Source organism: Loxodonta africana, chromosome 12 (assembly GCF_030014295.1).
Source record: "Loxodonta africana isolate mLoxAfr1 chromosome 12, mLoxAfr1.hap2, whole genome shotgun sequence".
Lineage (NCBI taxonomy): Eukaryota > Metazoa > Chordata > Mammalia > Proboscidea > Elephantidae > Loxodonta > Loxodonta africana.
This window is the reverse complement of record NC_087353.1, coordinates 15,289,932-15,434,110: the sequence shown is the minus strand read 5'-3', so window position 1 is coordinate 15,434,110 and position 144,179 is coordinate 15,289,932.

Genomic DNA, 144,179 nt, shown 5'->3' with positions numbered 1-144,179 from the left:
GTGCATATTTTTTTTTTTTGTGCAGGAGACCTGGGTTTGTTTCCCAGCTGAAGAGCCTGATGTGCGGCCATCACTCCTCTGTCAGTGGAAGCTTGTGTGTCACCATGATGCTGGGCAGGTTTCAATCGAGCTTCCAGACTAAAACAGACTAGGAAGAAAGGCCCGGAGATCTACTTCCAAAAATCAGCCCATGAAAATCCTGTGGATCATAATGGTCCAATCTGTAAATGATCATGGGGATGGCACAGGACCGGGCAGCGTTTTGTTATGTTGTGCATGGGGTGGTCATGAGTTGGGGGCCAACTTGCAGGCAGCTCACAATGACATGGATGAAGAACAGAAGTTCGGTGTGGCAAAGGCTGGAGTACAAAGTGGGGGTGGAGATGGAGTTGGTGGGAACAGATTCGGATCTTTTTTTTTTTTAAGGCTGGAATAGGATGCCACAGAGTTTAGAGCTATTTCAACAGGTGGTCAGGAAGTGTCATAATTTTGAGTAAAAGGAAATGCTTAGATGTGCATTTCAGGAATGTGAGGGATTGCAGGATGTAACCTGGATAGCTTGCCCCAGAGAGGGTAAATGGCATGGATTTCTTTTCCCCTCAGCAACTGCACCACAACTGGCACCCCTTCCACTAAATCAATAGTCCTGGACCTTCCTGTCCACACTGCATAAATAAGGAGGTAGAGGAAGGCGGCTCCCCCTCTTTGTTGACCTGCCGTGCATGGAGCAACACAGGGTGTTGGATTACAGATGTGGCCATTGCTTAATTAGAAGGTTCATAATGTCTCAAAATGCCAGGAGGAGAACAAAAACTGGACAATGAAAAAAGAATATATATTCCCCAACACTGATGTGGAATACAGTAAATGAACCCGTGTGAAACTTTCATGTGCTTGGCATCAGCAATGCCCTTTGATACCAGGCAGTGGGATTGTCATGGAGGTCTCTGTCAGTGAGGGGAGAAGAGAGATCCCTTTCTTTTCAAAGGCCTGTTGAAATCGCTGGTAACCTTGCAAATCCAAAGGGAGCCTTTAGGGGAAGAAGAGCGTGGAATAGCATTAGTGCTGCTTAAACTAGCCTATCATTTTTTAACTATTTTACAGGAAACATGTAGATATATGTAAACAAGCTTAAATTGCTGCCATCCTTTAGATCTTGTTAAGAATAGAAGTTTTGTTGGTTATGTTGTATTCGAGAAAACTAACTGGCATGACCAATGGCCACTAAACATGTGACTTCGCCTTGGAAGAATTACTGGGCTATGTATGCCTCTTGCACTGTGTCTTTTATAGTTGCATTTTACACCGTCACACTTTTTGTTCCGTGGCGAACTTTACAGGGATGACTATATGGATTTAGCAGTGCTCCACACAGCCTTGGTTCTCTTTTACTGTTGAACACACTCAGGCATCATTACTCCACAGGGTACAAATTTAAGCTTTGAGATTGAGGAATGGTTTCAAAATCATATCCATTAAACTATTTATAATATGTATAAGCACATTCAGATGCGCAAATGGGGTAATGGGGTGTCTGTGAATAGATTCCTCAGGTTAGTTAAACTGAAAGTGGGGTCATGTAATGTTAGATCTTTAATGCACCCAGTAGAGAAATAAACCTGACCTGCACTTTCATTGGCGCCCTGATGGCACAGTGGTTATAAGCTCTGCCGCTAACCAAAAGGTCGACTGCAGTTCAAAATCCACCAGCCGCTCCTTGGAAACCCTATGGTGCAGTTCTACTCTGTCCTTCAAGGTCTCTATGAGTTGGAATCCACTCCATGACAACAAGGTGTTTCTTTTCTTTGTTTTGACTTTCATTGAGTCCCTGGGTGGAGTAAATGGTTAAGCCCTCAACTGCTAAACAAAAGGGTTGGCAACCAGTTGACCATTTCTGTTGAAACCTTCATTGCTTCCAAGAAGGAAAGAGTTTAACACCCAGAGAAGTAAAATGGCTTGTGGAGATCCAAAGGCATGGTTGTGAAAGAGAAGTAACTAGCCAGTGGGTCATTTCCACAGTAACAAGTGGGTATTATCAGGGGACCGGCATGTGCAGGGTTTGGCATATATGTTTCCTTCTCCCTGGAATTGGAATCAAAGGAAATAAGGTGGGACGAAGCATGGGAAGGGTGGATATAGGAGAATCATTACACCTTTCTCTTAATTCTAAATGATTATAAAACCCTGCCTTTAGTAGGCTTACCCAAATAATATCCAGTCTCTGAAATCCAGTTCAGGCCATTGGCCACAGGTCTTTCCATAGAGTTCACAATATGGCGGGTCTGAAAAATACAGAGAATGGGAAACAGATTGACTGTGTGTGTGTGTGTGTTTTTTTTTTTTTTTTACAGCTGAAGATTGTTCATGAAACAAAGCCTTCAAACCAATGGAATAAAACAAAGTCAAATGTCTAAAATTGCAAAAGCCTCAATTCCAACATTCCTTATTGTAGCCATGGTACCTTCCCCCCCCCCAAAAAAAAAAACTGGGTAATCTACTTTCAGCGTTACCCCCTGTTATCTCTGCGTTTTTTAGGACTCATCTTTTTTGAACTCAGTTTTATATCTCCTCTGTCTTTAGGTAGAGTGAGCTTTTGCCATTACTTTAATAAAGCAATTTGGATCACATCTAGGCACAAAGGCACTATCGATATGGTAAATATATACATATGTAATTAGATGGCTGCAAAATTATATAGGATGGTGTTTAAAGAAGCAAAGAGTTCAAAATGGAAATGGAAGCCTGGTAAATAACCCATTATACCCAAAGAAATTCTGATTGCCTATTCATAGTTGAAATTTACATGAACCCCTGTTCATTAAAGAATGAATAGATGCTAATTTGCAGCATTACCGAAGCAAAGTTCAGATGACAGAATAAAAAAAAAAAAATCCTCTCAAATCAGAAATCTACCAGCTGTCCCATAGAACCACTGCTGCAACTTTCTTAATATACTAGAGGCCCTATTTTTACATTCTACTATCGAAAATACCCAGGAGAAAAAAACAGAAAAACAAAAAAAGATGCAGATTGCGGAAATCAAAATTGAATAATAAAAAAGAGAATGAGAGGGAGAAAATCAATCTGTTTGTTAAAGGCGTTCTTTTGAGCATCTTTTTTGTTTTCTATTAGCAGAAGAAGCTACCTGAACGGTATTTAGGGACATGGGCTAGGACTACTTTTCAGATCTATTATCTATAAACTCTAATTTTTTTCTATAAACCCTATGGGGCAGTTCTGCCTCACCCTGTGGGGTTGCTATGAGTCGGAATCAACTCAATGCCAAGGGTTTTAATATATTTCACTTTTTTTTTTTTAAGGCTTAAATCAGGGAGTGAGGGCAAAACGGTGGTGAAGACATGTTTCTTTCCCTTAAGAAACCCGCAGTCCAGGCAGGGAGGCAGACTCACCAGTGAGGCAGAGGTTGGCTGGATTCAGAGAGAGAATGGGTGTAAAAATACTCAGCTCTGAGATATTGACATTCTCTGGCCCTAGTTCTAGGATGCTGGCATGCTCAAACTTCAGAGCTGAAAGGCTCTGTCAGGTTGATTAAAATCAACTATTTCTTTCTACTGAGGAAGAAACTGAAGGCCACGGTGCCACTGTGACTTGCCCAAGGTTACATTTAGTCAGTGTCAAAGCTAGGACCTGAGCCAAAGCTTATGATTCTTAGATGTTTGCAGAAATTTCTGAAAATTTATTATTCAAAAGTTGTAAGAATATATACCCCCCAATCTCCGCCGCACAACGGCAAAGGGTCAATAACCTTAATATAATGAACTTCCACAAATCAGTATGACAAATACCATGGAGCTATAGGGAAAAAAAAAAAAAAAAAAACTATTCTCAAGGAAATATGAATTATGGTATGAATAGTTTTCATTGATATTGTTAGCTGCCTTTGAGTTGCCCCCCACCCCTCTTCTCATGACGATGCCAGGCACGGTGGAAGAATGCTGCCCGGTCCTGCACCATTGCCATGACCACTCGGAGACTGGAATGTTGCAATCCGTAGGGCTTTCATCGTCTAACTTTTAGAAGTACGTCACCAGGCCTTTCTTCTGAGTCTGAGTCTGGAAGCTCTGCTGAAACCTGTTCAGCATCACGACAAAACTCCAGCCTCTGCATTGGCCTGGAAATCAATCCTGGGTCCTCTGCATGCAAGGCAAGCATTCTATCTCTGAACCACCACTGTCCTCAAGGAGCACCATGTATCACTTGCAAACCTGAAAAAGGTGAAAGTAAATGATAGTAATCAAGGTTAGGAAAGTTGAGCAGAAGGTGGGCACTCTTCAAACTTCTTTGTGCAAAGGTTAATCACCACTGCTTTTCTACAGTTCACTATGAAAATACATATTAAAGAAAGTTAAAAAGTACTCTTAAAAAATGCATTTAGAAAGCAGTAAACACATTTCTTTTATATTTTCCAAAGAAAATAATCAGGCAAAGAAACGGATGTGTGTACAAAAATATTTATAGTATTGAAAACTGGAAACAGCCTGCAATGTCCAAAGATGAGGATCAATTGCCTAAATTACAGAGATACATAGTATATGACTCTAGGTTATTTAATGGTAGTATTGTTGCATGCTGTGGTATCTGATTATGGTTAAGAGGGTGAGTTCAGGGGTCTAACAGAGCTCAAACCTTGGCTCCATAATTTACCACTTAGAGCATCTTGGACAAGTTACTTAACCTTTTGCTTTTCAGTTTCCTCTTTTGTAAGAAGGGGAAAATGGTATCACCTACCTCAGAAGATTTCTATGAGGACTAAGTGTGTTAACACCTTTTCATGCAAAACATATAGATTGGAATTTGCTACACTGGGTATTCAAAATTATTCTTATTGTTACTTTTTTGATTATTATCATGAAGTCCCCAAAAATGATGTTGTCAGAATGTTTTTTATTTCTGATATATTTCAATGAATAAATGCCTGAGGATTACAGACCAACCTATAAAAATGATTATTTCTCTTTATGCTTGTGTATGCTTCATGTTTACAAATAATTAATATGTATTATCTATATGATATGTTAGTTTTTGAAAATCTTACCAAATTTTTGTTTGTTTTTTTAATTTCCTATGCAGGAAAAAAGGGCTCCAAGTTCATAATACAGTAACATATGTGCTATGTAATAGTTAGTCTCTGTGTGTCGCAAATCGTTAACTCTCTCAGCCACTAAACAAAATGTTGGAGATTTGAGTCCACCCAGAAATACTTCAGAAGACAGGTCTGGTGATATACTTTTGAAAAGTCATCCACCGAATACCCTATGAAGCACAGTTCTACTCTGACACACATGAGGTTGTCATGCGTTGGAGGCGACTTGATGGCAGCTGGAATGTAGTAGTTAAGACTTTACACTGTAGTGTTAGACGTAAATACGCTTTGATGTTCAGGTGAACACTTATTGTAAATCCTTACTTAACATCTTTAAATCTCAATTTAATCGTATAAAAAATGGTATAGTGACTACTCATTTCACAGAATTTTTTGTAAATGAGATGAAATAATCCATGAAAAAGCACTTGACCTAAGGTCAAATGGGAAAAATGTGGAACATAATTTCAAATTCTCATAGAATCCAGACTTTCTGGAGCCATCGAGGCTGGATGAACCCCCAAAACTATTACTCTGAGATACTTTAAATCTTGAACCAAACATATCCCTGAAGTCTTCTTTAAACTAAACTACAGTTTATCTTAATTAGTAAGCAATGCTTGCCTTGAGCACTGTGCTCTGTTAAAGGACTATCAATATAGGATCAGATTTACAAAGATAACTCAAAAGGTTAGATAGGATGCTTAGGGGCAGTGAGTTGATGTTAATGGAGGAGGAAAAATTCAGAAAAGGAGGGTGAGAATGGTTGCACGACAAAGACTATAATCAATGTCACTGAATTTTACACGTAGAAATTGTCAAATTGGTGTATGTTTTGCTGTGTATATTTTCAACAACAGTAAAAAATAACAGCTAGCATTAATAATAATGTTAGTTATTATTAATACTAATTATTAAAATCACATACACTTACACACACACACACGCCTTACCAGATTGAGCTATGCAATACCCAGCGTATCTGAGAACCAAAGGTGGCAATTAAAGGGACAGATATAGGGACCCTACCCAATTATTAATACATGGTGGAAATGGTTTGATCTATCTCAAAGGCTAAAATTTGTAGAGTTTAAACAGTATAATTTCTAGAATACTTTTAATGCTTTAGCTTTTCCAAAGGAAAGCAGTATCCTTGTAGGAATTATAAATAAACATATGATAAAACAGTTATAGATGCTGTTATGGATGCAATTATGTTCCCCCCAAAATTTGTGTTGCAAATCTTAACCTCTATGCTGGTGGTTATAATCCCATTTGGGAATGGGTTGTCTTTGGTATGTTAATGAGGCAGGATTAGTGCAGGATGCATCTTGAGTCAGTCTCTCTTGAGCTATAGAAGAGATTAAACAAGTGTGTAAGCAGAGACAGGGAAAGATAGATTCCATACCACATGAAGATCGCTAAGGATCCAAGGCATGAGGACCTTCTACCACCCAAAAAACCCATTGCTGTCGCATCAATTCTGATTCAGAGCAATCCCATAGGACAGAGGAGAACTGCCCCTAGAGTTTCCAAGGAGCCCCTGGTGGATTCGTACAGCTGACCTTTTGATTAGCAGCTGTAGCACTTAGCCACTATGCCACCAGGGTTTCCTACCAAAGCCAACAGAGAGCAAAAACCTTCTCCTAGAGCTGGCTCCCTGAATTTGAACTTCTAGCCTCCTAAATTGCAAAAAAATAAATTTTTGTTTGTTGCAACCATCTACTTGCAGGATTTTTGTTTTAGCAGCGCTAAGTGAAACCAAGTTTTGTACCGGGAGTGTGGCGGTGCTTTAACGAATACCTACCATGTGGAAGTTGTTTTGGAATTTGATAATGGGTGGAGGCTGGAAGAGTTTAAAGGTGCATAATAGTAAAAGCCTAGATGGCCTTGAAGGAGCTGTTGGTAGAACTGTGAACATCAAAGGCAATTCTGGTGAGGGCTCAGAAGGAAGCGAGAAGAGCTATAGAGAAAGACTCTATCATCTTAGAGAATACAATACATATGGCACAAGTAACAGAATGTTACTAGAAATGTGCATGGATGTTCAATGCGCTTCTGGTGAGGCTTTAAAAGAATTTGATGGACTTGTGATTGAACAATGGAAGAAGGGTGAAGTTTTTTATGTAGTGACAAAGATCTTGTCTGAATTATGTTCAAAAGTTTGGTGGAAGGTAGAACTTGTAAGTAATGAACTTGGATATCTGACCGAGGCGATTACTAAGCAAGATCTTAAAGGGTCCACATGGTTTCTCCTTGCAGCTTATAGTGAAACGTGAAAGAGAGGGACTTAAAAATGAACTGTGTAAAATGAAAACTTAAAGATTTGGAAAATTATTTTATATAAACTAAGGACATATGTCCTAGAATTTTCACCAAGATTGTGGTTACACAGTCTTTTGTTAAAAAGATTAAGCCTGTGACTGATGGGTCTAAACAACTATCACAACAGAATATCCATCAACAAGTTAGGCTGAAGGGGACAGAAAAAGAACTAAAGGAAAAAATGTTGTCTACCTCTTGAAGTTCTATAGGCAGGAAAAAAGCCAAAGGAGCTACAACTGTTGCCCTCTAAGAAAATAAAATAACCATCCCTGGAGAAGCTTGGAGGTCAGAACAATTGTTGGAAGGAGCGTGGGAGGCAGAGCTATGTTGACTTCAAAGGGTGGGGCCATGGCCTCTGGGATATCAAAGGGTAGAGCTACATCCTCCTAGGTTTCAAAGAGACAGAACTTCATCAACTCAGTTCCAGAGTGTGGGACTGCCATTTGGTTTAGCCAAGAGGATAAGGGCACTTTCCAGAGCTGAGGAGGTGGAGCTACCATGCCCAAGGGACAGAAGAATAAGGTAGGGTTGTCACTCAGATGAACTAGGAGAATGGGGCTGCCCAAAGCCAAAAGAGCAGAGTTGCCATCCCAGTGGGCCTGGAAGGTGGATCTGAAGCCCAGGGCCATGGGGCCTCCACCCAGAATCCAGAGGACATGGCCAATGTCCCAAATCCGGGGGGCAGAGCCATTGCTCAGAACATAGAACAGAAAATTATTTTCAAGCCTAGAGAGCTAATGTGACTTTGTTCTGTTAGGCTTTGGACTTGCTTGGTACTTGTTATCTTTTCTTTCCCTCCAATTTCTCCCATTTGTAATGGAAATATCTGCCTTGTTCCTGCTCCACCATCATACTTTGGAAGCACATAACTTGTATTCTAGACTTCATAGGTGCACAGGTGAAGAAAAATTTTGCCTCAAGATAGAATGTGCCTAAAGTCTCATCCATATTTGATTTAGATGCTTCTGAAGATGAAATTTTGGACTTGGGGTAGATTTAAGACTTTTTAAATGATGTGAGGAAATGAACGTGTTTTGCAAATGACAAGGACATGACCTTTAGGAGGACAAAGGATTGAGCTATGTCTCCCAAAATATGTGATGTAAATCCTAAACTCTATGCCTGCCATTATAATTCCGTTTCAGAACGGATCGTCTTTGTTTTCTCAATGTGGCAGGATTAGCATACGGTGTATCTTGAGTCAATCTCTTCTAAAATGTAAAGGAGATTAAATAAGCAAGCAAGTAAGCAGAGGTGGAGGAAGATAGATGCCACACCACATGGAGATCACTGAGTATTCAAGGAACAAGGCATTTACTCCAGAATTGACAGAGAAAAAAAATCTTTCCCTAGAGCTAGCATCCTGAATCTGAACCTTTAACATCCTAAATTGTGATAAAATAAATTTCTGTTTGTTAAAGCCACCCACTTGTGGTATTTCTGTTATAGCAGCACTAGATGACTAAGAGATACTGTAGTAGTCTTTGTTTATACCATTTTCAGTGGATTAATACAAATAAAATCATCGGTCACCTGAACTAACAAATTTTCTCATCCAAACTTACTTTGAAATGCAGCCAAATAAATAAATTAATAGATATCTGTTGCTGTTGAGTCAATTCCTAGTCATAGCAACCATAAAGGACAGAGTAGAACTGCCTCATAGGATGGTTTCCAAGGTTGTAATCTATGAGTCAGAATCGACTCGATGGTACTGGGTTGTTAATCTTACAGAAGGAGACTGCCACAACTTTCCCCCACAGGGTGGCTGGAGGTTTCAAACCACCGACCTTTCTGTAGCAGCCAAGCACTTAACCACTGTGCCACCAGGGCTCGATGATGATAGATGGATGGATGGACGGACAGGAAGAACGGATAGATAGGTAGATAGATATCATGAGGGTTTAGGGGATGGGTAGAAAAAAAAAAGAAGTTAGGTTTATTCTAAAACAAATATAGCAAAACGACCATAGAATCTGGATGGCATATGCATATATATGTGCGTGCACTGTACAATTGTTTTAACTTTACTGTACGAAATGTATGAACATTTTTATAATGCAATGCTGGGAGGAAAAAGTCCCAGAAAAATACATATATTACACCCCTTATCAAACCTGACAGTATGGAGTCAATCATGCTGAAATGGGCAGCACAGCTGTATACGCCAAGCTTGACCCTTTTTCACACACCCTAAATTTATTTATTTGTTTTTTTATACCATTGGTGTGATACTTCAGCTTGGTAAAAGTTGGAGTGCTTATTTCTAGAGTGGATAGTTTTAGTAAATCTGAAAGATTAATGGAACAGACTTAAATTAAACAAAAGAAGCTATTGTTTTAAAGCTTTCTTTCTTCTCTGCCACCCAATAAACTTACGATTACCTTTCAGTCCACCTTAAAATAACCCTTTTCTTTATGCCTTGGGTGTTTTAATGTTTCAAGGCAAAATAAGTTCTGGTCCTTGTTACGTGAACCTGGGACAGTCCACCTGAGAAAGACCGCCTACTAGTGGCCTGGCACATGGTATGCACCTTTCTTTAGAGAAATTCCTGGGAATGTATTGTGAGCAGGGTAGATCTCTTCTTAGTTAAGGGTTGATCAGACACCATTTAGAAACGTGCTTTTCTGAATATTTTCCTCCACCCCCCCCACACGTACACATACACTAGCTCCATAAGTGTTTTAATTATGCCAGCTTTGCCTTTGACTGACCACCGTAATAGATGTGTTAAGAAACCAACGACCAAACGTTGTTATCCTATATTTTGGAAGAGAGGCCACGTTAATGGCTAAATTAGGATCCATTATGTTAGTGTAGAAGCAACCTGAATATGATCTTTTAGCAAATAAATACTCACTGGTGTAGAAACGCATACAAGATTCAGAGGTCATACACTGCTCATGCTTTCTGACCCTCCTCTCATGTGGTGCGTTAGCTGACTTCAAAGAGATCTAATGTGGTTTTTCTGTGGGTTTCAGGACTGGAATGTGGGCAGTGGGGCTGAATGACTCACTCCTTTGATTGTGATTGGTGTCATGTGCATTTAAAGAAAAATCAAATGTTCTTATCAAAGGAAAATAGGAGAGTTAGGAATTAATGTAAGATGTCCTCCTCTCCCTCCCTCGAAATGTGTGCCATTTCTTGAAAACATATCTATCTGTTCCATAAAAGTAACATTTTATGAAGAAACTCAAAATATTCCTGGAAACATCACTATCATTCAAAAATAAGTCTTTTGATCCTTTTTATGATAGATGGGCTATGCTGAGCCAAATTTATGATGAGGAAATTATATTCCATGTTTGTAAATAAGCTAATAATTCTTACAAATAACTATTTACTAAGTAAATTGATAAACTGACTGATTGTGCATATCATAAAAGTTTACAAAGGACAGCAGATAAAGACATCTGGAGCTGCTAAGATCTGAAACCAGAGAAAGCAATTAATCCAATAATGTTTCCGTTGGCTATTTCCTTCCAATCACCTCTCTGCAGCATTTGTTGAATTACGCACCATCTCAAGTAAATTTGCTGCATAGGTGTCATAAAAGATGGAAGGGTTCAGTTACATACTCTTTTTGCCAAATGAGACTATCCAGGTCACAAAAAAAATTTGTTTTGAAATCTTTCCTGCTGTGTGACAAACTGAATAAGAATACAACATTTACTTTTTTTGCTTTTATTGATTCTCGAGTGGAGACAATTCGCTTGAGGTATTTTCATCCGAGGCCTCATAATATGAGGTTTTGGATATATGACCAACTTTACCATCTCATTAATGTCTAGAGTTCTGCTGATACCTCTTTGCATTTATCCTTGATTCATCTCATAATTTGTGACTTTTTCCTGGGTACACTTTCTTTTTTACATTATGGGCATGAATGGAAATTTCTGAATTCTCAACTGTGTTCAATGTTAAATTTTTTTTTAATTGACAAACTTACAAAGATGGTGTCTTCAGACATCTTTTGTACTTTCTTGAAAGATGATCCAGTATCTTGAGTAACAAAACAAGAAAACTGAAAGATTATGTGAGAATGAGGATTTATTTCAGAATGGCCCCATATACTTCTAGGAGAATGCATTATGTTTCCATTATGGCATTGTTTTAGTCTTTTAGCATAGATAAGAATATTTGATGAGTAATAATAACGGGTGATGGGTTAAATAATTATTTAATTCCTAAGAAGATAAAACAGCAAAATATGTAAGATACAGGAAAAATTAGAACACTAAAATTTTATGACATAGATTGATAAAAAAGCCAAGTGGACCCATATAGTAATTTCAAAATAGAATGAGTTTCACTCAGTTAAAAAAAAAATTCTGTTTGTGTTTTGGATGACTACTAAAAAAAAAAAAAGTGAAAGCTACAAAATATCAATTCTTATGAACAGTTATAAGTATCCATAAAAGAAATTCAAATATAAAATTTGAACCAATGGGTTCTGATGGTATATTTGTTTTTTGGCAGTTTTTTTTTTTTTCTGTAACATTTTATTGTGCTTTAGGTGAAGGTTTACAGAGCAAATTAGGTTCTCATTCAAAAATTCATACAGAAATTTTTTTCATGACATTGGTTGCCATCTCAGCAACGTCTTAGCACTCTCTCTATTTCCACTCTGGGTTTCCCATTTCCACTCATCCAGTTTTCCTGCTGCTTCCTGTCTTCCCATCTTTGCTTTTAGGCAGGTGTTACCCAGTTGATGTCCTACGCTTGAATGATCTAAGGAGCACGTTCGTCACGGGTATTATTGTTTGTTTTATAGGCCTCTCTAATATTTGGCTGAAAGGTGAACTTTGGGAGTGGCTTCAGTTCTGAGTTAGAACGATGTTTATAGTCTATAGACAATTTGTTCTCAAAATTAGTATATATAATTACAAAGCACATCTACTTTAAAAATGAAAACAAACTTCCCCAAAAAGCATACTGACATTAAGGACTATATACGTGTTTTAATCTAAATCAAAAACAAAGCTTCTAAGCATGAGGTAGAAGAGTCCTGCTAGTACTTTAATGGATTTACTCCTGAATTATCAGATGGAAGACAGATAGGTATGCTATTTAAAGGATTTTGATTCTAAAGTAGGAAAACACATTATAATAAATTGTTGTCACACTACAGGAAATTCCAGGTTGAGACCATTCAGAGAACTTAAAAGGCAAGTTTTCATATAATTCATCACTTGCTTGAGATTGAATTGGAATGCAACCAAAAATTAGTATTGCTTAAAAATCTACTTATGCTATATAGGATTCTAACAATAATGACATTCCCATTATTACATGTTAGAGTATTTGGTCAAATATTCTATAGAAAGCCTAGAAGTTTCTTTAAAAGGCAAACTATAAAACTAATTGCAGGTATATATTAAAATATTTGTCCTTGTTGTTAGGTGCCTTTGGGTCAATTCTGATTCATAGGAATCCTATGTACAACAGAATGAAACACTCCCTAGTCCCGCACCATCCTCATAACCATTTCTACGTTTGAGTCCATAGTTGCAGCCACTGTGCCAATCCCTTTCTAGGGTCTTCTTTTTCTCTGACCCTCTACTTTACCAAGCATGATGTCCTTTTCCAGGGACTGGTCCCTCATAACATGTCCAAAGTACGTGAGAAAAAGCCTCACCATCCTCGCTTCTAAGGAGCACTCAGACTGTATTTCTTCCAAGACAGACTTGTTTGTTCTCCCAGCAGTTCATGGTATACTCAATATTCTTTGCCAACACTGTAATAAAAAGCCATCAATTCTTCTTCAGTCTTCCACATTCATTGTCTAGCTTTCGTGTGCATATGAAGTGACTGAAACTACCATGGCTTGAGCCAGGAGCACCTTAGTCCTCAAAGGGAGGTCTGTCACACAGATTTGCCAAATGCGATACATTGTTTGATTTTTTTACTTCTGCTTCCATGGATGTTGATGATGGGTCCAAGTAAAATGAAATTCTTGAGAACTTCAATATTTTCTTAGTTTATCATGATGTTACTTAGTAGTCAAGTTGTGGGGTTTTTGTGTGTGTGTGTGTGTGTGTGTGTTGAGGTGTAATCCATACTGAAAGCTGTAGTCTTTGATCTTTCTCAGTAAGAACTTCAAGTCCTCTTCACTTTCAGCAAGTAAGGTTGCCTCATCTGCATATTGAAGGTTCTTAATGAGTCTTCCTCCAATCCTGATACCACGTTCTTCTTCATACAGTTCAGCTTCCTGGATTATTTGCTCAGCATAGAGATTGAATAAGTATGGGGACAATAAGACACAACCCTAACCCACACCTTTCCTGACTTTAAACCACTCTGTATCCCCCTGTTCTGTTCCAAAGACTGCCTCTTGGTCTATGTATAGGTGCTTTATGAGCAAAATTAAGTGTCCTGGAATTCCCATTCTTCACGATGTTATGCATAATCCGTTACGATCCACTCAGTCACAGGCCTTTGCATAGTCAAAACACAGGTAAATATCTTTCTTGTGTTCTCTGCTTTGGGCCAAGATCTGTCCGACAACAGCAATAATATAGCTTGTTTCTTCTTCTTCTGAATCTGGTTTGATTTTCTGACAGTTCCCTGTTGATTAGGAAAAAGGACATGGCAGTTTACTTCTGAACATGGAATGTACAAAGTATGAATCTAGGAAAATCGAAAGTCATCAAAAGTGAAATGAAATGCATAAAAATAGATATTCTAGGCATTAGTGAGCTGAAATAGACTGGTATTGGCAATTTTGAATCAGACAATTATATGGCCTACTATGCCAGAAATGACAAATTTAAGAGGAATGGTGTCATATTCATCATCAAAAAGAACATTTCAAGCTCTATCCTGAAGTACAACACTGTCAGTAATAGGATAATAACCATATATTTAATTACTATTATTATGCTCTCACTATTGCTATTACCAGAAATTCAAGCCAGATTCGGAAGAAGACATGGAACAATATGATGTGAGATGGATCCTGGGCGAAAGCAGAGAATACTAGAAAAATGTTTGCCTGATTTAACTGACTGTGCAAAGGCAGGCTTTTGACTGTGTGGATCATAACAAGTTATGGATAACATTGTGAAAAATGGGAATTCTGGAACACTTAATTGTGCTTATAAAGAAAATTGTACATAGACCAAGAGGCAGACATTCAAACAGTACAAGGGGATGCTGTGTGGTTTAAAATCAGGAAAGGTGTGCATCAGGTTTATATCCTTTCACCATACGTATTCAGTCTGTATGCTGGGAAAATAATAACGAGAAGCTGAACTATATGAAGAAGAGAGAGGCATCAGGATTGGAGGAAGACTCATTAGCAACCTGTGTTATGCAGATTATACAACCTTGCTTGCTGAAAGTGAAGAGGACTTGAAGCACTTACTGATGAAGATCAAAGACCACAGCCTTCAGAATGGATTACACCTCGACATGAAGAAAACAAAAGTCCTGACAACTGGACCAATAAGCAACATCATGAGAAACAGAGAAAATATTGAAGTTGTCAAGGATTTCATTTTACTTGGTTTCATAGTCAACACCCATGGACACAGCAGTCAGGAAATCAAATGATGTACGCAAATCTGCTGCGAACGACCTCTTTAAAGTGTTAAAAAGCAAAGCTGTCACATTGAGGACCAAGAAGCTCCTGACCCTAGCCATGGTGTTTTCAATCACCTTATATGCATGCTAAAGCTGGACAATAAAGAAAGGAGGACAAAGAAAAACTGATTCTTGGAATTATGGTGTTGGCAAAGAATATTGAATTTACCATGAACTGCCAGAAGAATGCACAAGCCTGTCTTGAAAGAAGTAAAGCCAGAATGTTCCTTAGAAGCAAGGATGTTGAGACTGTCTCATGTACTTTGGACATGTTTTCAGGAGGGATCAGTCCCTGGAGAAGGACATCAGTCTTGGCAAAGTAGACGGTCAGCCAAAGAGAGGAAGATCCTCAATGAGATGAACTGACCCAGTGGCTGCAGCAATGGGCTCATCCATAAGCAATGATCGTGAGGACGGTGCAGGACTGGGCAGTGTTTTGTTCTTCTGTACACAGTGTCACTATGAGTCAGAACCAACATGATGCCTCCTAACAACAACAACATTACCATTCAAGAGGTTTTTTTCAATGCAAATCTGTGATGGATCATGAAACATTTGCTTTATTAAACATCAAATATTTCAGTCAATGTTTTATTCCGGTGTATTTGTAAGAGATATTTTCAAGTCCTTATGGAACAAAGCCATTAGATTATAACCCATTTGTTGATTTTTTTTTTTTTAATTAATATTAGGACTATTCTTCTAAGCAAAGGTCATGGCTATTATTACTATTTCTTAATATGCTTTTTCCTATTGTTGGAGTCCTTGTGTGGCGTAAATGGTTAAGCACTAGGCTACTCACTGAAAGGTTGAAGGTTTGAATCTATACAAATTCTTGGAAGCAATGCCTGGTGATCTAATTCTGAAAGCTTACAGACATTGAAAATCCTAAGAAGTCCAGTTCTATTCTGAAACACATGGAGTTGCCATGAGTCAGAATTAACTCCAAGGCGACTGGCTAATCTTATTGTTAAAGACAATATATATATCTAGTAATATGTGTGCATATATACCTATAGCTGCATTTGTATGAACTGTGCTTGCATTCAAAAACTATTTGAAGCAACTTATGTTAAAAGACACACATGCTACAGTCATTTCAGAAGAATTCCAGGTAAAAGACATTAGATCAAAGACCAAAAACCATGTAATTACTACTACCTCTTCTAAAATTCTATTAAAACGACAATAGATGCATAACTGAGTTTGCTGGCTGGAACAACTGAATTAGCAGCATGGAAAGTCAAGGAGTAATTTATATCTTGACCCCCAAGTCTGAGGAGCAAAAGGTTAGTCTAGAAGTGTGGGGCACTTAAACAGGAGGATTGTTTGACTATTTATTCGAGAAGCAGTTAGATTCCTTGATCTCCTTCCCTTTACTCAGAAGGCTGAAGGCTTAATCCTGACAAGCATGGTGATGCTATAACGAAACCACAGCATTGAATGGGCATTTATAAACTGAATGTGGAAACTCTGCACCTCTTTCCCAACCCACATCCCAGAATTGTTGAAGCTAGAACCATATTTTTGTGTAACCTGAGGAGCACACAAAGAATATCGAAGATACTGTTATCAGCAGTCAAGGAGTTTCTAAGGTAATGGCCCCAACAGATCATTCTACAAGTGAATTCCACAGTCAACAAGCACCATCTATGATTTCAAAACTTAAATATAGGCAGCCCATCTTTAAAAGGCAAATTATAAAACTAATTTGCCAGTATATATTAAAACATTTACATTTATATATAATGGTTATATTTAGAGAATATAGGACATTTCTTAATACTTGCTTTCAGAAATTGTTAAATGTCCAGGAGATATTTGTGTGATGTTTGTGTTAGTTGTTACCTGAAGTAAGTACCTGTATTTGTGATCTGGTCAGTAATATTTTTTTTTTTTTTAATTTTTATTGTGCCTTAAGTGAAAGTTTACAAATCAAGTCAGTCTCTCACACAAAAACTTACATATACCTTGCTACATACTCCCAATTGCTCTCCCCCTAATGAGACAGTCTGCTCCCTCCCTCCACTCTCCCTTTTCCTGTCCATTTCGCCAGCTTCTAACCTCCTCTACCCTCTCATCTGCCCTCCATGGAGGAGATGCCAACATAGTCTCAAGTGTCCACCTGATCCAAGAAGCTCACTCTTCACCGGCATCCCTCTCCAACCCATTGTCCAGTCAGGTTGGTAATATTTTTTACAAAATCCTGACATGAAATTGAGGTCCTTGTCTTCTGGGTTGCGTATTTTCTGACGAAAAATGTGCTGAAATTCTTTTCTCTGTTCCTCTGTATGTTATGTGTCTTTTTTTACCCCCTGCTGTAGTTAAAAAAAAAAAAGAAAAAACATATTCAAGTTTTTTCTGTATTTTTGGCTTTCTATTTTTTGAATATGACATGTTCCTATGTGGTTTTTTTTGTGGGGGGTGTGGGGACAATGAGAGTGAAGTGTATTTACCTTGCTTGGTGGTTTCCATGCTTTCTAGACCTGTTTTGCTATATCTTGATTAATTTTTGGAAAATCTTTACTATTATTCCTTCAAATATCTGTTTTTCTTTCTGTGGTTACAATTATACATATGTTAAATTGTTTAGTATTTTCCCACACGTTCTGGGTACTTTGTTCTGTTTTTTCCCTCTCCACCCTTTTACTTTTTTCTTTGTGTTTCAGTTTGGATAATTTCTATTGACTTATTTTCATTTTCACTGTTTCTTTACCTTCAGATTTAGTCTTTCCTTTACACCTTTACCACAGAGAAGTTCTCTATTCATGTTTGTGATGGTTAAGGTATGTGTCAACTTGGCTAGGCCATGCTTTTCAGTAGTCTGGCAGATATTATGTAATCATCTTCCATTTTTTGATCTGATGTGAGCAGCTCATCAGTTGAACAGAGAATTTCCTTGGGAGTGTGGACTGCATCCAATATATATTGATGTTTTAGCAAAGTTTGCCATCTTTCCATCCTTCATCCAACTCATCATCCTTTGACCTCCATTTCTTGAGATGCAGGACAGAAGCTTGCTGTCTGACCTGCAGGTTTTTGGATTTGCCAGCTCCTACAGCCCCCTAAATCAGCAGCCTGTCATCTGGCCTGCTGATTTTGGATTCGTCAACCCCTGAAACCATGTGAATCACCAGAAGCCTCCAGCCTGACACCTGACTCATGGATTTGGGACTTACTGTTCCCACAACTGCGTGAGTTATTTCCTTAAAATAACTCTCTCTCTCTCTCTATATATATATACACACACACACACACACATATGCTTCACCGGTTTTGCTACTCCAGAGAACCCCACCTAAGACAATGCTCTTGACCCACTTTCAGCAGTACTAGAAGTCTGCTATTGCTAGACACTCAACACTTACAAGTTTAGTTGGTGGGGAGTGGGAGCTTTTCTCTGTTTTTCTGATTAAGCTTCAGTAATGGGCAGAATATTTTCTGTAATACTCCCTTTTCTCAGTTATCAGAGGCCTGTCATGAAGTAGGTTCAGGACATCTTTCCTACCCTTCTTTCAGGGTTGAGAGTTTTTGTCTGTTCCCATCACATATATCTCTACAGTGTTTCGAGAATCATTTCAATTTTTTTTTTTAAAGCTTCAAAGTAGGCATAGAATTAGAATAGAAAAAATCTTTTGTAAGTGAAATTTGTTCAAAGTTGACCTTTAATAGTTATTAATACTTACCTTAATAGTTATTAATACTAAGGGTTTTGAGACCAAAAAATGAAACAATATATTCTACAATGTTTCTAGTTGGGACTGTATTCATACACTTATTTAAAATTAAAAACCTCATGATGTAGAATATCACAGAACATTAATGAGCTATCAATTCACAGTACACATTTCTCCTAAGAGTTTAACTTTCTGTCTAAGCAACATAAATATAAACATAGTAAGAACCCTTTTCAAGGCAAATGACCTATATGAATACTCTTCAAAATCCCCCAGAGTATCTACTTGAGTACTTCATGAGAGGTAGCTTCATTTTCAAATGTGTTGAATATAATTTTACACATTATTTGATTCTGAGATATAACACAAAACATTGACCAAATAATACCACCCCCCGGAACCTAATAATGGTGGAATGACCCTTCATTGAGGACTGGCGTTTGATTATTTCTGTTAACAGTTAGTAACAGGAATGTTATCATGTCTTTCCTTATTCTGTGACTATTGTAAAAATGACATTGAGAAAATGAGAATTATTATGTAGAATCAGGTAGATGAAACTTTAAAACAGTTCGAATAACACCATCTACCAAAAATGTGCAGTATCTTTTAAATTTAGTGAAATATTCTCTTTTCATACCTTGATTTTCTCCCCGAAGACCCCCATTCAAATAATATTTTAACCATCAGGACCTAGAAATCCATTGATCCTGCACCTTTTTCACAATTTCTCACCTTTCTCAAGTCTTTATTTCTTACTTACCCAACTTAGATTCTATGATCCATCATTACAATCTCTTCCTTACATCTCTTTTCCTTCATTAATTTTCCTGGTAAAGCCCCATCCTCCATGTACACTCTGCCTGCACCATGCAGCTCAGTGTTTGAGAAAAAAAACACAACTGAGAAGACTGGTCTCCCTTTAAGTTAATTACACCTAATTTAAGTGAATTTCTAACACTATCACTGATTATTACTATAATTTCCTAACCCATTCTGTCTTCCACTCTCCTAGACATCTAGTTCAAACACTTTCCTTTCTTCCCAAACCTTAAAAGCTTTGTCCCTATTCTGATGTTCAGCTGATGACTTTATTTTCTACATCACTGAGAAAATTTTCTACATCACTGAGAAAACATAAGTAAACAGAAAAGTCCCACCCACATGCCCCTCTTCCCTCAGCACACCACTCACCTACGCATCTATGTTTATGTTTTTCTTATGTTCTATTACTTTGGATGTCGGTTCTCCTAAAGCCAGTTCTTCCGGGTTCCTTGCTAGATCCATTTTTTCTCTCCTACTCAATGTTGTCTTTTCAGCAATTCTCCCTTCTCATTTCTTTGTCATTAATTTTCCCCTGTAAACATATAAATATGCATTTACAGTTCATATTAAAAAAAAAAAAGCAAAAAATAAACAACAACAAAAAAGCCTCTTCTGTACTTCCTTCTCCCTTTTGCAGCAAAATTCCTTGATTGGATTGTCTAGGCTTAGTCTCACGTTCTTGTCTCTCATTTTCTTGGACCTATTCCAATTGGGGTTTCATCCCAACCACTCCATCAAAACAACCCTCTTCAATTCCCGATGACATTCATCTTGCTAAATCCGAAGATCAATTTTCAGTCCTCGTCTTATGTTACTTTTAATGTGGCTGACTACATCTTTCTTAAACAACTTTTCCCCTCAGCCGTCAATACCATTTTTTTCTTAGTTTTTCTCTTAACTTCCTGGCTGCTTCTTCTTCATTTTCTTTGATGGTTTATTTCATCTCCTCAAACTCTTTAAGTGCCGAAGTGCCCCCCAGGATAGTTTTTGACCTCCTATTTAGCTACACTCGTGCTCAAGGAAAGCTCCATAAGTCTTTTTTGTGTAATATCCATAGGCAGACAAAACATAAATTTATGTCTGTAGCCAGACATTTCTCCTGGATTCCAGACTCATATATCTACCTACCTTCTCAACATTCAACTTGGATGTCTAATAACTATTGCGAATTTCTGGTTTTAGATGTGAAAATATTGATTTTATTTCCACTACTAAGCAACAGCAAGAGAAACACCACCAGTACTACTACTCCCCTCAAAAAGTCTTGTTCTCCCATATTCCCCCACATTTCACTAAGAAAAGACATTGTGTTCCAGTTGCTTAGGCTGAAATATAGGAGTCATGTTGTTGTTATTATTGTTAGGTGCCATCAAGTTGATGTTCAGCTCACAGTGACCCCATGTGACGGAGTAGAACTGCTCCATAGGGTTTTCTAGACTTTAATCTCTACAGGAGGAGATCACCAAGTCTTTTCTCCCTTGGAGTTGTTGAGTGAGTTTGAACCGCTAACCTTTGGGTTAGCAGCTGAGCTCTTAATTGTTGTGCCAACAGCACTCCTTATTGGAGTCATAGCTGGCTCATTATGTCTCTCACATCCTATATCCCATCCATCAGCAAACTTTATTCATCTCCCGTTGGACTTTTTACCATCTCTGTTGTGTTTACAGCACGTCTGCTACCTAGTGCTGCTGTAACAGAAATTTAGAAAACAAATTTATTTTCTCATAATTGTAGTGGCTAAAAACCCAAACCCAGAACTCTGTAAAAAGTGGATAATTTTTTAAGCAAGGATTAGAAGTGTAACTACTGTAAGAACTAATAACAGAACTTGAGAACATATACATTTCATGTGTGAAACATATTTTTGTAGATTGAGGAAAAGCCCTTGCCACAATGTAAAAAGAAATGGACAATAGATCTCAAAAAACAAGTCTGGGATGAGTTTTTGTTTGTTAGTTTTACAAAGCAAAGCCATACAGTGCTAAGTTAATAAAATTATTAAAGGAAAGTATCAACTAATAATTGTTTAAAGTGCATATTAATACTAGAAATGTTTAAAGCAGTTTTTGTGGTTGTTGTGTAATCCCTTGAGTGTAGTTAGGTCAGTACATACCTCCACATTTAAGGATCAATCAATTCAGGTTTTCCTGGGCCTTCATTTCATTCCTTCCAACCCCCATTAACAATACACATTTATATATGACCTTCAGTTTTCCTTCTTTTTATATATTTTGAAATACACAATTTATACCATGATTATTAAAATTTTATCTTCCTGTTTTCATCCCTATTGAGGGCCACCCCCATAGCTATTCCCTTCCCCCCAATAGTTGCATCCAAGTGCCCATTTGAACCCTTATTCTGCTGTAAACTCTGGCCATTTTGCTATCTTGCCAAACAGAACCATGATTTTCTTTTCCTATCAGTCACCTGAGCTTGAAAGCTTTGTGTTATTATTTATTATTCACTTCTATTCATCCCCTCTCAATCAGTTGTTATAGTTTAGTCCTTCTTATTCTAAATGTCTTCATAATCAGTCACCCCATTACCCTCAATGCTTCACAATTGACCAACTGGAATGGCCTCATTACTAGCCTTCCTTCTTCTCCTGTTAGTTTCCTAACCATGCTCCTGGGATCCTAGAGTAAACCTCCTAATGCATTTTTCTAATAGCTACATTGCTGCTTAAATACTCCTAAAGTAAACATTATAAAGTTCAGGTTCTATTAGTAAGACTTGTAGCAATGGCTAACGTTTTTTGAATACTTTTTTTAGAGTAGCCCTGTCGTTTAGTCAAACACCCCTATAAATGTTGCTGTGAAGGTATTTTGTAGATGTGATTAACGTACAATAAGCTGATTCTCAAGAAGATTACCGTTGATAGTGTGGATGGACCTCAATCAGCTGAAGGCCGTAGGAGCAAAACCTGAGGTTTCCTGGAGAGAAACAATTCTGCCTCAAGACCGTAACATAGATATCCTGCTGGTGTTTCCAGCCTGCTTCCTGACATATGGATTTTTTTATTTGCCAGTTCCCACAATCATCTGAGTACCCTCCTCAATACACTACTCAGTAGTTATTTTAATCCCTATTTTACATATGATGACATAGAACCTTGGCAAATTTGCAGAAACTGTTTATGACACCAACATAGTAGGTGGGGAGTAGGGATAGAGGAATATACCGTTCAAGGAGCTGCTCTTGGTCAGAATGTTTGACATTCTCCCAACTGCCTCTAAGCTGTCATCACCACATGAACAAGTAAACAGAGAATTGCCAAAAATAAACCCAATACATTAAGAATATTTCATAGTTTATTACATTATATCATTTGAGCCTCTCAAATACTTCTTGATGAAAATAAGTTGATATCACCATTTCATAGCTGAAGAACAAAGTTCAGAGAAATTAGGTCTTGCTCAGGTTTGTACTTTCTTAGGGGTATAGCTGGAGCACTAACCTAGCTTCCTAGATGCCAAATCCCTGTCTCTTTCTACCACAGAGTCTCAGCCATGATCACCAAATATATGCAATTTTACTTTTTAAACTTGGTGCTCCTGTTTCTGTCAAATTCTCCTTTGAGAAGCTTGTATGAGGTGCCACCATGCCTGTGAACCTTTCTACAATCCTGGAAGTGAAACTAAGCACTCCTCCACTTAGGTGCACATAGAATTTTCCAGTCATGTATTAGAATTCATGGTGTTCTACAAGGTATTATAGTGCTGTAAGTACATGCATTATGCATATTAGAAACGTATAAAGCAGTATTTTGTAGGCATTGAGAGGACCGCATGTGGTTAAGAGCGCTGGCCCTAAAGTCAGCTGCCTGGGTTTGAATATTTGCTCTTCCACTTACCACACAAATTACCTTAAATGAGTTACTTAGCCTGTCTGTGCTTCATTTTTCTCAGATGTGAAATGCCAGGAAAACTGATATTATCTTACAACTGAAATCATAAATTTAACCCAAGGAAAGATTGTAAGAATTAAGAACCCACTTGATAATGTCACAATCGTGGCACATGGTTTGCTAGTTTAGAAAAGGTCTTCTTGACAGGGTGGAAGCACCAGTGACATGGAGAGGAATTTTTTAATTAATGGATTCTTAGACACAGATAAAGACAAAAGATACCATTTTACACGTCTCTGGATAACAAAGGTTGTATATTTTTTCACCTGGGTTAACTTGATATCTCCTACAGTGCTAGGCAAATGGTAGATATGTGATAAACATCCATGGGATGAATCAATATTAATGCATTATCTAAAGGGTTACTTGCAATCCCTGCATTGAGTTGTTTTATTACCCATTTTGCAGAGGGAGAACATGATCAGAGAGATTAAGAAAAAGCTAGTAGATGAGAACAATACTGACTTTTAATCACCAAATAATTCCAAAGTCTCTGCTCTCTGGAGTAATCCTGAGCTGTCTTTGATAGATGTAGTTCTGCACAGAGACCTCTCAGAGTGGAGGAGGGCATATCCACCAAGCTTGGGAAGCAGATGTGTGAGAAAAGCCTTCTTTGAAGACGCGAGTGTCAATCTGGGCCATGAAGGATGCAAGGGGTTGGCCTTGGTGAAAAGAAGGGATGATACCCAAGCTGAGGGCACACTGTTTGTAGAGGAGAGAGACATGTACATGCAAAGTCAGTTCTGGGAAATGCAGCCCACAGTGGTGTGAGTGTGTAAGTGTGTGTGTCTGAGTCTGTGTGCATGTGCCCACCCATGGTCAAGCAGGATATCAATGAGGCTGAAGGGACAAATCAGGGTCACATTATCAGCTTCTTATGCAAGTTGTATAGGCTTCATTTTGAATTCGATAGAGAGCTTAGTGAAGGGATTTAATTTGAGAAGTGAAGGGACATTGTATTAGAAAATTAGCTCTGCTTTCTTTGTAAGCAGCCATTGCTGTTGAGTTGGTTCCAACTCATAGTGACCGTATAAGACAGAGTAGAACTGCCTCATAGGGTTTCCGAGGAGTGGCTGGTGGATTCAAACTGCTGACTTTTCGTAAGCAGCTGAGCTCTTAACCACTGTGCCACCAGGGCTCCAAAGGATAGATTAAACCTAAAAAAACAAACCTTTTGCCTTCGAGTCCATTCTAACTCATAGTGACCCTACAGGACAAAGTAGAACTGCCCCATACAGGGCTTCTAACAGGTGACTGCCGACCTTTTGATTTCCAGGCGAGCTCTTAACCACTGTACCATCAGAGCACCACAGATAGACAGCAGGGACAAATTTGAGGCATTTTCCAGTGTTCAATGTTATCCCTAGTGATTCTTAGTTATATACACCGAGGTGTTTCTACAGGAAAATGTTGATTATGCTTGGCTTTTTGGACCTAAAAACAAGCTAATTGAAATTCAAACGCACTTACCGTGTTCTAGGGCATTCCTTTTTTATTGATAAGCATTAAATATCATTCTTAAAAGTAAAGTGGAAAAGAACAGCTCAAATAAACAAATCTTGGAAGTTGACAAGGAAAAATAAATGGGAGGTAGCTAATGATTTTCTAAGGATTCTACATCTTGGGGATATTTCACACCAAGCTGTGCGTGTGTGTGTTTGTGTGTGGTGTGTACTTTTCCTTTTCAACATCCGAGGGCGTTTCTGATTCTAGTGTTGTAGTTTATGTCATAATCTGTCTCTGTAATTCACAGAGTGGATATTCACAGCCAAATTTTCTCGGATTTGTGAACACAATTTTTCACAGCTACCATTTATGTCTTTTTCATCATAACCTCATAAAGTGCAGCTGCAATTACCAAGTGTATTTTGACGAAACCCACATTTGAGCATGTGATATTTGTACGATCTTATATCATCTTGTCTGGGAAAATCAGGGGAATTAGTTGTGCAAAAAGGATATGACCAAGATGAGAGTCTAAAGCTCTGGAAAAAAAAAAATGTCTGACAGAAAAGACAGTGAATGTTTAGGAAGCTGTAACTCTCAGCTATGGAGTTGTTTCACCTTTAAAAAGCAATAGTGAAATATTAATGAAAGGAAGGCCCTCAGGAATGAGGCACATTGATATGAAGACCCATTCACGGAACAAGCGCTGAGACACAGATGTAGATCAGACTGCAGTAGGCTCTGGGGATTAAGGGTATTTTTATCTGGGTTTTGGAACTTTTATTTTATTTTAAAGTTATCAGCTGCATTAAACAATTTACAATGAGTGTATGTTTTAAAAGAAGAAAACATGTGAATTAAGATATTTGAATTCCATGAGCATACATTTGGAAACCATTACGTCCAAACTCTTTGTTAAAGACAAGACAGTCACTTCCCTATGAAGCTCTCAGGTGAAGGGATGAAAATATTACACAATCACATAGCATTCTTGTTATCAGATAAATACAATTTATCTTTGTTTCTAAGCACTAGCTTTGTTCAATTAAGAAGAAAAAAATTGCTGGAAGCGGAAATACACACCCACATACATATGGGAGCATATATGTATGTATGCAGGCACGCGTTATTCCTTTCCAAAATCGAAATTGGATTATTTCACAAATAAAGTGGAAGGGCGTAAACTCTCTTTTACAAAAGACATGTAAGACATGTGGATTTTAGTACGTGTGTTAAAACTGAGACTGGTCACCTGATCTGGTCCCAATTTATTCGTGAAGAGCCTTCATTGTAAATAGTGCCATTAACACAGAAAATGGTCAGCAGATGTTTCCTGTTTATGTAGCTGCCCCCTGACAATTATATGCCCCTTTCTATCAAGCATCATATGCAGTATTTATAAATTGGGGGAGGGAGGGCTTCACAATAGAGTCAGATTCTCCTCACATCCAGTAGAAAAACTTTCCTTCACTGGAAATTTCAGGAGATGTTTCAGAATTTCTTAACTATTTTTACTCTAATAGTGAAAAAGAAGCCACAACATTTGTATCTTGGAACTATTTTACAATTTTAAGTTCACATTTTTTTTTTTTTTTTAATAAAACTTGGGTAATTACTGGTCCTTTGAGACAGGCTTACTATTATTTTGTGAACTTTCACGTGAATAAAGTGTGTACGTGACTGTTAAAACAGTGAGGTGGGAAATAAGATGAATAAAATAGTCACCCACGAGAAAGTGAAGACATGATAAAAAGGATAGAAAAGAGAATCTAAGTGAAAAAGGGAAGCCAAGAGAAGCCTGAAATTGATCATTTTCTAACCAAAAATTTCTGTTGCCCAGTTCTGGTTAATCAGGTATCTATTGCAAATACCTGAAGATATCATAGTGGGCACATGTGTTTCTGTGTGTATTACTCATTCGTTTATTCCACGGACACTCACTGAAAAACTACTCTGTCCAACTCTTTTTTTTTAGCTGCTGGAGAATCACAGATTAAGGCAAGTCTCCTGCTCCTCAGAATGCTGAGAGTCCAGTTGGAGAGGGAGATATGTAAATACCTATACCACATGACTTGTGGATGCAGTATAAGAGAACAACACAAACACAAATAAATTAAAATATAAAAATAATGAAAAAGGTGATTGTAAGGTAACTTGGTGGTTTGGCAGTTACGTCATAATGTAGTTTGGCAGTTATGTAATGATGTAATTTGGCAGTTATGTGATGATGTAGTCATCCTCTGTGATATAATCTGATGTGATCAGCCAATCAGTTGTGAAGGAAGTTTCTTCAAGGATGTGGCCTGCATGTAATATATATATGGATGTCCTGGCAAAACTCGCTCACTTGCTCTGGATCCTTCCTCTGGCTTGTCATCACCTGACCTCCAGTTCTTGGAACTCAGGCCAACAGCTTGTGGTATTGTCTGCCAATCTTGGATTCATCCGCCTCTGCAGCCCTTGAGCCAGCAGTTTTCTTTGTCCCAAAGAAAATAAGTTAAATGTCGAACTAAGTTCCTAAAGTACAAAAAGACATTTCAGGAGAAGGGACAAGCACTGCAAATTCAGGGAGTCATACAAGACCACAGGCTTTTCAGGGAAATACGTGTTGTTGGACTGAGCATCAGGGAAAAGGAGGTCTAGTGCGGTGGTCCAGAGGTTGGACTCTGAAACAAGACTGGCTGGAATGGTATCTCAATTTCTCTACTCATGAGTTCTGTGAGCCAGGGGCACTTACTTAACCTTCTGTTACTCAGTTTCCTTTTTTATAAAATGGTGATAGTAATAATCCCCACCACAAAGGGTTATTACAAGGGTCAGCTGAGTTAATACACTGAAGCACTTAGATCACAATATATTTTTGTTACTGTTGTAAGGGCAAGGAGCATTGGGAGATGAGGCTTGTCTTAGGCTGATTCTCTAGAAAAGTAAAAGCAATGAACTGTATATAGCTTCAGTGGGAAATGGCTCACATATTTATAGAGGCTGGAAGTCCCAAGTCCCTGGGTCAGGTGTCAGGCTGGAGGTTTCTCCTGACTCACATAGCTGCAGGGACTGAGGAACCCAAGATCAGCAGGTCAGACAGCAGGCCACTGGTTCAAGGGCTGCAGAGGGGGATGAATCCAAGATTGGCAGACAATACCATAGGCTGTTGGCTTGAGTCCCAAGAACCAGAGGTCAGGTGATGACAAGCCAGACGTAGGATCCACAGCAAGCAAGCAAGCAAGTTTTCCCAGAACATCCACATAGATATTGGATGCAGGCCACATTCCCAAGGAAACCCCCCTTATGACTGATTGGCTGATCACATCAGATTATATCATGGAGGATGACTAACATCACTACATAACTGCCAAACCACTGAGAACCATGGCCAGCCAAACTGATACACAACCTTAACCATCACAACGCTAAAGAGGAAATTAGGATAAAATTCATGAAGGACTTTGAATGTTATGGTAATGGCTGTGAATTTTTCCCTTTAGGTAATGGGCACCTGTTCACAAATTTTAAGAGAAATGTGAACAGATTTGTGTTTTTGAAAGATTAGTTGTTCTGCATCATATTACCCAGAATTGATATAACTTTGGGTACACTCCTTTTGATTTTCAAGTAGCTACACATCATTACAAAATTTGGATCATATTTTTATCTCCACCACTTGTGTGATCATGGATAAGTCCACTCTCCACAGGTCAGGCTGGATACCTCTGAGTTCTCCAAATTCAAAGGTTTTGTAAATAGAAATAATGCAGTCTGCGGAATAGGAAAATGATGGAGGCTTTACTCCTTGAACTTTTATTTTTTGGGGGAGGGGAGGTGCATTATATTTGACCCTATTTATACTGCTATATGGTAGGTATACACTGAGTCTGAATTGACTCGACAGCAGTGGGTTTGGTTTGGGGTTTTGGATGGTAAGTATTATTAGCTTTTTTATACTGGCACTCTTTTGGGCAGTGTGATACTTAAGCACGTGGGCTCTGGAGCTAGACTGCTTAGATTTGAATCCCAACTCTTAGCAGCTGTGTGATTGTGGGCAAGTTCCCAAGTTTCTTAGCCCCACAATTTCCTCATGTGTGATGTGAACCCATAATCATGCCTCTTTCACATGGTGGCTATGAAGAATGCATGAGTTAATATGTAGTTAGCGTGGTTGCTTTGCACATGGCACCAAGTAAACATTAGCCCTAGTTATTATTACCAGGTAGCAACTGTGACCCAGGGAGGTTAAATAACAGGCTGAAGTTTCCTCAGCTTGTATATGCCAGTGCTTAGACTTGAACTGAGGCCTAATTCAAAGGCCCATGCTCCTTCTTCTACCACTCTGTGCTCAAACGTGTGGAAAGTAATCGAGGTTCCCACCAACTGCTTTTCTGCTTCCTAAGGATTTGATAAAAGAAAAGTGAGTTAAATTGCTCTATGAGGGAGAATTGAAAAATGGAGAACATTCTAGTAATAGAGATGGTTTTATACCGCAGTGGGCTGAGACAATTATATGAGTCTTTCCCCAGTGATTTTTAAGACTAAGAGAGGAACGACTGACTGTGCTTGTTTTAAAGCAGGAAAATCAGAAAATAAATCTGATCTCCTACATGAGAACAGGAGGGCTTATACTAAAGGCTAGTAATAGGTTGATATATCTTACAGTCCGTGGCACTATAATTCTCAAGCACAATAAAGTGAAGTAGACCAGATACGAAATTTTGGAAAGGTTTTGAATGAAGAGAGGAAAATCAATACTACTTTTAATTGTTTTGGAGGGAAAAATAAATTTGAATATTTCCTCCCAAGTATAAATATTGGCTATTTTACTGAGACTAATGATCAAAATGGTCAAAAAAAATCTTAAACATCAAAGTATAAAATGAATAACCTTTACTTAGTTTAGTTTTCCTATACCCACCTCTTCCACCTCCACCAACACCACACACACACACACACACACACACACGAGCTTCACACACATACAGAAGCCAATAATTATCACCAGCAAGCTAATTTTTTTTTTTTTTCCTTAATTGAAAGCTTGAAGGTCAGGAGGACCAAAAACAAATGCACCGAATATACAGGAAAGACTAAATGTTCATCAGTGCTTTTAATGTCAAAAGCTCAGTATCTGGCTAAATGAACTCGAGGTTTTTACGAGACAAAGGCAAATAAAGCCATGCACTTGCCACAAAGTGAGTGTCTTCATTTTGAAAAGCTCCAAAGGGGAATATTAGGTGCTTTAAAAACTTCTTTGTTCTCTTCTAAGAAAATAATTATGGCACAATTTATCCTAATTCAGGTTTTAAGCCTTGATTAGAGATGTGCCATCTTACCTTCAAATAAAATATATAATTTTCTGCAGCGCGTGCATTCATTCACTCATTCTTCTTCCTAAATTACAGCAAATTGCTCCAATTTTAGTTGCTTGTAGTGTGCATTTAGGCCACTCAGAAGTCTGGCTGCTCTTCCACCTGTGTGTGTTGTACAGTCACTCATAGAGAATGTCATTTTAATCAAGAGAAGCAAATTCTGTCATTTGGCAGGACCACTTCACGGGAGAATGCTTTGCCGTGGGAGGAGATGGAAGGGTAGCTATCTATGGATGCTTCCTGGTTGGCAGTTCTAGATCTTTAGGGCTTGTCAGTAGCTTTCTAGAGACCTTCGTTGTTTGTGAAGTCTACTTGGGGCCACTTTTTTGACAATAACACATTTTTTAACTTGATTTTCAGTTAACAAATTATTGAGTACTTCTGAAGGGCCGGGAGCCCTGATGGTGGATTGGTTAAGAGCTACGACTCCTAACCAAAAGGTCAGCAGTTCAAATCCACCAGCTGCTCCTTGGAAATCCTATGTGACAATTCTCCTCTGTCCTATAGGGTCACTATGAATCCGAATCGACTGGACAGCAACAGGTCTTTTTTTTTTTTTGGTTTTTGATGGGCAGGGTACACTTTTAGGGGTTTCAAGAAAAATCAGAGGGACAGATGGAGGCATTAAAATATTATCCAAGTTCATCAGGTGATGTCAAGGGGAGAAAAGGCTTATTAAGTGGGAGGCTATTCATGGTACTTTGCTAAGAACTTGACATGCATTAGCATACTTATTTGCTATAACAAATTCATATGACAGGTACCACTGTTATGGTGTCCATTTTTCAGATGAGGAAAAAGATTAGTTAATAGCTGCTAAGTGGCAGATCTGGGATTTGAACTTGGCAGTCTGAGCTCAGACCTTATAGATAGACCCACCAGACAAGTAATAATTTATGGAAGATCAAATAGTGATCAGTTTTGGAACTGAAACTAAACCCAGGCTTTTCTAACTTAAAACGTTTTACTTGGCTTTCTCCAACAGGTTTGGTTGGATTCGTGATTGAAAATTGTTATTTCGGTGTTATTGTTATTTAAGTAGTGTGGAATTTTCAATTGCCTAATATCCATACAAAAGCTGGACAATGAATAAGGAAGGCCGAAGAAGAACTCATTCATTTGAACTATGGTGTTGACAAAGAACATTGACTATATCATGAACTGCCAGCTGAATGAAGAAATCTGCCTTGGACGAAGTACAGCCAGAACGTTCCTTAGAAGCAAGGATGGCAAGCCTTTGTCTCCCGTACTTTGGACATGTTATCAGGAGATTTCAATCCCTGGAAAAGGTCATCATGCGTGGTCAGGTAGAGGGTCAGTGAAATAGAGGAAGAACCCCAACATGATGGATTGACACAGTGGGCTCAAACATAACAACAATCGTGAGGATGTCCAGGACTGAGTAGTGTTTTGTTCTGTGTACAGAGGGCTGCTATGAGTCAGAGCCGACTTGACAGCATGTGACAACAACAACAAAATGTAGCATGGAAGAATTCACTTATTTTAGTAATGTAACCTTACTCAGATTTACAAGCCTAACAGCCGAATGGGCCCTTGTCAACTCTACAAAAATGTTAATTTTTGTATTTATTTATTGCACGTATAATAGATTTACCGGGTTCAAAATTCCAAAAGGTATAAAATTATCTATATGAAGACTCTCCCCTCTCCTCCCTAGCCCTCTCCAGGCACCCAGTGGTCTTCATTGAAGACCAACTCTGTCACCCTTGCCTTGTGTAGTCACCTGAGATAATGATGTATATATTTGAACAAATAAGCATATATATTTCTTCCATTTTTATACAAACAGTGAATTACTATACACATTGTTTGGGACTCTGCTTATTTCAGTGGTCAATAAACCTAGGAGATCATCCAGTAATAAAATATAAATAGCTACTTTGTTCCTTCTTTTATGGCTTCATAGTTTTCTATTTTGTGCATTTAACATAATCTATTTAAGAAGTTATCTGTAGGATTATCATTGACTGAATTTTGGAATTAGATTGCCAGGTTTTCCCTCTCTTAGTCTGAAATCTTTGCTGAAACCTGTCCGCTAAGGGTGACTCTGCTGGTATTTGAAACACCGTGGCATAGCGTCCAGCAACACAGCAACATGCCAGCCTCCACAGTATCACTCGATGGCAATTAACAACATTTAAGAAGTACTTAGTGATGGTATTTAATGTGCTTCCAGTATTTTACTGTTAGAAAAACGGTGCGATAAATAACCTTTCACATATATCATTTCATGTGTATGAAAACATATCCTTAGAATTAATTCCCCAAAGTGGAAATGCTGGGTTAAATTGTATTATAATATTGATAGACAGTACCAAATTACCCTCTATAGTGCTTATGCCAATCCATCCTTCTACTAGCCAAGTAAGAAAGTGCCTTGTTTCCCCAACCCTCGGAGACCCGTTGCATTAAACTTTATGTTCCTTGTCAATTTAAGAGATAAAAGTGGCATGTGAGTACTTTAAGTTTTCTTTTATTGTGAGGTTTGAAACATCTCTTTATATGTTAAAAATCATTTGTTTTTCCTTTCTTTTGAACTATCTACTCGTATGGAATCCCTGGTGGTGTAGTGCTTAAGAGCTTGGCTGCTGACCAAAAGGCTGGCAGTTCCAATCCACCAGGTGCTCCTTGGAAACCCTATGGGGCAGTTCTACTCTGTCTTATAGGGTCGCTAAGAGGCACAATAGAAACCCTGGTGGTGTAGTGGTTAAGTGCTACGGCTGCTAACCAAAGGGTCAGCAGTTCAAATCTGCCAGGCGCTCCTTGGAAACTCTATGGGGCAGTTCTATTCTGTCCTCAGGGTCGCTATGAGTCGGAATTGACTCGACTGCACTGGGTTTGGTTTGGTTTTTGGTTAAGAGTCACAGTTGACTCAACAACAATGGGGTCTACTCATATTCTTTGTCATACTTCTACTGATTTGTTAGCAGTCTTTTCTTTTTTTTTAATTTGTGGAAGTCCTGCATATCTTAGGGATATCCACCTTTTGTTCATACTATTCTTTGAAATTATTTTATGATTTGCTATTTTTGCTTTACCTTTACTTATGGCTTTTTTCTTTTTTCATTTAGACAGTTTGATTTTTATGCAGTTATGCAGCTTCGGGGTTGTGTCACATATAGAAAGGCTTGTTGCACTATGATATTATCACAGAATCATGCTGTGATCTCTTCTAAGTGTATTTCTGCTTTGATTTTTTTTGCCTTTATATCTTGGATTTATTTGGAGTTTATTCCGATGCACATTGCGAGGTAAGGGCCTAGTTGATTCATTTGTTCCTAGATCACTAACTTATTCCTTAAATTTGTTTCAGTTATTCTTTTTTAAAAATAATATACCTTATTTTAAAATAATGTGTTTTAAAATGTATTTCCCCAGTGATTTAATATGACATCTTTGCCGTATAGGAAATCCCTTTAATTTTTGGATTTATTTTTGGAACTTCAACTCTTTCACGTTGGTTTGACCCATGTGTCAGGAAAGCAATTATTTATTTTTTTCTTAACTATATCTTTAAAAAAAAAAAATATCTTTAGGACATGCTTTAATACCTTATAGGACTACTTCTGCTGTTTACTCTTTTTATACAGATTTTTTTACTATTCTTGCCTAGATTTTGGTATGAAATGGGGACTCTACCTGTGTCTTAGTTTCAAACAAGTAAACAAATATTTTAATAGTTTTATTGAATCATGGTAACTTGGTCCATAATCTGAGGAATAATTGATGAGTTTCTAATGTTGAGTCTTCCTAATCAAGAACGTAAACATCTTTGTTTTTCTGAGATTTCTTTGGTGTTACCTCCAATATTTTCAGATTTGGTCATGTAGACCTTCTGAGTTCGTTAAGATCATGCCTAAGTATTTGATTGATTCCGTTGCAATTATACCTTTGGTTCTTCTCAAGTTATACTTTCATTGCTTTTTTGTGTTAGTTTGAATATGGTAACCTCTCAAAATTATTTTTGTTATTGTTTTTAAGGTTTTTCTTCAGTTAGATTCTCCAAGTATACTATTATATATTTTATATAGTCATAATTTGATAACTTCTTTTCTAGCTTTTATGTTGTTGCTAGGTGCCATCGAGTCAGTTCTGACTCATAGTGACTTTACGTAGAACGGAATGAAACACTGCCTGGGCCTGTGCCATCCTCACGCTCCTTGCTATGTTTGAGCCCATGTGCAACCACTGTATCAATCCATCTAGTTGAGGGTCTTCCCCTTTTTCCATGACCCTCTACTCTATCAAACATGATGCCTTTCTCTAGGGATTGGTCCCTCCTGATAACATGTCCAAAGAAAGTGAGATGAAGTCTCACCATCCTTGCTTATAAGGAGCATTCTGGCTGTACTTCTTCCAAAACTAATCTGTTCATTCTTCTGACAGTCCATGGTATATTCAATATTCTTCACCAGCACTAATGCCTCTCCTTTATTTCTCTTGCCTAATTGTGTTGGCTCGTACACCCAGGAAAATGTTAAATACATGGACAATTAATGAGAATTTTTTTATATTTACCCTTTAAAATACAATGCTGGTTTTGTGGTTGAGATGGGAATATTGGACAGGCATGTGCATATGTGAGTGTGTTAAGAAAGTATCCATCAATCAGTATTTTATTCAATTTTTTATGGCTATTAAATTTTATCAAAATGCTTACATATCTTCTGCAATTTTACTTTTCTTTTAAAGACCACATATTTTATTAACATATTTCCTAACATGAAACCATCCGTTATTTCTGGAATAAAACCCTCTAGATCATGGTATACTATTCTTTTAACTTACTATTGATCCTTCTTTTTTTTTAAATGAATATTTTTAGGGCTTTATTCCTAAGTAAGGTTATTCTGTAGGTTTTTTTTTTTTTCCTCCTCTGCGATATGTAGGTTATATCAATAGTAAACATGCCTCAGAATAGAATTTGTGAGTACCTTCTTTTATGCTCCTCAAAGCTTTAAGTAGTGCTAGAAATACCAGGTATTTAAATGTTTAAGAAGATAGCCCTATGAAACTATATAGATTCCATGCTTTCCAGAAGAATGGTTCTTTAAAAAATGTTTCTGTATTTTCTAAGATGACTGTATTTTCTGCCTTTTAAAAATCTCTTCTGGAGCCTGTTTTAGTAAGTTTTAATTTTCTTAAAAAGAATCTATATCATTAAGATTTTAATGTTTATTTGCACAGGTTTGAGCAAAGTGTTCACACATACTTTTTTTTTTTAATAACTTTTATTAAGCTTCAAGTGAACGTTCACAAATCCAATCAGTCTGTCACATATAAGTTTACATACATCTTACTCCGTACTCCCACTTGCTCTCCCCCTATTGAGTCAGCCCTTTCAGTCTCTCCTTTCTTGACAATTTTGCCGGCTTCCCTCTCTCTCTATCCTCCCATCCCCCCTCCAGACAAGAGTTGCCAACACAATCTCAAGTGTCCACCTGATATAATTAGCTCACTCTTCATCAGCATCTCTCTCCCACCCGCTGACCAGTCCCTTTCATTTCTGATGAGTTGTCTTCGGGGATGGTTCCTGTCCTGTGTCAACTGAAGGTGTGGGGAGCATGGCCGCCGGGATTCCTCTAGTCTCAGTCAGACCATTAAGTTTGGTCTTTTTATGAGAATTTGGGGTCTGTATCCCACTGATCTCCTGCTCCCTCAGGGGTCCTCTGCTGTGCTCCAGGGCAGTCATCGATTGTGGCCGGGCACCAACTAGTTCTTCTGGTCTCAGGATGATGTAGATCTCTGGCTCATGTGGCCCTTTCTGTCTCTTGGGCTCTTAGTTGTTGTGTGGCCTTGGTGTTCTTCATTTTCCTTTGCTCCAGGTGGGTTGAGACCAATTGCTGCATCTTAGATGGCCGCTTGTTAGCATTTAAGACCTCAGATGCCACATTTCAAAGTGGGATGCAGAATGATTTCATAATAGAATTATTTTGCCAATTGATTTAGAAGTCCCTGCAAACCATGTTCCCCAGACCCCCGCACTTGCTCCCCTGACCTTTGAAGCATTCATTTTATCCTGGAAACTTCTTTGCTTTTGGTCCAGTCCAATTGAGCTGACCTTCCATGTATTGAGTGTTGTCTTTCCCTTCACCTAAAGCAGTTCTTATCTACTGATTAATCAATAAAAAACCCTCTCCCACCCTCCCTCCCTCCCTGCCTCGTAACCACAAAAGTATGTGTTCTTCTCAGGTTTACTATTTCTCAAGATCTTATAATAGTGGTCTTATACAATATTTGTCCTTTTGCCTCTGACTAATTTCGCTCAGCATAATGCCTTCCAGGTTCCTCCAGGTTATGAAATGTTTCAGAGATTCGTCACTGTTCTTTATCGATGCGTAGTATTCCATTGTGTGAATATACCACAATTTATTTACCCATTCATCCGTTGATGGACACCTTGGTTGCTTCCAACTTTTTGCTATTGTAAACAGAGCTGCAATAAACATGGGTGTGCATATATCTGTTTGTATGAAGGCTCTTGTATCTCTAGGGTATATTCCTAGAAGTGGGATTTCTGGGTTGTATGGTAGTTCTATTTCTAACTGTTTAAGATAACGCCAGATAGATTTCCAAAGTGGTTGTACCATTTTACATTCCCACCAGCAGTGTATGAGAGTTCCAATCTCTCCGCAGCCTCTCCAACATTTATTATTTTGTGTTTTTTGGATTAATGCCAGCCTTGCTGGTGTGAGATGGAATCTCATCGTAGTTTTAATTTGCATTTCTCTAATGGCTAATGATCGAGAGCATTTTCTCATATATCTGTTGGCTGCCTGAATATCTTCTTCAGAGAAATGTGTGTTCATATCCTTTGCCCACTTCTTGATTGGGTTGTTTGTCTTTTTGTGGTTCAGTTTTGACAGAATCATGTAGATTTTAGAGATCAGGCGCTGGTCGGAGATGTCATAGCTGAAAATTCTTTCCCAATCTGTAGGTGGTCTTTTTACCCTTTTGGTGAAGTCTTTAGATGAGCATAGGTGTTTGATTTTTAGGAGCTCCCAGTTATCGGGTTTCTCTTCATCATTTTTGGTAATGTTTTGTATTCTGTTTATACCTTGTATTAGGGCTCCTAGGGTTGTCCCAATTTTTTCTTCCATGATCTTTATCGTCTTAGTCTTTATGTTGAGGTCTTTGATCCACTTGGAGTTAGTTTTTGTGCATGGTGTGAGGTATGGGTCCTGTTTCATTTTTTTGCAAATGGATATCCAGTTATGCCAGCACCATTTGTTAAAAAGGCTATCTTTTCCCCAGTTAATTGACACTGGTCCTTTGTCAAATATCAGCTGCTCATACGTGGGTGGATCTATGTCTGGGTTCTCAATTCTGTTCCATTGGTCTATGTGTCTGTTGTTGTACCAATACCAGGCTGTTTTGACTACTGTGGCTGTATAATAGGTTCTGAAGTCAGGTAAAGTGAGGCCTCCCACTTTCTTCTTCTTTTTCAGTAGTGCTTTGCTTATCCGGGGCTTCTTTCCCTTCCATATGAAATTGGTGATTTGTTTCTCTATTCCCTTAAAATATGACATTGGAATTTGGATCGGAAGTGCGTTAAATGTATAGATGGCTTTTGGTAGAATAGACATTTTTACTATGTTAAGTCTTCCTATCCATGAGCAGGGTATGTTTTTCCACTTAAGTATGTCCTTTTGAATTTCTTGTAGTAGAGCTTTGTAGTTTTCTTTGTATAGGTCTTTTACATCCTTGGTAAGATTTATTCCTAAGTATCTTATCTTCTTGGGGGCTACTGTGAATGGTATTGATTTGGTGATTTCCTCTTCGGTGTTCTTTTTGTTGATGTAGAGGAATCCAAGTGATTTTTGTATGTTTATTTTATAACCTGAGACTCTGCCAAACTCTTCTATTAGTTTCAGTAGTTTTCTGGAGGATTCCTTAGGGTTTTCTGTGTATATAATCATGTCATCTGCAAATAGTGATAACTTTACTTCTTCCTTGCCAATCCGGATACCTTTTATTTCTTTGTCTAGCCTAATTGCCCTGGCTAAGACTTCCAACACGATGTTGAATAAGAGCGGTGATAAAGGGCATCCTTGTCTGGTTCCCGTTCTCAAGGGAAATGCTTTCAGGTTCTCTCCATTTAGAGTGATATTGGCTGTTGGCTTTGCATAGATGCCCTTTATTATGTTGAGGAATTTACCTTCAATTCCTATTTTGGTAAGAGTTTTTATCATGAATGGGTGTTGGACTTTGTCAAATGCCTTTTCTGCATCAATTGATAAGATCATGTGGTTTTTGTCTTTTGTTTTATTTATGTGATGGATTACATTAATGGTTTTTCTGATATTAAACCAGCCTTGCATACCTGGTATAAATCCCACTTGATCAGGGTGAATTATTTTTTTGATGTGTTGTTGGATTCTATTGGCTAGAATTTTGTTGAGGATTTTTGCATCAATGTTCATGAGGGATATAGGTCTATAATTTTCTTTTTTTGTAATGTCTTTACCTGGTTTTGGTATCAGGGAGATGGTGGCTTCATAGAATGAGTTGGGTAGTATTCCGTCCTTTTCTATGCTTTGAAATACCTTCAGTAGTAGTGGTGTTAACTCTTCTCTGAAAGTTTGGTAGAACTCTGCAGTGAAGCCGTCCGGGCCAGGGCTTTTTTTTGTTGGGAGTTTTTTGATTACCGTTTCAATCTCTTTTTTTGTTATGGGTCTATTTAGTTGCTCTACTTCTGAATGTGTTAGTTTAGGTAGGTAGTGTTTTTCCAGGAATTCATCCATTTCTTCTAGGTTTGCAAATTTGTTAGAGTACAATTTTTCATAATAATCTGAAATGATTCTTTTAATTTCATTTGGTTCTGTTGTGATGTGGTCCTTTTCATTTCTTATTCGGGTTATTTGTTTCCTTTCCTGTATTTCTTTAGTCAGTCTAGCCAATGGTTTATCAATTTTGTTAATTTTTTCAAAGAACCAGCTTTTGGCTTTGTTAATTCTTTCAATTGTTTTTCTGTTCTCTAATTCATTTAGTTCAGCTCTAATTTTTATTATTTGTTTTCTTCTGGTGCCTGATGGATTCTTTTGTTGCTCAGTTTCTATTTGTTCAAGTTGTAGGGACAGTTCTCTGATTTGGGCTCTTTCTTCTTTTTGTATGTGTGCATTTATTGATATAAATTGGCCTCGGAGCACTGCTTTTGCTGTGTCCCAGAGGTTTTGATAGGAAGTATTTTCATTCTCGTTGCTTTCTAAGAATTTCCTTATTCCCTCCTTGATGTCTTCTATAACCCAGTCTTTTTTCAGGAGAGTATTGTTCATTTTCCAAGTATTTGATTTCTTTTCCCTAGTTTTTCTGTTATTGATCTCTAGTTTTATTGCCTTGTGGTCTGAGAAGATGCTTTGTAATATTTCGATGTTTTGGACTCTGCAAAGGTTTGTTTTATGACCTAATATGTGGTCTATTCTAGAGAATGTTCCATGTGCACTAGAAAAAAAAGTATACTTTGCAGCAGTTGGGTGGAGAGTTCTGTATAAGTCAATGAGGTCAAGTTGGTTGATTGTTGTAATTAGATCTTCTGTGTCTCTGTTGAGCTTCTTACTGGATGTCCTGTCCTTCTCCGAAAGTGGTGTGTTGAAGTCTCCTACTATAATTGTGGAGGTATCTATCTCGCTTTTCAATTCTGTTAAAATTTGATTTATGTATCTTGCAGCCCTGTCATTGGGTGCGTAAATATTTAATATGGTTATGTCTTCCTGATCAATTGTCCCTTTTATCATTATATAGTGTCCTTCTTTATCCTTTGTGGTGGATTTAAGTCTAAAGTCTATTTTGTCAGAAATTAATATTGCTACTCCTCTTCTTTTTTGCTTATTGTTTGCTTGATATACTTTTTTCCATCCTTTGAGTTTTAGTTTGTTTGTGTCTCTAAGTCTAAGGTGTGTCTCTTGTAGGCAGCATATAGATGGATCGTGTTTCTTTATCCAGTCTGTGACTCTCTGTCTCTTTATTGGTGCATTTAGTCCATTTACATTCAGGGTAATTATAGATAAATAAGTTTTTAGTGCTGTCATTTTGATGCCTTTTTATGTGTGTTGTTGACAATTTCATTTTTCCACATACTTTTTTGTGCTGAGGCGTTTTTCTTAGTAAATTGTGAGATCCTCATTTTCATAGTGCTTGACTTTATGTTAGTTGAGTCGTTACGTTTTTCTTGGTTTTTATCTTGAGTTATAGAGTTGTTATACCTTTTTGTGGTTACCTTATTATTTACCTCTATTTTTCTAAGTAAAAACCTAACTTGTATTGTTCTATATCGCCTTGTATCACTCTCCATATGGCAGTTCAATGCCTCCTGTATTTAGTCCCTCTTTTTGATTATTGTGATCTTTTACCTATTGACTTCCATAATTCCCTGTTATGTGTATTTTTTTTTTTAATTAATCTTAATTTGTTTGTTTTTGTGATTTCCCTATTTGAGTTGGTATCAGGACGATCTGTTTTGTGACCTTGTGTTGTGCTGATATCTGATATTATTGGTTCTCTGACCAAACAATATCCTTTAGTATTTCTTGTAGCTTTGGTTTGGTTTTTGCAAATTCTCTAAACTTGTGTTTGTCTGTAAATATCTTAATTTCGCCTTCATATTTCAGAGAGAGTTTTGCTGGTTATATGATCCTTGGTTGGCAGTTTTTCTCCTTCAGTGTTCTGTATATGTCGTCCCATTCCCTTCTTGCCTGCATGGTTTCTGCTGAGTAGTCAGAACATATTCTTATTGATTCTCCCTTGAAGGAAATCTTTCTTTTCTCCCTGGCTGCTTTTAAAATTTTCTGTTTATCTTTGGTTTTGGTGAGTTTGATGATAATATGTCTTGGTGTTTTTCTTTTTGTATCAATCTTAAATGGGGTTCGATGAGCATCTTGGATAGCTATCCTTTCGTCTTTCATGATGTCAGGGAAGTTTTCTGTCAGGAGTTCTTCAACTATTTTCTCTGTGTTTTCTGTCCCCCCTCCCTGTTCTGGGACTCCAATCACCCGCAGGTTATCCTTCTTGATAGAGTCCCACATAATTCTTAGGGTTTCTTCATTTTTTTTAATTCTTTTATCTGATTTTTTTTCAGCTATGTTGGTGTTGATTCCCTGGTCCTCCAGATGTCCCAGTCTGCATTCTAATTGCTCGAGTCTGCTTCTCTGACTTCCTAGTGTGTTGTCTAATTCTGTTATTTTATTGTTAATCTTTTGGATTTCTACATGCTGTCTCTCTATGGATTCTTGCAACTTATTAATTTTTCCACTATGTTCTTGAATGATCTTTTTGAGTTCTTCAACAGTTTTATCAGTGTGTTCCTTGGCTTTTTCTGCAGATATCCTAATTTCATTTGTGATATCATTAAGCATTCTGTAAATTAGTTTTTTATATTCTGTATCTCATAATTCCAAGATTGTATCTTCTTTTGGGAAAGATTTTGATTCTTTTGTTTGGAGGGTTGGAGAAGCTGTCACGGTCTGCTTCTTTAAGTGGTTTGATATGGATTGTTGTCTCCGAGCCATCACTGGGAAACTAGTTTTTCCAGAAAATCCACTAAAAAAAAACTGCAGTCAGATCCCTATCAGAGTTCTCCCTCTGGCTCAGGCTATTCAGGTGTTAATGAAGCCGCCTGGGGAGAGTGGGGGAGGGAACAGAGAGATAGGAGAGTAGCACCTCAGAATATAGCCAGAGTTGCTTGTCTTGCTTGGAATGACTATTATATCTGAGATTCCCGCGGGCGCGTCGCCTATGTGTGCTGGCTGTGTGGAGATTGCCCCCGGGGGCTCTGGCCCGCTGGAGTCACGGTCAAATCCTCCGCTTCCAGCCCCACGCCCAGCGTCAAGGCTCCCCTACTGGGACGGTGCACTCTCGACTCCAAAATCAGTCGCTGCCTCCCGGGGACTTCTCATCCCTCCAGCCACGTGGCCGTGCCGCCTCCGAGAGCCAGTTGGGCCTCCTCCCGGGGTTAGTTCAGATGGGTGGAGTAGCTCCCCGTGCTTGTGCCGTGACCGAGTGTCCCGGCTGGGACGCTGTTCTCCCCGCTCCACTACCAGTCGCTGCCTCCCGGGGACTTCTCCTACCGGCTGCGTCCCACGCCGCCCGCGCGACCCGGCTGGTCCCCTTCCCGGGGTTAGTTCAGGGGGGTGGAGCAACTCTCCATGTTTATGGCATACCTGCGTCCAGTCCAAATCCCTGCAGGACGGTTCCCCGGCTCGGATGCTGCTCTTTCTGCTCCAAGATCAGTCACCGCCTCCCCGGGACTTCTCCTACCGGCTGCGTCCCACGCCGCCAGTGGAACTGGCTGGTCCCCCTCCCGGGGTTAGTTCAGGGGGGTGGAGCAGGTCTCTGTGCTTGTGCCGTACCTGACTGGTACGCTGGCTCCAGGCTCTGGAAACAATCGCTGCTTCCCCGTATTAGTTCGTTCTCCATCTCTAAATCTGTGTTTGTTGTTCAGGGTTCGTAGATTGTTATGTATGTGATCGATTCACTTGTTTTTCTGTGTCTTTGTTGTAAGAGGGATCTGAGGTAGCGTCTGCCTAGTCCGCCATCTTGGCTCTGCCCCTTCACACATACTTTTAAAATGTTTCCTATGTCTCTATGATGATTCCCTCCACATGATTTCTTATCTTTTCTTTTTCTTCCTTGTATTAGATAAGCTAATAGTTTAGGCTATTGTCCAAAGAATCTGTTTTAACAGATTTAATATTTTCTGTTTTGTTTTTATTTATTTATTCATTGTTACCATTGTCTTCAATTAATTGCTTTCTCTTGTATTCTTTGTTTTGTGAGGGAAGGAGAGGATTTTTTTACCACTTTTGTTGGGAATATAATTAATTAATTTGTATTCCTTGATATTTTATTGTTTGCCTTTAATTCTATAAAATTTTCACTGGGCTTTGCTTTGTCTGTAGCCCAGAGATACTAAAATGCAGTGTGTATAATATTGGTATATTCCAGATATTTTACAAATTCAATTAGATTTTCTTTCTGATTTAGGAGTGTTTCCCCACACCCGGAAGCCAAGCACTTTATTATTGCTTGGCTATGTCATCCTTTTCTGCTTTTATTGGATCGTTATCAGAACATTTTGTGATTGACATTAGTTTCAACTCTTTGCATTGCAAGTTTGCGTGTGTGTGCACATGCACACATGTGTGATCATGTGTGTATGTGTGCATGTATGCATGTGTGACTATAATTGTGCCAGTTTTTGTGAATGTTCTATGCTACCTCAAATATACTTTTTCTCTGTTTTCTAGGTATAGGTTTTGCTATGCTAATAGATCTATTTTTTACTTTTTATTCAGATCTTCTTTGTCTTTTTCTTTGACAAAAAATATATTAATAGAAATCTCTGCCTTCTAGTATGTTTCTATTTATTATTTTTTATCTCCTATGACTTTGCAGAATGAAAAATAATGGTGGATTATTTGTCGTATAAATTTCCATCAGTGTTACAACTTCGGAAATTCTGGTGGTGTAGTGTATAGTTTTTGTAATTTTTTATCTTATCCCTATAATCAAATATTCAAGACCCAGAGTCAGTTGTTGTTTTTTGTTGTTGCTATTTTCTGACTAGCTATTTTGTTGTTGTTGTTGGATTCCATCAAGATGATTTTCAACTTATAGCAAGCTCATGAGGCGAGTAAAACTTCCCCATAAGGTTTTCTTGGCTTTAATTTTTCCAGGAGGAGGTCGTAAGGTCTTTCTTCTGCATAGTTGCTGGGCAGTTTTGAAAAGCCAACCTTTTAGTTAGTAGCTGAGCACTTAACCGTTGTGTCACCAGGGCTCCAACCATTATTTTAAGTTTTTTTCTCTAGAGGTTCTCAAAAAGAACTAATAGGAAGAATATCTCTGAGTTTTTACATATTAAAAATAGTTCATTGTCTTCTATTTGAATCACAGGGTAGTTGAATAAGCACCTTGGGGCACATTTATTTCTTTATTTTTATTTTCTTTCTATAACCTTCTTTATTTCTCACTCCCACACTAACTTTTAGCATTGTAAGTCATAACAGAGAGTCCAGTCTACCATTGTTTTCCTTTGTAAGTGATTTGCATTTTCTTTCAAGGATGCACTAAATCCCACCCCCCCCCCCAAAGAAACTCATTTACATCCAGTTGATTCCGACTCATAGTTACGCTATATGGCACAGAAGAACTGCACCATAGGGTTTCCAAGACTGTAATCTTACAGCAGGCTGCCGCATCTTTTTCCCTTGGAGCAGCTGGTGGCTTTGAACCGTGAGCCTTTCAGTTCACAGGTGAGCGCTTTAACCACTGTGCCACCAGGGATCCTCAATGGTACACTAAGTAGCCTTAGTTTTGATTTCCAGAAACTTTACTAGATTATGTCCCAGTATAGACTGTTTCAGATCAATGTTCTTGAAGACGTGTGTGCTCTCTGAATACACGGCATTGTCTTTTATTTCAAGGAAGTTGTTTCAAACACCCAATCTGGCTTTAGAGAATGCGCCTCTTGCATATCTTATCCTCTAAAACGTCTATTTTTTTCTCTAATTCTGCATTGCCCAAATAAAGTTGCCACTAACCACATATGAATATTTAAATTAACTAAAATTAAAAAAATTATTTTCTCTGTAGAACTAGTCACTTTTATCAAAAGATCAATAGCCACGTGTTGCTGGAGGCTGCCATTTTGACAGGGCAGCTACAGAGCATTTCCATCATCAAGGAGAGTTCTTTTCTCATGTCTATCCACGATGTCTAATATTCTGTTTTCAACAGAGTTTTATACCCAACATTTCTCTCTTATTCCTTCTTTGTGTCAGGTTAAGATTTTATATAGGGCACCTACTCCTTGCTGTGAGTGAATAGGAGAACTTTTTTTTTTCTTTATGTAGAAAATTAAACTATTTTATCATTGAACAAATGAAGAAGTGAAAAATAGGGTGAACATTACTTACAAGGTCAAAACACCTCTTTATTATTAGGCAACATCAAAACGTGTTAAAATCTCAGTCATAAATGGGAACACTGAGAGGGGAAATTGTGGTAACACCATATTACGAGTTTTTAACTCAACTGTTGTTAAGAAAGAGTCTGTCAAGGAGAGCTTTATTTGGCATATCTGTGATCATAAAGCTTGATCTTTATAAGTTAAGAAAGAATAAGCAGGCTTCTTTTTATTTGGCTTTCACTTTTGGAACAGAAGTTCTGAGAACTTTTCCAGTCTAGTTATAAGCTAACTAAAATGTTCATGAACTTATAGCACCTTTTCCCTTTTTCTGTAATACAGTTTCTGTAACAAACACATTCTTCATATGAACCTCTCACTTCCTGGAAAATTTGGGCTTAATTTCAAGTAGTTACCAAGATTTTCTGAAGAGAATGTGCTGCCATGTGTTTTGGGGAAATAAACAGATTATTTAAATCAACCTCAAGAAGAAATAATGAACGCAGGGCAAGTTTTTATAGCCCAGCCTATTCCTAGCTTGGTAGGGAGATGGGTAATATTCAGAATATGGAGGTCAATTACGTATTTCTCCTTGAAAGACTAAATTCCACGTGCATTGTACAAATGATAAGGGCTGCTACTTATTAAAAAAAAAAAAAAACACACACACTATAAATGGCTATAATTCATTCTGTGGTCATTTCCAATCAGGCTGTAATGTAGGTTTTCTAGCTTTATTTAATAGGTGAAGAAACTGAGGCTCAGAGAAATTAAGTGACTTACTAAAGATCACACAATTTGCCCTTAAATTACTTCTCTATTTCCAACCCATATTCTTGCTTTCATTCTCTGTAACTGTCTGATGGCAACATGATTTCGGGCCTCCTTCCTTTTCTTCTTAGTGCTGTCTCTTCAAAAAGAGCAGACAAGATAGTAAAAATATCTTCCATCTACTTTTCAGTCATCCTATTTATAGTCAAAGATTTAGAGGAAGGGAACCTTGAAATAAATTCACAAGATCTAGGTCCCGATCATACCTCTGCTACTCTCTGTGAGAACTTGAATAAATCATTTCACTTTACCAAGCATCAGTTTCTTCATCTGTAAAGTGGGTACGCTGAGCTTTATGAACTCACAAATTCCTTAGAGCTCTTAACATCCCATAAATCTGTGTTACCTAATCCCACCAAGCCATGTTTGTGAAACTGAATAATCTGTATCAAAGACCTATCACTGTGTAACTAGGATCCCAGGACACTCTAAGGTGACTTTGAATGGTCTGGGTAACTGAACTCTAAAACTCCAGTAGAAGAAATATTTGAGGGCAGGGGTTTATTTTTCTACTTCTCAGTTCATAGTTTAAGCTCCCCAAGGTGTGTTTATATTACAATTAGTTTTTGTTATATCTCTTCCTAGAATTCTATTTGTAGATTCAGAAATGGAAGAAAGTTGACATGCTTTGTGCATATGAATGCACAGAGAACAAAAATGGAATCTGGAACAATAAATTTAATTAAAAAAAAAAACAAAACATTGCCACTGAGTTGATTCCGACTCCTAGTGACCCAAAAGGACAGAGTAGAACAGCCTCGTAGGGTTTCCAAGGAGCAGCTGGTGGATTCGAACTGCTGACCTTTTCGTTAGCAGCTATATATAGTTCTTAACTACTGCACCACCAGGGCTCCAAATTTAACAAATTTCTTAAAAATTTAAACACACACATTGTTTCCTTAATTCCTAGGATGTGTAGTACCTGTAGGAAACCCTGGTGACATAGTGGTAAAGTGCTACAGCTGCTAGCCAAAAGATCAGCAGTTTGAATCCACCAGGTGCTCCTTGGAAACTCTGTGGGGCAGTTCTACTCTGTCCTGTAGGGTTACTATGAGTCGGAATCGACTCCAAGGCAACGGTTTTGGTTTTTGGTTATAGTTCAATAGCATAAAACTTGATTAAATTCATCTTTATCAATATTTCCAGTGCTGATAGAACCTGGGATTTTAGATTTTATCTAACACAGTCTTTATATTCAAGGAGGTCATAGTATTGTGACAGAGACAGATATTTACACAATTCATCATAACACAAGTTAGTAAGTAAAATATTAGCAACATGCACAAGGTATTTGGGGAACATAAAGGAGATGCCACTAGCTCAGTGTGAAGTCTTCCGCAATGTATCATTACATGGGGAGTTGTCTCTAGGCTCGGTTTTTTCAAATCTGCTGATTCATTACATCTTTTTTCTTTGGTCCTGTTGCTCCATATTCCACTTTTGTTCTTTGTGCATTTCTATCTACGATGAAGAAGAAGAGCTTAATGGATTCTTACTTTCTCTGCCTTCCTTGAGACATTTGGAACAAGTGTGTCACTAGGCTCCACCAATCACATGAAATCGCATCAGCTGTATCTGCAGGTCAAGTTCCAGGCACAGATATGGCAGCAATATTGGTGGAGGTAGCTGTTGTACTAAATTACTGCCCAGGTACTTGTGTGCTAATGGTGGAAAATGTGGGTCTGATGGAGTGCGTGAATTTCTCACTCTGGCTTGGGGTTCTTAACCTCATAGTTTTAAAACTGATGCTTTGGGCCACCTGTCAATTCTGTGACCTACTGTTCCTTTTAACAAACTTGTTTTCTGCTTAAACTGGCATAACCATCTTCTGTTTCTGAAAAACGAAAACCTTGAATGACACACTTGGATAAATCCACATCTTTTCTGAGTCGGAGCTTGTAATGTGGGGGATCATAACACTAACACCTTTGTGCAGGAATCAAAAGAGTCATTTTCTGAAAAGGTTTTCAATATTGTAAGTTGCTATATTAATGCAAGAAAGTATATTTTGTTTGTTTTAGGTTGATGTTTGTGTGTGTGTGTGTGTGTGTTTTTAGAATTCCAGCTTTTCCTTTGTCTGTCATTATTTTCAGTCAAGCCCTGAATCCCTGCTAATTTAGGGCATTTGACTTAAACAGGGTCCTTTAAAATGAGGCCTCTTCTCAGCAGCTGCATCAAGGCATTGATGTTTCCCAAGAGAAATTCTGCATTTGGCCGCTCATCCAAATCCTGTCTCAGTACTCCAAGCTGGGAAGGAAATTAGAAACCTTTGTTGGGGATCCCCCGGGGTGCGTGGAGGACAAAGGCTCAGAGGTGTGTGGGAGTGGAGATAAGAAAGAAAGAGAGCAGAAACTGGTATAGCATTTGCTGAGCACGTATTATATTCCAGATACTGTGGCGGGCACTTTGTATACATGAATTTATTTAATGCTCTGTTGGATGGTAAGACCCTTATGAGAAGACCTTGACTATTTAAATCCTAACAACTACCAAATGTTTATCAGAGTATTTGAATGAATAATTGATTGAGTAAATAAACAGCATCCCATGATGGGGATTCCAATCACCAATTCCAAAGACTTGAAAGACAAAATAATCTTCCCAAGATCAAAGGCTTAAAAAGGGAAAACAAGATTGGAATCCAGGCTTGCCTAACTGGAAATCGTTGTTGTTGTTAGGTACCTTCGAGTCGGTTCTGACTCATAGCGGCCGGATCAGACAGAGTCGAACTACCCCATAGGGTTCCCAAGGAGCGACTGGTGGATTCAAACTGCAGATATTTTTTTGGTTAGCAGTGTAGCTCACTGTAGCTCTTAACTACTGTACCACCAGGGCTTCCTAACTGGAAAAAATCAGTATTTTTTCATACAAATCCACAGTATCAATCAGAAGAGATCTGGGAAGGAGAGGTCTACGTCGAAGACAAGGAGAAAATGAAGAGGTCTAGAGTTGCCTCGGTAGACAGGCCTGGTGATCTGCTTCCAAAAAGGTCACAGCCTTGGAAACCCTGTGGAGCAGTTCTACTTTGCACACATGGGGTCGCCATGAGTGAGAATCAACTTGATGGTAACTAACAACTACAACAACAACAATTGTCTTCTTTTTACTCAAAATAGATGCACAGATTGAAGGCAATCCTCACTGATGCAACTCTTGTCCCTTCCTGATGTGTTAAATGGAGGCTGGGAAATGAATGAAGCACCAGGGGCCTGCCCCTTCCCTGACATGCTGCTCTCCCAGCATGGCCCAGCGCCAACTCATTTGATTTTTATATCTCTCCTATGCCTTGTTGGGAGGTCATTTCATGCATTTATGCTTCTCTGCCTGAAAAATTTCTCCCAGGGTTTTTGGTATGAGTTTATTTTTCGTCCTTCCCAATCATTCCTGCTTTATTCTTTTATCTGCTCCCGATAAAGGCAAGATTATTGAACAGATACTCACTCACAGCACTTAATAATTCATGTAATTCAATTAGATCCCTTCTTGAGCTGCTTTCAAAGTGTTTACTTTTGCTGTAACCTAGTATATGTTATTCTGCAAGAGTATATTTTTGGTCTTTGTCTCAGGTGGAGAACTACTCATTACCATTATTTATCAGAACTAGCCCCAGACCCCAAACAGCCTTCGGAGAGCTCAGGGCCTCTCAGTTCTAATGGGTGGGAGGACAAGTTCAAGGACATTTTAGTGTAGTGAACAGAATTTGCAAAGGGACAAAGCTATGAAAAGTATACTACTATTCAGGAAAGATCAGGAATCCAGTTTGGCTCAAGTAAGGAGCAGTTGGAGGAGACCGAGAATATTGATTGATGAGCCTGAGAATTAAGCAAAGCCATGATTATGTGGCAGTGTCTTGCAGTCACGTTGTGAGATACCTTAAATACAAAATCAAATAACTTTTTGAACAGAGGCACCCAGCCCCCAAAGCATGAGGGAACGGACCTGAAAGAACTGAAGGTAGGAAAACCAGAGAGAAAGCTGTTGTAAACGTTACTTAAAAAAAAAAAAAGATTCTTCCATGAAACTTCGCGTAACAGAAGGAATCTGGAAGGCATTATGCTGAGTGAAATTAGTCAGTCACAAAAGAACGAGTATTGTATGAGGCCACTATTATAAGAACTTAAAAAAGATTTAAACACAGAAGAAAACATTTTTTGGTGGTTACCGGGGTAGGGAGGGAGCAAGAGGGGTATTCACTAATTAGATAGTAGACAAGAATTATTTTAGGTGAAGGGAAGGACAACGCACAATACAAGGAAGTCAGCACAACTGGACTAAACCAAAAGCTAAGAAGTTTCCTGAATACAGCCAAACACTTCAAGGGAGAGAGTAGCAGGGGCAGGGGCCTGGGAACCATGGTTTCAGGGAACATCTAGGTTAATTATATGTTGTACATTTGTATAATATAACCAAGTGTATTAAGAAAACCTTCTGCATCCCACTTTGGTGAGTGGCATCTGGGGTCTTAAAAGCTAGTAAGCAGCCATCTAAGATGTGTCAATTTGTCTCAACCAACCTGGGGCAAAGGAGAATGATGAACACCAAAGACACAAGGTAAATATGAGCCCAGGAGACAGAAAGGGCCACTTAAACCAGAGACCCCATCAACCTGAGACCAGAATAACTAGATGGTGCCCAGCTACCACCAATGACTGCCCTGACAGAAAACACAGCTGAGAATCCCTGATGGAGCAGGAGAAAAGTGAGATGCAGACCTCAAATTCTAGTAAAAAAAAAAAAAAGACCAGAATTAATGACCTGACTGAAACTGGAGGGACTCCACATGTCATGGTCCCCAGACTCTGTTAGCCCATTCCCGAAGCCAACTCTTCAGACAAAGATTAGACTGGACTATAAGACATAAAATGATACTGGTGAGGAGTGTGCTTCTTAGCTCAAGTAGACACATGAGACTATGTGGACAGCTCTTGTCCAGGCAAGAGAAGAGAAGGCAGAGGGGGATAGGAGCTAGTTGAACGGACACGGGAAATACAGGGTGGAGAGGAGGGATGTACTGTCACATTATAAGGAGAGCAACAAGGGTCACATAACAATGTGTGTATAGGTTTTTATATGAGAAACTAACTTGAATTGTAAACTTTCACTTTAAGCATGATAAAATAAAAGGAAAAAAAGATTCTAAGATAAGCAAATCATAGCTTAACTAAAATTTCATATATGCCATCATTACTGTTATTGCTATGATATTTAATAATAATAAATGTAATCATTTATTGGATACTTATTTTGAATTAGTTTATGTATGGTAAATGACTTCCATTGATTCATTGACATAGCCACATCCATATAAAGACATTGAATTAGGTGGATTGTGTTAAGATTGAGCTGCAAAACAACACAACAAAATTCCAGTGGTTTATCACAACAGGTTTGTTTCACACTAATGTCGTGCAAAATAGATTACTATTTTCACTGGCACACTAATAGAAGTCAAACTATACTTACACATTTGTCATACTGTCAAAAACTAAATATAGATTCAAAAATGTATGGAATAAAAAAATGTACAGAATTTACAAGAACTAGAGAGTTTTTTTTTTTTTTTTTAGAGAGTTACCTCAAGTACGATTGGCCATGCAGATAATAACCTTGCTTCATTTTTTTAATAAGGCATCATGACATACTGGAGTTGGTAGGGTAGTTGGAGTACCAGAGTCCTAGATTTAAATTCTAGCTTTTCCCCTGAAGATTTGTATGATAGTGAGGCATTTAATTGATGCCTTCGAACTTTAGTTTCCTCACTTTTAAACTGCGATAATCAAATCCACTTTGTGCTTTAGAACAAGGACTAAATATTATGACTCCATAAAGTGATGAGCAAGGTAATAACTGATCCTTACTGTCACCCCTCCCCCATCATATGCAATGCATTGCGTTGGGCAATTCTGGTATGCTTCTTTGTATAATGCTCACAGCATCTCTGTAAGATATTATTTCCAATTCACGCTTGCGGAAATGGAGACTCTAAAAATTTGAGTTGTTGCCGAAGGCCACATAGATTAGAGCTGGCACAGTCGAAATCTGAACCCATGTCTATCTATTCCAAATCCTTTATTCTTCTCACTATGTGATAGTGCTCCAGGTATCACAATTGGTAGTTTAAAGTAAGGTCCATTTTTGAAATACTAATAAGACTAGTATTAATTACATATTTGAATATTTTAAAAGTTGCTACAAAATCCAATAATCAGCTAAAGACCCATTGCTTTGCATTTTGAGATTTTGCTCAACTCCTGAAGCAAATATTAACTGTCCAGAACTAGACACCATGAAGTCTTAAGATCTTCTTCTTGTGGTTTCTGGAAGCTTTCACTTTTCTACCAGAATTAAGTAGTGGTGAGAGAACTTTCCCTTTTCTACAAGAGGTACAGAATGAAAGATCCATGAGTCTAGCTGAATAATATAAGTAAGTTAGGTCATTGTGATTCCAGAGCCTCAGTCCAATATTTTGAGCCCTTTTGGGAAATGTTGTCAATCGTCTAAAGAAAGTAAAGCCCCTTTACTAAGAATTACTCAAACATATGGCACAATGTGGAAACATGGATAGACAGAACAGTTAGCAGTTGCTGCTGTACTGCTGGCTTATTTCCACTTTACGGCTTCGCATGAAGCTAAAATATCATGCTGGGGACATATGCTTACGGGGTCTACACTTACTGCCTGCAGCTACAGACTCCTGTATTCTAATGATAATTCCACAATCTGTTCCTTGACAGCTCAGGGGGCCAGATGATATGCATGCTACTGACAAGGACATCACTTTCATGAAACATTTACTTCTCTGCACCTGAGTATTGGAGTCATCACAGAAAGAGTAGACATACCATGAAATAGAATTAGACTGAGGATTCAAAGCATCAAAAGGCAGACTGTCATTCAAAATAAAGTTCATTTTATACCCAGCAGAGCTATGTTAAAAGACATATTCCTGTAGAGGTTAAGCTTTCTAAGTTCAAGGCTGAGGACATTAGGAATAGCTTTCTTTTCCCTCGTTAGTGGTCCTGGAGGGAATCGGTCTTAGAAACTTCTGTTTGTGGAAGACCCAGGTAGTACTTTCTCTGCTTGCCAAGGTGACATGATGTCCAGTATTTTGTAGTGAAAATTAAAATAGACAAGGAGTCAGAAAAATTGGTTTCAAGACCTGCAATTAGAACTTTTCAATATTCCGTACCTTGACCATACCCTAATTTCTTTCGAGTTCATGAATGCTCTGTCCTGTGTTACTAGCAATTCAATTGCATCATAATTAAAAAAAAAAAAAAAAAATTAACCTTCTTAGGATAAGCAACATTAGAGAATACACACACACACATATAAATGAATATATGTACTGAAATCCCTGGGGGTGTAGTGATTAAGACCTACGGATGCTTGCCAAAAAGTTGACAGTTCAAGTCCACCAGACACTCCCTGGAAACCCTCTGGGGAAGTTCTACTCTGTCCTATAGGGTTGCTATGAGTCAGAATCAACTCAGCAGCAGATATATATATCCCAATTCTCATTAAAATATTTACAGGTAGATATAGATATTATTATCACCATTTTGCGGACAAAGTTATTGAGGCTTAGGGAAAATAATAAGAGGAATTAAAAGTTAATAGATCCTAAAAAATCTCCCGCTATAAATTCCTTGAAATACTGGGTAGAATGAACCTTCTTTAAAATACATTTCATGACCTGTAAGAAAAAAAAAAAGAATTGTTATGGGTCAGAAATAAATAAGTTTCTGAAAACTAGAGACCCAGGAACATGAGTTGATGCTGCCACTTCCCAGAAGGCAGATGGACAAGGCAGCCCTCTGAGGAATCTAAGAACTTGAGCTGTACCACTTATGTGGGCTAAAGGCTTTGTCCTCTGTGAGGTCTGGAATTGGATATGAAACCTTACAAAAAACCAAAACTTCTGAAGGATTGTACCCCCAGTGAAACAATAGACTAGAAAAAATTTAATCCCAGTGAGATGGCAAGAAAGTTTATCTGTTGTATTCTAGGTCACTTAAAAAAAAAAAAAAAGTCCCCCAAAAAAAAAACTGTAAATTTTAAGTATACTGAGCTTTATGTTATAATTGATATCTATGCAGCCAGAGAATCCTTGTAGCCAGAGAACCCTTTAGCTGATAATTTAGCACAAGAGACTAGTCTAGTGGAGTCTTACGCTTTTTATCCAACACATCCTAATGTCCCTTTATTTCCACAAGACAATCACCAAATTTTCTTTTCCTAGGCCTTCTTAATGGGCTCCAGATCAAGACAACAGTAGGAGATTAAGTCAAGTTTCTGATTTTCAGAGTACCAGCCACCCAAACTGAACAGGCAACTTTAGTAGGGTTTAACCTGATGTCAGAGCCCTGGTGGGGCTGTGGTTAAGGGCTTGGCTGCTAACCAAAAGGTCAGTAGTTCATAATCCACCAGCCCCTCCTTGGAAACCCTGTGGGGCAGTTCTACTTTGTCCTATAGGGTCATTATGAATCAGAATCGACTCAACCTCAACAGGTTTTTTTAAAATCTGAAGTCGCTATGAGTCAGAATTGACTCAACAGCAAATTTTTTTGGTGGGGGAGGGGGCGGTAATCTGAAGTTTGATCCCTTGTCTCTTTTTACAATTGCCTCTATGCAGAGTCACCACGGCCTTGGACTCTGCTACCATGCAGTCTCATAAAAGCAGTGATCTTTCTCCTTCCCTACCCAACCCTGATAGCTGGAATGAGCTAGAAGGATGAACCATAAGAATGTTCTGCGTTTGCAGAGGAGCCCTGGCTAGAGTTTGGCTTTATATACCTCTGGAAGAAAAGCCAGACATTCACACAAATCCATCCCACTCTAATGAAAGTGACTAGGAAGGAGCAGAATGGTAGTGTAAATGAGCTTTTACTTGCTGAAATTGACAAGATACTGTATTAAGGTGTCTTCAGATAAGAAGCAGCTGCTTAAAGAGCGGAGACAGGTGTGAAAAGAGAGTCAAAATATTTGACTTTTAAGGGTTAGGAAAGCCAAGAGCTTCTGGGCCTTGTAAAGAAAGTAATAACCTTAAAAATAGTCATCAAAAACAAAACAACAGCAAAAGGGCCTTAATTTAACAGAGGAACTTAATAAACAGAATAATATCAAATTAAAAATGTTTTCTTCATGTCCAAACCTATATTTCCAACAGCCTCAAGGTAGCCATCATCAGTATGGAAGACAGAGGTTTGAGGAAAGAAGGAAAAAAGCTAAGGTAGGTCTGAAAATAATGTTTAGGAATGAATTTTGGATTTGGAAGCCAATACATGGAACCGGCTGGAATCAAGTACCTCCAAAGCCTACTAAGCTTCTGAATAAACTATGTTTTCAAGGAAACCACTAGTCAAGGTATAAAAAGGCATTGACTGTAAAACCATCCTTCAACCATTTAAACTTCCTCCAGCATGAAGTTTCCTATGAAAATTGTACAACCTTGAGGGAGGGCATACTTCCCAATGCTTACTTTAGAAATGACCATGGAGGATAATCTCCCAGAGGGCACATTTAAAGAACATAGAAAAAAGTGGACTAGGGAGTTACTCCAAAAAGTAGAATGCAGAACTAATCAAGAAAATTCTCCTACTGCTACGTGTGAGGGCGCCTTCACAATTCCTACCAGGAAAATGATAAAATTGCTAAGGAGCTGTGACTGCTATGTTTCTCATTTTATGAATGGGGTATTTCTATTGTGGTTATCCTGTAGCTGCATGAACTTTGATAGTGAATGTGGGGAATAAGGAAAACAGATAAACTTTGCTTTAGTTTATAGTTCATCAGATAATGGAGATATGCATGTAAATGTGATGGAGATAACTGACTTCACTTCACCAGACTTTGAGCTGCATGAAACAACCAGATGGGACTTTCAGCTGATTCTCTTGAGATGTAAGTGAGTTTGTTTCATGGGAGGATAGAAAGGTACATGTAGACATGTAGTGACCAGGAAGGTAGATTATGGCAGAAATGGCTAGATGAATATCAAAATTATTCCCCCTTACAAAAAGGGTAATGATCACTGAGCTGTGGAAGTCCTCCAAGGAAATATATTTTTCAGGCCCCTCCTCCTTTTATCTAGGTTCTGTTGTTGTTAGGTGCCATCCAGTCCATTCTGACTCATAACAACTGTATGTACAACGGAAAGAAACACTGCCCTGTCCTGCACCATCCTCATGATCATTGCAATGCTTAAGCCCCTTACTGCAGCCGCCTTGTCAGTCCATCTAGCTGAAGGTCTTCCTCTTTTTCATTGACCCTACGTTTTACCAAGCATGTTATCTTTTTCCAGGGACAGATCTCTCCTGATAACAAGTCCGAAGTATGTGAGAGGAAGTCTCACAATCCTCGCTTTTAAGGACAAACTGATAGATGCTTGGGGGTTATTGAGGTTTAACCATAAAATTTTTTCTTACCTGCAGAATGTGAGCAAATGCAAGGTGGTATTTTGGAACCAAGATTTTTAGGCCATTGATTGATGTTTTCCACAGCCTCCTTTCCCTTCTACTAGTTGGCCATAAACAATTGTGAAGCCCTAAGGCTGTGTAGAGCCACAAAATGGGATAATAAAATAATTTGTGGAAGAAAGATCAATTTAGCAAACATTACAGAATCATACAATATGTGGTCCTTTGTGTCTGGCTTTTTTCACTTAGCATAATGTTTTAAAAGCTTATTCATGTTGTAGCATTATTACTACTTCATTTCTCTTTAAAAAAAAAAAAAAAAAAATGGCTGGATAATATTTCATTGTATTGATACCTCACATTTTGTTTATCCATTAACCAGTACATTCAGTTATTAGTTAATGACTAAATATTAAAAGTGTTTTCTCTGAGTTCAGTAACATGACAAGGATATCTGAAATCACCACTTCTATTTAATATGGTATTGAGGACAATAATAACTCAGTAAAAATAGAAGAATGAATAAAAATGGATAAATGGGAAGTAAGAAATAAAACTCACTATTTGTATGCTATATAATTATATCCCTAGCAAAATTATTTACAGACATATTGTTAGAAAATTCAGTTTTATTCTTCAGAATTAAGGACTTTCATTTTCTGACTTAATATGGAAGAATCATCCATTTTTACAAAAACAACAGCAGCTATCACTGGAAATTTTGCAAATACACAACTTTCCTTGAACTCATCAGAGAGCTGACATTTCAGGGAAACGAACTAATTTAAAATCTAAGAAAAGGCAAGTGCCTGAGAAGAGAGATGGGAGGAAACTGAGCATTTCGATTATCAAAGAAGAAGTTGCTGGGAATTGTTAAGAAGAAGTAAGCTAAATGTTTTAACAAATTGATAAGGACTAAATGTGGGAAATTAAGAGAATATGGAACATGTGGGGGGCAGAAATTTAAGAGGAATTTTCACCCACTCCACAAACCTCACTGGCTGTTCGTATACACACACACACACACACACACACACATATACATATACATATATATGAACCCTGAGAAAATATCTATTGTGATGTAGGTCTGGGGAGAAAAACACCTGTGGCTACTGATAAGCACAAAAATCCTTGCAGTTTCTTCTCTTTCATTTATCCTATAGAACAAAAGTCTTAGTCTGGGGAAAGGTAATCAAATACTGTCTCTTTGAGTATGTGGAAAATAACCCATTTCAGTTGGTGGAAAGGAAAATAAAAAGAAGAAAAATAGAGAAAAGAAAGAAAGGAAGAAGAAACGAGGGAGTAAGAAAGGAAGACAGAAAAGAAGGGAGGGAGGAAGAAAGGAAGGAAGGAGGGAAAGGAGGGAGGAAGGAAGGAAAGAAGGAAGGAAAGATTTAACCTACTAGCCAGTCCACAAGAGAAAAGACCTGGCAATCTGCTTCCATAAAGGTTACATCTTCAGAAACCCTGTGGGGCAGTTCTACTCTATTCTATAGGGTCCCTATGAGTTGTATTGATCCTATGACACAGAACAACAACAGCAATACTCTATATAGAAAGCACAGTAAGAGAAATGGAGAATGCCTTTTATAGGCTCATGAGTAGAGTCAATAAAGCCAAGGGAAGAATAAGTAAACTTGAAGGTCAATACAAATTACCCATACTAAAGACAAAGCGGGAAAAAAAAAGAACAGAACATACAGCGGCAGTGAGGCAATACCAGGTGGTGAATTATGTATCTATCATATGTATAGAATCCCAGAAGGAAAAGGGAGAGAGAATGTAGCACAATAAATATTAAATAATAATAATAATGGTGGATAATTTTCCAAAAATAATGACACCAAACAATAGACACACACACACAAAAAAAAAACTTTCGGTAGAGAGCACGAAGTAGTATAACACACACACACACTCCACGTTCACACATGTAACCACACCATATTCAATCTGCTGAAAATACAAAACAAAGAGAAAACCTTGGAAGTATCTGGAGAAAAAGATAGAGGGGCATATGTAAGAAAATCAGCAGACTGCTCATCAGAGGCTATGCAAGCCAAAAGACAGTGATGTCTTTTTTAAAGTACTCCCAGTTAAAGACAAATTGTAAATCTAGAATTTTATATTTCAGAGATTTTTTATTTTATTTATTTATAAAATAAAAATATCTTTAAGAAATAAAGAATTCTTAGACAATCCATAACAGAGAATGTATTTCCAGCAATAAGAAATGTTAAAGAAGTTAAAAAATATATTCAGGTTGAAGCAATGGTATACCAGACAAAATTTTGAATCAACCAAAGAAATTAAGTGTGCTGTATATGAAAAATAGGTAAACATGTAAGTATTTTTTTTCTTATTTTTAATTGCTTTTTTTAAAAGCTACTCATCTAAAGCAAAGCTAGTAGCAATGTATTTTTTTTAATGGCATATGTAAAGGCAAAATTTTAACAATAGAAATATTAAGGAATTATGCAAGGCTATTGTTCAAATTTTACGCACAAATGACCAATGCCAAATATGAGAAAATCGAAAATTTTTACCAACTTCTGCAGTCTAAAATGGATCAAACACGCAATCAAGAAGCATTGATAATTGCTGGGGATTGGAATGCAAAAGTTGGAAGCAAAGAAGAAGAATCAGTAGTTGGAAAATATGGCCTTGGTGACAGAAACAATGCCAGAGATTGCATAATAGGATTTTGCGAGATCAATGACTTTTTCATTGCACATACCTTTTTTCAATGACATGAATCATGTGGCCCTCTCCAGATGGAAAACACAGGAATCAAATTGACTATGTCGCTGGAAAGGGATGATGGAGAAGCTCAATATCGTCAGGTACAACAAGGCCAAGAGGTGACTGTAGAACAGACTATCAATCCCTCATATGCAAGTTCAAGTTGAAGCTGAAGAAAATTAGAGTATGTCCACAAGACCCAAAATATCACCTTGAGTATATCCTATCCTGTTTAAGAGACCATCTCAAGATTAGTTTTGATGCACTGAACACCAATGACCAAAGACCAGAAGAGCTATGAAATGACAACAAAGATATCATACATGAAAGAAGCAAAAGGTGATTAAAAAAAAGGAAAGAAAGAAAAGACCAAAATGAATGTCAGAAGAAACTCTGAAACTTGCTCTTGAGCACAGTGTAGCTAAAGGGAAAGGAAGAAATGATGAAGTAAAAGAGCTGAACAGAAGATTTCAAAGAGCCGCTAGAGAAAACAAAGTAAAGTATTATAATGAAATGTGCAAAGGCCTGGAGTTAGCAAACCAAAAGGGAAGAACACACCTGGCATTTCTCAAGCTGAAAGAATTGAAGAAAAAATTCAAGTCTCAAGCTGCAATATTGAAGAATTCTAAGTGGAAAATACCAAACAATGCAGGAAGCATCAAAAGAAGATGGAAGGAATACACAGAGCCACTGTACCAAAAAGATTTTGTCAATGTTCAACCATTTCAAAAGGTAGCATATGATCAGGAACCTGTGGTACTGAAGGAAAAAGTCCAAGCTGCACTGAAGGCATTGGTGAAAAAAAGAGTCCCCAGGAACTGAAGGAATACCAATTGAGATGTTTCAACAAATGAATGCAGCTCTGGAGATGCTCACTCATCTGTGCCAAGAAATTTGGAAGACTGCTACCTGGCCAACTGATTGAAAAGGATACAATTTATGCCCATTCCAGAGAAAGGTGATCCAACAGAATGCAGAAATTCTCAAACAATATCATTAATATTACACACAAGTAAAATTTTGCTGAAGATCATCCAAAAGCAGTTGCAACAGTGTATCAACAGGGAACTGCCAGAAGGTCAAGTTGAATTTTGAAGAGGATGTCGAACAAAGGATATCATTGCTGATGTCAGCTGGATCTTGGCTGAAAGCAGAGAATACTGGAAAGATATCTAGCTGTGTTTTATTGACTATGCAAAAGCAATTGAGTGTGTGGTCCATAGCAAATTATGAATACCATTGAGAAGAATAGAAGTTCCAGAGCACATAATTGTGTTCACGAGGAACATGTACTTAGACAAAGAGTCAGTTCTTTGAACAGAATAAGGGGATACTGCATGATTTAAAGTCAGGAAAGTTGTGTGTCAGGGTTGTACCTTTTCACAATACGTATTCAGCTTGTATGGTGAGAAAATAATCCTAGAAGCTGTACTATATGAAGAAGAATGGGACATCAGGATTGGAGGAAGACTCAATAACGACCTGCAATGTGCAGATGACACATCCTTGCTTGCTGAAAGCCAAGAGGACTTGAAGCACTTACTGATGAAGATCAAAGGCTACAGCCTTCAGTGTGGATTGCATCTCAACAGAAAGAAAGCAGAAATCCTCATAACTGGACCATTAAGCAACATCATAATAAATGGAGAAAATATTGAGGTTGTCAAGGATTTCATTTTACTTGGATCCACAATCAATGCCCATGGAAGCAGCAGTTAGGCAATCAAACTGCTACAAAAGATCTCTTTAAAGTGTTAGAAAGCATAGATGTCACTTTGAGGACTAAGGTGTGCCTGACCCAAGCCATGGTATTTTCAGTCGCCTCAGAGATATGTGAAACCTGGACAAAGAATAAGGAAGACCAAAGAAGAACTGATCCCTTTGAATTGTGGCATTGGCAAAGAATATTAAATATACCATGGGCTTCCAGAGAAACAAATAAGTCTTTCTTGGAAGAAGTGCAGTCAGAAGGCTCATTAGAAGCAAGGATGGTGAGACTTCATCGCACACATTTTGGACATGTTATCAGGAGGGATGAGTCCCTGGAGGAGGACATCACGCTTGGTAAAGTGGTGGGCCAGCAAAGAAGAGGAAGACCCTGTATGAGATTGACACAGCTGCTGCAATAACACGTTCAAGCATAACGAAGATTGTGAGGATGGCACAGGATGGAGCAGTGTTTCATCCTACTGTACATAGTACGGTCGTCACGAGCGTGGGCTGACTCAGTGGCACGTAACAACAACAATAACATGCAAGGCTAATAATTCCAAGCTAAATGCTCATGTTGAATTGCATTTTTGTATACTGGCAAATAAAATTTTAAAAATAACAAAGAAAATGAAAGAAAACAAAATAATAAAAGAAAATAAAAATATAAGATACCATCTATAATAACATAAAACTCCTAAGTCTGTAAGCATAGATCTAACAAAAGACCTGTAAGACTTTAAGGCAGAAAACTTTAATGTGTTATTGGAAAAAAATCCAAGAATTTCTGTGCAAATATATAGGCATGCTATATTTATATTTATGGATTAGAGTTCACAATAAGGGAAAGTTTCAATGTTCCACAAAATTGAATTGCATTGAATCCATCAATTAATGAAAACCCAAGCAGATATTTTATTGAAATTAGGTACCTAATACTAAAATATGTATTGACAATTTAAGAACTGAGAGTATCCAAGACACTCTTTTTTAATAAGATAGAAAATAATATTCTGTTCGCTATCAAGACTTCTTATGAAAGTATAGTAATTAAGACAGGGTTCTCGGTGCACAGATAGACAAGATGCTAGGAACAGAACAGAGGATCCTGAAAGAAGTGCATGCAAATAGGGACACTTTGTGTATGACAGAGTGGCTCTGCAGTGGGGAAAGGGAAATCTTTTCAATAAATGGTTCTGGGCAAATTTGATATCAATATGGAGGTAATACTTGTATTTAACCTCACACAATATTAAAAAATTGAAATGAATTTTATAACTAAAAAAAGGGCAATACACTTCTATTAGAAAATATTTTTGATTTTGAGGTATGCAAATGTTTTTGGACAGGATTCCAAAAAGCAATACACATAAAGGTAAAGTTTGTAAATTGACTGCATTTAAGACTTCTATTCACAAATGCAATATTAAGAAAGTAAAAAGGAAGTCACAGTGTGGGAGGGGTGTTGGGAATACTTATATCTAACAAGGAGCTCGTCTTCAGACATGCTGCAAATCGAAGACAAGACAATCCTATACAAAGCTTGTCAAGAGGCTAGTGCAGTCATCTCATAAAGAAAATATCTAAATGGTTAATAAACTTATTAACCTATGCTCACACTTAAGTCTATCAGCAATTGAGGAAATGCAAATTAAAATTAAAAATAGATACAATTACATGCTCATCTCTAAAATTTAAAAGACAAACACCTGCCTGTCAGGATGTGGAGCCACAAAAATGTACATGAAGTGTTTATGGAAGGGGAAATTGATACAACATCTGAAAACAGTATTGGACATTTTTACTAAATTTGAGCCTACGTATGTTTTATTAACAACAGTTATTTTCCTAGGATGTCAGGTGATGCTGCAGCTGCAAGCCAAGAAAGGCCTGGAGATCTACCAGAAGCTAGGAGGGAGGCGTGGAGCAGATTCCGCCTTAAAATCTCAGAAGGAATGAACACGGGTCAACACCTTGATCCCAAAGTTGAATTTCTGGGTTTTTTTAAGCCACCTATTTGCGCTATTTTTTTCTGTATCCTGAAGGGGAGGAAACAAGGTAGACATAGAGATAGGCACCCGTACACACCTATATGTTAGAAGGATTGCAACAGACTTGAGGTACCTGGAAATAAATTGACAGTAACAATAAACTCTAAGACATATTCTAGTAAAATTATTAGACTTTAAAGATTAAAACACACACACACACACGCAAGCAAAAGAAACCCTCAGAAGCTTCATTCCAAAAGAAGAAGGCAAACCACACCTGAAGTCAAGAGATTAGACAGGCACCGACTTCTCTGAGGCAACGCAAAAAAGCAAAGTTATAGCAGAGCAGCAAATTCCAGAAACCTAAAAAATGAAATAAGCAGTGTTTTATATATCAAGATAAACAGTTCTGAACATGTAGAAACTCAAGAAATATTGTACACTAATGATCTTTCTTAGAAATCTACTAAAGGAGGAGCCTTATCAAACCTAGTGAAGACTGGGGAAAATCAAAGCAAAACATGGTGAGCTATCCATATACTTAGTTTCAGAGCTAAGAATAAAATAAGGGTGGGGCCGTGGCTAGAAGAATAATGTATAAATATATGTGTCGACAAAGTTTAATTAACGCAACTAAAAAAGAAATGGAAGGAGAAAGGGAGAAATAGAATATCATGGACTGTGTATGCAAAACAGATAAGAGTTGAAGAACAGTATTTAATACTGACGGAACGGAAAGTAAATGATTAAATAAATTAAAAATAAGAGATTAAGACCCATTTAAAAGGGATCAATGCAAAGGTAACAGAACAAAAATGCCTTCCTAAAAACCAAAATATTAGCTTTCAGTACCAAAGAAGACACATTAAATAAACACCATGAATATAACACTGTGAGTATATATAATTTCTATAACATAAAATTCTGTGGCAAAGTAGAGAGCAAAGATATTAGTCATTAATAAAAGTGAATGCGCTTAACTCACTTATGAAGAGAAAAACAATTCATAGTGCAACACTCCACTGTATACTGTATATATGAGACACACGTAAAATATACATCTGTCTAAAATACTGGGATGGGCAAAATTATACCAAGCAGGAAAGAAAGCAGGGATTGCTGTACTGATACCAGGTAAAGATGAGTTCAGGGTAAAGGGATATGATGTTTGCAACTTTTTCCCAAATGGTTCAAGAGAGAGAGAGAAAAAAAAAAAAGGAAAGAGAGAAGAGAATGATACAAAACCGTGTTAAAATGTTCAAAAACAGTGAATCTGAATTTTCTTGCCAGTTTTCTTTGTTTTATATCATTGCAAAAGCTAATTTATAGCTATGTTCTTGCTTTTCATAAGAAAACATTCTTTTCAATGGTGAAGCCTGATGATATTATTTTCCCTGTGTGTAAGCCCTTGTATATGCTTCCTAGAATTCTCAAATTAACTTCAAATGTAATGGCTAAACAAAACAGCATTTTAGAATCTAGCTCGAATCTATGTGTTCGGCCTTCATCTACTAATCCCTACTTAATACCCTACACTTTACCCTACAAAGCTACGGAATAATATTTTATTTGATGATTTCCATATACTAGGACCTCTTCAAAGTGTTGAAGAGCAAAGATGTCACCCTGAAGACTAAGGTGCACCTGACCCAAGCCATGGCATTTTCAATCACATCATATGCATGTGAAAGCCGGACAATGAATAAGGAAGACCGAAGAAGAGTTGATGCCTTTGAATTGCGGTGTTGGCGAAGAATATTGAATATACCATGGACTGCCAAAAGAACGAACAAATCTGTCTTGGATGAAGTGCGGCCAGAATGCTCCTTAGAGGCAAGGATGGTGAGACTGCGTCTTACATACTTTGGACATGTTGTCAGGAGGGATGAGTCCGTGGAGAAGGACATCATGCTTGGCAGAGTACAGGGTCAGGAGAAAAGAGGAAGACTCTCAACGAGGTGGATTGACACAGTGGCTGCAACAATGAGCTCAAGCATAACAACGATTGTAAGGATGGCACAGGACCAGGCAGTGTTGCGTTCTGTTGTGCACAGGGTTGCTGTGAGTCAGAACTAACTCAACAGCACCTAACAACAACAACAACAGGATTGTCCTAAGTGTTTACACGCATTATCTAATGTCCTTGCTGAGTAGCTCCTGGCCTATTCTCGCTCTTTCATACCTTCTTAAGTTGGAAACCCTCTTGGCTTAGTGGTTAAGAGCTACCACTGTTAACCATAAAGGTTGGCAGTTCAAACCCACCAGGAGCTCCTCCTTGGAAACTCAATGGGGCAGGCAGTTCTACTCTGTGCATTAGGGTCACTATGAGTCAGAATCAAGTATGAGTTGGAATGGACTCAATGGCAGTGGCTGGTTGGTTTTGTTTTGCTCCTAGGTTACCTTGATCTCACGCCCCCATTGTACTGTAATTATTTCTTGCCATATTTGTCTTATGCTGTTACATTAAAAATTCTTTGAAGGCAGATTCCCTTTCTATTTTTGTATCCCCAGACTCTAGAACAGTGCTTATCATATGATACGAGTCTAATAAATATTTGATGATTAAGCAGAGAAAAGAGGCACGTGACATACAAGAAGGAAATCAGTAGGGATTAGAATCCAGGCCATTTAAACTGTAGTTAGACCTTGAAGGTTGTGGGGAGGAAAAGAGCCTGAACTCTGGAGTCAAGTAGATTACATACTGTTTCTACTGTCATGATATTAGGCAACTTGATTAGTTTCACTGAACTTAAGTTTCCTCCTCTGTAAAGTACATGCAATGGTGCCATTTGTTCTATGATACACGGCTACTAACTGTATGCTAACATCTGTTCTAGGATCCAAGAGTACAAAAATAAGCAAAACACAAAACATATCTGTCTAATAGAAAACAAGAAGGATAAATTGTGTGTGTGCGTGTGTGCCAAATAGTGATGAATGCAATAAAGGAAGAAGGGATAGTGGGTAACAGGTCAGTAGCAGTAAGACGGAGATATCTTTTAAATTGGCTAGTAAGGAAGGCCTTATGAATGCCAATATTGTGAAGGCATTTGAGCAGAGACCTGGACAGCATGACTGCGTGAGCCTGAGAGATATAGATATAGTAGAAGAGCACTTCAAACAGAAGAAAGAGCAAGTGCACAGATAAATACGATAATGCAAGTAAATTCATGTAGGGCCTGGAATATAAGCAATGTAAACAGGCACTAGATGTTTTTCTGTCTATTCTTCCAAGGAAAGAAGTTTTGGGGAATTAAATGAATTAAATATATAAAGCACCTGGTATATAATTAAGGACTCAAACATTGCCATTTCTCCTTCATTTATAATATATAGTCAATGGATACTTGTGGTGAACCTTAAGGCTGTCTTCAGGATATTCCTTTCATTGTGTGCTTTGATCATGGAAAGTCAATGAAAGTGAAAGTATGGTGGTGGTAGAGTTCAGATTCTGGATTCAATTTTTTTTCTTCCATCTTTAACTTTGCATTCATAACGTATTCCTATGAGCCCATCCTCATAACAGCTAACATGACATTTTAAAGAATTGTAGTTCTTCAGTTCCTTAAATACCAGCAACAAAGACACTTTCAATGTGCAGAGAATTTGTATGGCTAAACCCCATTGCTTAAGTATTTGAGTGTGTCCAGAAGATATAAGTATTGTTAGGCAGCATCCAATGAGTTCTGGGAAATAAGAGCCTGATGTATGGGGCAGCTGCTACTAATAAACCACATCCCCGCCTCCCCTTCTGCCTGTGGCCTCAGGAGAAAGGAGGGGAGATTGTGGCTTTCTTTCCCTCAGGGAGAAAGCCTCTCAGCTGTTGGCTTGCTGAACAACAGCAGAGGGAAGGTAGACCAGCTGGCTGAGGACAAGACCTTTTTTCACTGTGACCTTCCTCTTGGGAGAGGATCTAAAACAGAAATGCAGAGGAGAGAGTCAGGTCTCCCCAGCAGTAATGAACTATGCCTGGAAGCTGAGAAAGGAAGATGATATACCCTAGTGAGACAAGCACTGGCTGGAATGAAGAAACTTGAACTACGGCTTTGGCTATGAGATGTGAGGAACTCACTGCCCGTCTCCCTCCTCAGCTTTTTCCTATCAATAAATTAGAAATCATTTGGCCAATCTCCTTAAAATCCCTTCCAGCATTGAGAAATCTGTCTTCCTGGCCTGTTTCAAAAAGAAAATTGGATAATGGACATGAAAGTGTAACGAAAGAGAAGTTTTACATGAATATATGACAGCATTTACAGTTTTTTCTCTTTTGCCTCATTTTTTTTTTTTTGAGCATTTTTCTCATTGGCAGATTGTCTTTCATAGAAAGAATGTTTAAGATCCTAACAAAATTTTGGCTAAGTATTTTTTCATTTTATCTCTCATTCATGCACTCTCTGTCCCTTTTGCATTCTTGCTTTCTGGGATATATATCTACAGATAGATAGATAGAGAGACAGGCAGGTAGATAGACACACAGAAAGATAGATTAGATAGAGTGAGATGATAGATGATAGATAGATAGGTAGATAGATAGATGATAGATAGATAGGTAGATAGATAGATGATAGATGACAGATAGATGATAGATAGATGATAGATGATAGAGAGAGATTAGATAGATAGATGATAGATAGATAGATGATAGATAGACAGACAGATAGACAGATAGATGATAGGTAGATAGATAGATGATAGATGACAGATAGATAGATGAGAGATAGACAGATGATAGAGAGAGATTAGATAGATGATAGATAGATAGATAGATGATAGATAGATGATAGATAGATGATAGATAGATGATAGATAGACAGACAGACAGACAGACAGATAGATAGATGATAGGCAGGTAGAGGATAGGTAGATGATAGCTAGATAGGTATATAGGTAGGTAGGTAGATAGGTAGATGATAGGTAGATGATAGATAGGTAAGTAGGTAGGTAGACAGACAGACAGATTGATTGATTCATGGAATTTCTGTAAAGAAAGATAACCACATCTACACCAAGCTAATGTAATATCTGCTGAAAAAGCAAAAAGAGTTCTTTGAAGAATGGCAGATAAACCTGGATCTAGAGGTACACTCACCTGGCATTAAGTCTCCACTGAACCTCTAATTCTGTGACCTTGTGCTAATTTATTAAACTTCTGGATTTTTTCTTTCTCTATAAAATTATAGTAAATAAGATAAGATGGAGGTCAATTATATAATCCCAGGGCCTGGCACATAGATATCTCAGTGGCTTCCACTCTCCATCTCATCTATTGTAAGCTGTAATTACAATGTGTGTGCAATTTGTAATAACTGATTTTTTCACCCAAATCTTATTGGCCTGAAAATATTGCATCATGATATATTTGTTCTTTTGTGTTTGAATCTCAAGATCATTCCCACTAAAAAAAAAAAAAGGCCGTTGAAAATGCATCAGTGAGCATCTTCCTGAACACGGGTTTTCGTTTTTACTGCCATACTGCTTTCCTAATTTTGCCAACTATCAAGGCCACCGCAATGCACAGGTGTATCAATTTCAGTGCGACTTCTCAGCATTTCACACTTGCGTTTCTAAAATGACTCAGCATATTAATAGGAATAAAATGCTCCATACCTATCTTTTGCTTTTATAGATATATTTAAATTGTGCTTAAAATGAAGGCTCACAGAACAAACTAGTTTCTCCTTAAACAGTTGGTACACAGACTGTTTTATGACATTGGTTAACAACGGCACGACATGTCAACACTCTCTCTTCTTGACCTAGAGTTCCCTATTACCAGCTTTCCTCTCCCCTCCTGCCGCCTAGTTCTTGCCCCTGGGCTGGTGTGCCACTTTAGTCTCGTTTTGTTTTATGGGCCTGTCTAATCTTTGGCTAAAGAGTTAACCTCAGGAGTGACTTCATTACTGAGCTTAAACGGTGCCTGGGGCCATACTCTTGTGGTTTCTCCAGTTTCCTTCAGGTCAGTAAGTCTGGTCTTTTTTAGTGACTTAGAATATTGTTTTACAATTTCCTCCAGCCCTGTCAGGGACCCTCTATTGTGATCCCTGTCAGAGCAGTCGGTGGTGGTAGCTGGGCACCATCTAGTTGCACTGGACACAGTCTGGTGGAGACCGTGGTAGTTGTGGTCCATTAGTTCCTTGGACTAAACTTTCTCTTGTGTCTTTAGTTTCCTTCATCCTCCCCTGCTCTAGAAGGAGTGAGACCAGTGGAGTATCTTAGATGGCCACTTAAAGGCTTTTAAGATCCCAGATCCTACTCACCAAAGTAGAATGTAGAACATTTTCTTTATAGACTGTTATGCCAATCGAGCTAGATATTCCCTGAGACCATGGTCTCCGCAGCCCTCAGCCCAGCAATTCTATCCCTCAAGGAGTTTGGATGTGTCTATGGAGCTTCCATGCCTTTGCCTTGTACAAGTTGTTCTGGCTTCCCCTGTATTGTATACTGTCTTACCCTTCACCAAAGTTACCAATTATCTATTGTCTTTTTAGTGTATTTCCGTCCCCACCCCTTCACTACCTCGTAACCATCAAAGATTCTTTTTCTGTGTAAACCTTTTCAGGAGTTTTTATAATAGTGGTCTCAATATTTGTCCTTTTGTGATTGATTTATTTCACTTGGCATAATGCCCTCCAGATTCATCTATGTTATGAGATGCTTTGCAGACTCATAATTGTTCTTTATTGTTGTGCAGAACTCCATTGTTTGTATGTACCACAGTTAGTTTATCCATTCATCTGTTGATGGGCACCTAGGTTGTTTCCATCTTTTTGCTTTTGTGAACAATGCTGCAGTGAACATGGGTATACATATGTCTATTCATGTAACAGCTCTTATATCTCTAGGATATATGCCTAGGAGTGAGATTGCTGGATCATATGGTATTTTTATTTCTAAGGAAGTGCCATATGGTTTTTCAAAATGGTTGTACCATTTTGCATTCCCACCAGCAGTACATAAGAGTTCCAAACTCCCTGCAGCCACTCCAACATTTGTTATTTCTGTTTTTTTTTTATTTCTGCCAGTAATGCCGGGATGAGATGATATCTTACAGTGGTTTTGATTTGCATTTCTCTAACGGCTAGTGATCCAGAACATTTCCTCATATGTCTGTTAGCTGCTTGAATATCTTATTTGGTGAAGTGTCTGTTCATTTCCATTGCCCATTTCTTCATTGTATTATTTGTCCTTCCATTGTAGAGGTGTTGGATTTTCCTGTAGATTTTAGAGATTAGATCTTTGTTGGATTTGTAATAGCCAGATTTTTTTCCTGGTCTGTAGGTTCTCTTTTTACTTTTTTGGTGAAGTCTTTTGATAAGCATAAGTACTCAATTTTTAGAAAGCCCCAATTATCTAGCTTATCTTCTGGAGTTTATATGTTGTTAGTTATGGTTTGTATCCTGTTAATGCTGTGTATTAGGGTCTCCAGTATTGATCCTTTTTTTTTTTTCTATGATCTTTATAATTTTTGGCTTTCTGTTTAGGTCTTTGACCCACTTTGAATTAGTTTTTGTATATGGTGTGAGGTATAGGTTCTGTTTCATTTTTTTTGCAGATAAACATCCAGTTTTGCCAGCACCATTTATTAAAAGACTGTCTTTTCCCCATTTAATGGACTTTGAGCGCTTGTCAAAGATCAGGTAACTGTAGGTGGATGGATTTACATGTGGATTTTCAAGTCTGTGCCATTAGTCAATGTATCTGTCCTTGTACCAGTACCAGGCTCTTTTGACTACCATAGCTCTATAGTAGGCTCTGAGGTCAGGTAGTGTGGGTTCTCCCACTTTATTCTTCTTCTTCAATAATGCTTTACTTATCTGGGACCTCTTCTGTTTCTGTATAAAGTTAATGATTAGTTTTTCCATCTTTTTAAAGAGTATTTGGATCATGATTACATTGTATTTGTAAATTGCTTTGGGAAGAATTGTCATTTTCACAATATTGAGTCTACCTATCCACGAGGATGGTATGTTTTTCCATTTATGTGATCTCTTTTGGATGCTTGCAATAGTGTTTTGTAGTTTTCTTTGATAGGTCTTTTGCATCCCTTGTTAGATTTATTCCTAAGTATTCTATTTTTTTAGAGGGGGGGTATTATAAATGGTATTGTTTCCTGATTTTCTTTTCATCATTCTCTTCGTTGGCGTATAGGAATCCAACTGATTTTTGTATGTTTGTCTTTTATCCTGCTACTCTGCTGAATCTTTCTATTAGTTCCAGTAGTTTTCTCTTTGAGTCTTTGTATAGTATCATATCATCTGCAAATAGGGACAGTTTTTCTTCTTCATTATCAATTTGGATGCCCTTTATTTCTTTTTCTTGCTTTATTGCTCTAGCTAGGACTTCCAGCACAATGTTAAATAGGAGTAGTGATAAGAGCATCTCTGTCTTGTTCCTGTTCTCAAGACCAATGTTTTCATCCTTTCTCTATTAAGAATGGTGTTAGCTGTTGGTTTTGTATATGTGGCCGTTATGATGTTGAGGAATTTCTGTTCTACACCTATTTTATTGAGTTTTTTTTTTTTTTTAAATCAGGAATGGGTATTGGACTTTGTTGAACGCCTTTTCTGCATCGAGAAGATCATGTAATTCTTTTATTTTATTTGTGTGTTGGATTACATTGATTCATTTTCTAATTTTGAACAATTCTTCAGTACCTGGTATAAATCCTACTTGGTTGTGGTGTATTATTTTGTTGATACGATGCTGAGTTTTATTGGCTAGAGTTTTGTTATGAATTTTTGCGTCTATATTCATGAGAGATTGTCTGTAATCTTCTTTTTTGTAATGTCTTTTCCTGGTTTTGTTATCAGGGTTATCCTGGCTTCATAGAATGAATTTGGAAGTATCCCTTTCTTTTCTATGTTCTGAAATAGTTTGAGTAGTACTGTTGTAAGTTCTTCTCTGAATGTTTGTTAGAATTCTCCAGTGAAGTTGTCTGGGCCAGGGCTTTGTTTTGTTGGGAATTTTTTATTACCTTTTTCAGTGTTTTCTCCTGTTATGGGTCTGCTCAGATTTTCAACATCATTTTGTATTAGTTTGAGCAGGCAGTGTGTTTCTAGATATTTGTCTATTTCTGCTAGGTTTTCAAATTTGTTGGAGCTGAGTGAAGCTGCTTTCCCATACACCCTGTTCACGGATCTGACAGGTGTACAAGATGGCTAACCTGTGCTGTGTTAGCTGATAGGGGACCTCAACTTCTGTTTCTCTTAAGTTTCTGTTTTCTGTCAGTTTCTTATTCCATTTGGTGCTTAGTTGAGTTCTTTTTCTCTTCATTTGATGCTTAGGGTTCCAGGATTGATGTTTGTCTCTGTTTTATTTAGTTTTTCTGGTCTTTGCTGTGGAGGAACAGTATGGTGCTTCTGTCTAGAGAGCCATGTTGGCTCTGCCTCCCTATCTTTTGCTTTTATTTTATTTCATCACTACTTAGGCTAAACTATTTTCAATGAGTTTGTTTCTTATTTTTATTGAAGCAAAATCTCAGGATTTTGGGAAAGCATTGATGAGGATAAAGGGGAAAGTGTGTGTGATATATTTTCTGAGTGAATTAAATAATTCTCAGGAAAAGCAAGACCTCAGGCTCTACCATGCTCAGAGGGAATAAGCTTGGATGATTTATTTTTATAGTACTTAGGGGAGCAGGCAAAGATGGACTTCATGATGGCAGGCAACAGTAGGAAGAGATTTCAAAGAACTGAAAATCAAAATCGTGTTGCCTGGGGATTAATGACAGAGATAAGGTATTTCAGTAGATTTTTAGAAAGCCCCTTTTGTGTTGAGATTTTTTTTTAAAAGGATAATAATAATGCTTTATTTTAAATAATCAATAGTTTGACAAAAAATAATCATTTTGTAGAGAGATTTGGGATGAAAGAATCTCATAATAAATATACAACATGTAGCAATGGGATGCCCATTAACATTGCTGAATAATTCTAAGGTAGCAAAGTGTCTTTTAAAAGCCTTATTTTTCACTCTCAGTACATTCAACTCATGTAATTAGACCATGTCTTCTGTGTAAATCTCAAAAGTATCCTGCTATTTTGCCTCAAATAATCTAACAATAATTTCATCATCTAATTGTGGATGTGTTAGGGCACATTATGTTTATGCTTCAAAGGAGACAGATACCCTGTTCTTAATCTTGGGGTTTTTATATTTGTTAATTATCACCATTTTTTTTTTTAAACTTTTCCTGGGGTTCTGAATAGGAAAGAAGTCTGAAAATCCAAGCCTTGGCCAACCTCAAGCACTTCCCAAGTGAGTAGGACTCTCGGGGGAAAAACAGCTTCCACTGGTCCTGAAATGACCCCTTTTAAGAGATGAAAACAGCTCTTAAGGATGAGTGGGAAGTGAGGACAAAATGAAGAAGACTGGGGCCTTTATATCAAGAGGGTGAAGGAACAAATATTTAGGAAAATTAACATCGGCAACTTCTAGAAATGACCACAGTTGTGCTCTCTCTCAAATAACCAACTTTTACCTTTCCACAGTCTTCTCATTGTACTAATCTGGAAAAAACCCAAACTTCGATCAATCTAGCACTCTTCTTTGCATGCATAAGCACTCAACACTCAGTGGTTTGCTTAATATTATTACTGCAATCACTAAGATATAATTATTGTGGAAATCAGAATGCCTGGTAAACCTACCAATAAGGGAAGACAACTTATAATTATGAACAAGAAGAGTTAGTTGGATGATCCAATGTTTTTTAGCTCAAGCCATAATAGCTTGATATTATGTCCCTTCCCAGGGTAGAAATATTCTTATTTCAGAGACTAAAGTTCACGTGTCTATAGACCAAAGCACTTCTTCCTTGATCAGCGTAAGAGGCCCAGCCAATGACAGATGTCATTTTGTAGATTTCACTTTAGATGCAATTCCTGTCATAGTGACATAGTTTTTCTTTAGATACCCAAACACTTCAATGAGGTTGCAGTCAAGTTGTGCCCTTTATCTTTAAGTGATTTTGCATGGCCCTGCCTGGTTCATTACATATTGATTTATAGTTTATTTCCCAAGGTAAAGCCTTATGTTTGAGTTATTTGCTATACCTCACTGTCACCCCTTTATAATGAAAGAAAAAAAAAAAAAACCTTAGAACATCTACCAATTTACCAATTCCTGCATAGGATAGGAACAGCTTGAGAGCTGTCCTCAAGCCAGCTGTGGTCGCACCCTTTGGGGCAAGGTAGAAGAACCTCCAGACCTGTTTCCCCTCTCCATCTTCCAGCTGTTCCACCGGGTGATGCTTGGGTCAAGCTGACAGATTTTCTGAGAAGTTCTGTTCAGTGAACTTTGCGTGACCTACGTTCTGTCACTGTGAATGCTCTGAAGAGTCTTTATTCAACCAAAATTTACACTTGAAATCAATCTTGCTCCATCACACTGTCTTGGAAAAAAGAGAAAAAAATGTGAAATGGTGAATAAAGAGTCACATATTATACCCACAACTCAACCACTCTGTATATGCATAACAGATACATATATGGCCCAAGAGGTTATAGTACTTCTTATGGTCACTAAGGTTTGCAAGACAAACTACTTAGAAGACTATGCAGGAAAGCAAATGACTTCATAGGAATAGCTCCATGAGGCTAGTCTCTACACAGTAATTTTTCTATAGGGACTTATTTATTTATCAGCTGATGGGTAAACATATCTTTGGCTAGGTAGCACCTTTATGTGATGGGACTTGCCCATTAAAAACCAGAAGATTTTAGTCATGGACACAAAGGAAAAAGAATATTTTAAGGACAAATATCTTCAAGATATGTCTTCAGGATTCACCTTCTTTTCCTACCCCAAAGAAAATTCTTCTGATCTAGAAAATATATTTGATTACCACTTAATAGAACAGAACTTGAGTTTTCAATCAGAAGAACTTCATTTGACTTCAGTCTCTCAGTTACAGGCTCAGTGAGTTTTAACCAGTTGCCTAACCTCTCCAAATCTCACTTTTTACTATAATAATCACAAATTATTTCACGAGGGTCTTATAAAACAATTTAGATAACACGGATTGAAGTATTTTTTAATTTTTTAAGTTTACATGTACATACGTATATATGTATTTACCATCAGTCATGAGTGAGGGGCTGGCGGATTAGAATTGCCAACTTCTGGGTTAGCAGCCAAGCTCTTAGCCACTGTGCTCCCAGGGCTCCAGGTAGGTATGTGTTTACCATCACTCACGAGTAAGATCCTCATGCTCAGAAATATTCCCTGGCATAGCTGGTGCTTAATCAATGCTTGTCTAATTAGTGAATAAATACGTGACTCCTGTTTATTGAGTCTTCTTCAAAAACGTGCACTTCAGGTATAAAAAGCACTTTTACATTTTATAGATATACTTTGCAGATATACCAAAATTGCAAAGAAAGAAAAAAAAAAGCTTTGCTACAGCTGTTACATGCGGCATGTCTATAACGTAACCTTTCCAGAATTATGGCCTTTGTCCCCGTTTTGCACAGTCCTCTGTTTCAGCAGAAATGGAAACCCTGCAGTATTTCTCTATAACGGAAGTGAACAATTCACAAATACGTGATTGCTTAGTTAAGGAGGTAATTCATTTTCTGGAGAGAAATAGTATAATTTGAAATGCTAACTAATACGGAATCGACTCAACGGCACTGGGTACTGGGGACTAATCCCAAGCAGCCTAACTTTCAAGCTCTGTGCTTCATATTGTTTTCAACTTTTTTTAACTTGTTTTTACATTCTACCTGTAAATTAGCTATCAGTCTATCTATGTATCTATCTATGTATCTGTCTATGTATCTATCTATCTATCATCTGTCTATCTATCATCTGTCTATTATCTATCTACCTATCTATATCTGTATATCTCTTTATCTATTAATCTACCTTGTTTATCTAACTAGACTGTAAAGCTCATAAGAAATTTTGAAAAAATAGCTCCTTTTTACCCCATAATCTAGCCCCAACTCCTGAATTACCCTACTACTTCATAAAAAAAAAAATATATAGGACATGTTTATTAAATATTTGTTCAATGAATGAGGGAATATATAGATGCCAAAATACTAGAGAACTTGCATTAATTTTACTTTTCCTGTTTTTCAGAGCCACTTACCCTAGGCAATAAGACTAATATGATTTATTTCAGTGTTCGTCTATCAATGTTCCTTTTAGTTTTGTTTCAAACAGAACGAAGAGATTCAGGGAATGAAATTATCCATGAAAGTGAATAGCCATTACTCTCAATTTATTCATTTTTTTTCCAGGTATAAACTTTGAAACATTCAAGAATTCATGTCCATAAATTTCCCCCAGGCTATATCTAAAGCACATTGCTTTGCTCTAAAATAGTTTCACCTCTTTTTGACATGCGAGGATCAAGATTTAAGACCTTTTTAATTTCTAAGATTTAGGATTAGGTCCAGTAAACATAATGCCATCTGACAACATAAATTCTTTAAAAATTTCCTTGTTTTTGTCAGAGTAAGAAGCATGCGATAGGCCAGCAATTTGCCTGTCAGGAATCTCTAAGCCTGCTCACTGCCTGTTTGAACTGCCTTCAAGTAATTCAGTAAAGGTATTATATGCCTTTTCATTTCTATACGATTTATACAGTCCTCTTTAAGGTCTGTAATTTGAAAAAGAATGTGCAATTTTATTTCATTTCGCCTTTTTTTTTTTTAATTCTAGAACTTTAATTAGGGTGTATTTCGCTCCAGGTTGTCCTGATGTAGTACTTGATGTGAACATCTAATAAAATTTTGCAGATTTGTGTTTTCCAGCCTGAGGAGGGTGAGGATTCTTGATTTTAATAAACAAATGTGTTGTTGTATTACATTTTTTAATTAAAAAAAATTTTCATAGCGTCAGTTTATGTGGCCTGAGGCAGGAAGAGCAGATTATACAGATAAATAATGCTCAGAGAAGTTAGGTGACTTTACTGAGATCACACAGCTGTTGGCTCTTTCCTATGCCACTTTTAGATTTGCTCCACCGAAATGCATTAACTGTATCCCACACTTTGTGGCCACAGAGAAAAAGAGCAAAGGCGTTTCCATTCCAGGTCTAAGTCCACATGGGGCTATAGTACACTGTGCACCTTTAAGTTTCAGATACTACCCATCTAAGATAATACATTGTTACTTGCAAATGCATTATTTCCATCAAAAACACTGTGTAAAAGGAAGAAAACGAAGAAGACCCCAGTTTTCTCATCAGCAGTACAGTGATACCCTCATGAAGTTGAACAAAGGAGCAAAGTAGGTAATGAACGCTCATCCAACAAGATCAAATACACGTGGAAGGCAAACTATATGCTAGTCACTGTTCCAGTAGCTAGGGATATAGTGGTGACTAAGACTGACAAGATTCCTGTCAACATGTCTTAACAGAAAGCAGTTAAATGTAGAGAATAATATGAATATTCTTTGTTACTATTATCTTCTCATTTCAGTCAGAACTATTATTGCAGTATTTTGCAGTGTTACTGAACACTGGACCATGAATTCACTAGGGTATCTTCGTTCTAATGATCTCTTCCATTAATTCTCTGTTTGATATGAAGCAATATATTTAAATTCATTGGCTCCCAGCCTCCTTGTATCTAAAATGAGGGGTTTGTGAGCATTTCTAAGGTCTTTCTGTTCTTACATCCACTGCTTTCTTGGTGCTCAAGACGACTCTCAGGAAGCGAGCGGCTCTAAGGTTCTGAGGTATCAGCGGTATCGTGGAAGGCCTAGGAAGGCCCAGTGAAAGAGATTTTGCTGCAAAAACTGACCCCATGATCATTCTTTACTTTGTGCTCATGGTTTCCTTTGCCTTTCAGCACAGGGTCAAAGGCGAAAGTTTCCCCTAGAAGCTCATTCTCATTTTTCTCCAACAGGACTCAAATAGGAGTCACAAAAATGATAGAGGTGGGGAAACAGGACCCTAGGGAGACTTTAGGGGAAATGCATTATTTAGCCTGGAGAAAGAAAAGCTGAAGGGTGACTTCATAAAAGTCTTGAACTTTACAGCAGGTTAAAGGAAAAGTTCCTGAACTGTAAAAGAGATTGGTTATGAGATGAAGGCATAGGATATAAGCTTTCTGAGGCTAATTGTGAACTTCCTGAGAGACAGGGGCATGGTTGGATGACTTGCACTGAGTACTGTCTGGGAATTCAGCGTGGAGCTTCAAGCTGAGACTACATCATGTAGATAAACTGAGTACAGCCATGTCTTCCACACTGTGCTCAGGCAAGAAGGGTCAACCCATGACTCAGCGAAGAGGCGGATGAAAACAGCCTCACCTTCACTCACCTCTAAGCTGCTGTTTCTCTCTATAGAACATCTTTGGGTATCTGTCTTAGTCATCTAGTACTGTATAACAGAAATGCCACAAGTGGACGGCTTTAAGAAAGAGAAGTTTATTCTCTCACGGCCCAGTCGGCTAGAAGTCCAAATTCAGGGCGCCGGCTCCAGAGGAAAGCTTTCTCTCTATGTCGGCTCCGGAGGGAGGTCTTTGTCATTAGTTTTCTCTTGGTCTGGGAGCATCTCAGCACAGGAACCAAAGGACACGCTCTGCTCCCTGCATTGCATGGTGGTATGAAGTTCCCATGTCTCTCTGCTCATTTCTCTCTTTTATATCTCAAAGAGATTGGCTTAAGACACTACCTGATCTTGTATATCTCATCAATATAACTGCCATTAATCCATCTTATTATATCACAGTGATAGAATTTACAACACACAAGGAAATCACACAATATGGTGGACAACCACACATTACTGGGACTCATGGCCCAGAGAAGTTGACGGATACTTTTGGGGGATACAATTCAATCCATGGCTGTATCTAATATCCAAGTATTCTATGTTTTGATTTTTCCTCAACTCAATAATTCAAATCAACCAGCATTTAGTGAATAATTTGTCAATCTTTATTTTCTTTCATTTTCTGAAAAAGATTTGAGATGCCCTAATCTGTAAAACAAAGATCAGAATACCCTGCCTCACTAATTTACAGGCTGAATGTGAGTATAAAACAAAAAAAATAATCTGCATGATTTCAGAGCACCTCACAAAAGTTTGTTTTGTACATAGAGGGAGAGAGATGGTGTGCTGGCACCAGCTTATACCAGCTCACAAGAACCAATTGTTAGATATTCAGGAACTGTGTGTGCCATTTTTTAAAACATCAGTAACTTGAAATTGAGAGTAGTGGTAGTTCAGTGATAGAATTTTTGCCTTCCATGGGGGATATCCAGGTTCAATTCCCAGCCAGTGTTCCTCAAGCATAACCATCTGTCATTGGAGGCTTGCGCATTGTTATGATGCTGAACATATCCACCAGCAGCTCCTTGGAAACCCAATGGGGCAGTTCTACTTCATCCTATAGGGTCTCTCTGAGTAGGAATCCATTCAACGCCAAAGGGTTTGGTTTGGTTTTGGTTTGGGGGTAAAAAAAGTATGATCAGGTCATAGTTATGTCTGTTGTCCCAAGAAGAGGTCAAAAATTCAATACCCTTGACCTCACAGATGTTAGCAAAGTCGAGTCCAGTCAGTCCTCAAGAGAATCCATGAAACTGCAACATTGGAAAGAATTATGAAACCCATTAGTGACAGCAGTTCTCATGATCAGATGGGAGACTTCAGGATTATCTAAAGTGATGCAAGGAATAAAAGAAGTTAAAATCAGTCAGGAAACAAGTGGTCGATAAGAACTGAGAGAAGCTGGCATGCTCAAAATTATTGATTAAGAATTTCAGGTTAGTCTGGCTGGATCATACAATAGAGCTGGTAGGCAAAACTAGCCACATGTCTATGGGCAGAAAGGACAGTTCAGTAAGGATACTAAATTTAGATTAACTCATTCAATGTTTTTTTTTTTGTTGTTGTGAGTTTTAAAAATTTAATATTTGCTAACCATCTGTAGCTATAACATGAATAAGAAGACTTTTGTCATTTTTTCTGCACTGAATATAAGAAGATTAAGCATACTACTCGAATGTATGCTTTCTGAACACAAGAACCTTACTGATCATGTTTACTGTAGTGTACTTTGAGCCCTGGTGATGCAGTGGTTAAGACCTCGGCTGCTAACCAAAAGATTAGCAGTTTGAATCCACCAGCTGCTCCTTGGAAACCCTATAGGACAGTGCTACTCTGCCCTATAGGATCCCTACGAGTTGGAATTGACTCAACTGCAAGTGTGGTTTTTGGTTTTAGGTAGTGTCCCCAGCACCTAGAGCTGTGGTTTGCACATGAAAGGTGTTCAACCTGTACTTATTTAATGAGTAATGAAACAGTAGGGATCAAGTCACCCCTTCCCTTTAGAAACTAATTGTTTTATACAATTTGGAAGGCAGAGCTGTGGTGAAAAGGCTGTGAAAAGACTTCGAAGTCAGTCAGACCTTTGTGAAAACCCATTTAACATATTAGTAATGCATAAGTTGTTTGCCATTTCTGAGCTTCATTTTCATGTAAAATGGAAATAATAAGTATATTGCAAAACTCTTGTGAATGTAAATCAGAAACTACTTTGAAAGTACTTTTCATGTTGTCTTTGATATGCAATGTTTAATAAATATGCATTTCCTTTCCTGAGGTATCTGAGGCTCTATTTCAAGGAAGACATTACTTGCTAATGGAGAGGGGTGTTACATGGTTCAGGACACAGGTAGGATGGAGCCACAGGTGCCCCTATCATTACAAACATCTGTGAAAAGATGATGCGAGCAGAAACTTACCCACGAAAACTACTCCTATATTTTGTTTTAATGATTTATTTGGACTATGAGGAAAGAGCATGCTAAACAAAGTCCAATTTTTAAGGATCCTGAGATCAACATTAATGAGATAAAAATATTTTAGTAAATATGTGGAATAGAATGTGAATCACCATGCTTCAGGAATGCCAAGGGTTATCTATGAAGTTTTGTGTGCAAGTGGGAAGAATAACCCTAACAAACACCCTGCTCTGTCCTCACGGTCTTGATCAAGCCACTCAGTATGTTAGCTGAATAGACCTTAAATAGCAGCACTGTAATTTTGTCTTTTTAAAGAACCTGACCAGTGACTATTTTCTGTTTCATAGTTTAATAGATGGTTGATCTGCTTATAGTTCTATAGTTATCTAATACCACTGTTGTTGATCCATTTCTCCATGGTGCATAATCTATTTATTTATCAACCACCTACAAATCTTGTGCCTTGGGCCAGGCACTGTGCTGAGCTCAAAGAACGCAAAGATTAATACAGCACAATCCGTGTGCTTCTGTCTAGTGAGAGAGAGAGACATGTAATCAGTCTATCTTACTAAAATGTGCTAAGTGACCCAATGGCAATGCATACCAGGAAGTGCTGGGAGAATTGACAGAGTAGCAAAAAAGGCCTTTTAGGGAATTGGGAACGGAAATAACATTGAACTGAGACTTAAAGTACATCAGGCTGAGAAAGCAACGAGTTCCTTAGAGGAAAACACAGCAAGTGCAAAGGCTTGGTGAATGAAACAATCATGTTTGGGGAAGGCTGTTTGGGGGCTGGAATAAAAAAGAGGGGGCAGAGTGGAGACAGCAGAAGATGAGATCTGATGCTACATGTGTGTCCCTGGAGATTCTAGGGCTGGAAAATATGTCATGAATTCACCTTGGCCATTCCTCAGACTTGAAAAGCTTTGGTGCTGTCTCTTGAAAAAAAAAAAAAAAAACCCTTTCTAGAATACAAGCCATTTATCCTATTTGTGAATTCTATCCAGGGCTTCATATTTCAGTAAGTCACATCTCCAGCTTCTGAATTATTTTCAGGGGGCCCAAGCCCTGAAAAGTCCTGCCTTGCAGAAGGTGAGAGAGCCAGGGTCTAGAAAATCTATTAGAGCTGATGCTCTCATTGCTTGACACATTTCATGTGAGTAGAAATGCCTCCATCTCAACAACTGACAAGAATAAACTTACAGCTATATTTATAATGACAGCAGCACTGAGCTGTCGCCCTGATGATGACGTATGAGTGCAATACATTACTTGAGATAGGCGTTCCACTGATGTATTTTTCGAAAGATATAAAATGCCACAGAAGTAGGTTAAATTAATTAAGAAGAAAGGGTCAGAGAAGAGTGAGAGGAACTTCAAGATGAAAACACAAATACAAGAGGCTATTATATTTTTCTAGGGTCCATTGAATTTTTAATACATTTTTATTTAGAATAATTTTAGTTTTTTTGAAAAAATTATAAAGATTACAGAGAACTCCCCTATACACCACACCCTGCTTCCCCTATTATTTTTTGCCTTTATTCTTACATCTTACATTAGCATGATATCTTTTTCACAATTGACAAACCAGTAGTAACATATTCTTTTCAAAGAAAAAAAAAATAGAAAGTCTGTACTTAATTGAAATTTTCTTAATTTTTCCCTAATGTCCTTTTTCTGTTCCGGGATCTCATCATGATATTTTATTATGTTTAGTTGTCATGACTCCTTAGGCTCCTCTTGGATGTGACAGTTTCTCAGACTTCCCTTTCTTTTTGATGACTTCAACAATTTTGAGGAGTATTGGTCAGGTATCTTGTAGAATGTGCCTCAACTGGCATTTGTCTGGTGATTTTCTCAGTTTTTAGAAGAAAGACCACAGAGTTAAAGTCATTTTCATAATATCCTATCAAGAATGCATACTATCATCATGACTTATCACTGTAATCTTCTCACCTTGGGAGAGGTAGTGTTTGTCAAGTTTCTCCACTGAAAAGTTACTCTTATTTCCTTCTGTCCATACTATACTCTTTGGAAGCAAGCCACCCTGCATAGCTCACCCTTAAGGAATTGGGAAGTGATGTTCTACCTCACTGAGGGAAGTGTTATCTACAATTTCGTTCTACTTTATTTTGTTGCATAAATTGATCTAGCTTTGGCATTGAAAACTTCTGTTTCCCTTAGACATAGCCTGTCATTGTGTGGGTTTATTATTTATTTCTACTTGCTCACACTGTAACATGTACGAGGTTTATTTTGTATAATTTCCCTTTCGGTCTTAGAATCAGCCATTTTATTCAAAGAACCTTGGTTCCTTTTATTTGAAAATGGTATTAGAAACCAAGATGAGGGGTGCGAGGTATGCTTATTGCTACTGGGGCATCATTTTTTCTAAGCCTTCTCAGCTGACCAGACAACGGACTATATACGTGTACATACATGTACCCATAAATATTTCCATATGCAACAATCTGTATCTAAATTAAGCTGAACATCAGTTTATCTGATGCCTCCAACTCTAACTGGTCACTAATACAGGATTGCCTTGCTCGTCTGTGACCTCCCAATCCAACAGTAAGCAGACTGTTTTTGACAATCTTCAATTTATATACTCAATCTTTTTATTCCCATGAATATATATAGAAGCATTAGAATTATTAACCATGTCCCCATGAAAAACAACTTTATCAACTAGAGTACAGTGTTTATATATAACTTTGTTTTGTTTTTTGCCTTTAGTCTTACAGACTCCACTCCTTTCCAAAGTTAAGCTTGTTAATTTTTTTAAAGAAATAACCTCACAAAATATTTTTATTTATGTAAGTATTACATGCAAAAACAAAAAAACCAAACCCTGTGCCATCAAATCAATTCCAACTCATAGAGACACTATAGGAAAGAGTAGAACTGCCCCACAGACTTTCCAAGGAGCTCCTGGTGGATTCGAACTGCCGACCCTTTGGTTCGCGGCTGCAGCACTTAACCACTATGCCACCAGGGTTTCCATCCATAAATACATGTGTTTTTTCTTAGTGTGAATGTTAAAAAAATATGAAAACCCATACATGGCTGTTTCATTTAACAATCTAGTCAAGAAACACCATCACTCGAGGTTACTTATCATCCTTCACCGTGGTACAGAATGCAGATGGAACATGAAAACCACAGTTAGGCAGAGTTAATGGAAAGCGCCTAGCTTTTGGAGTCAGAGAATATGGAATTCATATCCCAACCCTATTAAGGTCTAGGAATGGACTTAGTGCAAGCAACTTGATCTATCTGAGCTTCAGTTGCACCATCTATAAGAGAGACAGTAAAGCTTACTTCAGGAGTTTGTTGAGAAAATTAAATAAATATCTATGTAAGACGTGTAGCACAGAACCTAACTTAGAGTAAGCATTCAACAGATGTTCATTTCAGTTTTTATTTTTTGCTTTGCTCAGTTTTTCTTTCCTCTGTTCTCTCTAGTTCCTTAACTGAGGTCAACTCATTGCCAGGACAAACAGCCCAACAAACGAATTTAGGGCTGCAGTAAAATCTCACTCTTGAACAACCCTGGATTGGGTTCTTTCATTAAAATCCTCCCAAAGTGCTAGCAACTTATTTTCCACAAAAGAAAGGTTCGATTTTCAACTGGCACAGGAATCCAAGCTGCACTCCTCAATGCACACATGCAGGATATTGCCTACGGAGAGCTCATGCCTTAAATCGTTCTACTGCAAACTCACACCCCATTTAACAAACGGAGCAGAAAATCTTCTCTGAACTGCAGAGTCAGTGCCTACCTTTGCAGTTGGCTGAACTTCAAGGCAGGCTGGAGCAGTCCTTGGCTAAATAACTTCAGTTAAACAGATATTGAAAATATCTACTCCCTACGTATCCACAAGTAGAGCTTCTTATCAAAGTCATCTGCCACTCAAAGACTTCATTTATTCTTCTAACTCAGTAAAACAGTGGTTCTTTTATACAGTGTCTGAGTATTGTAAAGTTAATAAAGGCAGGTGAAATCTTATCATCAAGTGTGACAGAGAACACGGGCTTTAAGTGTTTGAGTAGAAATGATCTCTGTTTCAAAATATCACAAGACAGTGGCTAGAAAGATGAGTGTCAATACTGCACCTGGAATGGAGTTTAGTAATTGGAGCTTCTCGCATGGAGGAAGTAGCATGAAATAAATAAGAGACTGATTTCTGAATTGTTACTGCTCTGAGGTTCTTATTGATGTCGGGATATTGTTCACTCAACAGACACTTGGGTGCATAAGCTTAATTCTAGCCTGAGCACCGAAACAAGAAGACCCAACATCAATTACCTTGAAATGTGGAACCCAACTTTCCAACAATGCCCAGCATTGTCTCTTTACACATGAAATCACTCACTGTGGTAGAAAATAACTCAGGCTTGATATTTGTTGTGTGTCAAGTAGGGGTAAGGGTTCTGATAACACTTACACCCTTACGCATGCCAGGTCTGCAGGATGTGATATTATAACAATAAAAGAGTTAACAAAGTTGTGCAGCTAATGCTTGGGTAGCCTTTGAGGAAAGGATCAAGAGGTTGCAACAAGTTATTGCATCTTCTGTCTCGTGGACACTCTCTTCTTGACTGGCAGTGTTTCCTGCTCCTACAGCTCAACCTTGAACCCTGAAGTCTGGTCAATTCTCAGGTTATGATTACCTGTTAGATATTTTTCTTACTGGTCTGATTCTGATTCCTCCATATGATTTATCCTCTGACATTACCCTAGGAATTCACTAAGGATCATCAATTTCTTTTTTTTTTTTTTCTCTTTTTTGGACTTGGACAATTTCCTTGGCTGACTCATCCTGCACCAGACTCATGCTGTTCTTCTTGGTCTGATTTATAGCCTTGTCTCCATGACTGCCTCTTCTCACTTGGCTTAAACATGAGGCGTGTTACCATAATGACTTTACTAATTGTAAATGATAGCATTACCTTTTTAAGCCTCTACAGCATTACCAACAGGGAAATGTTACCATTCTGATTTAGTGGCCATGGAAAAGAAAATTTGCAGCAGCTGAATAACTTGCAAAGGTCACATAAGAAGTAACAGAACAGAGTCTTAAGTCCAGGCCCCTCAACTTCAAGTCCTTCCCTATTCCTACAGCACTTGAAATTTTCACTGACAGTTACTTCCAAAGTGGTGGAAAAAAAAAATCCTCTTAGTTTTAAAATGCCATCAATTCTTTAATAATATATTTTTTTCTTTTGAAAGTTAACCAATACTAATTTTGGTAGAGATAGTTGTACCTTATTCTATTTTGTTATAAATGGAAAGAGCTGACTAATGATAACTGATATTCGATCACCTTATAAGAAATGTCTACACACACTTTCTAGGTTTCTGTTGAGAATTGCTATTTATTGAACAGAAACCCTGGTGGCGTAGTGGTTAAGCGCTATGGCTGCTAACCAAAAGGTCGGCAGTCTGAATCCACCAGGTGCTCCTTGGAAACTATATTATAAGGTTGCTATGACTCGTAATCGACTCAACAGCAATGGGTTTTTGTTGTTGTTATTATTTATTTATTTAATACTCACTGTGGCCATGCACTATGCTGATACTTTACCCATTTTATCTCATTGAAACTTTATAATAATTCTGCCGTGGGGACTTTTATCCCCATTTATACAGGAGGAAAATCAGTATCAAAGAAGTTCAATAATTTTTCCTGTGGCATAGCCAAAAACTCAGCTAAGGTTTGCCTGTCTCCTAGGTTTGCAACCCTATCTAATATGCTATTTTGTCTTATCAGCACTTTTGTAAGTTAATTTTAAGCTGGTAATACAATAAGCATCTTCAGTGGGCCAAGTGCTAGAAAGAAGTCAACAGTGGCCCTCTTAACTGTTTTATTGCAAATGACAGATAAGTTGATTCTCTAAGAAGTTAGGTCCATGAGTTTTAGTTTTGAATGTTTTTGGAAGAGCTCACAAGTTGAAATTCCTAAGAGATTAAATGATTAATGAATTATAACTCAGGATTACTATACTTTTTTAAAGATACAATAAGACTTACAGGAAAGAAGCAAGTAGAAACTATGTTGGAGGGCCAGAGAAGGGGAGCTAGGACTTTTGAGTGGCTGCAGGGAGCACTAAACCTTGTTCATTCCCCTGATCAATAACACAGTGTCCTGTAGGTGCTGACCAGCTGGCCACAGATTTTCGACTTTGTGATGGTTAAGATTGTGTGTCAACTTGGCTGGGCCATGATTCTCAGTGTTTAAATGTGATCACTCCCATGATTGAATCTGCTGTGAGTAGCCAATCAGTTGAAAGGGAGTTTCCTTGGGGGTGTGGCCTGCATCCAAATATAAGCAGACTTTCTGGCTTTTTTGCTTTCTCCTGCGGCTGCCTCCTGTTTGTCTGACCTCCAGCTTTTGGGACTTGAGCTATCAACTTATCTGTAGACCTCGGGATTTGTCGATCTTCATGGCCTGAGAGTGGGAGCCCTGCTCTCCAACCTGCTGATCTTGGGTTTGCCAGCCCCTGCATCTGTGAATCGAGAGAAGCCTCTATCTTTATCCATTGACTTGGGATGTTCTAGCCTCTACAATTGCTAGCTGTTTCCTTGATATAAAGCTCTCTCTACTTATATTTATATGCTTTACTGGTCTTGCTTCTCTAGAGAACCTAGCCTAAGATGTTCTTCCACCCACACCTCTCTGCTTGGTGCTCTGAAAAGCAAAGGGTATGCTGCTGAGTCCTTTAGTAATCAGGGCCTCTGGTAACTGGAAGAGAGAAGGTCATATTGTGTGTGGGTGTGTGATATCTCCCATGGAAAATGATACAGGGTCATGGAAGGTGTCACAGGTCATCAGGATGGGTTTTTTAGATAGGAGTTCTGGAGCTGTGTGTTTTAATAATTCTAAATATCTGAACAGTCAAAAAATGACTTTTTTTTTGCTATGCTCTTAACCGAAATCTAGTTTATGGATTAGAATTGAGGTTAATTGAGTTAGGCCTCACTAGATGACTAACATGGAGCCCTGGTGGTGCAGTGGTTAAGTGTTTGGCTGCTAACTGGAACACTGGTGGTTTCAGCTCAACAGTAGCTTTGCAGAACAAAGATGTGGCGTTCTGTTTCTGTGATGATTACGGCCTTGGAAACCCCATGGGACAGTTCTACTCTGTCCTATAGGGTCGCTATGAGTCATTATGGGTAGATGACTGATATCATATCTACAGATCTATCTGTTTTACCTCCATGTACTTATACATTATTTAGTTTCTGAAAAGTTTTATGTGGTTTAAAAAAGATATATTCAATGATATTAAAAGAAACTAAAGGCCAAAAAAAGTGAAGGGCAAAAGATATTAAGAAAGATGAAAGGCAAATCATTTTTATGGTGAAAGATTATTACAGGAACACCTACTATTGGCTAACAATGGACAGCAAATATATCCTAGGTTTCCTAGCAACCAACATGTGGGAAAAAAAAAAAAACCTGCTGCCATCGAGTCGACTGCACTCATAGTGACCCTATAGGACAGAGTAGGACTGCCCTATAGGGTTCCCAAGGAACAGCTGGTGGATTTGAACTGCCGACGTTTTGGTTCGCAGCCAAGATCATAACCACTGTACCACCAGGGTTCCACCAACATACGAAAGGGCTGCTAATCAAATGATTGGCAGTTCAAATCCACCAGCTCCTTGGAAACCCTTTGGGGATGGTCTACTCTGTCCTCTGGAGTTACTATAAGTCAGAATTGACTTGATGGCAAGGGTTTTTTTGTTTTTGTTTTTTATAGATGCATGATTCTCAGTGTTTATGAGATAAACATGGATCATTTGCAAAATAGTACAAGGAGGAGGTGTATCATGGATTGAATTACGTCCCCCCAAAAATGTGTTTATCAACTTGGTTAGGCCATGATTCCCAATATTGTGTGGTTGTTCTCCATTTTGTGATTGTAGTTTTACGTTAAGAGGATTAGGATGGAATTGTAACTCTACCCTTTCCCAGGTTACATCCCTGATCCAATGTAAAGGTAGTTTCCCTGGGGTGTGGCCTGCACCACCTTTTATCCCTCAAGAGATAAAAAGGAAAGGGCAGGAGGCAGAAAGTGGGAGACCTCATACCACCAAGAAATCAGCACCAGGAGCAGAATGTGTCCTTTGGACCCAGAGTCCCTGTACCTGAAAAGCTCCTCGACCATGGGAAGATTGAGGACAAGAACCTTCCTCCAGAGCCGACAGAGAGAGAGAAAACCTTCCCCTGGAGCTGACGCCTTGATTTTAGACTTTTAGCCTACTTTACTGTGAGGAAATAAATTTCTCCTTGTTAAAGCCATCCACTTGTGGTATTTCTGTTATAGCAACGCTAGATGACTAAGACAGGGTGGTTAGGGTACTGATACTACTCTGTTTCTTCTTGACCTGGGTACTGGTTATACCAGTGTGTGCAGTTTGTAAAAAATCACCAAGCTTTACAAAATTTGTTACATGGAATTTTCTGTATGCATATTCTACCTCCATAAGTTTCTAGTCAATAGAAAGAATCCAAGTCAAGAAGGAGAATTTTGAGGAAAAAAAAAAAAGCAAGGCTGTAGTGAAAAAGAATATTTGATAAAGTACATCACATTAGACATTAAGAAGAGACCAAAAAAAAAAGTGCTTCAGTACTTTGTCCAGTGAATTCCTTTGAAGAACCAATGAAACTCACTGCAGCTGAGTCAATTCCAACTAACAGCAACCCTGCTGTACAGGGAAGAACTGCCCCATAGGGTTTCCAAGGCTGGAAATCTTTACAGGAGCAGACCGCAGCATCTTTCTGCCAAGGAACAGCTGGTGAGTTCGAACCACCATTTCAGTTAGCAGCTGAGAGCTTAACCAGTGTACCACCAATGCTCCTTCCTTTGCAGAAAACATTATCCTATATGGTAAAGGATGTACACTATCTCTACCTGTCGCCCCTGGCTGTTTAAAATAAATGGACCACTATATTTCCTGGGGATGTTTCTTTATGTTTCTCACGAAATCTAACGGCATCATGCCAAAGTCTTACTTGTTAAAACTCTAAGAAAGAGGGCTTCGAGTTGCATTTTGCGGTTTTACAGATTTGTAGGCTCTCTCTCTCTTGGACTATAGCAGTAGTCTCCTAGTTGTTTCCCTGGGTTTGTTCTGGTCCCTCTATAGTCTACTTCCCCTACCAAACCAAAAAATCCATTGCCATCGAGTCAATTCTGAGTCATAGCAAACCTATAGTGGTCAGAAATGTCACTCCTGATACTTGTCCCATGGCCTGCAGAGCCTGTGTTAGCTAGTCTCGGCCCACCTGTCTACCATCTCTCCTAGTACTGATCTCCTCTGTCACCATGCTTTGGTCATACTACACTTTCTTCCTTTCCTTCACCAACAACAGCCTCATTCCCATCTTATCTTTTCCTGCCTTTGCACTTGTTCTTCCCTCTATTTGCAAGACTCTTTCTTCAGATCTCCACTTCTCTGCCTCCCTTTAAGCATTCAGGTCTCAACATAAAGGCCAAGCCTTGAAAAGCCTTGGCAGAAAATTCTCCTCCTCCTAACTTTCCCACTCCATCTCCATTTCCGTTAAATTTTCTTCACCATATGATTGATATTTGAAGTTATTATATCTTTGCATATGTAATGGTTTTATTTCCCAGCTAGAATATATATTTCTTAAAGAAAGAAATGAGCCAATCATTTTGTTGTTGTATCCTAAGGTCCTAGAACAGTGCCTGGCATATGGCAGAGACTAAATAAATACTTGTTGAATAAGAAAGAATTGAACTAATGAAGAGGAATCAATAGAGAACGTATATTAATGGATCCAGTGCATATCCTTCTGGTAATCCTTCCTAAATACTGTTACCATCAAATAAACTTTTGATAAATATGAAATGGAGAGTTGATTTTAAGGTTATTCTCTTTGATGAGGGCGACAAGTTAGCTATTCTCTGTGTTGTCTACTTAAAATGCTTCTAATTCTATGGTATCATCTTTGAATCATGATAAGTAAATAAAAGGTTTCTACAACCATTCCTGGGACTTCTCTAAAGTTTCCAGTAGCTTGACTGAAAATTCTCTGTGTACTTGAGCATCTAGCCTCATGATTTGGTTCTGGAGCCCATATTTGAACCTATAATTTTATATACTCAATTTTTTTTTTCTGTATGTTACAAACACCCTATATCTTCATCCCCTTTTCTGTATCCTGGATCCCACTAAGTCCTCTCCCTCTTACCTCCCAAAGTAGCCCATCATTCCTTCTCTCACAGTATTTATCACCTATCACCTATATTGGAACCTCGTTCATACCCTTTGCTAGTCTCTGACTCCTCGAAAACATAAAAAATTATTATTTTATACCTAGAAACTCTCACATGTATTGGGTCATAATATCCATTGCGGATGAGTCAATTCTGACTCATAGTGACCCTATAGGACAGAGCAGAACTGTCCCATAGAGTTTCCAAGGAGCGCGTGGTAGATTTAACTGCTGACCTTTTAGTTAGCAGCTGTAGCTCTTAACCACTATGCCACCAGGGTTTCCTGGATCATAGTAAAATAGACACTCATTAAATCCCTGAGGAATGAAGTCCCAGGTTACTTCTTAAAACACTGGCTTAAGGTCACAGCTGGTCCAGAAAACAGAATATTGCTAAACTTACAATCTGGAAAGTAAATGACTTCGGTTGAGTGGAAAGGCAGTTAGAACAACTGGGGAAGAAAACAGGGCCAAACAATTATGCATATATAAAATGCTGTATTTTCACTTTTTTTTTTTTTATTATTTTTTCATAGTACAACAAAGCTATAATCACTTACCTTACATCTTTGGAAAACCCAATTTGGTTTAGAGTCTAAACCTTAGACTTACTGTGTATTAAATCAGTACATAAAAGACTTAGTTGTTAACATTTAACTTTTCTTTGTGAATCCATTGAATTGCCTTTTTGCTACTTTATTGCATGAATGCCTTTGAAAATAATGCGATATGCATTTAAGGAAGACTGAGGAGAAGGGTTATTTTAGTCTGAATACATGAGTGATTAGCTCGTTAAAATAAATGTCTATTAAATAATACTAATCTGTATATGAGTCTTATCAAAGTGCTTTTAGGTACCCATAGTTAATGAGTTGGTTATTATTATTCTCGGAAAAAAAAAATCACAGCTGTTCAGGCAAACACCTATTCTTGTGAGTATAAGCTGTTATGATATGACTATACTCTCAGGGAATACATAAATTTTTTGTGAGGCTTCCTTTTAAATGATGATTTTAAAAAATTAGGAGATCGAGATAATCAAGATTAAAATCAGCTGTCATCATTCTAGATATTCTGCAACTGTGTGACATCTTTGAACCTCAGACGTTCACTTTTCAACTGAAGATAACAATACCTCTACAGCCTATCTCAGATAAAATGAGGCAATGCTTCTGAAATGCCACAAAAGCAGAGATACAATCATCTTTCTCGGTATTACCACAACGGAGTCCTTGGAACAACTTTTTATAATTCCATCAGTCTTGAACACGATTTAGGTCAGAACAGCTACTTCTGAAGCAATTGTAGGAATTAGAAATACAAGTATTGACCATTGTCGCAAGATCCAGGAGTCAGAGAAAGAGTTGGAACTATTAATACTATTGCCTCATTAGTGCAGATCTTGTTTTACATAACGAAGAAACAGACATGACTTCTACCTCTGCAATGAGGATGAGGACAAGATCCCTGATAATTTTTCCCATTAGCCACATCACCCACTGCCAACGAGTCGATTCCAACTCATAGTGACCCTATAGGACAGAGTAGAACTGCCCCATAGAGTTTCCAAGGAGCGCCCGGCGGAATTAGCCACATAGAGTCCCTGAAATCCTAAGGTTGCTACTGAAGTTTTAGTTGATTGCTACTCCTCACACACAGATGGCAGAGTTCTACAGGACTGGAGAATGGAATTAGATGCAATTTGATTTGACAAAAAGTTTACCCAAGAAACAGCCAAATTACTAATTTTTTTCTCTGCCTGCACCCCCTAATCCAATCCCTACCACACACACAAGTCCACTGGACTTCAGCCATACCAGTCTCCTGCCATCCTGCAATGATAATATTCTCATTCTTATCTCTGTGCTTTTGCATATGTTGTTCCTTCTGCCTAGAATATCCTTCCTTCTCTTTTCACCTAGAAAATGTATAGTTTTCCCTCAAGATTAGCATAAGTGACACTTGGGTCTTTCTAAAGTTTCCAAAGTAGTTAGTGACCCTTTGTGGTTAAGAGCTACAGCTGCAAACCAAAAGGTTGGCAGTTCAAATGTACCAGGCACTACCTGGAAACTCTATGGGGCAGTTCTACTCTGTCCTATAAAGTCACTATAAGTTGGAATCAACTCATTGGCAATGGGACAATACTGTACCATGACCTCATTATGTCATTTATTATGTGTATATGCCTGCTTTATCTTCTAGAATGTAAGGTAGACTAAAGTCTTATATATATACGTGTATATATACATATATATATATATATTTTTCCATTTTGGTAGACACTGATACATACATAGGAAAAAAAAAAATTTTTTAGTACCTAGTAATTATTGAACACATTGAAATCTATGTTTGTGCATAGTTTCACATGCTCTTATAAACAAAGTATAATAGCAGATTGGACAAACTTGGGTTATTGGGTAGAGTTTTATCATTTTTACCCTGGCAATCACCTGGAGAAATTTTCAACAACCAGTCAAAGACACAAAAAGAAGGATGTGAGGTAGATCTTTCCTTTATGTAATAGCAAATATTCCTCTACCCTGCCCAAGAAAACTCAATATTTTAAAATAAAACATTTCTCTCTTTTTTTTTTTCTTTCAAAAACACCCAATCTCCTTTGAACATAAGTCATCAACATTCTTCACCCTGGAGCCCTAATGGCACAGTGGTTAAGATCTCAGCAGTTTGAATCCATCAGCTGCTCCTTGGAAAGATTATGGGGGAGTTCTTCTCTGTCTTATAGGTCACTATGAGTTAGAATCAACTCGATTGCAACAAGTTTGGTTTTTTGGTTTTCTTCAGCCTTTCTTCTTGCTGTCATCTTCCAAACTCCCAGTCATTCCTGCTCATCCCTTTAGCCTACAGCTGCTATTTCCTCTCTATCACTTCTCTTGTCATCTTTCTATATGACTTGAATATTAATATCAATTACCTATTCAATTCTCTAGTTTTTCATTTTTCTTTAGCTCCCCCCTCTAATGATTTTTCTTTTATACCCAATTCAGCTACGTACTCATGGTTATACCTGGATTTTGCCACAAGGATTTCCAGTATATTGCCTGCCTTAGTCCAGGATCTCTAGAGAAGAAATACCAGTGATACCAGTGAGGCTGGAGATCTGTCCTGTCTCATAGGATTTTTGGTGGCTGGCAAACCCAAAATCTGCAGATCAGGCAGCAGGCTGGAGATTTCTGAAGGTTTATGTAGTCCCAGGAACTAAGGTCAGGGAGCAAGAAGGATGCAGGATTGAGAGAGAGAGAGCTTTGCTAGAACATCCATTTATATACTAGAAGCAGGCCACTATCCCGAGGATACTCCCCTTTTAACCCAAGCTGATCACATCAGATCACAAAATGGAAGATGATTACATTATACTACACTATGGAAAAGCAACCAATCCAGTATCTGCTAAATCCCTCAGAATCATGGCCTAAGTTGACACATAACATTAACCATCACACTGACCTACCACTTTTTCACTCTCTATTACCTCTTTTCAGGATCATATCACTGTCCTTATTTGGATTACAATCCTATATTGTTCTCTACTATAAACACTTTATGCTACCATCTTTAGCCCCATATCCATCTCTCCTGTCATTCGAAGTGGGAAAACTCCAAGCCTATCAAATACAGCTCTTGACCAACTGTACCCTGGTCCTCTGAAGCTACATGTTGTGGGATAAATTGTTGTAATTGTAATGTCTAATGTCACTTAAAATTTATGTCCAAAAACATCCAACAGACACTTCTATTACCTTCTCCATCTAAATATAACATCCCATTGTATTCCATATCTTCTTCTCTCCTTTGGAGTCCTGGTGGCACAGTGGTTAAGAGCTCAGCTGCTAACCAAAATATCGACAAGTTCAAATTCACCATTCACTGCTTGGAAACCCTATGGGGCAACTTCTATGCTGTCCTACAGTGTCACTATGAGTCAGAATTGACCCAACGGCAACAGGGTGTTTTTTTTTTCCAGTTTGTCTCCTTTAAATTTCTGGCAGTGTCAAATTTCAGCTTATTAGTTCACCTCATAATTGAACAAAAAACATCACCAATCTTTTTGAATCTATATCCACTTACTATGATTTTTCTGCTATTACAAAAATGGAAGTAATCTGGCTTCTATCTAAAGCAATCTTTTCCTATGTTCTGTAGCCTATCTTCTCTCTATACTCAGTAAATTGTTCTATCAGTACCTTTTATCTCTATTATCAACACCTCATTCTTTGCTAGATAATTTCTGCCACAGTTGCTAGACGTTATGCATATGTTACAATTATCTTCCAAAAATACTAAACCCCTTTGACACCACAGCTCTCTAAAATAGTGATTTCATTTATCCCCTTTACTCCTTTCACAACAGTATTCTTCATATTTCCACTTTCTCACATATTATATTTTTCTAACCTACTTCATTTGAATATTTTTTGCCACCATTTTAAAGAAACATCTCTTATCAAAGCTACCAATGACTCTCATCTTCTTAAATTCACTAGTTAATTAATTGCTTCTTATCCTACCCAATTACTCAATAGTATTTGACTCAATTGACCACTTGCTCTTTCTCAAACACTTTCTTCTCTGGGTGTTTGTGACATTAGACTCTACTGATTTTCTCCTTTTTTCTCCTTTGCTTCTCAGTCTCCTTTGCTAACTGTTTATCTTTGCTAAAACTCTGTATAAGGAATTGGCTTAGATCTCTCTTCTTTGACTCCATCTCTTGTCCATCTCTAATATTTCCTGAGGTTTGCTCGTGTATTTCCATAGCTCTGAATATAATTTGTACTCTAATGTCTCCCAAATTTATATCTCTAGCTTTAAGCACTCCTGTAAGCTCTCTCAGATATCTGCTACTTATTCATTGGCTCCATTTTTTGTTCAATAGACATTTCATGGACTTTTATATATTATCTACACAACTTTATTTCAAAGTGTGAAGCATTATATTATTCTCGTGTTTAAAATGTTTCAATGGTTTTTCATTACAGTTACAAAAAATTCACCGAAGTCTTCATCATATCCTACATAGCCTTTAACGAATTGGCCCTGCCAACATTTCTTGCTTTTATTTACCGCCATCTGGCTTCATTGAACTTCTTTATTTCAGGATCAAAATATCTAAAGCATCTTTCCATCTCTGTTTTTTGTCCATTTGTTTGTTTTACTTTCTGTAAACTCCACCTGGAATACACTTTCCCCAGACAGATGCAGAACTGACCTTCTGTCATTATTTAAGTCTCAACTCAACAATTACCTCCTCAAAGAGTTCTACCATTACATTAGTCTCTACCCATGATGCAATTCACTCTCAATTCATTAGCTATTTTTCTTTATAATATTTAGTTTTTAAAAATACATTTTTTTATTCTAGAACACATATGTTGTCTTTTTTCTTCTTCTGAAATGTAAGGGCAGATTTATTTTTTGTATTCAGAACTATAACCCTAGCACATAGGAGAATGCCAGGCACATAGAAGACATTCAACAAACATTTACTGAACAAATGGATGAGAACATGACTTTGTATATGAAATAAAATTCTAGTTTTAGTTTATAAATATTGATTGAATTTGGTAGGGTACTAGTCCTGTATTGAAGTCTGGTATTCAGATGAAAACTCAGGGCCATGCCTTCAAGGATCTTGATCAGAAAAAGAGTTGTGAATTTCCAGAACACTGTTTGGTGGCTACCATGGGAAACTAAAACAAACTGTGCCTAGGAAGGGCAGGAACAAGATTAAAGTAGGACCTGAAGGAGAAGTCCACCAGCCAGAGGAGATGGAGGTAGGAGACATATGGCCAGGACACAGATAGATAAGTGAGCTTACTGTGCATATGCCAGTTTCTCCATGTGGCCCAGTGACTCTGGCATGAAGCTTGAGTATAAAGTTTTAAGAGAAAACTGTCAGAAAGCGAGAATTAGTGGGTGATTTAAAAAAAAAAAAAAATTAGATTAGTTCATTCTCTAACCATTGTTTTTTACTTTAAAAAGATGTGGAAGTCTGCTTTCGTAGAGATTTACAACCTTGGAAACCCTATAGGGTCACTGTAGGTCAGAACACACACACAGAGACACACACACACACACACACACATTTCATTGTAAGACAAAGCACTTTTCTATTCCACTGCATATTTCATTGTGTTTTAATATTTAAATTTGAGTTTCTAGGAATCCATCATCCGAGATGAAAATCAGGCAGAAAGTCATGTTTGAGGCCTTTTCAATGACAAAAACATCTACCATTTGAGAAGCATACTGAAGGTTGGCTAACTGCTCTCCTTCCCCTCTATCATTTTACCCACTCATAGTCCTGTGTACCACCCAAAAGCACGCTGACTAGAGTTCACCAGAGTTTTCATGAAGAGCAAGTTTAAAAAGTTCAGGGAGAAGGACAAGACGAATGATAAGGCACTCGCCTTTTTATAGAAAAGCCATCCGGAGAAACTCATGTCAGCACTAGGCATTGAAGCTGAAAATAATATGCAGTTACAAACCTGGGAACTTAACCTAGCCACCACCTTCCAAAGCTTGCATACACAAAGAAACCCTATTCTTTGATTGATGCTTAAGCAGGGTCACCTTCATTCTGCCCATTTGGCTTTCCAAAGCCTCTGTCCCTGTAACCAGAGCTGGTTCAATTATGCCCCATCAAAAAGAACAGATAGCAGGAAGGTCAGGTTCAGGGAGGGGGCTATAATTTTAGAAGCACTTCCTGTTATGAGTCTGACTTTTGATCCCCTGTGATCTCTCAGGTCAGTGAATTTAAGCTAATGTTATGCATGAGTCACTCTCTCTAGTGGAATCAAGCATAGAATGTGATCAAACATTTAAAGGACTTTTCCCCATTTAGCCATGGGAATTACTTATCCAGTCAACTTGACTCTGAAATATTTAGTTTGGGCAGAATTTGTCAGCAATACATATGTAGTTGAACTAAAATTTATAACACAACGTAATAATTTCCTATAACATCATTCTACTGCATCAGAGAAGTGTGTTAAGATGCTCTGACTTAAGAAAGCATTTCATTCAAACTCCTCATTTGAAGCATGAGGAAACAGATGAAGAGAAAGTAAGAAATCTTCCTCAATCAAATTACTAACCAATGACAGGCTGGGATTAGAACCCAGTCTGTATTACTTTGTCTATTCCTCTACTATATAGACTTTGATACATTGTCTAGTCAATCATACATGAGGCAAACTTGGATGTGATATCTACTAATCTTGAGAAAATTAGGGGCAGGTGAGGTATAGACTTTTATATGGACTTCTGTAACAGAATTGAAGTAGGTTAGAAATGGGAGGCCCATAATTTAGTTTTATAGTTAGAATTGATTTTTCCAGGTATGTAAAATAAGAGGTATTGTCTTCTGTGGTGGTCTCCACACATTGCTATATTTCTGAGTTTCCAGAGAATGTTTTAAACTTTAGGCATCTCTTCCTCATCTTAGTGCTTTTGAGTAAAAACTTTTGGAATAGATATCAGGAATTTCTCTTTTTAAGATCATTCAAACTCTAACAAGCAGCCAGGTTAGAAAACTCTATTAAATTATCCTTCAAGTCTCATTCAGACCTAATATTCTATGATGTTCTATCAATATTTTCCAAAGTTTGTTTTACCAGGAGTATATAATCAAGGTTGAGAGGCAGTGTACGAGAACTGGAATAGGATTTCTGTGATGAAATGAGTGACTTTATGTGGCTTTTTGCCTTGGTTCTTTGGAAAAACAGCTTGAGATTTTTCTCCTAAGCCCCGAGGAATTACCTTTACCCTAGTTTTCTACCTCAGAAGGTTTGTTACTTTTTTTCAGGTTGATTAACATTTCCTCTGCAAGCTGTAAACAACTTGACCTTTGATCTGGCCATAAGTTACTGCCTGCCCTGTGATTGGTATGCACCTAGCAGGGATTGGTCAACATTCCTAGGCAAATGAAGTGGCTATGGACTATGCAAATGTAAATGAAATGTCTGTGGCCTACCAAGAGGATACTGGTCAGTTTGTGGCCCCTGCTGGGAGGGACCATGCCTTGAAGTTGGCAAGGAGTTGTGTATATATATGCAGCCAGCCCCACAGAAGTTTTTCAGACAGAAAGCAGCAGGAAGAAAGAAGAGAGAAGCAGAGAGAGAGAGGGGAGACAAGGAACCTCCTAAAAGAGCTGTAACACAGGTCAATGGCTGTAACACTGAAGACAAGAAGAGAACCAGAAGGAGCCCAGCGGCAGAGCTGGCAGTGACAAACAACAGGGCCAAGAGGGCCCTGTCTTGAGGGGGCTGAGAGGAGCCTGTCCTGAGGGTCCCGAGAGGAGCTTGTCCTCAGGAGGCCCAGAGGAGGCCTGCAAGGTCAAGAGGACTAGTAGATTTGTCCTGTACTGAGCAAGAGAGACTTTGTCTACATGCTTCCTGATCCTGGTCCTGAGTTTCATCCCTTTGATCCTGATCCCCAGTTGTACCCTGTTACTTTCCTAATAAGCTGCTCAGCTGTAAGTAAGGTTTGTGAGTTCTGTGAGATGTCGCAGCGAATTGCCAAACCCAAATGGGGGAGCGTAGAGTGCTAAGGGGAAGGGAAGTGGAAGGTGTCAGAGATGGGGAGGTACAGAACCCTGGAGAATGTGGAAATCTGGTATATATTTGACCCCACCTCACAAGAATTGGCTCGGCTTTGTGCTGATTCTTATGTTTGAAGTTATTCATACAACTTCTTTTTTGAAGACTGACATCACATATTTATACATTTGAGGCTTTAATAAGTCTTCAGTAAATTAAAATTTGTTTACTCCACATTTCTTGAACGTAATAGAACTTGAAACTTTTTTTTTTTTTTTAATTAATAGCTGCTCCTAACATTTTAGGAACAATGATCTATGGAATACTGAGTGAAAAACAAACTCTAAATTGTTAAGACAAGAAGTCTTACCGGTAACTTTGTAGTTTGAAAAAAAAAAAAAAAAAACTCTCATGCCCTAAAACCCAGTTAGGTAACTGAGCTAAGTTGGTAGAGACATTGCTTGAATCATTTAAAAATAACATTTCTCCTGAGATAAAATTGTGTGCAATATTATGAACTGAGTCACAATTAAATATTGACATCTGAGGTGCTGGGCCTTTTAATGTGAATATACACCACCTCCTGTTTCCACCGTGTAAGGTACTTCTATTATTTTTTATTTTTATTTTTGGTAAATCTGAAGAATAATTAGATTTGTTTTAGAACACTCATTAGATATTCAGAGTTTTACAAATGAGCAGTTTCTCCAGTCACGCCTTCCTTTTTGAGTTGTGCTTTCTTTCTGCATTTTACCTCATTTGGTTTTAAATGTTTCTTCTGACTCCAGATGAAAAATTAGCTTGAAATAAATACTCCAAGATGGACACAAAGCCCTTCTTGTACAAACCTCCATCTGCTGCTGACGGACTTTGAATTGGAGTCAGACTTGCATAGAAGGCATTTAGGGTCAGGCACAGAATAACCCACCTCCTCTGGTTTAACTTAAACTCAAATTTTCTCCATGGAGATAAAACACACTCTTTGGATTTGGTTACTTGCTCTGTGAAAGAATCTCATTTGTCCTAATGTAATTTTTAACCTTTGAAAATGTTTTGAACTTCACTTTTTCCTCCCTTTATTTTAACATGGTAAACGTCTTTGAAAGAAGCCGTTTACAGGGGAAGTTTGTGTACTGAAATCCGGTAAAAAGCAGAAAGTGCTAAATAATCAGATTCCTGGAGAACTGATCACAAGAACTGTTCTTAAAGGAAAAAAAAGGAAGAGCGTGTTGGAGACCGCCATTCTACCCTGGGCATTCACATCTGCAATTGCTTCAAGGCCTGGGAATGCCTTACAGTCTCTTCTCTAGTGTTCAGGCCCATCCACCACTCCATTTGTTGACACCAACTTGCTGATTCCTTGTCTGTGTCTTCTCACTTATTTCTGCTAAAGGTTATCATGGCAAGAACACAAAGAAGAATTTTTCTCTGCCTTCTCCCTCCGTCCCTCCCTCCCTCTTTTTTCCTTTCTTCCCTCCTTCCTTTCACCCTTACTTCCCATCTTTTTCTTTCTTTTTTCAATAATTCATCAATAAAACTTATTGTGTACTTATTATGTGCCAGATATAGTCCTGGCAGTTCAGGATACAGACATAAAGACCAAAAGTTATTACCATGAAAACAATTGGAACTAAGTGTTATTGAGTCAGAAAAACTGTCATCAGTTTTCAAACAAGGTGATAAATGTTATGAGAAAGACACACAGGAGGTAGTGTGGGAGCAAGGATGTGGAGGGCCATACTGCTGAGGTTGGGAGAATAGGTAGGAAGGTGTCTTTACCAAGTAAACAGCTTCTGGCTGAGTCATGAAGTAAGTATAAAGGGAAATCCGTAGAATGTAAGAATAAAGAAAAAATCATTCCAAACACGGGAAAAAATACTTGTCGTGGCCCCAAGTTATAAAACAGCTTAAATAGAACTGAAAGTCAGTTAATGATGATGAAATACAATGAGATTGTGGGACAAGGAAAGAAGATTGTGTTGGAAATGACCAGTCTAAGAATGACTCTGGGTGCTTGGTTGAAAAATTGGGACTTTACGTGATAGGCAATAGGGAGTAATATATTTTTAACATCTTAACACAGTCTAGGAAACCATTACATCATAAAAAGTGATGTATAGAATATATAAATAGCTGTGCCATCACTGCATTTTTAAATTGATATAGAAGTTGTACAGCAATACATTATAATGACCGTAAGTAAAAAGGGCATCGTTACACACTACATTTACAAACACATACAGACATACGTGCTGATACGTGATGGATTTTACGTGTTCCTATGTGTACAAAATAAATGTAACCATATGTTACTTGCACTGGTTAACATAGGGATCAACCTGTGAGAAGTCTGAAAGATAACAACAGAATTGTCTAAACTAATTGCTTTTAACTTTATGTTGCTCTTCCAATTTTTGTATTTTGTGGTTTATTAAACCAGTTGTAGGCTCTGTTTAATATTTCATAACTTCCCCACAATCCGTTTATTCAACCAAGAGAAATAGCTTTCTTTATAATATTAAAATTCTTAGTATTTTCATTTTTCACACTCCTAGCTTACTCTATAACATTTTAAATCTTTTTTTTTTTTTTTTTGAGGTATCATTTGTTTGCTTTTGTTTCTAATTAAGTAAATTTTCTGGTTCAGGGCTTTTGACAATGCCAAAAAACAACAGCAAAAAAAAAAAGCAATTAAAATCACACTGGTCGCAAGGGGAGACTTTTGGCAAAAGCATATTCTTATTTCCCTTCATGAAAAAGCGTATTCAGGGCCTTGACCAACCTCATTTTTATCTAACATACTAAAGGGACCAAGGGCTGTAAACTGTCCACTCAGCTTGTCCAGCAGCCAACCCTCCGGGGTTCAGAGGCCTCTTCTTGAAAGTTCAAAGACCAACTTCAGACCGTCTGTAAAGCTGATTTTGAGTCTGCCTGAGGGAAACACTTTGAGTTTGATCCCATGGCCTAACTCCAAATGAGAGGCAAATGGAAAGCTTTTCCCAAAGTTTCGCCTCCCATCAGAACCTCTGGTCGCTCCACAGAGCTGCCTTTGACACAGGAGGGGAGCCCCTGCTTCGGTAGGTTAAAAGAAACGGGCGGATGATGGACTTCTCCAGGTGGTGGACTCAGATGGACAGTTGTGAAGAGAAAAAAGAAGCATGAGTCTTGGCTTGACCTGTTTTCCTTTCATAAATCCCGGGGTAGAGAATGTGGCTGGGTCACGTTATGTTTATTTTGCTCACTGATATGATGATTGAAGCTTCTCTCTCAGTGAATACCCGTTCCAGTGCACTCACAAAGCAGCTGGAACCTTGTGAAAAATACAGCCTAAAAAAGCTGACTTGAAAAGATGGCTGACATTTTGGAAATTTCTATGACCATAAATAATGGTAGTTTGATCCTCACAAAAATAAATGTGGGTGTGTGAGAAGAATTTTGCACAAAAGTAACCATAAATTAAGAAGAGGATATGAGGGCCTGTAAAGATACAAGAGCTTGATCATAGAAGTCAGGAGACCCTCACGGTTCGCCTTGCTCTTGCTCTTGCTTGCTGTTGAACTTGAAACAGTTCTTTCTCTCTCTGAGCCTCACTATTTTCACAGCACAAAGAGATGGATTGGAGTAGACAATTTTTAATGTCTCTTTTATTTTTTAAAATATTGGTGAGTGTGTGAATATTGCTAATCATCTTTAAAACCTGAAAGATAGAAAGTGTCTGCAGGTGAGAAGCCGGCCAGGCCTGTGTTCTACAAAACATAGAGAAAACAAAAGAGACACATATCATCAACATGTTAATCAATTTTTATTTTTGTGTTTGTAAATTTGCACTTGGAACTTAATATTTAAATGTGCATTATTTCCTATGGTTTTTCTTCTTCCTTTGAACTTCCCTTGAAAGACCAAAAAAAAAATATATATATATATATATATAGGCAATGTAGCAGAGAGGCATCCTTTATTCAAAGTCTGGTTTCCTGAAACCCTTTCCAGCCTTTTAGAACACACTTGGAATTTACACATAGGCACCATTATTCAGTTGACAGGCTTAAATCCTTCCTATATAAATATTTTAATACTTCCTAGAAATTCTAGTGTCTGTTTTAAAATGTTGATGTTATACTACTGATTTTTTTTTTTTTTTTAACCTAAGTATGGAAACCCTGGTTGTGTAGTGGTTAAGTGCTATGGCTGCTAACCAAAGGGTCAGCAGTTCAAATCTGCCAGGCGATATACTTGGAAACTCTCTGGGGCAGCTCTACTCTGTCCTATAGGGTCGCTATGAGTTGGAATCGACTCAGGGGCACTGGGTTTGGTTTTTTGTACCTAAGTAGGTTTAATGCAGACATACAGAAAAGGAGAAATTAACAAGTTCATTGATCACAGTTCTGATTGATTTGTTGACTTAAGAAAGTCTGTATGCCTATATCATAGTACAGTTTTATACAAATATAGACCCAGCCTTGATGCTTGATTGAAAATATTCACTAAGAGGTGGGATGAAGAGAGTACCCTCAGACCACACTGTATTTGTGCTTAGAATTCTTCAGTACATCCTTAGTGTTGTACATAAGGCCTTTCACAATCTAGCCTCCTGCCTAACTCAAGTTTCCTTTCCCCCTACTCCCCTTCTAACCCTCCTCCTGACACACACACACATGCATGCACACACACACCTTTTATCCTCAACCAAATACTTTATGTGGTTTCTTTGTACAGTTTGTACATGTTGTTTACTTTGACTAGAATGCTCTATCCATCCTCTTTACCTAGCTAATTTTTTTTTTTTTTTACTTACACTTTAAGATTCAGCTTAAACCTCTTCTTTCAGAAAGACTTCCCTAAATTAATAATTTGGTTTGTATGTCTCAGAGAAGCCTCTGGACAGACTTGAACAGACAACCTTTCAGTTACCAGCTGAGCTCCTTAATAGTTGTGTCACCCAGGAGGTCCCAAGTAAGTTCCCATAAATACTTGTTATTAGGAAATCTAAGGAAACATTTTTTGATTAAAAAGCAACAAAAGGCACACAAAATTTAAGTTTGGTCAAAAAATAATAATAAACTACACCCGGAACTAAACAAAGAAACCCTGGTGACATAGTGGTTAAATACTATGGCTGCTAACCAAAATGTTGGCAGTTCGAATTCACCAGGCACTCCCTGGTAACTCTATGGGACAGTTCTACTCTGTCCATAGGGTTGCTATGAGTCGAAATTAGCTCAATGGCAACAGATTTGGTTTGGAAACCCTGGTGGCATAGTGGTTAAGAGCTTTGACTGCTAACCAAAAGGTCGGCAGTTCAAATCCACCAGGCACTACTTGGAAACCCTATGCGGCAGCTCTAATCTGTCCAATAAGGTCACTATGAGTCAGAATCTACTGGACTGCAATAAGTTTTTTTTTTTTGTTTTGACTTAAGAAAGGATCCCTGGTAGCACAGTGGTGAAGAACTCGGCCACTAACCAAAAAGTTAGCTGTTCGAATCTACCAGCAGTTTCTTGGAAATTGGTGTTTGCAGTTGTAGTTGGGTGGTTGAATGGAGTGCTTAATGATTATATCCTTAACCTTGACACTGACATTTGTAGCTCTGAGACACTGACATTAAAATATGTAGGGAAGGAGAATTGTTTTTTACTCAAGTCCGTCACTCTGTTAGGTTTGGTATGAGAAAATCACCAAAAAGGCTCAGTAGTCTGAAGGATTAATAGTGGCTTCTTTCCTGGTGTATCAGCTTACTGGTGGGGAGTAACTTATAAGCGGGCCATAAAGACGCACTAAAATCTTGGGTCACAAGTGTAAGGCTGTGTTAAGTAAGGGAGAATTAGACTTGAACGTAAATTAACAAGGTTATGACCTAGTGAAAGCTTTCCCACAGTTGAAACTCTTAAAATTACATTTTGCCTTACTATGTATTTTTGAAAATCAATAAGAATTAATACTAATACTTCAGGAATGAGTAAGGAGGGAAGTGGCCACATTTTAATATCTAGACATCACGCTGAGTGTGCAGTTCTGGCAGTGAGAAAAAACGATCATGAGTCTTGTAAATACTGGAAAGTGTAGTCTGTGTGCTGGTGGGGCAGATGCAGCCAAGAACCACTATTTTTTTTTTTTCCCCAGGCTTTTCTCCAAGTATATCATAAACAACAGCAAAGCCTGCAGAGAAGATTCCCTGTTTGGGCCAAGTTGAGGTTACAAGAAGTATAGGGCTCCTTTTAGTAGAGATTCATTTTTTTATTGCTTTGAAAAATGTTTGCTTCTTTGTTTTTAAAAAAGTTAAATGACTTTTTGAAGTGTCACTTAAAGGGGAAACGCAAGGCCAAATCCCCCACTAGCTCTCCAAGCTGGTGAGAATTTCTTTCCCTTCACACTCTGTAGTAGGTGGCAGAAAGCCCGATCATTCAAGAGTGAAGAGGAAATGACTATGAAAAGGGCCCCTCCCTTTCTTTGCAGGACTCATTACCTTTGATTCCTGAAGAAAAAAATTGGAAAGAGAGAAACATGCCCCGGCGCTCATTACCTAACCAAGTCTGGCAGTGCTTCTGTGGTTTTACCAGTATCATTTTCGTCATCACTATTCCTCCAGGTTCTCCTGCTGTACCTCCAGGATCCAACACAAATGTTCCCACCTCAGTCCTACCATTTAGAACCCACCATGCCCTCAAAGGTTCCCGTAGTGCTTTGTTTATAATTGTTGCTTATGGATGCAGTATGCCCTTGCCGTAGCTTGACATATAAAACAACCATGACATTAATGATCCTCGCTATTATTTTATCCAGGGTCAAAGACTTTCTCATCTCTGGAATACCAGAGGCTAGCTTGGAATGAAGCATTAAAAAGTAATAATAATGATAAAATAAAACTAACTTTATTTGCCCGTTCATTCATTCATGCATTTATTCATTCATTTATTAGTTTATTTTAGTTTTGAGTGTGTGTGAAAAGTTATGTCTAAACAAGCAGAGTGTTAGTCCCAGAGCACAGTTTAATTGGATCTGGTAGGCTCATTTCATGCACAGTTTCTGTTCAGGACTCAACTTTTTGATTATTGGATAAATTCTGGTCTCTCAGAGGAGACCATCAGGCAATACTTCCACATATTCATTCCAAATGCAAAATTGAAGTCCTGAAGAGTTATGAGAGCCAGTTTTATTTTGTTGCTGCTAAGAATACATCCTGAAGTCTTCTAGGTATAGTCAGCATTGGCCAGTGTGCAGAAGTCATTGACATTCTCATTAATAACTTTAATTTTGCTATAAATGTATCATACATAAAATATTTTTTTAATTTATATATGTATGCATACACCTATACTACTTGTATATATATATATATATGGACATTTATGACTGGCTTCAAAAATAATACCACCAATTTTCTGTATCCAAAACCCAACTTTTAAAGTAATTAGAATATTATCTTTCTAATGTTACCTTGGAAGCCTTGAGTGCATCCCTTCTCATTGTGTCTTACTTTTTTTTTTTAATTAGAATTAACCAATAACCTATGTTTATGTTATTTCTTAATGTTACCACCCATGTTCATCTATATATGTATATACACCTGCTTTGACTGCATATAAATGCAATAATTTTTGTTCTAAATTTATATATATGAAATAGACTGTGTATGATCTTCACTGATATACACTCTTCTCTCAAAATTATGTATTTGAAAATGATCCATGTTAATGTACAAACTGTTGTTGTCTTTAGTGGCCATGGCCTGCCTCATGATGACCCCATGTGTATAAAAAACCCATTGCCATCGAGTCCATTCCAACCCATATCAACTCTATAGGAAACAGTAGAACTACTCCACAGGGCTTCCAAAGAGTGACTGGTGGATTCAAACTGCCAACCTTTTGGTTAGCAGCCAAGCTCTTAACCACTGTGCCATCAGGGCTCCAGTTGTTGTATGCCTTTGGTTAAGCAACTGAAGAGTCCCAAAACAGCACTTCACATGAACTGAATATATTTAACATCTTTGCTCCTCATACCAAAAATTTTATTCCCGGCTACATGATCCAGTTTTATCTTTGGCTTTAATTCTGAACCACAACAGGGCTCTTTTTCTGGTGTCAACCAAAATGGGGGACTCAAGTTCCTGTGAAAGTTGAATTTTGTGAACATCAAGATGGCCTGGGCCAGGGAGCAGTCATCTGGACTACCATGGCACATCAAAATTCAGTGAAGCAATTTCTTTAAATGAATGCAACGATAAAGTAGATAGATGATAAATAGTCCATGATGCACTATAACTTCTTTATATTCCCTGACTTCTAAAAAGAAAGTAGAAGGTTACTAAGCATAACAGAATAGATATTGGATTTGTAGTAGTTTCCAAATGGAGATAAGCTAGCTTGGAGGTACATGGCTAAGAGCTTGAAGTCAAATTAACATGCGTTAGGATTTGCTGTGTGCTACAAACTTTAAATGCATTGTTTAATACATTCGTTACAAAACCATATGACAGGAACCATTATTGTTAGTTACAGGTTGACATGTTATCAGGAGGGGACAGTCCCTGTAGAAGGACAATTGCCTGGTGAAGTAGGGGGTCAGTGAAAGAGAGGAAGACCCTCAATGAGATGGATTGACAAAGTGGCTGCAATGTTGGGCTCAAGCATAGCAACGGCTGTGAGGATGACACAGAACCAGGCAATGTTTCACCCTGTTGTATGTGAGGTTGCTGTGAATCAGAACCAACTTGATGGCACCTAACAACAACAACAAAATGAGGCTAGGAAAAAATATAAAAACAGCTCTACCAAGGTCACAATTTAGAAAGTGGGAGAGCCATGATTTCAGCACAAAACAGACTTATATCTTTCTACATCACATTGACTCCGGAAGCTAGTTTCATGTAGACAGCTAGTCCTCCATGAGGTTGGGAGATCTTAGGCCAAGCAATGATACAAAGCTGGGCTTGAATGGACATAGGGAGGCAGGCCTCTCTGCCTGCACATAGAAAACATGTCATTCCAGAGTAGTTTGCCACTCTAGTTGAAATCACACGGAACTCCATTAATCTTTTGTTTGCCTCCTGTGTTCCCAGCTGATATGAACATCTGCCTGCAAGGCACAGCTCTAATTAGTGTAAATATGCTGTGCTGAAATTAAATAAATATCAAAACACATTTCTGCTCCTGCCATCTCGCTCTTCTCCCATTACCTTAGCTGGAATCATAGTGGTTCCAGTGCAACAAATCCCAATAGTTCTTTTAATTTTTTGTGTTATAGAAACCAATATCCAAGCATTGTAATTCAGCTTCTCTGTAGGTCACCAATTTCAAAAGAGATGAGGAGCTATGGGTAACGCTGAAAAATGTTACTAAGAAAAATTCTTGTTACAACAAAAGCATTTTTAATTATGGACTTTTATATTGCTTTTGTAGAATCCCCGAGTAGTAAAAATGGTCAAAGATCTTGTCTGGTGACTGAAAGCTTGGCAGTTGGGGACCATTCAGAGGCACCTCAAAAGAATGTCCGGGTGATCTACTTCAGAAAAAATCTGCCACTGAAAATACTATGTAGTACAGTTCTGACACTCACAGGGTTACCATGAGTCAGAATCAACTTGACAGCATCTGGTTATCTTGCTTTTCCACCACCTGGCTTGGCTGTCAGTTTGTTGTACTGTGGTGGCTTTTATGTCGCTGTGATATTGAAAGTTATAACACTGGTACTTCAAATACCAACAAGGCAACCCATAGTAGACAGATCTCAGTGGAGCTTTCATAGTAAGACTAGGAACAAAGGCCTGGAAATCTACTGAAAATCAGCCACTGAAACCCTATGGATCATAGACATTTGTTCAATACAGTGCTAGTAGAAACTGGAAGGAACTCAAAATACACAGTGGTCACAACAATGAATTTGAGCATACCAATGATCATGAAAATGGTGCAGGACTAGACAACGTTTCACTTTGTTGTACATAAGGATGCAGTGGTTGAAGCCAACGCAATGATAGCTAACAACAACATCTAGCTTTTGTTAATTTACCGTATAGATATGTGCCCATTCTAAAGAAAGGTGATGCTTTGTTGAGCACGTATTATTTTTAAAAATTCTGTGTTGGTGCTGTTCTGGGTATTCAAAATCAAACAAAATAGAACAAACAATGATGAAAAATGTAATGTCTCTTCATGAAGCAGAGAGAAATAACTCAGGGTTACAATGTGATATAGAAAGGGAGAGATTATGTGCATATTTTATAATATTACAAAGACACACAATAATGTTACACAGGAGAGGTACAAATGAAATACTATGTGGATTTAGAGACAGAGCTCATTTTCATTTGGGGAATGGTAGGAAGATCTTTTTAAACCAAGCGGCGATAGAGGTAAGTTGGGAACAAAAGGAGTATTTTTTACTACCATAGGACTTTGAGATTCAGTTCAGAGTGAGATGAGAATCCTATGGAGTGTTTTAATCAGAAGAGTATCTATGAGTTACTACTGGGTTTCATGGAGCCTATAATTTTTTTTTTTATTTTAAATATAGCAAATTGAATTATTTGCCTATGCCTACCAATATTGCCCAACCAACCAATTGGCTGCCTGTGCCTACCAACTGAAGTATTCTATGGGCAAAATATTGAACAATGAAAGAAACATCAAAAGATGAAAGAATACACGGTCATTGAACCAAAAAGAACTGATTGACACTTAACCACTTCAGAAGGCAGCATATGATCAAGAACTAATGGTACTGAAGGAAGAAGTCCAAGTTGCACTGAAGGCATTGGTGAAAAACAAGGCTCCGGGAATTGATGGAATACCAATTGGGATGTTTCAACACATGGATGCAATGTTGGAAGCCCTCACTCATCTATGCTAAGAAATTTGGAAGACAGCTATTTGGTCAACCGACTGGAAGAGAACCGTATGTGCACCCATTCCAAAGAAAGGTGATCCAACTGAATACAGAAATTATCAAACAATATCATTAATATCACATACAAGTTAAATTTTGCTGAACATCATTTAAAAATTGTTGTAGCAGTATATGGGCAAGGAACAGCAAGAAATTTAAGCTGGGTTGAGAAGAAGACTTGGAACTAGGGATATCATTGCTGATGTCGAAGGAATCTTGGCTGAAAGAATGCCAGAAAGATATTTACTTGTGTGTGTGTGTGTGTGTGTGTGTGTGTGTGTGTTTTTAATTATGCAAAGGCATTCGACTGTGTGGATCATAACAAATTATGATAACATTGCAAAGAATAGAATTTCCAAAACAGTTAATTGTGGTCATGTAGAACCTGTACATAGACCAAGAGGTAGTACTTTAAACAGAACAAGGGGATACTGCATGGCTTGAAATCAGGAAAGGTATGTGTCAAGGTTATATCCTTTCACCATATTCATTCAATCTGTATGCTGAGCAAATAATCCTAGAAGCTGGACTGTATGAAGAAGAATGAGGCATCAGGATTGCAGGAAGACTCGTTAACAATCTGCCATATGCAGATGACACAACCTTGCTTGCTCAAAGTGAAGAGGGCTTGAAGCACTTACTGATGAAGATCAAAGGCCACAGCCTTCAGTATGAACTACTTCTTAACATAAAGAAAACAAAAATTCTCACAACTTGACCAATAAGCAACATCATGATAAACGGAGAAAAGATTGAAGTTGTCAAGGATTTCATTTTACTTGGATTCACAATCAATGCCCATGCAAGCAGCAGGCAAGAAGTCAAACAATGTATTGCATTGGGTAAATGTGCTCCAAAAGACCTCTTTAAAGCAGTAAGAAGCAAAGGTGTCACCTTGAAGACTAAAGTGCACCTGACCCAAGCCATGGTATTTTCAATTGCCTCATATGCATGTGAAAAAAAAAAAAAAAAACCTTTGCCGTGGAGTGGATTCCAACTCATAGCGACTGCCCCATAGGGTTTCCAAGGAACACCTGGCGGATTCGAACTGCCAATCTTTTGGTTAGCAGCTGCAGCTCTTAACCACTACGCCACCAGTGTTTCCCTGCATGTGAAAGCTGGATATATTTGTTCATTCTTCTGGGTTCCGTGGTATATTCAGTATTCTTTGCCAACACCATAACTCAAAGGCACCAATTCTTCTTCAGGCTTTCTTGTTCATTGTCTGACTTTCACATGCACATAAGGTGGACATGTCAGCAGAGGCCTGCATAGAGAGAAGACATGAGGAACTGACATATCCTTTGGTCCTGGGAAAGAAGTGCCTTCAGAAAAGTAAGGTTTTTCCTACCACTGCAGGATTAGGGCTCAAAACAGATCTCAATTTGAAATTAGGAATAATAAAGAAACATATTTTTACGTACCTGGGTATCTGGATTGAATTCATACTTAATGCATGTGGAATTTCATCAAGGACAATTTAAGTCTCTTAGGCACCTCGTGTCAACCACCTGTCCTAGGAGTAAACCTGGGATTGAAACGAAGTTGTTTTGAGGGAAAAACTGTGGACCTGTGGGAGAATGTGAACTTTAAGAGGTTACTGAGGATTCTGGGAATGACTTGATTTTAGTGAGATGGAGTTGGAAATAGCCCAATACGATATCTAAAATTTTCTGTGTATGCAAGGCTGAATGGTAGAAGAAAGGAAGACCAGGAAGGTCACCCTCCTTAAGTATTTACTGAGAAGCTGCTTTCAGGGCCAAAGATCTATAGAGCAGATCCCTCCAGGTTTTCAGTCCAACCAGTTCTCGCCTTTCTGTTATCCAAAATGTGATGTGCCAGCCTTCATGTTGTTATGCAAAGGAATAATCATTCTCAAAGGGAGATTTTCTTCAAACTGAACCTCACTAGTGGACTTGAAAAATAATTGACAAAATTTTGTAGTTAAATGTGCTAAAGGCAATCCTAGTTATGGTGACTCAGTTTGCTGAAGTAGACTTGAAAGCTTTTTTAAATAAAATGATGTACACTGAAGCAGAGAGAAGTGACCTAAAGCTATAGTGAGATATTGGCCAGGGAGGGGCTGGGATTTAGGTCTCTTATCTCTCAGGATAATGTTTTGTTTGGTTTGGTTTTTCATCTCACCTTTTACTTTTTTTTTTACTGTTACTTTTACTACTTATCTATGGAAAACTCAGGACATTCATATACATATACAGATATATATATGAAAAACTCAAGATCTCGGGCAAAGCAAACTTTTAGAGTCTTAAGTCTTAAATTTAACACGCAAATTATAGTCCATAAAAGGAAAAATTGATCAGGTGAACATCATCAAAATGAAAAATTTTGGTCTGCGAAAGACTATGTGAAGTGGATTAAAAAAAAAAAAGGTACAAACTAGGAGAAAATATTTGCAAAGCATATATCTGACAAAGGATTTCTTAAAAAAAAAAAGAAAGAAACAAAGCTTAAACTGGCTGCATGGCTGTCTAAAAAGACAACTAAAAAGCTGTAGGATCCCAGCTATGCCAACGAAGTGCTGTCTTTCACTCTCCCAGCTACCCTAGAACCTGAGCGCCTTTTCTGCAGATGTGCTTGTTGGTGGGACAGGACTGCAGAGGGACTGTAACCTGCAGGCTGGCTATTCCACAAAGTCTGGAAGAGCAAGCCTCTGCTTTCAGAGCCAATTGAAAGCAAGAGAATAGTTGTAAAGAAATCAAAAACAGGGACCTCCTGAAAATCCAACTGTACAAAACCAACAAAAGCTGAAAACCCAACACTGAGCCCACGGTTCAGACTCAGGTCAAATTTTCCATCTGTCAGGCCTGCCCTTGCCCTGTCACCTAAAGGAGTAGCCTCGTTCTTTTCCCTCTAAGTGAGTCCTATTAAACCTTTGAAGAGAAATCCTAAGCAAAAATGGTCTTGGTAACTTGCCTCTTGTAATATGTGGAAACATACTCAAAACTTACACACATAGTCTACAGGAGAAATGTTTTTTCTGGGTGGTTAGTTTGAAAATGCTGCTGTACAAGGGGCTCTATTTTAAGATCCTAGTAAGGATGACATTTGAGATTTACAGACTTTGATGCCTGTAAAAGGGAGCGGGCTTCAGGGAGCTTATATTGATGAAGATAGATGGTTATGGCTTAAGGTTCCCTGGTTTGGTGGTTAATGTAATGCTGACCACTCAGCAAAGCACAGATGCTTGGGAAAATGCATAGTCTTCTTCATAACTTAAAAATGAGGGACCCTGCTGGGTCTAACAAATGAGCATAACTATGTGTAATACCTGTGTATTGAAAAAGAACCAGAGGATCATAAAACAAACCTTTGCAGAATCCAAAACTTCGAAATATTACAAAGCATCTTTTCAAACCATAAGGCCATAAAAGTGGAAATCAATAACAGAAAAATTAGGGAAAAGAAATCAAATACTTGAAAACTGAACAATACCCTGCTCAAAAAAGACTGGGTTATAGAAGACATTAAGGAAGGAATAAAGAAATTCATAGAAAGCAACGAGAATGAAAACACTTCCTATCAAAACCTCTGGAGCACAGCAAAAGCAGTGCTCAGAGGTCAATTTATATCGATAAATGCACACATACAAAAAGAAGAAAGAGCCAATATCAGAGAACTGTCCCTACAACCTGAACAAATAGAAAGTGAACAACAAAAGAATCCATCAGGCACCAGAAGAAAACAAATAATAAAATCAGAGCTGAACTAAATGAATTAGAGAACAGAAAAACAATTGAAAGAATTACAAAGCCAAAAGCTGGTTCTTTGAAAAAATTAACAAAATTGATAAACCATTGGCCAGACTGACTAAAGAAGTACAGGAAAGGAAACAAATAACCCCAATAAGAAACTAGATGGGCCACATCACAACAGACCCAACTGAAATTAAAAGAATCATATCAGATTATTACAAAAAATTGTACTCTAACAAATTTGCAAACCTAGAAGAAATGGATGAATTCCTAGAAAAACACTACCTACCTAAACTAACACAATCAGAAGTAGAACAACTAAATAGACCCAAAACAAAAAAAGAGATTGAAACGGTAATCAAAAAACTCCCAACAAAAAAAAAGCCCTGGCCCGGACGGCTTCACTGCAGAGTTCTACCAAATTTTCAGAGAAGAATTAAGACCACTACTACTAAAGGTATTTCAAAGCATAGAAAATGACGGAATACTACCTAACTCATTCTATGAAGACACCATATCCCTGATACCAAAACCAGGTAAAGACATTACAAAAAAAGAAAATTACAGACCTATATCCCTCATGAACATAGATGCAAAAATCCTCAACAAAATTCCAGCCAATAGAATTCAACAACATATCAAAAAAATAATCCACCACAACCAAGTGGGATTTATACCAGGTATGCAAGGCTGGTTTAATATTAGAAAAACCATTAATGTAATCCACCATATAAATAAAACAAAAGACAAAAACCACATGATCTTATCAATTGATGCAGAAAAGGCATTTGACAAAGTCTAACACCCATTCATGACAAAAACTCTCAGCAAAATAGGAATTGAAGGAAAATTCCTCACCATAATAAAGGGCATCTATACAAAGCCAAAAGCCAACATCATTCTAAATGGAGAGAGCCTGAAAACATTTCCCTTGAGAAGGGGAACCAGACAAGGATGCCCTTTATCACCGCTCTTATTCAACATTGTGCCAGAGGTCCTAGACAAAGAAATAAAGGGCATCCGGATTGGCAAGGAAGAAGTAAAATTATCTCTATTTGCAGATGACATGATCTTACACACAGAAAACCCTAAGGAATCCTCCAGAAAACTACTGAAACTAATAGAAGAGTTTGGCAGCGTCTCAGGTTATAAGATAAACATACAAAAATCACTTGGATTCCTCTACATCAACAAAAAGAACATTGAAGAGGAAATCACCAAATCAATACCATTCACAATAGCCCCCAAGAAGATAAAATACTTAGGAATAAATCTTACCAAATATGTAAAAGACCTATACAAAGAAAACTACAAAGTACTAGTGCAAGAAACTAAACGGGACCTACATAAGTGGAAAAACATACCTTGCTCATGGATAGGAAGACTTCACATAGTAAAAATGTCTATTCTACCAAAAGCCATCTATACATACAATGCACTTCTGATCCAAATTCCAATGACTTTTCTAATGTGATGGAGAAACAAATCACCAACTTCATATGGAGGGGAAAAAAGCCCCAGATAAGTAAAGCATTACTGAAAAAGAAGAAGAAAGTGGGAGGCCTCACTCTGCCTGACTTCAGAACGTATTATACAGCCACAGTAGTCAAAACAGCCTGGTACTGGCACAACAACAGGCACATAGACCAATGGAACAGAATTGAGAGGCCAGATATAAATCCATCCACATATGAGCAGCTGATATTTGACAAAGGACCAGTGTCAGTTAATTGGGGAAAAGACAGTCTTTTTAACAAATGATGCTGGCATAATTGGATATCCATTTGCAAAAAAATGAAACAGGACCCATACCTCACACCATGCACAAAAACTAACTCCAAGTGGATCAAAGACCTAAACATAAAGACTAAAATAATAAAGATCATGGAAGAAAAAATAGGGACAACCCTAGGAGCCCTAATACAAGGCATAAACAGAATACAAAACATTACTGAAAATGACGAAGAGAAACCAGATAACTGGGAGCTCCTAAAAATCAAACATCTATGCTCATCTAAAGACTTCACCATAAGAGTAAAAAGACCACCTACAGATTGGGAAAGAATTTTCAGCTATGACATCTCTGGCCAATGCCTGATCTCTAAAATCTATATGATTCTGTTAAAACTCAACCACAAAAAGACAAACAACCCAATCAAGAAGTGGGCAAAGGATATGAACATGCACTGCACTAAAGAAGATATTCAGGCAGCTGACAGACACATGAAAAAATGCTCTCGATCATTAGCCATTAGAGAAATGCAAATTAAAACTACGATGAGATTCCATCTCACTCCAACAAGGCTGGCATTAATCCAAAAAACACAAAATAATAAATGTTAGAGAGGCTGCGGAGAGATTGGAACTCTTATACACTGCTGATGGGAATGTAAAATGGTACAACCACTTTGGAAATCTATCTGGTGTTTTCTTAAAAAGTTAGAAATAGAACTACCATACAACCCAGAAATCCCACTCCTCAGAATATACCCTAGAGAAATCAGAGCCTTCACACAAACAGATATATGCACACCCATGTTTATTGCAGCTCTGTTTACAATAGCAAAAAGCTGGAAGCAACCAAGGTGTCCATCAACGGATGAATGGGTAAATAAATTGTGGTATGTTCACACAATGGAATACTACTCATCGATAAAGAAAAGTGAGGAATCTGTGAAACATTTCATAACATGGAGGAACCTGGAAGGCATTATGCTGAGTGAAATTGATCAGAGGCAAAAGGACAAATATTGTATCAGAGCACTATTATAAGATCTTGAGAAACAGTATAAACTGAGAAGAACACATACTTTTGTGATTAGGAAGGGGGTAGGGAGGGAGGGTGGGAGAGGGTTATTTACTGATTAGTTTGTAGATAAGAACTACTTTAGGTGAAGGGAAGGACAATACTCAATACACGGAAGGTCAGCTCAACTGGACTGGACCAAAAGCAAAGATGTTTCCGGGATAAACTGAATGCTTCAAAGGTCAGCGGAGCAAGGGCAGGGGTTTGGGGACTATGGCTTAAGGGGACTTCTATGTCAATTGGCAAAATAATACTATTATGAAAACATTCTGCATCCCACTTTGAAATGTGGCATCTGGGGTCTTAAATGCTAACAAGCGGCCATCTAAGATGCATCGATTGGTCTCAACCCACCTGGATCAAAGGAGAATGAAGAACACCAAGGTCACACGATAACTATGAGCCCAAGAGACAGAAAGGGCCACATGAACCAGAGACTTACATCATCCTGAGACCAGAAGAACTAAATGGTGCCCGGCCACAACTGATGACTGCCCTGACAGGAAGCACAACAGAGAACCCCTGAGGGAGCAGGAGATCAGTGGGATGCAGACCCCAAATTCTCTTAAAAAGACCAGACTTAATGGTCTGACTGAGACTAGAAGAATCCTGGCGGTCATGGTCCCCAAACCTTCCGTTGGCCCAGGACAAGAACCATTCCCAAAGGCAACTCATCAGACATGGAAGGGACTGGACAATGGGTTGGAGAGAGATGCTGATGAAGAGTGAGCTACTTGTATCAGGTGGACACTTGAGACTATGTTGGCATCTCCTGTCCGGAGGGGAGATAGGAGGGTAGAGAGGGTTAGAAACTGGTAAAATTGTCACGAAAGGAGAGACTGGAAGGGCTGACTCATTAGGGGGAGAGTAAGTGGGATTATGGAGTAAGGTGTGTATAAGCTTATATGTGACAGACTGACTTGATTTGTAAACGTTCACTTAAAGCTCAATAAAAATTATTAAAAAAAAAAAAGAACCAGGGGAAGATTCTGTGAAATCATATTCATGGCTATCATGTTGGCGAGATGGTGTTTCTTTCCCCTTTATCATCACACTTGTTTTAGCCTCCTAAATGTTCTGTAATAAATATAGAATCCTTTAGAAATATGTAAGGTTTCGTTACATATTTCTAATTTTCAAAAAAAACAACGTGACTGTAGAAAATATAAAGAACTTGAACTTTTGTTTTTGTTAGATGTCATCCAGTAGGTTCAGACTCAGAGCGACACTATGTACTACAGAAACAAAACACTGTCTGGTCCTGCACCATACTTGCAATCATTGCTATGCTTGAGTCCACTGTCGCAGATACTGTGTCAGTCCATTTCGCTGAGGGCCTTCCTCTTTGTCACTGACCCTCTATTTTACCAAGCATGATGTTCTTCTCCAGGGATTGGTCCCTCTTAACAACACGTCCAAAGTACATGAGACAATGTCTCGCCATCCTCGCTTCTAAGGAACATTCCGGTTGTTCTTCTAAGACAGATTTATTTGTTCTTCTGGCAATCCACGGTATATTCAATATTCTTTGCCAACACTGTAATTCAAATGCGTCGATTCTTCTTTGGTCTTCCTTCTCCATTGTCCAGCTTTCACATGCATATTAGGTGATTGAAAATATCACAGCTTGGGTCAGGAGTACTTCAGTCCTCAAAGTGACATCTTGGCTTTTTAATCAGCTTGAGTAAGAAATATAAAAATCCAAAATCTTATCACTCGGAATTTGCCATTAATAATCATTACTTATTTCTTTCCACTCTTTTAACATGCACATTTACACACGAATGGGCAGGTGTGTATATATTTTACATATCACAAAGATGAAATCATACTGTTTGTATCTTACTGAATCTCATATCCCTGACATGGTGAATACATTATCATTAAATGTCACAGAAGATATCTTTTATGAAATTTACTCAGGAGGAAGTTTCATTTTTAATTGTTGCATAACTAGAGTTCATTCAGAACAGAAATACCAAGGTGACTTATTTTCACATCTCAGGGTCACTGGCTACTAAAATGCATTACTCATCAGATTTTCACAGACTGGAAGCAAGACTATGACAGGGTGCAGAGTTTGGTAGAAGAAAAGGACTGTGGGAGTCCTGGAGAGCAGACAGAAATGTAATGATCCTAAGAAGTGCTAGCTCTCTTGCCTTCGGACGTTATAACCCACCAGGACATTATGTAGCCTGAATCCTTATGCACAAAGGTGAAATTGCTTGGAATATCCTACAGGAGGTGGAAGATCTAGCGTAATAGCTAATCAAAGCATAAATTCCAATAAATATAGATATCCTATCAAATATTTCACTTGAGGTTTAAATTGGTTTCATTTTTTTATTTTTAATTTCGAGCTTGCTTTTCAAATGTCAGCTAAATAACATGGTTTTAACAACCACAAGCCGTTTGTGTTCACCATGTGCTAAGAGCTGTGCTTTGCAATGAGGCAGGAGAAGGAGAGACTCAGTTTCTGCCTTAAAGGGCCTTACCCTGCCTTACTATTAACTTTTTCTTGCTTGTGTTTTCAATTACAGGAGAGACCCTGGCATAAGTGATAGTTTCTAACTTTTGGAGTGCAAATACTCCATTGCTGATGTCCAAAACTGATTTTCCTGCTTGTGCTAAATTAGATTTATCTGATGGACTTTAAAGTTAGAAAAAAAAAAGTCTCCTGGCTTTTGAAATCAATAATCTCCTGGCAGAGTGACCCAGAGAATGTGATTACAGTAATTAGAATATAGCATCAATACTGACCAGGGGAAAACATTTTCAAATGGTAATTTCATAATTAAGAAACACGAAGTGTATACCAGATAATGACACGTTCCCTGAAAGTTTTTGAACATGACTTTTGCCGGTGTATGATATTATGTAAAAACCAAAAGAAATTCACAAATACAGAGAAGGTCTGTGTTTTCCCCTAGTCTCTGTAAAAAGAAAGAAGTGAAAGATGAGTAAATGTCGGCAGAATGCTGTCCTTCTGAACACGAGCAGCAGCTCGTGGTTCATCGGACTCAGTAAGCCCAGAAAAACAGCCAGCTACCATGGCACCCTTTTTGAAAATTGAATTTAAAAGGCAGTTGTACACATTGTGCAGTTTTAGAGCATAGGAGGTTTTTTGTATCACACTAGTGCTGCCTTTCAAATTCTCTTTCATGCATATAACTCCTTGGTGTCTGAGTCAATTCCAACTTATTGTGACCCTATAGGACACATAGAACTTCCCCATAGGGTTTCCAAAGAGTGCCTGGTGGATTCAAACTGCCAACCTTTTGGTTAGCAGCCAGGGCTCTTAACCACTGTGCCACCAGGGTTTCATACATCTAGTATAATTACATATATATGTATAATTTTTACTCTTTTTTGGAAACATACACACTCAGACAATAAATCATCCAAGTCAACAGTAAAACTACGCGTCCATGCTTCGTTTATGGATGGAAATTTCAAAGAGTAATACTATTTTTTTTTTTGCCTTATAGCCTGTTTGACAGTATAAATGATCAAATTCATATCAAATATTCAGCCTGACCTTTATGATTCTGGTATTTGAAGAGGTATTAGGCTTACTCCATTGCCTTGTGAATTTGTTCTATGTGGTTGCCTTTTGTGGAACATAATTTGCCCTTTAGTACATAAGCTAACCTACATTTTATTATTCCATGTTATAATGGCTTTCCACTGTGTTTGTTGGTTAAACACCCTCAATCAGTGCAGTTGTCTTTACCATAAAGAATGTTAAATGCATTCTCTTTATAGTACGATAATTCATTCATCTATTCCACAGATATTTATCAAACACCCACCAGGGGCAAGGCAAAATACTACCGTTTATTCTAATCAAACTTACAACAAGTGGCCTCTGTCCTTAAGAAATTTAGTTTATAGAAGAAACAATCCATATAAACAAAGCACTATGATACCAGGTAAAAGGTAACGTAAAAGACACAGATACATTAAGTCCCTGGGTACGAAGAAAAGCAAACATATCACTAACAGATAAAATCACGTAAGGCTTTCCAGAGGAACAACGTTGGGTCCGGGGCTTAGAGGACTGGGATATGCGTGTAGAAGAGAAGGACTGAGATGAAACTTATTGAGTGAATAAAATCAGTGAGGCAACAATGTGTTTTGTTTACTCATCAGTTCATCTTTCACAAAGCTTGTCTTATTTCCTGAATCAGACTCCTAATTTTGAGAGAATGTATAGCTTAACGGTTACATTCACAAATGCCAGAAAGAGACTTCTTTGGTTTTCATGCTTTCCTTTACACCCGCTAGATGGGTTAACCAACCTCAAGCTGCCCTGTGTCTTAGTTTCCTTGCCTCTACATTGGGGATGGCATTAAAACTATCTACCTCTTACGGTAATTCGAGTATAAGATATCGATACTCATACAGTGCTTGGAGCAGTGACTGCCCCATACCAAAATAATGAAATCGTCAACTCTCTTTGAAAGGGACCAACAGAGACTCAACTAAACTTTCTGGTTAATAGAGTCTCTATACTTCTCTCCTTTGTCCTAAAGACATTTTTAAGCATCTACCAATGTGCCAGGTATTGCTCTTGAACCTGGGGATTCAGAGAGGGTCGCATTGTCTCAACTCTCAAATTGCTTCCAGTCTGGCAGGAAATACTGCTCCATATTCAGTCTATATTTAGTGTGAAAAAGTTATAGCATTATGAGAACTTAATACAGTAGAAGACCTAATGGGGGAAGTGAGGAGAGAAGAAAACCCTTCATGGGGAATATGAGAGTAGAAGAAGGAATATGACTGAAGGATAAGTTGTTTATAATGCAAGTAAGAAGCAAAGAGACAGGTTCTAGACACAGAGAAACAAAACAATGAAAGACAAAGCATGTTCAGCAAATACTGAATAACCCATATTGACTTGAAGGCGGTGGTGAATAAGTCTGGATTTGAGGTTCAGAGACGAGGATGAGGAGGGAGCTGGCTTCTGATGGATTGTAAATGAGACTGAGAAATAGAGCAAAGGTAATATTTATAGGTCATTAATTCTGGATAAAATACCAACTAATACTTGTGGGCCAAAATCATTATATAACTGGGATTAGACTTCTTATCAGGATACATGTAGCTCATGTTACCTTTTTCTTATTGCCTCCAAATCACAAAGGGCTCAGTAGAAAGATGCTTGTGAATAACGTGAGCAGGTTTTTGAAATTAAATGATTGTGACAACCACACCACAAATAAATGATACTCATTTAGAAAATCAAAAGGGCTTTACAAGTATGTAATAATGCATTCATTATTAATATTTTCCTCTCCATGGAATTTAAAATTCAGCACTATTAGATATATAGATAGCTGTTGTCAACTCTGGCTCGTGACAAAATTATGTTCAGTAGAACAAAACGCTGCTCATTTTTATGTTACCCTCATTATTGCCAGCATGTTTGAGCCCATCGTTTTGGTAATTGTGCCAATCCATCTCACCAAGGGTCTCTCTCATCTTGCTCGGCATCTATGTCACCAAACGTCATATCCTTTTCCAGTGATTGACCCTTCCTGGTGACTTGGCCAAAGCAATGAGGCAGACAATGTTCTATTGTGAGCTATAAGGTTTTCATTGGTTAATTTTTAGAAGTAAGTATCCAGGCCTTTCTTCCTAGTCTGTCTTAGTCTGGAAGCTCAGCTGGAACTTGTCCACCATGAGTGACCCTGCTAGTATTTGAAATACTAGGGGGCATAACTTGCAACCTCCCAGCAACATGCAAGCCACCACAGTACAAAAACTGACAGATAAGTGGTGACAACACCACTAAAAGTCTCTTTTTACATACAAATCAGAAATTATGCAAATGTTTTAAAAGGGCACTTTCTTACAGTGATCACCGCTTTCTCTAACCTCCTAAGTATTTGATTCTCTACTACTATGTTTGGTATTTAAAAACTTCAGTTTGGCAGGTAATAATTCCTTACGTGTATGTCATACATTCCTCTTCCACAACAAATCTTGACTAACCAATATTTCAATCCCAAACCAAAAACCAAACCTATTGTCATCGAGTCAACTCCGACTCATAGTGACCCTACAGGACAGAGTAGAACTGCCCCATAGAGTTTCCAAGGAGCGCCTGGTGGATGTGAACTGCCAGTCTTTAGTTTGCAGTCGTAGCACTTAACCACTACACAACCAGGGTTTCCTATCTCAGTCCAGGTCTGCTCATTTCCAATGTCCACGTTGCTTTCCAGTATACCACTGCAGCACATTGCTTGCATATACTATGTTCCATGATTCTTCATCTGTCTTATAAGTGAGCATCTCACCTCACAAGTTCAAAAATCATAGAAATAAAAAATCATGTCTCATAGTTGTATATGTTCCTATAAAGTTGAATCTTGAAATCTTTTTCCATTTGGAACAAATAAGAACATGAGAGTCAATTGCAGCAAAACCATCTTAAAATAGAGCTGGCATTAGGAATTAGACACAAAGGACTTCTGTAGTGGGGGCAGGGGTATATGTAAGTTGATGATTGAAGGGTATGAGCTTAACTCAACTGCAGCATATATAAGCAAATCCACCGTTAGGATGAAGAACATTGTGCGAGGTATGATGCAATTCCAATATGTATTCAGAATCTTGGTCTTCCCACAAGACGATGAACATGGAAACATGAGAAAATTAGAGAAAAAACAGATGGGAAGATGCAATCCACAGCAGGAAAGGCATGTTGTCAGCATCAGGTAGATCTTCCAGGAAGTAGAAGACCCTTCAGCCCATTAGAGAAACCACAGGCTTAAAGAGTCTCTGAAAGTCAGACCAGTTAATCAGGACATGAACAGAGGAGGGATCCTTGTCTAAGCATTGGATACTTGGTTCAAAGTAGACCCTTGCAAGAAAGTAGAATGCTGAGCTTAGAGTTTGACAGAACTTAAATTCTTTCTCAACAAGAGAGAATTGATCCCAAATCCTGAGGGAATGGTGCAATGGCAGATGGGAGTGGGAGAGGGGTTAAATCAATGGAGGTGTAAGAGTTCACGGGCATAGGGTTTAGAAACCAGATGAACTGTTAGAGAAAAAAAGTTTTGCCTGATAAAATGTAGACATGGCAAGGATTTCATTTGACTTGGATCCACAATCAACAGTCATGGAAGCAGCAGTCAAGAAATCAAAAGATGCATTGCATTGGGTAAATCTGCTGCAAAGGACCTCTTTAAAGTGTTGAAGAGCAAAGATGTCACCCTGAAGACTAAGGTGCGCCTGACCCAAGCCATGGTATGTTCAATCGCATCATATGCATGTGAAAGCTGGACAATGAATAAGGAAGACCAAAGAAGAATTGATGCCTTTGAATTGTGTTGTTGACGAAGAATATTGAATATACCATGGACTGCCGGAAGAACAAATAAATCTGTCTTGGAAGAAGTACAACCAGAATGCTCCTTAGAAGCAAGGTCGCGTCTTACATACTTTGGACATGTTGTCAGGAGGGATCAGTCTCTGGAGAAGGACATCATGCTTGGCAAAGTACAGGGTCAGCGGAAAAGAGGAAGACCCTCAACGAGGTGGATTGACACAGTGGCTGCAACAATGAGCTCAAGCATAACAACAATTGTAAGGATGGCGCAGGACGGGCAGTGTTTCATTCTGTTGTGCGTAGGGTCGCTATGAGTCAGAACCGACTCAACGGCACCTAACAACAACAACAACAACATGGCAAAAATACTTAAATTAATACATGAACTGAAAAAAGAAGGAGGGACTAGAAGGCAAAAAGAAATGAGGAACAAATAAGAACATTATAGTTCTACAAAACCCCTAGCTGAAATATTGGAGAAAGATAAGTCTGCAGCTTAACTGGAAATTAGTGAAATTAGAAACTGAAATCTGAACTTGTTGAAAACACATATTAGAACATAGAAAGGAAATGAATTAAGAGAATGAGTTTTGGAAGCAGATAGGTTGAGTCTGAATCTCACCTCTGTCATTCTTAGTTGGTGATTTCAGGCAAATACTTTCCCTCTCTGTGTCTGAGTCCCTTCGTGTGTAAAGTTAAAAGAGTAATACCTTCTTCACCATGCAATGTAAGCGCTAAACGAGATTGTGAATGTGAAATGTATCCTCATTTAAAGAACACAATACCAGGGGCTCAAAGCATATTGGTTTTCCCCTTCCTTTCTCACACTGCCAATTTGAACTTAAAATACAGTCTTCCAGACTCATTTATAAAAAAGTTCATTGATGAAATATAAGCTGATTAATGGAAAACAAACCAAACAATAATCTTCATGTTAGATCTTAAGATGGTGAGGTATCTAGTAGGGTCATAATAAATGATAGGATTTAGATTTGCAAAATAGCACTAATGGAAGGTGATTATTTCTCTCGAGAAGTGGCTTGAAATGTGTAGACATGAAATTCCTGAACATAGGAATGAACGAACTGAGCCTGAACGGATCTCAGCACAGGTAGGTAGCATAGGAGGCCCTCGATTGTAATCTCCCATCTGAGTCCAATTTGTTTGAGGAAACTGACCTGAGGAGACTATAACTTATCTGTCTGGGAAAGGGTGAGCAGGAAGTTTATGAGAGTGAGAAATTTACTTTATAAAATTTGAACTGAATCAAAAAGAAAGATTCTGAATCCTTTTATCTTGAGCTTTGTACTGATTCCATAAGGAAATCAGCACCAATATACCAGAAAATCTCCAAATAAATATAATGACCCATCAAAGCGATGTTTCCAAATGCCTATGAACTTTTTCATTATTATTATTTTTTTCTTTTTTCCTGTCACGATAGTCCATTAAGATTTCAGTCCCTGATGGACACTCTCCAATTCTGGGCAGTGGTGTTGCTGTTTAAATAACCAAGAGGATAAGCTCAAACGCCAGTGGTCATCTCCCTAGAGAAGCTTGACTCTCGTAGTATTTGAAGGAGATTTGCATATTCAATCAAATGAAATCTTTCCAAAAATAGTTAAATGCATAAGCTCTGCTCAAGTAAACATCAGAAATGTTAACCTTCTCTTTTAAAGGGCAACCAGAGGTAATGTCTTAAAAGAATATTTTTGGGAGGAAATTTTACTTAAAAAGGAAATTCTACGAGCAAAACTCTGGGGTTGACTTTTGTTTTTGAGATACAGCCTATCAACACTCCAAGACTAAAGGGCGTATTTTTAAGCTATTACCAGCAATACAATTCTATTTATTTCGCCCAAAACTCTTTTAGATATGCATCAGAACAAATACATTAACTATGTTTATTGTTGACTGTTTGAACCAGAGGGTGGCACCTTTTTATCTAAAAGGTCAGATAATAAGCAGTTTCAACTCCCAGGATAACAGGTCCCTGCGCCCACTATTCAACAGTACGTTGCAAGTATCCACAAACAATACTAAAATGAGTGTGGACGGATTTGGCCTTTGGCCCTTATTTGCTGCCACCTGGTAAACCATTCTCTAGATAAGGGGTCTCCAGACCTTTTTCTTTTTTCTACACATCCTTTTAAGTAAAATATTTTCAGCATTCATAAGTAATATATGTGTTTCATTGGTTATTAGTAGTAATTCACTAATACATCCATTGTATACTCTAAAACACACAAAATGGAAATTGAAAAAGATGAGGTAAAGATCAAAATAAACAATAATCCAAAATAACCACTTCATACTCCAATACTTTCCTGAAAAAAATCTGATTTAAATATGGATTACGAATTTTGAAACCTTGTGTTACAACACTTTGAATGTGTGGATCTAAGATCAGTTTATTTTGCTGTTTTTGAATGGCAATCATGGCTGAAAAAGGCTCTTCAAAATAATACGTAGGAAGAAGCCATTTCTGTGCTTATTAAATTATAATCCTCAGTGTTAAACCCCATCTGCCAATTAAGTGAAAATTTGTACTGACATTTGTCCATCAATTTTTTTGTCTTTTATAATATCAATCAGTTGTTCTTTGACTTAGCTGGAAGGAATTGCTTTTTTTTTTTAATTAACTGATGGGCCAAAATCCCACTGCAGTTCTTGACTTGAATTTCCCATAAAATTTAGAAATTATGTTCCCAAGACTTATTCAAATGCACCAAGGAGTTTGTTGTTGTTGTTTGTTTGTTTTTGTTTTTTGCTGAAGCAGGTGAGTTGCTTATATTGTTTTTGTCAATAAAATCATAATGATGTGAATATTTTTGAACACCTGTTTATATAGTAGTCTCACCAAATAGCACTGGTTTATTTTAAAGGGCAGTTCACTCCTGTTTTCATCCATAAAACATCACCTTTATCTTAAGGAGATTGAAGATGTTTCCTTTCATGTAAATACACTCTGGAAAGTATGTATCTGACAGTTGTTGGTTTCCCTTTGTGACATGGTTGATGAAGAACTCCCAGTAGGAGGCAAAATGCCATTTTCTTGTTGTTCACTTGTTCTGGTGCCATTAGTATCCCCAATCCACCATTTCTCTGCAATAATCTTTGAAAATAATTGTCTTATTTTGTAAGCATTCTTCAGATGAAATTAGATAATATAATTCACAACTCCATAAACAAATAAAAGTCAGTGAGTCTAAATTTGCTGAGACTCAACACATGTGTGATATTGTTACTCTATTCCCCTGCATGTAATAGGTCTCCAGACACTTCCCTCAGGTTACCTCACGTGTATAGCGCGTGATGTGTGACCATCTGACTTACGGAAGAATGAACATGACCAGTCAATTCATAATTAACTATCTGGGATGTTTTCTGATTTTGAAGATAGATAAATGAATGTAAAACGCTGTTAGTTTGCAAGAACGGCCATATCACCCATTGATGTCCAGTTGATCCCGACTCATAGAGACTCTTAAGGACTGAGTAGAACTGCCCCATAAAGTTTCCAAGGACAGCCTGGTGGATTCAAATTGTCAGCCTTTTGGTTAGGGGCTGTAGCTCTTATCCACTACGTTGCCAGTGTTTCCACACAAGGTATCATTTCTTCCTTGGAAATTGGCCTAAACTGTATAGACATTAGATTAACGGACACAGAAATGAATGAATGGAACTAGATGGCTGGATCTCAGCAAAGGTATTGAAACTATCAATATTTTTCTATAAAACCCTAAGGTACTATCTGTGGTTCTTCTGTGGATCCTAGCCAATAGTGTTCTATTTGGCTATCCCTGCTTTTCACTGCAGTGATGGGCAAGTTTTCCCAAATCCCTACAGAACTTGATTCAGGAATGGTCATTAGAGCCAAACTAACCCAATCAGAATTTCTCAGCCAGACACTTGAATACTGAGTCAATGACCCAAGGATGGAAAATGCCTATTTTCTATTGATTTCTTCAATCTGGAATCCTGGAATCACCAAGTTTCTTCACTATTCGCTTTTTCATTCAGCTGTTTGGTTTATCCCATATCCTCCAAACAATTGTATTTTTCTGTGAATTACTAAGGCTTGGTTTCTCTTGCTGATCACCATAGCTTCTTAAATGACATACATGGTATTAACAGCTCTCCGTGATCTAGTCCCTGCGTATTTCCACAGTCTCAGATCTCAACACATCTCCTCATGTGCTTTCTTTTAAGCAACACCAACAAGTGCAAGATTCCATGTATGTACATCCTCACTCACTGACACTTTACAGTGTTCTTGTCATTTAGGAAACAACTTCTAGTATCCTCTAGTTTGCCTAACTTCTACAAATTGTCAGTATTCAGCTCAAATATCCTTACCCTCCTGAATGCATTTTCTCATCTTTGTCATCGCACAATTTGATTTTCAGTAACACAAGATAATTTTTATATGATTTATACTATATAGAAATTTGATCTTTTTGTCTGTCACCCTTCATTCAACTGAATTTTGTAAGGAAAGGACTCCATAGTAGGGACACATGTGGAAAGAAGAAACTAAGGGAAAAAAAAAAAAAAAAAAAAAAGGGAAGCAGACTAAATTATGCTTTAGAAGGCATTTCCAACAAAATATCTGTTTCCCTTCAGGTTTCATGATAAAAATTATGTTGCTTAAATTAAATTGAAACCAGATTTGCTTTTTAGAGTTTAAGTATAAAATAAATTACCACTATAAAGAAGCAGACAGTTTCTGATATTAGTAATGCCCAGACCTAGGTATGGACCATTCTCTGGGGGCCTCATTTTTCATATTTTCTCCTATCAGTTTCCCTCAATCATACATCATGGTGGCTGTCACAGTTAATGCCATTTTTGTTTATGAAGCCTTATTTTTCAAGTTTATAAATTCAAAAGTATATAAAATTTAGTTATCTTACTCCTTTTTCCAGTTCCTTGATAGAATACATGTCAAATGATTGCTCCCGCATTACTTTGAGACAGTAGAATATATGTATGAATTTCCTCAGTTCTATATAGGAATTTGTAATATTTTTAGCAATTAGATCATTCCAGGCTTACTTAGAAACCCAATTACCTTAACTAAGAAATAGGTAAGGGCAGATTCTTATCCATTTATCAGGAAAAAAGGATTATTTTTTTAAAATCATAATTTGTAGTCTACTGGATGATTCCTCTCTTAATGGGAAGAATGGAAAATGGCAGATTAAGAAGAAACTGTTAATGACCCAAGGGTCAGAGAGAACAATGACTCCATGTGTGAGTCCTCTTTTCTTGGGTACAAGCCTGAAGAAGTTTCTGAAAGTGTCCTATACGTAAGAGTATTGTCTTTCCAAAATCATTCCAGGAGAGAACTGGAAGAGCTCTGTGAGAGTACTACAAAGACATTTCTGAAAGGAGGATATAGCAGATGAAGAAAATTGATATTTAAAAAAGCAAACAACAACAACAAAAAGCCTGATTAAAGAGCTCTTTGATTTTTGCTGGATGCTTCTGTGGCAGATGCTGGGTAGGAAGCCTGAAAGAAGCAGTGGGAAGAATAAGTACATTATCGAACACTGGGGAGAGCAAATCTCTATACTTGTCCCTTCTCCTAACAGAGAGAAGTAAGAAGAGGAAGTATGCCTCTTCTATGTGTTACCAAAACACATAGAAGGCTATTTGGGGAAGGACAGTTAAGTAATAGAGCAAAGTCTAGAAGCAGAAGAAGTAAGATAAAGCTAAATAAATTGATTGATTTTCACCCTTCATTGATTAAGTTCTCAAGACATTAAAATTTCATTAATAAAGATGGGAGTAATTCTTAAACTGGAAGATATATGGCATTTAGAGGGTATCTCTTTGATCACATACGATATTGTACTTAATCTCTCCACAATCTCATGTGTTAGGTACTATTATCTTAGTGTTTCTGATAAGAATATTGAGGTACAAAGAAGAAAAACACATTGTCCATGGCCATTTGGCTAGTACATTGAAAGAGCAGAATTTAAACAAAGGTCTATCAAACCCGAGTATTAACCATCATTGATTCTCAACTGGCAGGAGAGCATGGAGTGCAACAACCAAAGGAAAATAGAGGGTCTTCTTACGGGAACACGTATGGAAGTCTAGCTGTAATTCGTAAAAGTATACAAATTAAAATAGCATATTTGAAAAAACAAAACAAGAAAACTCTTGTTTAAAAAAAAAAAAACAGGTAAAGAGAATAAATTTTGACCAAAAAATCAGTTAGCAGGACATAAATTTTAAAATCACGTGAAGTATTCCACTTGTCATATTTCTTTATAAATTATCTGCTTACATATGTGCTTGCCCAACTTAGCTGTGAGATCTTGGAGGACAGATGTTGGGTTAAATTCATTTTTACATGCCTGGCATCTTCTTCTCTGGATTAAAATCCCATATTACCATATATAGTTAACCTGCTCTTAAAAATATTAAGGATTATTTTTAGGAGGAGGCATCTATTTTAACAGGAATAATGTTGAATCTGCCTTAGATCTTGATCTTGAATTTTCACATTGAATTCCATGACCTTGAGAAAAAAATCTTATTATATCTCTACATATCATTTTCAATCTGCTCAAAAAGGGATATTAGCAATACATGAATCATAATTGTATTAGTAAAAAACAAAAAAACTTTTTTTAGTGGGCTACGGGATTCAAAAACCCAACTTGAGCTCCAGAAAAATTTGTTGTTGTTGTTGTTAGGTGCCGCCAAATAGAGGATATTTATTGCCCCACACAATCCAAACTGAAGGAAGTGTAATGTACTTCATAGTTTCAGGGAGAAACGTGATTAACACTCCAATGTCAATAGGATCGTTTCCTCCCTCTCTCATCCTTATGCCTCTTTCCCGATCAGCCTCATTTTCTCAGAAGCGCTTCATCACATGATGAGAAAGATGAATGTTAACAAGTTCCAAATCTCGCATTTCAAAGCTTTGTCACCCATGAAAAGTGGCTTCTCTTGCCTTACCCTCTTCAGTTCAGAAAGGTTGTGATAAGGGGTCTGACTTGCATGGCTTGGATTTGACACTGTTCTTAGATGAAGCAACTTTAATGGAGTCATAGCATGTATGCAATTAACTTAAGCAAATTTTCTCATGCTGCTGGTGAAAGGTGGAGAGAAAAGGATGGAGATAGAAATGAGAAAGAGTGAATAATGGCTATTAACCTGGCCATTCATTGACTCTGTGATACCCTGATGTGAGTGTGTGGCAGGAGACCTGAATCTTGTGTCCCTCCCATTGGTCTCAATATCTGTCTGCTTCACAGAGAATGAGCATCTTTTCAAGTTGAGAGTCTGTCTACCAAGTAAAACCATGTCTTTATTACCATGATCCCTAAACACAACCAACTAGTTCAATTAATGGTCCCTTTAAAAAAAAAAAAAAAAAAACTGTCTTTCCCAACTCTAGAGACAAATTCTGCTATGTTGTATTTAGCAGCTAAGCACTTAATAACTGTCCCACCAGAACTCTTGAAATCTAAAGAGACAGTAGATTAGTTGAGGTAGTGGAATTGTGGATCAAGATGTGATAGCTAAAGTGTATGGGGTTTCTTTTTGAGGTGGTGAAAGTATTCTAAAATTGATGGTGAAGATGTTTGCACGAATCTGTGAATATAAGAAAAAAACATTGAATTGTACTCTAAATGGGTGAGTTATATGATAGAAGAACTATATCTTGATAAAGTTGTTAAAAAAAGAAAAAAAAAGAACTTACTCCCCTCTCATTAAATTAGGTGCTACTGCAATGTAGAAGGATGGTGTCGAACGTTTAACCTTGAGCCAGTAAACCATGGCCAGAATACCATGATAATTAAAGATATGACAGTATCATTACGACAAATAAGGAGAGAAAGCTTTAATAAATGTTAATTAAAATTATAATTTCTTCAATGGCTCAGGAATAAGAATGGACCTTATTTCTTTATTGACTAAAGATTTATTAAGTCGCTACTAACTAAGAATGCAGCGGGATCCAGAAATAAGAAGATTAAAAGTTCAGGCTCTGCCATTCAAGATCACCCAAGTCTCTTTCTATCCTTCTATAAGGCAAATGTCCTACAGACGAAGTAGAAAAGGGCAAATAGAAAAGAATTAATGAGTCAATTACTGAGTGCAGAAATGAGTATAAAAAACCTGTGGGCAAATAGAGGTGGATTTGAGAGCAGACAAAAGGAGAAAATAAAAATGCTGTGAAATTGGAGAATGTAAAATTCTCCTCACCAGGAATTCATCTCCTAAGTGCTACATGAAGTATAAAACCTTAGACGTAGTAAGTACTCACTGAAAATAATACATCTGGGTAGACAGCAGGATGTTGTTGGTGTTATTAGGTAAAAACAATTGAGTTGGTTCCAACTCATGGCAACCCTGTGTGTTACAGAATGAAATGTTGCTTGGCTCTGTGCCATCAACACTACAGTAGATATGCTTGAACGCATTGCCGCAACTAGTGTGTCAGTCCATCTTGTTGAGGATCTTCTTTTTCATTGATCCACTACTTCACCAGGTATGATGTCCTTCTCCAGGGACTGGTTCCTCCTGAAAACAAGTCCATAGTAAGCAAGATGAAGTCTCACTATCCTCACTTCTAAAGAGCATTCTGGCCTGTACTTCTTCCAAGACACATTCGTTTGTTCTTCTGGTAGTCCATCGTATATTCAATATTCTTAGCCTACACAATAATTCAAATGTGTCGGTTCTTCCTTGGTCTTCCTTATTCATTGCCCAGATTTCCCATGTGTACAAGACAATTGAAAATACCATGGCTTGGGTCAGGTGCACCTTAGTTCTCAAAGTGACATCTTTACTTTTTAACACTTTAAAGAGGTCTTACAGCAGATTTCCCTATACAATATGTCATTTGATTTCTTGACTGTTGCTTCCATGAGCGTTGATTGTGGATCCAAGTAAAATGGAACACTTGACAACTTCCATATTCTCTTCATTTATCATGATGTTACTTGTTGGTCCAGTTGTAAGGATGTTTGTTTTCCTTATGTTAAGATGTAATCCATATTTAAGGCTACAGTCCTTGATTGTCATGAGTGAGTGCTTCAAGTCGTATTCACTTTTGGCAAGTAAGGTTGTGTCATGTGCATAGCACAGGTTGTTAATGAGATTCCCACCAATCCTGATGTTACATTCTTCACATAGTCCTGCTTCTTGATTTATTTGTTCAGCATACAGATTTAATAAGTATGGTGAAAGGATACAACCCTGATGCACATCTTTTTCAATTCTAAAACATTCAGTACCCCCTAGTTCTGTTTGAAGGGCTACCTTTTGGTCTATGTACAGGTTCTACATAAGCACAATTAAATGTTCTGGAATTCTCATTCTTCACAATGTTATCGAAAATTTCTATGATCCAAGCAGTTAAATGCCTTTGCATAGTCAATAAAACACAGGTAAACATCTTTCTGTTATTCTCTGCTTTCAGTCAAGATCCATCTGACCTCAGCAATGATATCCCTCATTCCACGTTCTCTTCTGACTCTGACTTTCTGGCAGTTCCCTATCTATGTCTGACTCCAGCTGTTTTTGAATTATCTTCAGCAATAATTTGTTTGGATGTGATTGATTTTTTTGATAATGTCCATGTTCTGTTGAATCACCTTTCTTTGGAATGGGTACATATATGGATCTCTTCCAGCTGGCTGGCCAGGTATCTGTCTTCCAAATTTCATGGAAGCATTGCATCCATTTGTTGAAGCACCTGAATTTATATTCAGTCAATACCTGGAGCCGTGCTTTGCACCAGTGCCTTCAGTGGAGTTAGAACTTCTTCCTTCAGTACCATTGGGTCTTGATCATATGCTACCTCCTGAAATTATTGAATGTTGATTAATCCTTTTTGGTGCAGTGACTGTATGATAGTAGGATAAGGTGAGTGGAAATAAAAGCTAGAGATCAGCCCACAAGGAAAAAGATTAGAGGAGAATTAAGACTTGATTTGCAAATACAAATTGAAGGAGAATTATGAGTGAAATAATACAAAAAATTAATGACATTCAATTTTAAAGAGTTTTTTTTTTTCTTTTTTAATGAAGAGAGATTATGAGGAGCCTGCATCAGTCAAAGAAAGAGTAGCAGTCATTACAGCAAGGAAGATGCTAAAGAGGGTGTTATGGAATGAATTGTGTCCCCCGTGCCCCCCCCCCAAATATGTGTTGGAATCCTAACCCCTGTACCTATGGATGTAATTCTGTCTGCAAATAGGGTTTTGTCTGTTATGTTAATGAGGCCATTTGAGCATAGGGTGTGTCCTGAACCTAATCACTTCAGAGTTATAAGGAGTAGCATAGGCACAGGGACTAGTGAGTACAAACAAGGAAAGGCAGATGTCAGGTGAAGAGCACCAAGGAACTGAGGAACATCAGGACTACAGAAGCTGAAAGAGACAAGGACCTTCCGATGAGCCAACAGAAAGCCTTACCCTAGAGCTGGTGCCCTGAATTCTGATTTCTAACCTCCTGAGCTGTGAGAAAATAATTTCTTTTCTTTAAAGCCACCCCTTGAGTTTTTGTACCGTAGCACTAGTTAACTGAGATTGAGGGGACAGGCAGAAAGAGCCCAAGACAGTTGAAAAGCATCTTGCCTATATAGGACTTCGTAGATACCATTACTACACCATCCCTTTGAGTCAGGTATGTCTGGCGTATAAAGGAGCATCAGAAGAGGTCACCAGAATGTCAAAGACTGAAGAAAATACCTAGATTTTCCTAAATAAATAAATAAATAAACAACACATGCAATTTTGAGCATTTGTAAATAGTGTTGCTTGCATTTTCTTTGCTTTCTTAACATACACAGATTATTGGAAAGCTATAATTCTAAAAATATTATTTTGAAATCAATTTTTTTTTGAAAGTGCATGCATATTTGTACAATGCTGATGTACTAAAATAATCAAAATGGCTGTTGGAGCTGATGATCAAGGGTAATAGCATTTTCAAGGCTAAGTCACAGGAAGCACAAAGAAAAGGGAAGAGTTGTAGATTCATTGCATTAATGCCATCAATCCACCATCCCTCCCTTCTTCCATTCTCTAGGCTATTTAACTGTGTGTGTTTCTCATTAAAGATATTAATCTATTTCTCCACTCTTTTTATCTTGATGGTCTTATGACTATATTTGGTCAATAGAATGTAGTGGAAGTGACCATGATCTGGTTCTGTATTTGGGTCTCAAGAGAGCTTTACATTTCCACTTGCCTGTTCTTGTAGAATAAGCTTGAACTCACCTACTGGAGATAAGAGACATGTGGAACAGAGTCAACTTCCTTAATTATTCCAGTTGAGGCCATCCTAGATCAGCCAACACTTAGCCAACTAAGAGACATGTAATTGAGTCTCTCTGACTTTTGGAAAACCTCCCAGGAGAATCTTTGACTTGAAGACTCCTGAGCTAAACAAATGTTTATTGTGTTAAGTTACTAAGTTTTTGTTGTTATGAAAAATTATTATAGCAAAAAGCAGCTGTTATGGTTTTAATTGTATACTCTAACCCCTATGCTGTGGGTGTAAAGCCATTTGGAAACAGGGTTTTCTTTGTTATGTTAATAAGGTCATATCAGTATAGGCTGTGTTAAGACCATCACTTTTGAAATATGGATGGAGAACATTAGGCACGGAAGCAAGGAATTACAAATGGAGAAAGATTGATACCATGTGGAGATCACTAAAGAACCAAAGAGCAGAAGCTGAAGAGGCAAGAACTTTCCCCAAAGTCACAGAAAGAGAAAGACTTCCCCCTGGAGCCAGTGCAAGGAATGCAGACTTTTAGCCTCCTAAACTTTGAGAAAATAAATTTATGTTCATTAAAGCCACCCACTTGTGGTATTTCTGTTATAGCAGCAATAAGAAGCTAAGTAACTGACACAGAAACTTACATTTATGAGATCTCAGACTAGGTCTGATGCTGTACTGGGAAAGTCTACTAGAATTAACTTAAAATATTGATATAATTATTCCCATTATGTAAGTCTTAGAAAATCTAAGAAATTTTTCCAGATCACTTAACTGGGTATTAAAATAATCGTGATTCAAAACCAGATTTATCTGTCCACAAATTCATGACTTTTTAAATTATTTTAACAATATATCTTACTCAACTATACTATTTCTGCTTGTTAAAAATGAGACAACAATTATCTGAGAGCAAGTAAGTCTGCATTGCTGACAAGATTACTAATGGGTTTGTGCATATCCTGTGATATGATTCTCAGCACCCTGGTTAAGTAATTCATAGCACCAGTGAGTTAGTGTAAATGAAATAAAATATTTAGACTTGGTAAACCAGTGGTCACAATCTTTGAGGCTTAATAATGTGTTGCTGATTTTAAACTCCAGTGCATCTCTACATATACAGTAGCAAGATCCTATAACTAAACTATTTTCAATAGCATTATATGCATGCAAAAGCTAGACAATGAATAGGGAAGACAGAAGAAGAATTGAAGACTTTGAAATGTGGTGTTGGCGAAGAACACTGAATATACCATGGACTGCCAAAAGGGCGAACAAATTTGTCTTGGAAGAAGTACAACCAGAATGCTCCTTAGAAGTAAGGGTGGCTAGACTGTCTTACATATTTTGGACATGTTGTCAGGAGGGAACATATATAATTTGGTAAAAAAAAAGAAGACCCTCAAGGAGGTGGACTGACACAGTGACTGCATCAATGAGCTCAAGCATAGCAACGATTGTAAGGATGGCTCAGGACCAGGCAGTGTTTCATTCTGTTGCGCTTAGGGTAGCTATGAGTCGGAACCAAGTTGATGGCACCTAACAACAATTTGGCAACAACTCCAAGAAAGACTGCCCCCCACAAAAAAAAAAATCTTGGTCATGTAAGTATGCGTATTGGCATAGAAGTATACGGGTAGGTATAGATGTATGTACATATGTGTACACAGATAGAAGTAGCTATATGTACATTTAAGTACAGATATGTGGTGCAGGCACCTACGCTTACAGAAGACACAACTAGAGACACTATTTGGACATAATCAAACACCTTGCAAAACTGATTTTCTAGGTTTGAAGGCTTAGAACCTTAGTCTCATGAAACAACTCAGTCAATTGGCATACTATAGTTTACAAAGTTTTTTCTGCATCCTAATGAAGTACGTGGCATCCAGGATCTTAAAAGCTTGAGAGCAGTCATCTAAGATACAACTATTGGTCTCTATTCATCAGGAGCAAAAGAGTAAGAAGGAAACTAAAGCCTACAAGGCTACTAGCCTATACGAACCATGGCCCCATCTACCCTGAAACCAGAAGAACTAGATGGTGCCCAGCTACCACTACTGACTGTTTTGACAGAGATCACAATAGAAGGGCCCTGGATAGAATGGGAGAAAAATTTAAAGCAAAACTCAAATTCTTAATTAAAAAAAAAAACGCAGAATAGCTGGACCAGTTGAGACCAGAGGATTCTCTGAGAGTATCACCTGATATACTCCTCAGACCTTGAACCAAAACTGTTACCTGAGACCACCTTTTAGCCAAACAAAAAAGTGGCACACAAAATAAAGGATATTACCCATAAGTATGGTGCTGTCTTAAAAAAAGTCAATATGAGAGAAAAAGGTCAAGATTTAATGTAAAGCAAAGATGAAAAGATAAGAGAGAAGGAAAACTAGAGTACCAGAAATGGAACAACCAGAACACAATTTAAGAGAATGTAAACACACTGTAAAAAATGTAACTAATGTCACTGAACAACTTGTGTAGAGATTGTCAAATGGGAACCTACTTTACTGTGTAAACTTTCACCAAAAACACAATAAAATATTATTTAAAAAATTAAATGAGCCTTAAAATTCATGTGTGGTAGTCCAATTCTTTCATGTTACATATAAGAAAGTATTACATGCTCATTCAAAACCATGTGAAAACACCTCATGATTTTAGATTTCTGAATATGTGTTGTAAAAATATTGGGTCACTTTTATCCCCTCTTTTCACTGTGAAAGTTCAGTATGTCCTGAACAAGGGCCCCATCTCCATCTGCAATAATGGAGATAAGATGTGAGTGGCTTAGGAACCATAACAGGTAGGCAGCAATTTTGAGTCTGCTGATTAGTAGTAACACACTATTTAATGCTTTACAGGCCTGACCTCACCTTCTCACTGCCTGAAATGGCTTATTCTGCTTTAAACTCAAGCCCAGCAGAAATGAGTACAGGCAGGGGTGCATTGCCTGGTCTCTGACTTTTCTTACTGCCTTAGGCCACTGATTTAACCTTAATTCCATTTTTCTGTGCACAACTTAACCACCTTTGTGGAAGGGAATTTTCAAAGTGTCCATAATAAATAATAAATCATTGTAGTATAAATGTCAAACACAATTCTATTATGCAGGACATTTTTTTCTCTTAATAGCATGAAATATTGGAATGGGAAGGAACCTTAGAGACGAGCTTGTTCAACCCTTTAGATCATGGAGAAACTGGGAAACAGAAAAGGTGAGTGGCATCTCCAAGGTCATAGAACCAGATAGATGGTGGCCAGTGCCAGGACACAGATATCCTGACACTAAACTCAGTTTTGTTTTGTTTTGTTTTTTTGCCAGTACACTGTCTTCTTACTTTCCACCAAGACTTCTTGGTGGGAAATCAGTGAGCTTTCACCTTCTTTATGATACTACCATGTGTAATCTCAATTATATTCTCTCTCTTAATTAAAAATACATATATATATACACACATATTAATAACACACATATTTATAATAAATACACACATATTCATAACAAAACAAGGAAGAAGGAGTCATAAAAATTACAATCCTCTTTTCTGCAACTGGTCACGTGGTTAAAGCTGCATTTACAAACTATCTCCTTCCACTACTCCATCCCATATTCCCTTTACCCTCATCAAGTGCCTCAGATGATCACAGTTCTTCGCCTGAGAGGGTGATTCAAATCTTCATTTGTGAAGGGTTTCAGCCATCAGTAGCCCTGCCAGAATTGGGCGGCAGTTTTCCATTGACTAATCACAGGTCATGGCAATACTAAAAGACACCGTAAGGGATCGCCTGTATTCCAGGAATACCGTACATTGCATAATAAAAATCCAGTTTCCTCCTGGTAATCAAGATCTATCACACCAGCCGGTATTGGTGTTTTAGAGGCATAAGCACCCAAAGTGGCCAGGTGGCATTATTAATTTCTACTTCTATGAAATCATTGATGCATCTCCTGCTGGGAGCATTCCTCACCTGGTAAGTAACACCTCCAGGTCAGCACAGGATAGGTCACAGGAAGAGGGAGCAAAAATTTTCTGAGTGGATTGCTTGGACTCATAGCAAGTGGTATCACACTGATTTCCACTCTTTGACTCCTGGACCTGTTAATTCTGGCTATGGGAAAAACAACATCATATATTGAACACTGATTTAGAGAACATACAATTGCCTGGAGAACTTTTTCATGGGCCCGCAAAGTATTACCATACTCAGTCTTCAAAAGGACATTCCACATTCTATGAAGCTACCTGCTTCAGGATGAAGGAGAACACGAAGTCCATGAGCATGGGCCCATTGCTGTACTTCATTTGCTGTGAAGTGAGTTCCTTGATCCAAGGCAATGCTGTATGGAATACCATGGTGGTGGATAAGGCATTCTGTAAGTCCATGGATGATAGTTCTGGCAGAAGCATTATATGCAGGGAAGAAAAATCCATATCCAAATTTAGTGCATATCCCAGTAAGAACAAAATCTTCCCTTTCCATAAGGGACGTGATCCAATGTAGTCCACCTACCACCAGGTTACTAAAGGATTAGCCCAGGCATTAGTGACATATCGAGAACTCAAGAGTTGGTCTCTGCTGCTGAAAGACTGGGTACTCAGCAGTGGCTCTAGCCAAGTCATCCGTAGTGAGTGGAAATCCACATTGCTAAGCTCATGCCTAACTTCCATCCCTGTCATCACGATCACTTTATTCATGAGCCCATTGGGCAGTGATAGGAGTGGCTGGGGAAAGAGACTGACTCGTATCCACAGAGCACATCTTCTTACTCACTTGATTGTTAAAATCCTAATCTTCTGAGGTCACACTTTGGTGAGTATTCACATGAGATACAAATATTCTCACATATTTAACCCACACAGACAGGTCTATCCACATACTTCTCTGGAAATCCTTCTCACCAATTTTCCAATCTTGTTCCTTCGAAGTACATGGCCACCCAGCCAAATAATTGGCCATGACCCATGAATAACTACACAATGATCTATCTGGTCATTTCTCCTTAGAAGAAGAATGAACGACTGGGAACATTGTTTGAAATTCTGCCAGCAGGATTTCCCTTCACCACTGTCCTCAAGGAGTTCCAGGAACGAGCTGCACTGCTGAAGCTATCCACTTTCTAGTGGTGCCAGCATTTTGTGCAGAAGGATCTGTAAACCAGACACGAGTTTTCTTTCCATCGGTCTATTGACTGTAGGTAATTCCCCATGAGGCCATAGGTGAAGACTGAGAAAGTAACAGTAATGAAGCAGGTGTGGACCATGGACGTTTGGGTTATTTCCTTACGTAACTTACTTGTACCTTCAGGGCCTCCTCAAGTCCTATTCTGCATATACCACTTCCATTTGATGATGGAGTCTTGCTGTGCACATCCAAATTTATTATTTTTTGAATTAGGCAACTCCCAGTTTATGATGGGCAGCTCAGGTTGCATAGTAATGTGATGGCTCATGGTAACTTATTCTCTAGTAAGGCCCAGTAGCAAGCTCAAAACTGTTTCTCAGAAGGAGATTAGGTATCTGAAGAGGATGGTAGGGCTTTGCTCCCAAATCCTAAGGGTCTGTGCTGTAATTACCAATAGGGACCTGCCAAAGGATCTAAGCAGCATGTCTATCTTATACTGAAACTTCAGACACCACTGGATCTCCTCAAACATATGATCCAAGAGGCAGAGGAGATGGCACGGTGGCCTGGACATGTTGCAGAGCCTTCTCTTATTCTGGGCCAAATGTGAAACTAGGAGCTTTTTGAGTAACTTGGTAAATGGGACAGAGCAGCACACCTGAATGAGGAATACGTTGCCTCAAAAATCCAAAGAGGCTCACTAAGCACTATGACTTCTTTTTCAGTCATGGAAGTCGTGTGCAACAACTTATTTTTTACCTTAAAAGGAATATCTTGACATGCCCCACACCACTGGATCCCTAGAAACCTCGTTGGGCTGGGAGTCCTTTGAGTTTTTGTCAGGCTTATTTCCCACGTTCTGGCTTACAAATATCATGTCAATAAGTCTAGAGAAGTTGCTACTTCTTACTCTCTAGGTCTAATCAGCATGAAGACATCAATGTAATGGTTCAGGATAATGTCTTGCGGAAGGGAAAGTCAATCAAGTCCTCTGCAGACTAAATTATGACATAGGAATGGAGAGTTGATCTATCCTGAGGTAGGAGAGTGAAGGTGTATTTCTGGCCTTGTTAAGTGAAAGCAATCTACTTCTGGTGGTCTTTACTGATAGGAATTGAGAAAAAGGCATTTGACAGATCAATAGCTATGTACTAGGTACCAGGACATGTATTAAATTGCACAAACAATAGAACCACCTCTGGAAGAGCAGCTGCAGTTGGAGTCACTGCCTGGTTAAAGCTTACGATAATCCACTGTCATTCTCCTATACCCATCTGTTTTCTGCACAGGTCAAATAGGAGAGTTGAAGGAGGATATGGTGAGAATCATCACTCCTGAATCTTTCAAGTCCTTAATAGTGCCATTAATCTCTGCAATCCTTCCAGGAATGCATTATAGCTTTTGGTTTACCTTTTCCTAGGTAGAGGTAGTTCTGGTGGCTTCCACTTGCTCTTTTTGACCATAATAACCCTCACTCTTTTTTTTTTCTAGGTCAGGGAACCAGTGTGAGAATTCTGACAATTGCTGATTATGTCAATTCCCATTAAGAATTTTAGGACTGGAGAAATCACTGCAAGATGTGTTTAGGGACCTACTGGACCCACTGTGAGACTGACCTGAGCTAAAACATCATTAATAACCTGACCTCCATAAGACCATCCTCTGACTGATGGATCATAGTGATTCTTTCCATCTCCTGGTATCAGTGTCAGTTCAGTATCAGTGTCTAGTAATCCCCCAAAATTCTGATTGTTTTATTTTCTGCAATGAACACTCACCCTGGTTAAAGGCCATAGATCTCTATGGGGAAGTTTAGAAGAAAAATTAACAGCATAAATTTTAGGCAGTGTAATAGAGTCCTTTCTTGATGGGACCTGGCCTCTGCTTCGATTAAGGTCTTGTGGATCTATGTTGTTGTTGTTAGATGTTGTTGAGTCCGCTCCAAATCATAGCAATCCTCTGTACAACAAAATGAAACACTGCCTGCTCCTGCCCCATTCTCATGATCATTGTTATGTCTGAGCCCATTGTTACAGCCAATGTGTCAGTCCATCTCATTGCTGGTCTTCCTCTTTTTCACTGACCCTCTACTTTACCAAGCATGATGTCCTTCTCCAGGCACTAGTTCCTCCCGATAACATGTCCAAAGCATGTGAGATGAAGTCTCAGCACCCTTTCTTCTAAAGAGCATAATGGTTATACTTCTTCCAAGACAGATCTGTTCATCCTTCTGGGAGTCCATGGTATATTCAATATTCTTCTTCAACACCGTAATTCAAAGGCATCAATTCTACTTTGGTTTTCCTTATTCATTGTCCAGTTTTTGCATACCTATAAGGCAGCTGAAAATACCATGATTTGGGTCACACTCACCTTCATCCTCAAAGTGATATTTTTGCTTTTTAACATTTTAAAGAGGACTTTTGCCACAGGTTTTCCCAATGCAATACCTTGTTTGATTTCTTGGCTGCTACTGTCATAGGCATTGATTGTGGATCCAAGTAAAATGAAATCCTTGACAACTTCAATATATTCTCCATTTATCTTGATGTTGTTTATAGGTTCAGTTGTGAGTGTTCTTGTTTCTTTTATGTTGAGGTATAATCTATACTGAAGGTTGTAGTCTTTGATCTTCATCTGTAAGTGCTTCATATATCTAAACTATAAAAAAAAATTAGATTCTCTTTTTTAAACAACTAGTGTTGGTCCTGAGTACACTTTCCAATGTTTCTGGAGTCATTCTTCTTTTCTTGCTACCAGCTCCTGCCTGCTGCCTAAATTCCTTAGTTAGAATTTCACATCCTTTGGTTAGAAACTAGAAACTCTGGTGGCGTAGTGGTTAAGTGCTACGGCTGCTAACCAAAAGGTTGGCAGTTTGAATCCACCAGCAGCTCCTTGTAAGCCCTGTGGAGCAGTTCTGTTCTGTCCTATAGGGGCGCTATGAGTCAGAATTGACTCAACGGCAATGGGTTTGGTTTGGGTCAACCAACAACTAATGAGGAAAAAAACTTACCTTAAGAACCATCCAGTCATTTGGAACTTTAGATGATGTTTAGACTAACTGTTTAAATTATTCTTAACACTTACTCAAGCAAATTTATGACCAAATTGAAGAATAAAGAAAATAATGAATTACATGAAAAATCATTTAAGAAATTTTGAACCATTCATTTACATTCACCTAATGTTTTTTGATTTTTTTTTTTTTTTTAATGTTCATGACCACCACCTGCCTGTCGGTTTGTTGTACTGTGGTGACATACATGTTGCTGTGATTCTGGAAGCTCTGCCACTGGTATATCAAATATCAACAGGATCACCCATGGTAGACAGGTTTCACCAGAGCTTCCAGACTAAGACAGGCTACCACGAAAGGCCTGGTGGTATACTTCTGAAAATTAGCCAATGGAAACCTTATGGATCACAACAGAATATTGTCCACTAGAATGCTGGAAGATGAGATCCATAGGTTGGAAGGAATTCAACAATGGACTCAGACACTCCAAAGATTATGAAGATGGCATACAGCGGGGCGACATTTCATTCTGTACATAAGGTCACCACAGGTCAGAGCATACTCCACAGCAGCTAACAACAGAAACAACAACAAAATGGTCATAAGTGAGCTTCGTCTGGTGCTACGTTATTCACTGATTCTGGTTGAGTGTATTGGATATT